At 37.3% G+C, this 144,179-nt stretch overlaps 1 protein-coding gene across 1 annotated transcript; it reads right to left on the bottom strand.

The window, feature by feature from the left end:
- Positions 1-25,366: 25,366 nt before the first annotated feature.
- On the bottom strand, positions 25,367-85,911 carry TFAP2D (transcription factor AP-2 delta). The gene is made up of 8 exons (XM_001149455.6): positions 85,345-85,911; positions 83,831-84,328; positions 80,248-80,308; positions 70,377-70,542; positions 70,086-70,204; positions 54,219-54,360; positions 48,144-48,257; positions 25,367-26,721 (listed from the first exon to the last, which is right to left on the bottom strand). The coding sequence occupies exons 1-8, from the start codon at positions 85,381-85,383 to the stop codon at positions 26,502-26,504; spliced, it is 1,359 nt and encodes a 452-aa protein (XP_001149455.1). The 5' UTR covers positions 85,384-85,911; the 3' UTR covers positions 25,367-26,501.
- Between the last annotated feature and the right edge of the window lie 58,268 nt (positions 85,912-144,179).

Genomic DNA, 144,179 nt, shown 5'->3' with positions numbered 1-144,179 from the left:
ATAGTGTCTGCTAGGTATCTCCATTATAAAGTCATTCTTTTTCCTCTGTGGGGAGGAAGCACAGAACTAATACAATATCAGAGATACACTACAAAATACCTGTTAATAATCATAAAGGAGGACTGAGAAACTATTCTATATTGAAGGAGATTAAAAAGATGACAACTAAATGCAAGATATAATCTGATATTCTTTTGCTGTAAAATATATTATTGGTATATTTGGAGAAATCTAAACAAGTTTGTAAATTATAAGTAATATTTTATTAATACTATGTTTCTGATTTTGAAAATTAGGGTGTGGCTATATAAAAATGTATTTGAATTTAGGAAACACACACTGAAATATTTTGGGGTAAAACGTGTTATGTCTGTGATTTATTCTCAAATGGATATATAAAGCAATTTAGGTAGAATGTTAATATTTAGAGAATCTGAGTGAAGTGTATGTTAACACACTCTTCAGCAATTTATAAGGCCAAAGAAAAGACCCAGTTGTGACAGCTGGTTCTTGTTTTGATTTCTTGTCTAATCCTGGGAAAAATACTTAGATCTTGTTCTTTAACTATCACTATCACCATTTTTCACTTTGTTCTGTTCCCATTTGTAATGAATTTATATTCAGACTTTGAAATTCAGTTTCTTTATAGCCTTAGTGAATTCATTTTTACTAGGAATAAAACTTGCTGAAAGACTGTCTTTTCCAGCCTCTGATGGTCATATAGTCACATAACCAGTGAACTGTAAGTGCAATGTGGTGTGAGGCTCTAGGAAGGCTGTTCAAAGGGAGCAACTCATCTGAGACGGGTACATTTAGTTCTTTGTCTCTTTCTCATTCCTCTTGTCTGCAGTGTAGGTATGACGATGCCATGTATTGAAACTTAAAGATGGAAGCTTGTGTTCAGATAGTGGAGCTGAAGGACAGAAAGAGGCCTGGACTACTGATGAGTGAAGTCACTACACCAACCCTGGACTGCCTGCTTCTGTACTTCTTTTATATAAGAGAGAAATAAACTTTTTCTCATGCAAGCCATTTTGATTTTGGATTTCCTGTTAAACCTATTCTTAACTCACTGACGACATTACTCTGAGAGTCTTAACACAGTAAGATAGTTTCTCCAGCCACCTACTACATTTAGGTATCAAATGTATATTAATTGTATTTTCCCAGTCTTCCCAGTCCAAACTGCTTTATGGAATGACCATGATTGAAGACCAAGCTATTCTTCTTTGGCCTGAAAGAGGAAAGTTGAATCAAAAGTTTTGCTTTACTTTTAGGGTCTTCCCAAATAGGTAGAGATGGAGGATCCAGTGGTGTGGTGATGACAGGTTTCTTCAGAGCATACATACGTTTCTCCCCTTCTTCCAAGACTTTAGGATTTTGCTAGGTCTATAAAGGGAAGGCTTCTTATCATTGGAGGAGGCTGACCATGTCAGGACATGCTTATTCATAAGAGAAATTTATAGCAGAAAATCAGCATCTAGTATAGACTCTCCAAAGACAGGACTGTCAGCATCTCTCTTTCATGCTTGAGCCCTCCACTGGCTCTCTGTTACATCAAAACTTCTCTTAGGACTTTAAAGCCACCCAGATGTTTTTTCATGCCTTTTACTTGGTGCATTATTTCTTCCATTTTTATTAAACAGTCCTCATCATTGTACACCAGTTACGTATCAATTCCCATCGCTATACTTTTCTTACTCTGCCTAACCTTAATATTACTTGGGAATAAGTTCAAGTTTTACCTTTTTCTTAAATCACCCTCTCATTACTCAGGTGCTCATTGATTTCTCTGACTACAAGCTGGAGTCAACAGCATACAGCTTGGTAATTAATCATCACTGTATGTTTCACAGCACAGCCATCTCCTTGAGCAAGATTAAGACTTCTTTGAGGCTCATCCTCAGTATATCTCATGGATGTCTCTTGCATGCTTTTGTGTATATGATGTTCTGTGTCTATGCTGCTTTATCAAATTTCAATCCACCTAAATGAGGCAAGTAAAAGGTATTTTTTTAATTTTAGGTTTTTAATTATTATGAGCACATACTAGGTGTATATATGTATGTATGGGGTACATGTGATTTTTGGTATAGGCATTCAATGATATTGGGTAATTGGGTGTCTGTCACCTCTAGGATTTATTTCTTTGTTTGAGGAACATTTCAATCTCACCCCCTTAGTTATTTTAAAATATGCAATAAATGATTGTTGACTACAGTTAGTTACCCCTTTGCATGATCAAATACTAGACCTTATTCATTCAAACTATATTTTTGCACCCATTAACCATCCTCATTCATCCCCACTCTCCCTTATCCTGCTACCAAGAACCCTCATGGGCTAAACCTAACTTTGAACCTGGACTGCCCTGCAGCAGTGTGATCGTAGCTTACTGCAGCCTTGAACTCCTGGGCTCCATTGATCCTCCTGACTCAGCCTCTCAAGTATCTGAGACTACAAGTGCAGGCCACCAAACCTGGCTAATTTTTTATTTTTGTTTTTTGTAGAGACAAGGTCTTGCTATGTTGCCCAGGCTGTTCTTGAACTCCTGGTCTCAAGTGATCCTCCCACCTTGGCTTCTCAAAGTTCTGGGATTAAAGACATGAGCCACTGCATCCAGCCTATTTTCGTTTTAAACAATCATTTAACGGGAAGGAAAGCTGTGAGGTCAAAATAAGTAAAATGGGTAACAGGAAATAAGTTAGAAGATAAAGATTAGAACCGAAATCTTCTTTTTTTCCCAGCTATTTCTCTTCCTGTTAAGTAACACAAATTAGAATGTAAGCTCAGTGAGGTCACAGTCTAGGTTTGCTGATGTTGTTGTTTTTGTTGATATATCCCCAGTATCTAGAAGAGTGCATGGCACCTACTAGGTCCTCAATACATATTTATTAAATAACTAAATGAGGGCTTTTGAGGCTAGACAATAAATTTTGCCCTTTATTATAAAAGACCATAGATATATAAGCTGATTTTCCCATATCTTCAAGAAAGTGTCTTACAGTTAGATAGAAGGAATAACTTCTAGTGTACCATGGCTAACTATAGTTAACAACAGTATGTACATTAATAATTGATCATTATTGATAGATGGTGGAACTCCTAGATGGAAATATTAACAGGGGTAGGAATTCGGTGCTTTTTTTTTTCTTTTTCTTTTTTTTCTTTCTTTCTTTTTTTCTTTTTTTGAGATGGAGTCTCCCTCTATTGCCCAGGCTGGAGTGCAGTGGCGTAATCTTGGCTCACTGCAACCTCCACCTCCTGGGTTCAAGTGATTCTCCTTCCTCAGCCTCCCAAGTAGCTGGGACTACAGGCACGTGCCCCCACGCCCAGCTACTTTCTTTGTATTTTTAGTAGAGATGGGGTTTCACCATATTGGCCATGCTGATCTCGAACTCCTGACCTTGTGATCCGCCCACCTTGGCCTCCCAAAGTGCTAGGATTACAGGTGTGAGCCCTGCGCCAGGCTTAGAGCATTTTTTTTTTTTTTTTGAGATATCACATGCAGCTGGAATGTACCAATTAGTGCTGTGGAAACTGACTTGAGGGGAAGCTAACTGGAATTCCCCTCAAATGTTCCAACTTAAAGTCGTACAAGCCTATTTTACCAGATGGTTTATGAATGAAATATAGAATTTTGTGGCTCATAAGTAATGTATAGTAATGACACCTTCCCATTTGCTATTTACTTACACAGGTAGAAGCAGCAGACACGTGAAGAAAGATCTGAAGAATATTTTGATCCTTTGGAGGAACCACATCAAGCTTTTGAGGCAACCAAGGGTGTAAATATTCTGTACTGGAGGTCACATTATGGAATGGTTAAGGGGCTAATAGGGGCTGAAGACATTCTGTGGGTTGAGGAGAGGGAAACAAAAGACTTCATTCCTAATACCATTGAAACTTCAGGGAGGACATCTTGTATTGCCCAAGAAAACTCTGTAAGTCAGGAATGACAACTGTAATACACTGTGGTCTCTGGGTCTGATATTGCTTCTAAATAATGATCCATGAGAATATATTCATTTTGAACTATTCTGTGCATTGTGTACATGTAGATTCTAGGCCCAGAATTATGTAGATAATGGGGTTGCCCCATTACTTAAGATGTAAGAGTGGGAGGTAGAAAAATCTCACCCTAACACCCACTCTAGTTGTGCACACAATATCAGTCCAGTAGGGAAAGGGGAAGCCAACTTAGGGCTCCATCAAACCCACCTGGCCGTGGATAGGCGAGAGAAAAGAAGCCTGGGAAAGCCACGGGAAAGAAAAGGTTATTCAGTGAAGAAAAGGGTATTTTTCTCTCCTTTCCAAAGCTCCATGGGGACTCCATTTTCTCCCAGCTGGTCACATTTTTATGGGCCTCCACCTTCCTATCAATTAGCCTTCCGGTCTCCTGCTCCTCCATCCTTCGGTTAGCCTGGACTCTGGTAGTGCTTGAGCTACCTGAAGGAGGTGGGTGTGCTTTTTCATGCCTCTTTCTCTCCCCTGATTCATTTTCTCAGCAGACTGGCCAAAGAGAGGTCCTTGAAACCCACTAGCCCCACAAAGTCCTGAAGCGACCTTATTCTGTGTGATTAGCTCACCCCAAATGAGTTGTTATTTAGGGGTGAACTGCCTAGTTATTTCCATGGAGATTTTTGCCAGTGTCAGAAATAAATTTTGATATTGAATTTAAATATGCTGCAATAAATAAATTAAGAAATGTGATTAAAGCCAACAGTCCTTGGCACACACGTATACATAACCATAAATACTGATCTGAAATTCATAAGCATCTTCTAGCCTATACAGATCCCATTTTTACCAAGAAGGCAAAAGGCAAAAGAGAAAGAGAAGGAAACAGAGAGAGAGAGAAAGAGAGAGAGAGACAGGGATGGAGAGAGAGAGAGACAGGGATGGAGAGAGAGAGAGAGGGATAGAGAGAGAGAAAGGAAGAGAGAAACACACGATGGGCATCGGGGAGGGAGTGGGAGCAGAAAATAAAATAAAAAAATCAAACTCGGTCCTGGGAATGTGGGCTTAAGATGTGTAACGTGCTTTCCTCTGTGCTCAACCATAGTTTTCTGCCCTAAGGTGGTAGTTTTCAAGCTTTAGGATGCTTTAATGGGGGGTATGAATTTAATACAATTTCTAAGTCTCCACCTTCAGAAATACTGATTCAGTTTATTCTGTAAATCAGGAGTAGAGTCTAGGGATTTTCATTTTACTAAAGACTTCAGAAAATTCAGATTCAAGTGGTCCTGTGAAACTTTGTAGGGGGTGGTGTGTGTGTATAAAATGTCCTTTTGAATAAATGTGGCCATGCTAGAAATCCAGGGTTGATTACTTGGACAAAGGAAAAATAAAGCATGTATGAGTCATGGAAGGAAATTGAAAATATTTTGTATCTGTGTGCTGCCATGATATCTAATAATCTAATAGGGAAGATGTACCATAGTTATTTTTCTGTTGTGCTTTTTCAAGCGATGTATGTGATTTGATGAGGTGTACCATCATCTGAGTTCACATAAAAGGCAGTCTAGAATTTCTCACAAAACTTTCCAGAAGTGAGGCTAAGCAGATGGCAAGCTATATCAGGAGAAAACACAGCATGATGGAAATGGCAAACCCATTTGACCATGAGGGACTCCGGGATCCAGTTTTGGTGCTTCTTTGGGTAAACCTCTGAAGTTCTTTGGGCATCATGATTCTTACCTCTAAAATGAAGAGTGTGGGAAAGATGGCCTTTTGGTTCACTTCTAGAGCTGAATTCTCCAGAAAAACTTTGTGGTTGCCTTTTTGAGTAATTCATTGAGTCAGAAATTGGATAAAGGTCAGGTAGTCCTTGAGTATCAAGTTGTTAAGGCATAAAATACTAGCAACAATTTTATTCAGCACCTTCTGTGTACCAGGATCTCTGCTTTATGCTTCATATGCATTTGCCCCAATCCTTCCCTGAATTCAGTTTGGTTTCTCTGCTATCATTTTATGTATTAGGAAAATATGATTCAGGGAAGATAGGCAGCGCAATGTAAGGTTTAAGAACAAGAGTTCTAGAGCCTTTAGACCTGGGCCTGAATCCTGACTCCACCACTCAATAACTATATGACTAAGTATGTAAAAGTTATTGAACAATCTCCATGGCTTAGTTTTCTCATTTGTAAAATGAGAATTATAACAGTTTTTCCCTCATGGGGTTGCTATATATGGTACACGTTATGCAAGTGTTTGCTCTGACAGTTATTAAATATTTTGTTAGAGCTGAGATTTGAATCCAAGTTTGTTTGAATATGAAACCCATGCTAGTTCTTAGCCCAGTGATTGAAACCACATTGCTGAGCCAGTGTGTTTGAGTCCAAATAAAGATTCAGTGAGTCAAGATGCATCATTTAGACTCAAAAATGAATGTCAAAAGTAACTGGCAAGGAAGGATACAACATGTTCCCAAACTGGGACCAATTAAGATTTTAAGCCATTATATTTCACATAAACCTTCTGGAAACTTTGAATTAAATCCATGATTCAAATAAAGTTATGAGATTAAACATAACATCCATACTGTAAGAAAATTCACATACACACACACGTACAAAATAACACACACTGTTTATTTGTCACCCTCAATATGCTTGTAGGGTTGGAGGAAAAATTTCTACTTTAAAGATAAGAGAACCACAGCACAGAGCAGTGAAATCATTTACTGAACGTTGCATTAAGTGCTCTCATAGACTTTACAGTCCAGAAGGGCTCATAAATGGACAGAGAAATGTAATAAAGAATTATAATGTTATGATAAGGTCTTCAGTTACCTATCCATTTATTCCTTCTTTATTTATCTGACACCAATTCTCCTGTTTTCTAACCTAGATCCTTCCCTTTACTAAGAAGCTTCATTTTATTAATTATCTGCACATTAGTTAGGATTAATCCTTCCATATTCCCCACTTATTACATGCTTGTCACTTGTTATTTTAAAAGTATTGTCCTATTTTTACTTTGCAGGTTTGAGGAAGTTCAACTTTGTTCTATAAATAGATCTAACATAGTTGTAGAGCACAGAGAACCAATCTTGTCTCTGAATAATATTCTGAATCTGTAGATTGATAGATCAGTCTATCTATTGATCTATCACTTATCTGGTACATTGGCTGGTAGGTGATAAATAACTAGTTGTTGAATGGATATGGGAGCAACTTTTTCCTTCACTTGCTCCAGCAATCCCGTTGATGAATGATAACTCACTTCCTCTTCCAGCAGAGGGCAGTAGAATACACTCTGTAGCACGAAGGTTTTGGGAAATACTGGTGCTATTTTGAAAGTACGGTATTCAGATATGTTTGAAGATAGAGAATAAGGTGACAGTTTTTTGTGAAAAAAAATTAAAGAAAAAGAGACATTATATTAATTCTTGTTATAAGTGAAGCAAAAAAAATTTCATTTAATATTTTTCTTCTTCAGGGAATTGGTAGTTGGTATGTGACTCAAAACTGCTCATCACCAGAGAAGCCTATACTTTGCAATTGCCTTTGTTAATTCCTTCTGTATTTAAATAATATCTATACTATATTTCCTTTGTAGAATGGGTTATAGGGAATATAAATATGTCCCTGTGATTACTAGTTTATTTAATAAGGTAAATGGCTTTTCGGTTTTCTTCTAGAGCCGAATTCTGCAGAAAGACTTTGTGATTGCCCTTTTGAGTAATTCATTGCTGTCACAAACTGGATAAATTTCAGGTAGACCATAAGTACCAAGTTGTTATGGTATAAAATACTAGTAACAATTTTGCTAGTAGTTACTAAAATATGCTATAGTCAGATAAATCTGTGTCCTGTAATTATTAGTTTACTTATTAACTATTGAATTAACATTTTAAAAGTAACTTTAAAGAAACATTTTTAGGGCAGAGATCTTTTTCTAGAGTTCCACCTGCATAGATAATTTTTTTCCAAACCTTGTTTGCTTATGCCATACTTAGAAATATGTTAGGATATGCAGAGAGTTGTCTCAGCACTTACTCTTTGATCTCACCACCTGCTTGATCATATTTCATATGCAGACACTCACATGTACACATCTCTATCATCCACAACATCCACACTGTCCTTGTTCCTCCTTTTATTATGGTTATCTCTGTCTGTGCCAAGTTTCAATTTGGAGGTCAGAAAGTAAAGGAAGTAAGAAAATCTAAATGTTCTCCCAGATCACAACTCTTTGAGGTGTCCCAGTATTGGAGACTGCCAGGCAATGCCAGCTATTTATAACTCAGCTACTTTCTAACCATGATGAAAGTAAAACTGGAATTTGAGGAACCAGTGGGTAGAGAAGAGTGGGCCACAATGGAAGAGATAGGAAGAGTTTTCTGAGAAAAGCAATATATACAGTAATTTTTAATAGTTGTCCTGTATAAGATTTCAAGTCCATATCATCTCAAATACTGCTTTTTCTTCTAAAGGATTAAGTGGCTATATTGCATTTCATTTCTGGTTCACTTCAACTCAAAATTCTCTAAATAGCTCCTCTTATTGTAAGTATTTGAGTGGTTTGCTATAACAATCTTTATCATTACATCAACAATTTTTGCTGCTGTCCCAGGCACTGTAGAAATGAGAGGTGAGGTTCCTGCTTTTAAAGACTTTACAGTCCAGTTGGGCTCATAAATGAGTAAGGAAATATAATAAAGAATTATAAAGTCCCTCCATTTATTCTTTACTTATTTGACTAATATATTTATTGATGACCTAATTTGTGTCAGGTACCCCAATCTCATGGAGACAGGAAACAAATCACTAAACAAATAAATGAGATAATTTCAGATAGTGGTAAGTGCTGTGAAAAAAGTAAACAAATATAACGCAGAAGTAGTAGAAGAAGAGTGTGCTCTTATCACAGCTAATCTTGGTTTAGGTGGTAGTTTTAGTTGGTAATTAGGTGGTAAGGGATGTCAGAGAATGCTTACCAAAGTATCTGGTATGTAAACTAAGACCTGAAGGATTCATAGGTGTGAGAGAGGAAGGAGGTGGGTGAAGAGCATTCCAGGCAAAGAGAAGAGTATTTGCAAGACCTAGATGGCATGACTTGTCCTGTCAAGTTGCTAAAAATGATCCAGATCTGCCCAGGAGCCCTCAGTGAGTCTGGTGGGTGATAAGGCTGGAGAGGCTGGCAGGCCAAAAACAAATAAAGGGTCTCTAAGCCTTGTTAAAGTTTTCAAATTTTGGCCCATGAGCATTGGGAACCAATATTCATTAAATGGAATTGCTTAAAGCTCTAAGAAATATTTTCAGAATATGTTTTAATACAGGGCACCATTTTCTAGTTTGTAAACCCTTTCTTTCGGAATGCCAGAAATTTTATTTTATTTTTTGGCAAAACCCCTGTATTATGCATGCATTTTCCAAATAATGCTTCTAATTTCTTTCATTTATTTATCAATATTTTGGTGACACTTCACATCAGCCCTGTTTTGGGTGATAGGAATATATCATTGAACATAGATTAAATCCTCCCATATATGTAGATTTATTTAAAGGCATGAACTAGCAGAGAATTCCTCAGGGAATGGTTTTGTCAAGAAATGTGAAGGGGCTGAGATTCTACTTGCAAACTAACAAGTTAGCCTGCCACAGTTTCACATAAGCTGGCAGAAGACACAAGACTTGTAGTTCAGAGACCAACAGCTTTATTACTCATGGTAGCAGAAGTAGCCAGAGTGTAAGCCTTTGTGCCAGTTCCCAGTTTTCAAAGAACTATGTGAAGAGGGTCAGTTGACACCTATACATGCAGTGGGTTGTGTTAAAAGAGAGCAAACCTGAACTTATGGAACACGAATATTTTATAATGGGTAATAAACAGAAGCATGCCTATCCTCTGCTCTGGAGGGGGATATCATCTCTACCTACTAAGGCTATAAGCAATCCCGCTCTTTGCTCAAAAGGGAGACACTATCTCTATCTTCCGCGATGGTACACAATAAAAACATCTTTGAAAAGACAGTTCAGCACAGAAATAGTCAGTGCAAAATACATGTAGAAACACAAGAGACCCACGGAGAATTGTCTCCTAACAGATTTGCCTTTGTTTTAGTTAAAGTACAAGCTACAAAAGTATTATGCGGCCAAAACAAGACTGAACATTCATCTGTTTCTTTTATTAAAAACCGTTTATTCTGGACGTAACCCATAGTGGGTCTGCATAGGTAAGATTTTGTGAACAGTTGGCCTTAGTGCATTAGATCTGTGCAGCTTGATTCTGTCTGCAGAAGTTTTCTCAGATTGGATGATAATTGAGGGTTCCATATACTCACTTTTATGAGTGCTTGAAGTTTGATACATCTTTCAGTAAACTTCAAGCCTGCCTTTTCTGTTAATGTTGAATTTATATGTTTATATGTAAAGAGAAGAATCAGGTATACTAAAATATGGTCAAATACATTTCTCCTTAAACATTTTGTAATTTTTTTAATTTTGAAAATTGTTAGGGCTTCAGAAGCTGTCTTGGAGAATTTTCTGGCCAAACTTAACAGATATTTAGGAGTGGGGATCCTTTTAAATGGCTACCTACTAGGGCCTTTAAGTGGCTTTCAATTGTATATATAATATTTTAATTATTATTTTTAATTCTAGAAGTCCAGTTAATTTGAAATTTAATGTTATAATATTTTTTCATATAACATATTTAATACATAAGTCATAATTATTAAAATGAGAACTGCTATACTTATGAAACATTAGCAAACACTCACTTTTTGGGGTTGTGTGTATAAAAGTATTTTCAAAATATGATAGCAGACAAGACCAATGGTTTAGATTTTTTTTTTTTTAGAAATTCTAAAGGCAAGGCATAAAATCTTTTTTAAAAATCACACTTGGAAGATTAATTTTGTTTTAAGTTATTGATCAATCCAAAGCAACATTCAACTTCACATATCAATTTTAACAAATTTCCATATATTACAGTGGCTTAAGTCTAAGAGCAGAAGTTAAATCTCTTGTCCTTTACTTTCTGGGTAAACAATTGTGTTGTAAATGTAGATGACTTTTACCTCAAGGATTTAGATGGGAGTAGTTTTTCTCTTTCCCCCCGCCCCTAAAAGAAGGCAGGGTTGGCATTTTGCTGATGCCAATGATGTTTATATTTCTGAGGGCTGGGCAATTGTTTCTTCTTCACCTGGTCCCACTTGCACATATCTGCTTTCCTAAAAAGATTTTAAAACATTTATTTCCAAGCTCCCCAAATCGCCTACCTATTCTGCAACCAGAAGGAAATTGGAAGGAAAAAGGTGTGAGATAAGAGAGCCAAAGGACAGACATTAAGAGCCTTCCAAGAATGACAGGTAAATTGGATTTCATCACTTTCTAGATTAAAACTCCTCACTCGCTGCTTATTGTATTTATGATGAAATACAGGATGTAGAGTGAGGCCACATGGCCCTGGACACTTCTGCAGCCTCCTCTCCACCTATACTCCTGGCTCACCCATTCCTGCATGGCAATCTCACTGACCTCTGACAGTTTCTACAAATCCCAAGCTCTCTCCCTTATCAGGGGCCTCCTCAGGAACAGTGCATGCTGTTCCTTCATTGGGGGATGCTCTTTCCTTTCCCCTTGGACTAGTTAATTCCTCCCTCAGGTCATTGTCCCTTCAATTAGAGAGGGTTTGCCCTGCCCCTCCATGTCTAAGTTAAATATCTGCCATATTTTTCTTCATAAAAGCTTTTAACATAATTTGTACATTTGTTAGTTTTGATGAAATTATAACTGAATGAGCATTTACTGCGAATCAGACATATGCTATATATTTTACAGGGTTTATCACCTTTAATTCTCACTATGTCATTTGTCCCACTTCACTTAAGTTTTAGAGGGGTTATGGAACTTTTCCAGGGTACAGAGCTAGGAAAGTGGTTGAGCCTAAATTCTAACTGAAACAGTCCAACTCCAACATGTTCCTCACTCCTAATTCTTTGCAAAACTGCCCTCAAAATGGCTTTCTCCATGCTGGGCCCTCTGTTAAGCAATTTGCATGCACTCATTCAGTTAAGCCTCACGACAGTCCTAGAAGGCAGTACTGTTAGTATTATCATCTTCATTTTACAGATAAGAAAATCAAGGCATGAAGAGTAATTTGCCTAACATTATGCCCAATTTGAAAGCATATATCTGTGGGACCTCATAGGACAGTGGCAAGCCAAGGTCACGATCCAGGAAACTTGACCATAGGCTCTCCTTTTAATCAGTCTTGTACATGGGCCCTAGTGCTGCTCCCTCCCTCTGGTTCCATGGATGCAGGGGCCATTTTGTTCAGCACCACATACCCAGCACTGTGCTCAGACGAGTAATTCCATATGTATTTGTTGAATCAGTGAAAAGAGAGTGTTGGTATTTTCAATCGTGGCTGAAAATTTTGTTTGCGCAAGCCTAAAAAAATATATATATATATAAAATATATATATATAAAATATATATATTTAATATATATGTATAAATTTTGTTTGCTCAAGCCTAGCTAGCTAGCTATGTACCTATCTAGCTATCTATCTATGCAGCTGGGGCTACAGGTACATGTCACCACTCCCGGTTAATTTGTTAACTTTTTTCTAGAGATAGGGTGTTGCTATGTGTTGCCTAGGCTGGTCTCAAACTTCTGGACTCAAGCAATTCTCCTGCCTCGGCCTCCCAAAGTGTTAGGATTACAGGCATGAATCACTGTGCCCAGCCCAACATATATTTTATCATCAAAAATTATTTTACAAAACCTTACAGATATACTTGTTATGTTAAATTATAAAACAGCCTTCACCACCCACTTTCGTCACTGTCTTTGGCTACTATATGGGGTATTTCCAGCAGATATATCATCAGCCCACTCATAGAAGAGGTGAGAAGTCCTTTATTGGCCCCTCAATTTTTCTAAGAGGATGTCAACCTATTTCCAGCACAGCAGTTTTAAATTGGCACTTGTCAATTACGTATCTCTAGATAGCAAACTACCCCAAAACGTAAGGAATGTAAACAGCAACCATTTACAATTTTTGAGTCTCTGGGTTGGCTGGGCTGTTTGGCTGATCTTATTTGAGTTCTCCTGTGCTTGGTCAGACTTGCTCATGCATCTGTGGTCGTCTGAGAGGCTGGCTGGGAACTCTTCTCTTTTCCACAAAATCCCTTCTCCTCCGGCAGGCTAGTCTGGATTTGTCCTCTAGGTAATGGGGATGGGGGATGAGCAATGATTTTTCCAGTCTCTGCTTGTATTGTCTGTTACTATCTCATTGCTAAAGAATGTCACATAGCTACGTTCAGAGTTGGTGTAGAAGAGTACCACCAGAGGGTGTGGGTAAAGGAAGGTGGAAAAAAAAAGTGTAACATGTAACAATATTTACTTAGAAGGACAATCATGAAATCAGAGCAACCTGGTATGTATCAGAGGTTCAACTGAGAGTAACAGCCTTAGAAGCCCTGATGGGTGGATATTAGTTAGTTTCTCTAAATACAACCTTGGATTAACCCAAGCCTGTAGAAAGCTGAAGAACTGGACTGTTGTTCTGACCAAAAAGGCTCTTGTTTTTACTGAATTGTATTTTGACATTAATGCCTTTTGTCTAAGAAACAGTCTTTCTCCTTGTTGGATCTACTGCACTGGCCCTTAAAAGGCAAGGCATGGGGGTGGGGGGATGTGGAATTTTGGCTCTCAGGGACATTTGGCAATGTCTGGAGATGTTTTTGGTTGTTACAGCTGGAGGAGGAGTGCTATTGTCATCCAGTGGGTACAGGCCAAGTATGCTGCTAAACCTCCTACAATGCATGGGACACCCTCCCATTGGACAGACTCCCTCTAGTCAAAATGTCAATGGTTCCAAGGTTGAGAAACTAATCTGCAGAAAGGATATTGTTGACGGGTTTTCCAGATACTCTTTCGAAACACTTTTTTTCCCAATTATGTATCATAAATAGTTGTGCTGAACAATTGTTTTGGTTTAGTCTTCAGCACAAACACTGTGAATTGAATAAATGGTCAACTTTTCCATTTTGCAATGGCTGTTAGGATGCTCATAGTCAAATTTGTTACATGCCTGTAGAAAATAGTCATATCTCTATTTTTTTTTGTTTCTTTTAGAGTTGAAGTCTTCCTATGTTGCCCAGGCTGTAGTGTGGTGGCAATTCACAGGTGTGATCACAGCACACTACAGCCTCAAACTCCTGGGCTCAAGCAATCCTCCTGCCTCGGCCTCCCAAGTAACTGGGACTACAGGCTCACACCACTGCATCTGGCTTTTATTTTTTATTAGGCTCATTTTTCGCTCCATTTTATTGCCCTGCCATTAATTTTCCTTAGTCTTTTTCAGCTATTTCTAATTTATGGTATTTCATTATTTTTATAAGTTCCTAGAAGCTGTCTTAAATCTTACGTTTAAAAAGATCTAGGGGCATAAATGAATACCTACTAGCATAAAATATTTCTAGTCTGTGATAAAGGGCTTACTCAAAAATAAGTACAGAATGAGAATTGCTATTTGTAGCCACTGGAAATGAACAGATGCTCTCAGATCTAAGACCTCAAATTAATTTGAGTCTTAAATAAACAAGACTAATGACAACAAAAGATTGAATAACATTTAAAGTTTGAATGCTGAACTTACTCAGCACCTTCTATTATGCGTCTAATGTATTGACTGGCACATAGTAAGTTCTTAATATATATTTGTTGAGTAAATAAATTAATGATTTTAATTTGATTCCATTTTGATAATGACAAGATAATTTTTTCAAAAAGTTCCAGATTCAAAAAGGTCTTTGTTGACTAAATATGATGGGTTACTGATGGTTAGAATTTTAGCTTTGATCAATTTGTGAAGAAATCTGGAATTTCTGAAGTTATTATTATGTGTTCGAGGAGATACATGTCTCCGTAACAATTAAATTCATGTATTCATACTGGATAGATTTAGCCAGACAATAGGGGAGAAACTTATGAGCAGTGTGCTCTTAGCATAGTACTGCTTTTCCTCATGATCTAAGGAAGTCATAAGCAATCTTCTCCAAAACCCCTTCAACAGAACCATTACAATAATATCTTGTTGCAGAGTCATTATAGCTTTCTAACCTCTAGGATAAAAGACCATAATTTCCAGTGGAATTCTGTCATTCATTAAGAAAACAAAAACCTATAAAATGGAAGTGAACCACTGTAAAATGGAAGCTAATTAATTAGGGTAAACATTTATAAAGCCAGAAAGGAAATGCAGCTTTTCCTTATCCCCTCTACTACTCCCAGGAAAAAACAAACAAACAAACAAAACATCTTGACTGTACTGGTAAGTAGGCTCCAATAAATAATGGAAACAATAAACATATTTATATCCTTTTCAGGATATAATGATGGTATTTGAGGATCTAATAATTTAAACAAAGAATGCTTTGCTGTAGATGAGACAATAGCCATCAGTTTTATTTTCCATTACTATTTTATCTAAATCTTGATTTTTAACAATTTACTTGTAGAACTTATACATTGGAGACTGAGCTTGATACTGACTTTCTGTGTTAATACACGAGATATTTTATACCTGTCATTGTGACACTGTGTATCTGAAAACACTTCTAGGGTGTCCAATAATTTATGCTTGCTTTTATTTCTCCCAGGTAATCATACATATTTTCTCTACATACCTTGGGCTAGTCCCTGAATTATATATTCCATTCCTTCATTTTCCCATCATTTATGACAAATGAATGAACATGTGACAACCATGTGCCAGGTAGATACTTGGGCTAGTGGTTGAGAATGCAACCATAGGCAAGATATTAATACATGATTTTCTCTTTAAATCCTAATGACATTTAACAGGAATGATTCCACTATTTATTATAATATTAACAGCTAACATTGATTGGGCCCTCACTATGTTTCAGGCATTATTCTTGTTTTACATGAAATATTTTATTTAATATTTATGACAACCCAATGATGTAAGTGCTATAATTGTCCTCATTTTATAGTTGTAAAGACTGAGAATCATTTGCTTTATAGGAGAGATACTAAGGCAAATGATTATTTTAAATGTCTTTAATAAATGACATGGTGGGGCTGGATGCGGTGGTTCACACCTGTAATTCCAGCATTTTGGGAGGCCAAGGCAGGCGGATCACCTGAGATCAGGAGTTTGAGACCAGCCAGGCCAGTATGGTAAAACCCTTTCTCTACTAAAAATACAAAAAATTAGCCAGTCATGGTGGTGGGTGCCTGTAATCCCAGCTACTCAGGAGACTGAAGCAGGAGAATCACTTGAACCCGGGAGGTGGAGGTTGCAGTGAGCCGATATGGTGTCACTGCACTCCAGCCTGGGTGGCAGAGCGAGACTCCATCAGGAAAAAAAAAAAAAAAAAAAAAAGACATAACTGTGATGAATGGTGGTGTGGGAACACAAAGGAGAGAAATGAAACATAGTTTAGAAAATCAGAGTTGTCTGCATAGTATTCCATGGTGTATATGTGCCACATTTTCCTAATCCAGTCTATCATTGTTGGACATTTGGGTTGGTTTCAAGTCTTTGCTATTGTGAATAGTGTCACAGTAAACATACGCGTGCATGTGTCTTTATAGCAGCATGATTTATAATCCTTTGGGTATATACCCAGTAATGGGATGGCTGGGTCAAATGGTATTTTTAATTCTAGATCCCTGAGGAATCACCACAATGACTTCCACAATGGTTGAACTAGTTTACAGTCCCACCAACAGTGTAAAAATGTTCCTATTTCTCCTCGACCTCTCCAACATCTGTTGTTTCCTGACTTTTTAGTGATCGCCATTCTAAATGGTGTGAGATGAGTTCATGTCCTTTGTAGGGACATGGATGAAGCTGGAAACCATCATTCTCAACAAACTATCGCAAGGACGAAAAACCAAACACCGCATGTTCTCACTCATAGGTGGGAATTGAACAACGAGAACACATGGACACAGGAAGGGGAACATCACACACCGGGGACTGTTGTGGGGTCGGGGGAGGGGGGAGGGATAGCATTAGGAGAAATACCTAATGTTAAATGACGAGTTAATGGGTGCAGCACACCAACATGGCACATGTGTACATATGTAACAAACCTGCACATTGTGCACAGGTATCCTAAAACTTAAAGTATAATAAAAAATAAAAATTAAAAAAAAAAAAGAAAAGAAAATCGGAGTTGTCTGCAAAAGGCAAAATTGTAAACATGAACTCCCAAGATTTCTCATCCGAATCCCTGGGACTGGGAATATAATGTGATATCACACTTGTGATTATATTACCTTAGATGATAAACATTTTGCAAATAAAATTATGGCTATTAATCAGTTGCCTTCAAGTTAATCAAAAGAGAGATTAGCTGGGTGGGCATAATCTTATCATATGAGTCCTTTCAAAGCCGGGATTTTTTTTTTCCCTCTGGCTGGTAGAAGAATAGAAAGTCAGAGAGATATTTGTTTGTTGGATGCACTGTTGCTGGCTTTGAACACAAAGGGTACTATGTGACAAAGGCCTGAGAGTGGCCCCTCAGAACTGCTAACAAGCCCTTATAGCCAGCAAAGAAATAGGTACTTAGTCTTACAACCAAGGAAATAGATTTTGCCAACCATCTGAGTGAGACTGGAAGTGGATTTTTCCCTAGAGCCTCCAGAAAGGAGCCCATCCTGGTTGCTACCTTGAGTTAGCCTTATGAGCATCTAAGCGGAGAACGCAGTTGAGCGTAGCTGAGCTTGTGACCTATAGAAATGTGCACTAATAAATGGATGTTGATTTGGGCCACTAAGCTTGTGATAATATGTTATGCAACAGTAGAAAATGAATACAGCTGCATTGAATTGGTGACTTTTGTGCTGATTGAATCATAAGTAGGAGCTGGATGGTGATGGTGGAATATAATGTTCCAAGCTAAGAGAACCATATTGGCAAAGTCTTAGATTGTGAAGAGTTTCAGGAATTCCAAGAAGCTTAATGTGGCTAGACAATGGACTGTGTGTGTGGGGAGGGGATGATGTGGGGGAAACAGGGAAGCAAGATAAAGCTGAAAGGGACTGGAGAAGAGAGCAAGGCCAAGTCAGAATGATATATTGTCAATTGTATAGAAGTTTGACTTTGTCATAAGGGCAATAGCAAGCCATGAAGAGGATTATTTGGGATGTGCAAATCATATTTACTTTTTACAATGAATCTCTCCAGTGAGGAGAATGGAATAAAAAGCAGGACTGGAGGCAGAAAATCCAGTTAGGAGGCTATTGCAGTAACGCAATCATGAGTTGCTAGTGCCCGGAACTAAGTGATTGGCTATCTGATAGTCATATTCACTAGGTCCTGACAAATTACTTACTTACTTTATTTATTTATTTATTTTGAGACAGAGTCTCGCTCTGTCACCCAGGCTAGAGGGCAGTGGCGTGATCTCGGCTGACTGCAACCTCTGCCTCCCAGTTTCAAGCGATTCTTGTGCCTCAGTCTCCCGAGTAGCCTGGATTACAGGCAATCACCACCACACTCAGCTAATTTTTTGTATTTTTAGTTGAGATGGAGTTTTGCCATGTTGCCTTGGCTGGTTTCGAGCTCCTGAACTCGGGCAATCCCCATGCCTTGACCTCCCAAAGTGCTGGGATTACAGGCGTAAGCCACCGCACCCAGCCAAGTTAATTTATTATAATATTTTTATATTAATTTATCAGAATCTAGTGATTAACTGTAAGAGAGGTTAGAGATAAGGATAGTTAAGATGGTTCATAAGTTTCTGTCTTGTGCAACTGTATGGAGTTGTCTTTAGCAAACAGAAAATTTGGGATGTGTAATTGGTTGAGGGAGGTTGATTAGGATTCCATATTTTAATGTGTGTTGAGTTCGAAGATGCTATTTTTCATAAGATGATAATAACCATTGAAAATGGACAACATGGATCTGGAGTGTGGAAGAATATTGTGGATTTATAATTCATTAGCATTGTGCCAAGACAGGCAAGCTACAGTAGTAAATACACCCTCCAGCCTCCCTCATCCCAATTTCAGTGGCTTAAAATAATATATGTTTAGGTCAAAATAATGTGTGCTTCTTCTCCATGTGGCCATTCCGGGATCCAGGTACTCTCTATCTTGTGTCTCTGCCATCTGTAAAACAGTGGCTGTCAACTATGAATGATTTAGCAATGTTTGGAGATAATTTGGCTCCTTATAATTGTGAGGGATGCTACTGAAGTCTACTGCATAGAAACCAAAAATCTACTAAACATCCTGCAGCACACAAGATAGCTCTCATAATAAAGAATTATCTGGCCCCAAATGTGCCAGATAATTCTTTATCAATAGTGCCAAGGTGGAGAATCCTTGCTCTGAACTTTATCATATAACTCATGTAGAAGAGGACAGAACACAGAGAAAAGTGCATGACTGATTTTTACTGGTAAATCCTGGAAGTAGCAAGTATCACTCCCACTCTTCCTCTGGAGATAACTTAATCGCATGGCTGCAAACAACAAGAAGTTTGGTCTAGGTCAGAGATTGGCAAACTATGGCCCTCAGGAATAATCCAATCCGCTGCCTATTTTTGTAAATGATGATTTATCAGAACACAGTTATGGCCGTTTGTTTACATATTGTCTATAGTTACTTTCATGCTACATCAGCAGAGTTGAGTAGTCGCAACAGAGACCACATGGCCTGCATAGACTAAAATATTTACTATTGGGCCCTTTATTTAAAAAAAATTGCCAATCTCTCATATGGGAATATACGGCAGGACAAAGGAAAACTGGACTTTGTTAGATGACAATTGGTCTCTGCCATGAGAAAAGACATGTAATTGAAATTATGGTAGAACATTATGTTGCCCAGGGAGAATGCTGATGGTGAGAAAACAAAAGACAATATTTAAACCCACAGTTAGGTTTTATTGACAATAAGACATCATGACTCAACTTGGAAGGAAGACTAAACATAAATTTATATCATACCTCTGTGCCTGTTTTCCAAATAGCTCTTGATATAAAAAAATTAAGGAAATGCAATATTAAAGAATAGCTTTGAAAACTTACAATAGGTTCTAACTGGCAATAACCAACATGGCCACATTAAACTTTTTTCTTCTGACTCTTATGGGGATTTATTTAGTTATTTCAATTTTTCTTAAGTATCTTGGTCGTATTAAATTATGGTGCAGATGGGAAGTAGCTGAAATAGATAATTTACTTGTGTAGTAGGCGTGTCTGCCAATTTGGCTATATGAGAAATGTCACTTTATTTTCTATAATGTGACTTAATTTCTATTTTTGAGCCTTCCTTTGGAAATGTGGCAGAAATTAGCTCTCAGTACGCTCAGGGTCTTCCTGGGTTACATATGTGTCCCAGGGTTTCATGGGGAGGGCTTATGTAGCACCAGACATGGAGGAACATCTGGCCTAGGTCTTCATCTGTTGATGCTGGCTTCTGTATTTTGTGATGCTAGGCCTGGAAGTCTGCCAAGTACATTTCTCATAACCCTTTGCAAGCTGGATTCTAATTTGGTTCTGCAATGGGGCACAGACGGGAAGTGGAAGGAAGGAAGAAAGAGGGGAAAGGATGTTCCAGCATATTTCCAGTTCCTGCTATCATCCTTCCCACAGAAGAGGTAGGTTAAGGCTCCAGCTTCCAGCTTCTTTTGCACTCCCAGAATTAGGACGCTCTACCCTCTCAGAAAATCTGCCAGCATTAATCTTGAGGTGGGTTCTCTCAGAGAGAGGTTCAAGCAACACCCATGGGTAGGGGTGTGCTTGCTTCAAAGTTCCTACATTCACGTAACTTTACTTCCTTACTTTTGTTTCCCCATTTCTGGGGATGGTAGCTGCTTTTTCAATTACGAGTATTTGGGTGACTCAGTGTCTCATTTTTGCTCTTTCGGCCTTCTAACACTTGTTTAACTCATTCTCTTTGAAATCCCTGAGTAGGGGGAAGGTCTGAATTCCTATCTAGTCTTTGATTGGCATGTCTCAGGTTTTTCTTGTGTGTCCTTGTGTTCAACCTATGAGGAATCTGCATACTTGCCAGCTATCTGGATTGCTCTTGGGTGAACCTGAAATATTCAAGTGCTGCTTCCTTTGTTCCTCTTGCATCCACATCATGCTAGTCTGTCCCTGCCATCTTCAAATAAACTCCTTAGGAGAAATGTGAGTCTGTCTGAGTGCCACCTGCCTAGATGCACATCACATAGATAGCTCTTTGCTTCTGTACTGTGCTGGGCTTTCTTCCTCCCCTGGGCTTTTCTCTGGGATGAGGACATAATTCCACCTCTATAACAAGATTCACACCCCAACCTCACCCCCAGGACATGGCCCTATCTCAGAGATGCAATGCTACACTAAGCTTTAAACAATTATCCTTTGGCCGGGTGCAGTGCCTCATGCCTGTAATCCTAGCACTTTGGGAGGCCAAGGTGGGTGGATCACCTGAGGTCAGGAATTCAAGAGCAGCCTGGCCAACATGGCAAAACCCCATCTCTACTAAAAATACAAAAATTAGCTGGGCGTGGTGGCACATACCTGTAATCCCAGCTACTCAGGAGGTTGAGGCAGGAGAATCGCTTGAACCCAAGAAGCGGAGGTTGCAGTAAGTCGAGATTGTGCCACCGTCTCTAGCCTGGGCGACAGAGCAAGACTCCATCTCAAAAAACAAACAAACAAACAAAAGAAACTCCTTCTTCTTTGTTCTTTCCCCAACCTATGGATTATTTTCTGGTCTCCAGTGCGTGTGGTGTTGTGGGGGAGGTTTCGGAGTGGGTGGAAGTAACAAGGTCCTGACTGAGATGCTTTTAAATCTCAAGTCCCCTCTAGAGCCTAAGATTTTGAAACTGAAAATTTTTATGAAAGTTTCTTTAAAACTTTTGTTGCCTCCATTCTTCTGGGTCACATTCCTTCCCTGAGGCAGTGCAGGCAACATGTTAGCTGCCCCAAAATGTGGAAGGAAGGTAGGAATAACCAGAAATACAAGGTGTGTCTGTTAGTTTTCAAAATAGCTTACTGCCCCAAATGTTTTTAAGTCCCCTAGAATCCTAAAGCCCTTTTTCCCGATCTCTAGCTTCCCATTTCCCTGATCACAACTCTCCTCCTCAATTTTTCACTCTCCCATCTCCCCCCATCTCCTGATTCCTAGATCCTGGTCTGGCTTGTGCTGGGCACCCTGTGTGTATTTTCATCATGACACATACCAAATTCTAATGGCTATTATCTTCATAGGAGATTATGAGAAGCTTGACATCAATAAAAATATTATATTCCACTCTGTATCTTCAGTCTCTACGACGAAGCCTGGCATAGAAAGGGTACAATAAGCTGAAGACAAACTGATCTCTAGATAAAAATGATTTGTCCAAATTCTAAGTATTAAAGACAGTAGCTAATATTCACATAGCACTAACATGCCCCTTTTCTGCTCTAAACAGTTTAGATACACCAAGTCTTTGATTCTGACAGTAATTCTGTGAGTAGGTATCTATTATCATCCTCATTTTACAGATGGGAAAATGGAGGAGGCACAGAGAGGTGTGGCAACTTGCTCAGAGTCAGGCAGTAGCAAGTAAGAGAGCCTTGATTTGAACCAGATAGTTTGGCTTTCTAGTCCATACTCTTAGACACTATAGGTCATGACACCTCTCACATACTGACTTGGCTTTTGTAAGGAGATGGCACACTCATTGTGTAAAGAATTCAAATATGTATGTATGTGTGTGTGTGTGTGTATATATATATATATATATATATATATATATATTAAATTCCACTGCTCTAAAATGCTTCCAAAGAGGCATAGAAGCAAGAAAATATAGGAGAATGTTTTGTATTACCTTACTCATTATTAACAAGAATAGTTTATTGACACATTTATCTTAAAAGCACTACATGACAGAGGGCTGAACTCTTATCACTGTCACACTTGGATCAAGGTACTCATAGGTCCTAAAGGGTCATATTTTGTTCTAGACATTGAAGAGAACATTCTCAAAAAATGGGAAAAAAAGGAACTGAAAAGCCAGGAAGGATTATCTCTATTTTTAAGGCATCTAAAAAGAAGGCAGAAGAAGAATCGATTGGGCATTTTTGCCTTGCTCTGATCTTTCCAGAGAAGAAACAGAGTAATTGAATTTTCATTAATTTTTCTAGAGCCACCACTCTTAAGTCAAATGGTAACTCTGATGACATATCCATGATAGTGGCATTAAATGGATTATTGAAACAGTCTTAAAACAAACATATCTTTGTATAAAAGTTTTACTTTCCATTAAGTTTTAAATATAAAACTGTTATGCTGTCATTATTAATTTGGGGTAAGTATGAGAGATTTGAATACGTTTTCTGGGGAAGTAATAGTTTATCTGAAAAAGCATTTCCGTTATTTATCACAATATTAAAAATCAGAAAGATTTTTTTCAAGCTATCTTCTTTTACTTTTTATTTATTTAGATTTTTTTTTTTTTTTTTTTTTTTTTTTTTTTGACGAAGTCTCTTTCTTGTCGCCCCAGGCTGGATGGAGTGCAATGGTGCGATCTCGGCTCACTGCAACCTCTGTCTACCAGGTTCAATTGATTCTCCTGCCTCAACCTCCTGAGTAGCTGGGATTACAGGCATCTGCCACCACGCCCGGCTAATTTTTGTATTTTTAGTAGAGACGGGGTTTCACCATATTGGCCAGGATGGTCTTGAACTCCTGACCTCATGAGCCACCCACCTCGGCCTCCCAAAGTGTTGGGATTACAGGCGTGAGCCACCACACCCGGTCCAAGCCATCTTCTTTTACCATAAACTACAATAAAGGTAATAACTTCACTTTTGTTGAAATCCTAATAACTAACTAGTTTTCTTTATTGTTCCATATGAAGTATATCTATCTGAAATTAATGTGTCTTCTTGGAAATGTTTTCTTATTCAAATAAAAATAATTATTTATAAATTACAATGGAGGAAGCAAACCAGATTAAAGCACTGAGTACTGAAAAAAAATCAAAATTAAAAGGTCCTTTGGCCCATTTTGGACAAAGAACACACACACATTCATTTATTCATTTATTTAAAAAGTGGTGAGTACCTATTATATACAAGGCAAAAGTTGGTATGTTAACAATGTCTATTAGAATATGATAATGATTCTAAACATGACCAGTCCATCAATTCTTTTATATCCTAGTGGCTGGTTAAGTGAAATGATGGGCGCTGTCCATTTAAGGCTCTTAAAACACCCCGAATCCTGGTAAATAAAATGCACTGTAGTTATATTTTTGTTTCCAAGGCTAGTAAGTAATAACATCCCATTGAGGTGTTTAGAATGCCAACTAGTCACAGCTAAAGGTGAAAAAGTAAGCTGGTAATATAAGCCAGATCTAATTTTTTGTCTGATTATTGTTGAACATTTGACATGGTATATAACTACATAAAGTACCTAGCAGATATGCATATCAAAATGCCATATTAAATACATATGTATTGTTAATAATAAATAGAATAAAAGCAAGTTAATGTGGAAATTTAATTGAGGAAGTAATTGTCCACATTATCTGTACATAACTTTCCTATTACTTATTAAACTGAAATATTGATCATTTTTATTTCATGTGTATATTTTACAATATGGGAAATATCATGTAAGATTAAATCATATATTTTGTGAGAAAATTTGGAACTGCGGCAGAATTTTGGCTTTATTCTATTTTATTTCAAAAAAAATTTAAGCCATGAATAATAGAAAAATTTTAAAAATGAAACTAAACACATGAAATCACAATTCATTATTTCACATTTCTTTATTTTAAGCTCTTCTGTTACGGAATTCCTTAGTAGTGTTTTCTGTTAATTAAATTTAGGCTAGAAATTTTAATTTTTCATTGGTATGGTTCTACTTTTCTGTACAAGATTGAAGATCAAGGTCAAATAATTTTTAAGAATTATTGTTAGGTAAAAATAGTTTTTGTGATCTTTACATGAAAACTCTTGAGCTATTTCCCCTCAATTAAAAATAATACTAATATTTCCCATGGGGTTATAATATGATAGAGGCTTTTAAAAAGTAATTAAATATGTTAATGAGAGGAGAATGTTTTCATCTTAAACTGTCAGGAGTCCACACATTAATAAAAGAGTTCTTTTTTTCCTTTTACATAGACAATGACCTACATTTTTATTGGCCTAGAAGTTTGAGAATTGTTAATAGTAGAAAGGTTAGTACAATGTGATACCAATCAGGTTTCTTGACACATTCAGGTTTATACGGACCAAACTTTCATTCAATTAGCCCCTTGCCTTTGCAGCCAGGAACCTCTTGTTTTCAGTGTCTTAACTAAAGGACAATGAAGTTATAAAAACAAGCTATGAAAAAAGAAAGCATCTTAAAAGCAAAAGTTTTCTCTGATCACTGTTTCTGTTTTCTTTATTGAACACAGACCTGAATGCTTTTGTGCCTCTAAAGGTTTAGAATACAGCCATCGGGCAGGTAGAAGAAGCACAAAAGCAGAAAAAGGAAGGCTCTCATCTTAACCATACAATCATTGGCCACCAGCACTTCCAGGGGCCTCTCCTAGGTCCCTGTTCTTTTCTCCCATCTCTGAGAAGCAGGACTTCCCAGAAAGATCACTGTTCCTATTCCCATGCTTTTCCAGGCAAAACAATGCCACTGCTTTCCATCAGGAGCCCAACAGAGGCAAAGCTACTCTTTCCTATATCCATCCTGCCCTGACCCACTAAATGCAGTGGGTCTGTTTTCTTGAATTGCTAGGTTGGTGATGTGAAGAGAATGGATGGAAGAGTTTATCTCTTATCCCTTGGGTAATATACTTTTCCAGTATCTTCTTAGCTATTGGGGTGGGGTAAAATGGACCTGGGATTAGGTGGGAATGTCATAGATAGGAGAGAGTTTCCTGGAATTTTTAAATACCGCCAAGGCACTGGTAGTTAAGTGGGCTAGGGGTGATCAAAATTTTTAGATCTGTTGTCAATTCACAGATTCATAACTGCCCTTTTCAGTTACCCAAACATTTATTAATAGACTAATTTCCAGATTGATCTATTTAGTGGAATGAGGCACTCTTCAGTTAAAGGGAGTTAAGTCGAGAAAGACTGGAGCTGTAAGTACTGGTGGTGGATTCCAGTTTGGTTATGCTTTCTGATCCCTACCTACATAGTTGGGTAAGAAAGTGCATCAGTTAGATGTGAAAAAGCATGTGCTGCCTCTCCAAAGTCCAGAAGTGCTTAAAAACTGTGATGTATATAATTCAGACAATAAGTTACGTGCACAAAGGAGTTTATCATAACATAAAATTAAAAGGTGACAATTTCATCACACAGTTACACTGCTGTTTTCCTTTTTTTTTCTTTTTTTTTTGGTTTTGTCCTTTTTTGTTTCATTTTTCATTTCCATTTTTGTTTTTTATGGAGGGTTGGGGAAGGGTAGAGATTTGGTCCACTGAAGATTAGTCACCCTCAATCATATATATATTAGAAAAAATATCAGCAGCAAGACTCTCTGGAAATAGATTCTGTTTGATGTAGCTAGTCTGTCTTTTCTGTTTTGCCCTCTTTCACGGCAGCCTCTGAAGTTTTCCGCAGGGGAGCTTTCTCCGAGTTGGCATGTCCTTGGCCAGAATCCGCCGCTCCGCCGTTCTTGTGAGTAGTGTGTTTTTCCAAGTAGTTCAGCATTTCACTGAGAACTGTTTGGAAAGTGCTTAGAGCTGCACATATTGCCGGAGTCCCAAAGCCATGAGTGATCAAACTGGAAATGAGAAGTGATAGGAAAAAAGAGGTGAATGATTTGCAGTATCATGTGAAATAGCAAATCTCTCCATATAATTCAGAACATTCAATTAAACAGGTATTCATTGTGTTCCTAAATGATGCTAAGCATTGTGGAAGATACAACACAGTTGAAGGTATTGCTCTTGACTATGTAAGAAATGTAGGACCAGTTTGGAAGACTCGTCGTTAATAGAGTTGATATGCACTAATTATTATTTATATATATATATTTTATTATACTTTAAGTTCTAGGGTACATGTGCACAATGTGCAGGTTTGTTACATATGTATACATGTGCCAGCTTGGTGTGCTGCACCCATTAACTCATCATTTACGTTAGATATATCTCCTAATGCTATCCCTCCCCCCTCCGCCCACCCCATGACAGGCCTCAGTGTGTGAGTTCCCCTTCCTGTGTCCAAGTGTTCTCATTGTTCAATTCCCACCTATGAGTGAGAACATGCAGTGTTTGGCTTTTTGTCCTTGCGATAGTTTGCTCAGAATGATGGTTTCCAGTTTCATCCATGTCCCTACAAAGGACATGAACTCATCATTTTTTATGGCTGCATAGTATTCCATGGTGTATATGTGCCACATTTTCTTAATACAGTCTATCATTGATGGACATTTGGGTTGGTTCCAAGTCTTTGCTATTGTGAATAGTGCCGCAATAAACATACGTGTGCATGTGTCGTTATAGCAGCATGATTTATAATCCTTTGGGTATATACCCAGTAATGGGATGGCTGGGTCAAATGGTATTTCTAGTTCTAGATCCCTGAGGAATCGCCACACTGACTTCCACAATGGTTGAACTAGTTTACAGTCCCCCCAACAGTGTAAAAATGTTCCTATTTCTCCACATCGTGTCCAGCACCTGTTGTTTCCTGACTTTTTAATGATTGCCATTCTAAGTGGTGTGAGATGGTATCTCTATGTGGTTTTGATTGATACACACTAATTATTACCAAGTCTAAATATTTAACACATGACTTGATTCTCCACCCCATTAAGAAGTAGCTGGAAAACACACCTTTAGATTCTATGTGTGGAAATATCTTGCTTTCAAGAATGGCATATATGGCATAGACTACACATGAAGAAATCATAATTGGCTGAGTGTGCCTCATGGCTAGCTGTCCCTCTGACTTCATTCTCCTTTTCCATAGTAATGCACTTTAATCTGGGCATATGGCCATCCAGCTGGAGACTACATTTCCAAGCTTCTTTTGCAGTGAGTTTTGGACATGGGACTTAACCTACCCACAATGTAACATAAAGAGAAGTGATACATGCAATTCCCACTTGCTTAAAAGGGTAGCTATGCCCTATGTAGATAATCGCTTAGGTGGTAGGGACAAAACAAGTTAGAAGGAACCTATTCATCTCCAGACTCCTAAATGAGAGAGAAATAAAACCCTGTCTTATGTAAGCCACCCAACATTTAGGTCCCGAAAACTAACTAATTAGCTAATAACAAAAACTAATAAGCAAATATAAGGAATGTTATGGTAACCTCAGCATAGGTAGTTCTTCCAACCACGACAAATGTCATCTTTGGTTGAACAAACACATAACTGTAGATTTAGTCTTCTTGTGAACAGAAGCTACCCAGATTGTTCACTTATGTTAACTGTCCCGAAGTGACACTACCAGTTTGCTTCCTATGTCTCATAATAATATAGAAAAACATCCTTGTCACATAGTATGCCCATGTTATAATATATATATATACAACATTGTGCATATGTGTATAGTACATTTAATAAAGCCATTAACTGCTAAAGTCCTAGCTTGTAACTGTTATTATGACATTAGTAGTTTTTGAATCAGATATACCACCCTTCACAATATTTTAGCTACCTATAGTTTTCTTTCTTAAGTTACATAATCTTTAACAGCAAAAATAATAATATTTTATAATAATACAAATGAAGGATTTGGGGTTTAAGGCAGCCTATTAATATGCCTCAGTGGAGGTAATAGTAAGATCTACCATGTGGGGTTGTTGTTTTTATTAGTCTACGCAAAGGGCTCAGGAGGATGCAGATCTAAACAAAGTCTTAGATAAATGATAGAGATTGTTGGCTGGGTATATTTTCTGGGTAGAGGGTAAAATTTCTGCATGTCCCTCATTATTCCATAGGTTGTTACCATCTTTCTTCTGAATATATTACAAAGTTTTCCCTGAGCCTCCATCATAGTTAACATATATTAAAAAGAAAAAAGAAAATTCCAATCTCTGATTATGTGGGAAACAACAATGGCCAATGCTTGGGCAATTATCTGCACCAAAGTTTGTGGTGTAAGACATCATCACTGCTCAACTACTATATCCACACCTCTGCTACAAGGTCTTGCATTGCCAAACAGGAAAAATAATTTAAGCTCTATTTCTACAATGAGACAACTAGAGGGGAAGCCAAATAATTTGAAATCTATCTGGGATCTTGGACAACAAATGGAATTGTTGGAGTGGTGGAAGAATTAATCATGGTGATACCCACAAAAAGAACTGGGTAAAGCCAACCATTAATGTCCAGATATTTGACCCCAGGCACAAACTGTCTCTTTTCTCATGTTTTATTCCTGTTTAGAGCTCCTTTTTAAATTTTCTTCTATATTGGCATGTCCTCTTTGTTGTGACTCACCTCTTCATCTATAGCAGAATATACAATATTATTTAGTTTCACAGGGTATTATTGAAGTTAATATCTAATTTTTGAGTTCTGAACATATGTCAAGTCCTGTTCTAAGTTTTTTATCTGTATCACTTCATATAATTCTAGTTACAACACTAAGAACTAGATAATATTATTTCCATTTTACAGACGAAGAACTGAGTCCCAGAGAAGTTAAATAATTTGCCTGAGAAATTGGATATTCTGTACTTATGTTCCTCCCAGGCTGAGGGTACATTTTTCTCTGAGAAATCACATTTTCTGTGGGCAGTTTTAGCTCAGTTCCTCTGACTTAACTTTGTACTTGGACAGCCTTGATGGCTGGTAAAATCAGATGCTTTTTACTCACTTTCCTGCCTAAGAGCAGGGTTTTTAAAAATCAAGCACAGGTAGGTAGTTATATATAAATGCTTTTATTATCCACTTTGAGAAAAGAGCTGTTTCCATATTTAAAGATTCCTCTTAAGCTGGTATCACTTCTTGACTGATGGGCTTTCTTGTTCCAAAATATGGATCTGATCATTAGCAGTCTGCATTGTCATCTTTGCCTTGGATTGAGAACCAAGTGTACCAAGTCCTCACACTGGCTTTGACGTCAGGCACTTCGTGATTTGGAGGAAGTTATTTAGCCTTGTAAAATGACAGTAGTCTAACAAGAACATCTGCTAGGTTCTTTCCAACTCTAAGCTTCAATTTAAGAGTATAACATCTTTATGGTGTTATTAAAATCAAGGACATGGACACAGGTTATGGAAGTTGAAAAACCACTTCAGGGCTGGGCGCAGTGGCTCATGCCTGTAATCCCAGCACTTTGGGAGGCCAAGGCGGGCAGACCACAAGGTCAGGAGTTCGAGACTAGCCTGAGCAACTGGTGAAACCCTGTCTCTACTAAAAATACAAAAAAAATTAGCCGGGTGTGGTGGTGCATGCCTGTAATCCCAGCTACTCAGGAGGCTGAGGCAGGAGAACCGCTTGAACCCAGGAGGCGGAGGCAAGATCGTGCTATTGCATTCCAGCCTGGGCAACAGAGGGAGACTTTGTCTCAAAAAAAAAAAAGGCACTTCGTTCAACAAAGAACTCTAAAATCAATTGAAGGATATTCAATATAAAAAAAAGTCATTTTGACTTTCATGACCTGAAAGGTCATCTTTCAATATGAAAAACATTATGTAAATTTTGTTAATTACCTAATTTAACATTACCTACATATTAAAAATATGCATAGCACACTGCACAGAATGATAATAAATGTAAGGCAAAGATTCTTTTCTAGCAGTTTTCAGTGAAATTTATGAACCCCAAATAATTAAAGTAATCTAATGTACTACAATAATGTAAAAAGAAGTGTGCAATCACAGTTTGTTTTAAAAAGTTCTGGGAACATCATGCTATTCTTTTAGCCCCAGTCATCCAGAAAAATAGGTGTGTATCTCATTCACAGTGACATACAGAAAAGGAGGGGGCTGGGTTCAGTGGCTCATGCCTGTAATCTCAGAGCCTTGAGATGCCAATGTGGCAGGATCACTTAAGCCCAGGAACCTGAGAGTACAAAGAGCTATGATTGCACCATTGCACTCCAGGCTGGGCAACAAAGCAAGTCTCTATCTCAAAAGAAAAAAAAAAAAGGGAGAGAAAAAAGAAAAGGAGAGAGGAATAATGTAGAATCTCCAAAAAAAAAAAAAAGAAAAGAAAATTAGAAATAGAAGGTCTGACTTTTGATCCTAGACAGGAAAAAAATAAATAAATAAATAAGACTAAGGTCACCTGCAAGGTAACGAACTATAGTCAAATCTTCAAACTCTTTGACAATAGAGATGATTTTCAACTTTGGAGAATATTTTTCAGTTACAGGTTTGATATTTAAGTTACCCTTGGCATTTGCACATAATTTCACCAGATTACTGATGAGAGTGCATTTCACATGCAAATATCACCAGGGTTAAATGGCCCATGATGGTTTGAAATAGGCAGTCAAAATATAGAAGTTACTTAAATTCTAAATTCTAAAACTCTATCCTCAATGAGGCCCTGGAGACAACTTGCATTGTGTTAGATAAGTCATGTCTATGCTACATTTGTAAAAGAACAGTGACTATAGAGGATTCACAGGTCATATCAGTTTTCTTAATGTTTCCCAGGTCGCCTTCCTTCACCCTATGTAATCACGTGCTCTATTACCTTATTTTTGCAAAGTTTATCTCAAGCTTATCTCTTTTTAATACCCAAACATGACCATTATTCCTATTTGTGTGTGTTTGTGTGTCCTCCCTCTCTCAGCCAATTGAAATTCCACTCAAAGAAACTCACAATTTCTTTGATGATACTGATGAAAAAGAGATTAGTTTCCTCATGCCTGAAAAACAGGTGTGTTACTTCCAAAGGATAGAAACTTGCCAAAGTGATGAGAGGACTTAAATAAAATTCCTGGGAGAAAGAAGTAACAATCCCCAAACAAATGTAAAACTATAGCACAGAGGGGACAATGGGAAGAAAACAGGTGAGGCTAAACTCTCAGTCACAAAGTGAGGAAGAGGAATGGGAATAACATTGGTAGCCAGAGCATAACTGACAATCCAGGTATATCAGATTTTTACTACAAGTGGTAAATCATGTTCCTCAACATAATAAAGACCATATATGACAAGCCTACAGCTAACATCATACTCAATAGTGAAAAGCTGAAAACTTTTCCTCTAAGATCAGGAACAAGAAGACGGTGCCCACTCTTACCACTTTTATTACTATTTTACATAGTACTGGCAGTCCTAGACAGAACTATTAGGCAACAGAAAGAAATAAAAAGCATCCAAATCAGAAAGGAAAAAGTTCAATTGTTTCTGTTTGCAGATGATATGATTTTAGAAAATCCTGAAGACTCTGTGAAAAACTGTTATAATAAATGAATTCAATAAAGTTGCATGATACAAAAATCAGTTGCATTTCTAAGCAGTACCAGTGAACTATGTGAAAAATTAAGAAAGAAATTAAGAAAGCAATCTCATGGTATCAAAAGTAATAAATAGTATCAAAAAGAATAAAATACTTAGGAATAAATTTAACCACAGAGGATTAAAGATCTGTATACTAACAATTATAAGACACTAATGAAAGAAATTAAAGAAGGCACGAATGAATGGAAAGCGATAACCTGTGTTCATGGATTGGAAGTATTAATTTTTTTAAATGTCCATACTAAAACCAATCTATGGATTCAGTGCAACCCCTACCAAAATTTAAACAGCATTTTCACACAAATAGGAAAAACAACACTAAAATTCATTGGGAACCATGAAAGACCCTAAATAGTCAAAGCAATCTTGAGAAACAAGAACAAAGATGAAAATATCATGCTACTGATTTCAGATTATATTACAAAGCTATAGTAATCAAAACAGTATAGTACTGGCATAAAAACAGACACATAGACCAATGGAACAGAACGAGTCTAGAAACAAACCCTCATATATGTAGTAAGCTAATCTTTGACAAGATCTTAATGAATACACAATGGGAAAAGGATGGTCTCTTCAATAAATTGTTCTAGAAAAACTGAGTATCCACATGCAAAAAAGTAAAATTGGATCCTTATCTTACACCATACACCATACACAGAAATGAACTTGAAATTGATTAAAAACTGAAACATAATAAAAGACCAAAACTATAAAGCTCCTAGAAGGAAAAATATTTTTGGCATTGGTCTTGGCATTATTTTTTGGATATGACACCAAAAGCACAGGCAACAAAACCAAAAATAGGGAAATGGGATTAGGTCAAATGAAAAACACTTCTGCACAGTAAAGGCAACAATCACAAAATGAAAAGGCAACCCATGGAATGGGAGAAAATATTAGCAAACCATCCATTTGGTACAAAAATTAGTATCTAAAATATATAAGGAGGTCATGCAACTCAATAGGAAAAAAAAAACAAATAACCTGATATTTAAAATGGGCTTAGGACACAAACATACAGTTTTCCAAAGATGACATACAAATGGATAGTAAGTATATGAACAGATGCTAAACATCACTAATCAGTGATACACAAATTAAAACTACAATGAGATGTCACTTCACATTTGTTAGGATGGCTATTTTCAAAAAGCTGAGAAATAAGTGGTGGTGAGGGTGTAGATAAAAGGGAACCCTGCACACTGTTGGTGGAAAAGCAAACTGGCACAGCCATTATGCAAAACACTATGAAAGTTCCTCAAAAACTTAAACATTAGAATGACAACATGATCCTGCAATCCCATTTCTGGGTATATATCTAAAGGAAATGAAACCAGTATCTGAAAGAGATATCTAAACTCCATGTTCATTGCAGGATTATTTCTAATAGTCAAGATGTATATAAAATGGAATATTATTTAGCCATAACAAAGAAGGCAATTTTGCCATTTTGACAACATGAATGAATCTGGAAGACATTATGCTAACTGAAATAACCCAGACACAGAAAGACAAATACTGTATGGTGTCATTTATATGTGAAATCTAAAAAAGCCAAACCATAAAAACAGAGTAGAGGGTGGTTGTCAGAGGCTAAGAAGTGACAGAAATGGGGCGATGTTGGTCAAAAGGTACAAACTTTCAGTAATAAGATGAATAAGTTCTGGGGATCTACTGTATAGCATGGTGGCTATAGTTAAGAATAATGCATTATATATTTGAAAATTATATATATTCAAGATATAATTAAGAGAGTATATCTTAAGTGTTGTCACCACACACACCCAAAATGTAACTATGTGAGGTGATGGATGTATTAACTTGATTGTTGTGATCATTTCACAATATATATCAAATCATTATATCCTGCATCTTAAATATATATTATTTGTATTTGTCAATTATACCTCAATAAAGCTGGTAAGAAAATAAACAGGTCTGAGACGGAAAACTATTATTATCAATGCATACTTCACCTGACATTATCTGCCAGCAGTTAGGTATTAGTCACCTCCAGGAGGCGTCTAGCCTGGGGAAGAAGGAGTGGGGACACCAGTTTCTGGAGTGACATTTTTTCCTTAAACGGTTTTATTTATGTTTATTTTAATTACAATACTAATTCCTTTATTTTTATTTTTATAGATTAAAGGGATATAAATGTAGTTTCATTGCATGGATATATTGCACAGCAGTGTATGTAATAATTGAATTAATGAATAGCTAAATGTTTCTTGGTTTCATTTGGGAATCTTTGATGCCCAGATTTGTAGGGTTTTGTTTCAAAGTTTTGTTCCAAGAATGAGAAAAAGGAATAGTGCAGATAGGCCTAATGTTTGCAGGGAAGAGTATTCTGTTAGCATATGAAAGATTAAATAATTCTTTGCTTTCTTTTCAGAGCTCAATCTTTAAAGCTGGCAATAGAATAATAAATAAAATTGAGACCTTTTTTTAAGTCTAGAAATCACCTATTTATGGACAAAGAAAACACAAGCACATGTTTCAGAGACAATGAAGTTGTTAGGTAATCTTTAATCTTTGAGAAATCCTGGAAGATGGGACATAAAGTAGTACAATTAAACAGAGAGACATGCCTTAATAGTTAAAGCAGGAGGAAAAAAGATTTTAGAAACTCTGGGTTATTAAATTATATGTAATTAGTCTAACACATTTCTGTAATGGGATATTTTCAAAATTTGAATTTATCAAGATTGAATTTGCATATAGTAATATTTACCCTTTTCAGGCTTACAGTTGGTTGAAATTTAACAAGCCCACACAGTGGTGTAACTACCACCATTACCCAAAAAGCTTCTCGTGTGTTTGCCGGTCAATTCACTCTCCCAAGCCCCAGCTCCTGGCAATCACTGCTCTCATTTTTGTTCCTATAATTTTCACGTTTCCCCAGAGTTTCATATAAACTGAATCATGAAGTCTATAGACTTTCATGACTGGCTTCTTTCATTTAGTATAATAATTTTCAGATTCATTTATGTTGTATTTATCAATATATTGTTTCTTTTTATTGCTGGTAAGTATTCCATTGAATGGATTTATGACAATTTGTTCACAATGGGTTATTAAAAAGCTGAAGTGTTAGTATTTAAAAAGTAGAAGTAATCACTGAAATGCTGCATGGATTTAGTAAGATATGTAATAAAGTAAGTGTATTTCCTTTTATAAATGAGTTATTAGAGCAGTAGCAATATAATTGAGTGCAGGATTTCAGCAATGCACCTGACAAAGTCTCCCCACATACTGTAAGAAAAGTTGGAGGGGAGGAGGAAGGTAAGCTAGATAACAGCAAAGTAAGGGAAATTCACAGCTGGTTGTACAATGACACCCAAAGTGTGGATGTAAGGGCAGTTGTCAACCTTGAAAGATGTCTCTTGTGGAGTGCTGCAAGGCTGTCATTAATCCCACTCTGCTGGACACATTAATTAACAATGTGATTGAAGGCATCATAGATTTTTAGCTTAATGGCTGGTATTAAAATAAAGAGGAAAGTTCCTGCATTGTATAACAGAACCAAAGTTCTGAAAAACCTTAATGTGATAGACAGCTTAATTGTTGGGCCAAAATCGATGATAGGAAATTTAGGGGAGATTAAGGAAAACATGTCCACTTGGGTAAAAAGCAAATTAGTGTTGCGATATACTAAGAAGAAGATCTGACTCAAGGGCTATTCATAGGAAAGAGCTTTATGAAATCAGTAAAGTCTAAACTAAAAAGGCAAAGGTCAAAATTTGAGGTTTGGAGCACAGCTAGGCGGACTTAGACACTACATCTACCTTGGACTATATTCTCATTCATTTTCTCTTTCTTTCTCTCTCTCTGTCTCTCTCTGTCTCTAACTAGATTACAGCTCATTGATTTCATTTTCCTATTACTAATTTCACACTGAGGAGCAGAAAGGCTCTGACAACTGACTGTGAACAATACCATCACCTGCTGAGAAAATTCAGACTAGTGTAGTTTACGGCACCTGATGTTAGGGAAAATGTAACTTATATTTAACAGTCATCTTCCTAATTTTATTCATGGTTTTAAAAGCTCCTATTTTGCTAGACCTCCCAATTAACATTCTCTAAAGCACCTTTTTTGCAACATAAACCATCTCCTCAAATTGGCTCAGTTCAGGAAGGAGGTAACTGTTTACTGAATTCAGAGGTGAAGCTCTACTTTTCTGTTTTCCTCTTAAGTGTCAGGTTTCTTCCCTAAGTGTTTACATTTCAATGATTTGAAGAATACCACTGGGTAGAGTAGCCATTCCTAGGGAGATTTTGCACTCGTGTGTGTAGTGTGTTTGTGTGTATGTGTATGCATATATGTGTGAAAGAGAGAGAAAGAGTGTGTGTGCACCTGTGGACTTGTAAAATGGCATCTTCTTCTTGACCAGTGGCCTTGACCTGAATGTTTTACTGATATAGTCTATAACTTTTTACATGGAAATGTATTGCAACCATTCAAACTGTATTCTCTTAACAGTGGGTGTCAAAAGTGTAGAAATTGAGGCTCAGAAATGAAAGAGAAGAGGTAGAATAGAGGATGGAAGAAAAGAGACTGCTGTTGGAAAGAAAATACACTTTAATCCTTTCTTCTTTTTCCCTGTGTGGTTTTACTAATAAGGTGGTAGCAACAACCCATTTTTAACTTGGACAGTGTTTATACTTAGAAATTGCTTGCATTAATGATGAGGACCTATCAGAAAATTCCATATAATAGGAATTTCACAAACTTCTCTTCACACCTTATAATCCCTGGTTAAGTGCATTTCTTGCTCATGGTCAAGGCCTTACCTACATTTATCCTTAAAATCTCCAAAGCTTCAGTTCTTACTTAGAATGTAAGCTAGTATAGGAATCTGAATGTTAGAGGAATAAGAAGTATTTTACTTTCTCTAATCTAAGTAAGTATAGTTTACATTTCACTAGCTTAATTGTATGTTAGATAAATGCTACAAAGCTGTGTCCATATTATTCTAATTGTCCTTCAAAAATGCTTTATCTTTACTTTAATTGATTTGTCTAAACTAATTTAAATTAGACCAGTAAAGCAATTTTCTAAAACATAGCCTGAAGCAACCTTCTATGGAATCCTCTCCTGAATTCTTCCTATCTTGGCAAGAGTTGTGCCTGGTATCCAGCACCTTTCTACCTACTAAGCAAACACTGATTCAATATGTGTTATAAAGGAAATGAAAGTCTCTTTAGTATTTGTCACTGAAGATTAGATCACTCAGTTGTGTCTGCCAACCATAGATAAATTTTTCTAGCTTTCTTTTGGGGTACAAAAAGCTGGAGGTAATAGACACTATTGTGCTACAAACTAGAAGACTGAAAATCAAGAGAAAATAGCCTGCCATCATCATTTAAGTAATTTGACTAAAAGCTAATTTCATTTTATAAAGTTTCAACTTTTTACCTGAAAAAGCAAGCAAGCTTTTTTCTCCCCCACCTTTTTTTTTTTTTTTGGTGTGTGTGAAGGTTGAAATGGTGTTTGGGTTATTATTCCTATTATTTTGTTATGTTGCATCATTTCAATGGGTGTTTACTATCACTAATCTTTTTATTTCTAGAATTGCATACCGATGTCACTCAGTTCTGCTTTTAGCCCTCTAGGAAGGATGCAAACGGTAAGATTTAAATGGAAGACAAATCTCCTTTTCCTTCCCTCTAAGATTATTCAGTTATCACAGGCTTAGGTCCAAGTGCAGTCTATAATCTCACTACAGTGTTAGGTGGCCACTAGATAAGTGCCTTCTACTCATGAGAACAGCCAGTAGAGAGGGAGTCTGGGGAACAGACCCTCAACAACAACAGCAAAGAATTCTAGGTCTTCTCTGCCCAACCTTACTTCCTCTCACGGCTCTGAGTATTAGACACTTTATCTCTAAAGCAGCACAACTTCTAAATGTAGGCCATGGAGAGAGACCCTTACCATGGGGCATGTAACTGGGTCTTATCCTCCAGAACTCAATGGCATCTATTCTCTGTAGCCTAAATGATTCAGAAAGCAGATGAAAGGTGAAACCAGTTGATGATGCTTATTTTCTACATAGATTATCTTATCTCATGGTCCCAAGTACTTTTAAAATGGAATTTAATTAAGATACACAATTAAAGTATCTAGTTCTCTGGTGGTGAAGAATCATTGACATCTACTCATTAAGCAAAACCTTGACAACACTCTCAAATGTTCTGTGGTTTCTTCAGTTGGTGGTTCTCAACCCTAGATGCATAGAAGAAATCACTCACAAAGCTTATTTCAAAAATAGTAACGTATCTGTCCCACCTCAAAGACCCTGATTTAGTTGGTTTGGGATGAATCCAAAGCATCAGTATTTTTTAAACAACCCTCATTCCATTTAAATGCAGAGAAAAAAATCAGTATGTCTCCTTAGGACCAAGAAATAATGCCTAACTATTATGTCTGCATTCCTCCTTGGGAAAAAGAGGATGATAAACTTCTGCAGCATTTCCCACAAGACCTTCTGCGGAATCTTAGTTTTATGTAATGTTAATATGTACTCTGAGATTTAAAAACAGTTTTCATGATCAAGTTTTAGAAACTGTGGCTAAGTATTACCTCCTTTCAAAAAGGGTTCTGGGAGTCTTTGGTATGCCAATATGCATTGTCATACTTCAAGGTAGGTATAATAATTAAGGTTTCTTTAACCAAAAAAACACTTGGCCATGAAACACTTTCAGAGAGCATCTCATAGGACTGACTAGTGCTCTATGAAGCTCAATTTGGGGAAATATGTTTATGACTACCCTGAATCTCTGTCAGATTGGGAGATGTGTGCTCATCCACTGCCCTAAAGTCACATTCCTTCTGTTCTTCTCAGCCACTTACTTCGAGGTCCCAAAGGGGAATGAATGGGTCCTTGTGACTCCATTTTACCTCAGTTCAGCTCATTAGCAAAGCAGGCTAAAATAAAAATCATTGCACATACATTAGAAGAGACTACAATCAATTACATCCAAGTCAGCTTCTTGAAAGTGATATCATTTGATGCCTGCACCATAATTTTTACATATGAGAATGGAGATTTTTACAGGGGTACATTTGTTACATCTTGTTACATTTCTCCCTATCAGATGTATTTTCTGTTTGGAATAGAGGAATGAAAATGCTAAGCTTTTTAAAATGAATTTTATCGAACTGTTGATGTTTTAAGATGAACAAGTTGAGAAAACATAAAAAGCAGATATGAGATGATATAGAAACTCAGCATAAGTAATGATTTAAAATGAATCAGTAAATTCAGAATGGAGTAAAATATTATTGGTCTAGAAAGAACCTTAGAGATCACCCAGCTTAACTGCATTGACTCATGAACATGCAGAGGTCACACGGGTGCAATGCCTATTCTAAATCCACACATCTAGCTGGTAACCAAGTGGAGACTGAGTTAGATCCCCTGACAATTAATCCCAAGTGCTTCCCACCATGCCATATTGTCTCTCTGTGGATTTCTCTCCAGTCCATAGCTCAACAAAGATAGACAATATTTAAATAAAAATTAACCAAACTCTTCCACAATGTATGTGTTCCCCAAAGCCAATTATTCACACATGTAGTTATTACAGGGTCATGTTTCCAACTTCTAATTAGAAAAAATTACCTCTGGCTTCTATTGTTTTAACCACTAGTCTCCTATGTGCTAAATCTAAAAATCCATAAAAATTCATCAAAAGCCCTGCCATGGATGCTTTAATGTATGTGTCTCCTGACAAAGATTCATTGCTTGAGTAAACTTTAGGCAGGCTTCTGAACCTTCTCCTAGGCCCATCTTTGCATTTCCTTGTAAAAATCCAGTTTTAGCAAGAAAGATCTCCCCTAACTCATATCTGCTGACCCTTGCTTTTGAGATTACAGATTTAATTGAAATTTCATTGTTTCTTTTCTCACACTAAAGAATGCTTGGTGAAGAAAACTGCCCACCATTGATGACCTTCCCAGCCACTTTTCCATCTCAAGAAAATTTAACAAAATAAAAACAAAAAACAAAAACTATGCACACTTTAGGCTTCTTGGAGAAAACTAAACATGCTCACATTTAAGTAGAGACAAATATCCGCTCTTCAGCGTGTTGCCAAGAACAGAGCAATCAGAAAATACCAGTTGAGTTGACTGTAAGGCATGTCATATGTGGAACCCTGAAGGAAATGGGAATGAATAACCCTTGAAGAGAAAACTAGGGAAGACAAAAGAACTGCCTTTAGAAAGTGGGAGGGAACCAGGATGAAAGTAACTCTGTAAAGCCCACAAGAAGTGGGACATTGGGAAATGGAAGGAAGGCATTTTTAATAGAGTTGTCAAAGATAGAGAGCAGTCTATTATTGAGAGTTTCCAAGCTTGAGATGGATGATAACTTGACAGAGACGTTGGAGAGGAGGTCTAAATATTGAAGGAGAGTAGGAAATGTTAGGGGCCTTCCAACACTGAGAATCAATGAAGAAAATTTAATCACCAGCAAGCACACAAATGTCTGGGACTGTCTATACATTCCTTATTTCCCTAGGCAGTAGTAAGAGGGTATATTTCTGAGAAGGTAGGCTGTCAGGATAATTTATGAGTTAAGTAGGAGAATTAAGCACATTGATCATTTTACTTCCCTAGTCCATCGTCCAATTAAAACATCATGGCCCTGAGAATGAACCAGTGGAGAATATACACAGGACCCAATTGAGATATTATTATAATCTACATTTATTTACATATATTTATTGCATACATACTATTCGCTAGGTACTATGGATAAAAAGATGAAATTTCCTTATTTCCCCAGGAAAAATTACCAGTATGCTTAATCTTCTATTGTAGCATCACTCTTGTATATTATAAGTTTATATATTTATATATAATTATATATATTCTATATATAGAGAATAATTATATATATTCTATATATAGAGAATAATTATATATATTCTATATATAGAGAATAATTATATATATTCTATATATAGAATAATTATATATATTCTATATATAGAGAATAATTATATATATTCTATATATATAGAATAATTATATATATTCTATATATAGAATAATTATAATTATTCTATATATATAGAATAATTATATATATTCTATATATATAGAATAATTATATATATTCTATATATATAGAATAATTATATATATTCTATATATATAGAATAATTATATATATTCTATATATAGAATAATTATATATATTCTATATATATAGAATAATTATATATATTCTATATATATAGAATAATTATATATATTCTATATATATAGAATAATTATATATATTCTATATATATAGAATAATTATATATATTCTATATATAGAATAATTATATATATTCTATATGTAGAATAATTATATATTCTATATATAGAATAATTATATATTCTATATATAGAATAATTATATATTCTATATATAGAATATTTATTATAATTCTATATATAGAATATTTATTATAATTCTATATATATAGAATAATTATATATATTCTATATATAGAATATTTATTATAATTCTATATATAGAATAATTATATATATTCTATATATAGAATAATTGTATATATTCTATATATATAGAATAATTGTATATGTTCTATATATAGAATAATTGTATATATTCTATATATAGAATAATTATATATATTCTATATAGAGAGAATAATTATATATATTCTATATATAGAATAATTACATGTATTCTCTCTATATAGAATAATTACCTATATTCTCTATATAGATATACATATCTATATTATAGAATATATAGATATATATATCTATATTATAGAATATATAGATATACATATTCTATATATATAGAATAATTATACATATAATTATTCTCCACTTTAGAAGTTCTAAAGAATGGGATAATCCTCTAGTCATCTTTTCACTATCTGCCATTAACATAGTAGAAACAATAAATAATAATTCTACTAGAAATAACGCAAACAACAAAACTTCAGCCTCCCAAGGTACATGCTGAGAAAAAAAGTTTTCTCATCTTTTGGACAGGGTGTCTTCCCTGGACTGAGCCTTCAAGATAGTCTAATTTCTTATTACACTGTCAAATGTGCTTTTGTTTGACTTCAGATTCAAGGAGATTATGAGAACATGAGAGACAAACGGGAAAATTATAAGATTTCCTGAAATCTCAAAGAGGGGAATTCCTAACATTTCAAAAAAGTTAGGGCTCTGGGTTTCCATCTGAGCTGAGGCTACTCTGACCGTGAAACCCCATGCCACCTTGTTCTAATTGCCACCACTATTCCCAGGAACTGTGAGTCTATGGGGTCTTCTGCAGATGTCAATCAAATCTTTTCCCCTTCTCGTTTGTGTTGTGGTGTCTGCTGTGTTCTCTACAACAATACACACTGTTGATGGTACTCAGTAAATTATAAATAATGAATAAGTCTGCCTTCTGTCATTTTGATGGAAAGAAGAAGCTTTCCAGGCTGTGAATTGTGAGAAGGGTCACTGCTATGCATACGGCTTCCCAGAACACACTGATATGTCAACTGCCATGGAAAACTAGCAGTAGTTATTTGTCCTTTGTCTGGACATATTAAATCTGCTGAAAGTAAGCCACAGTTCTCAAGGCACCAAATCGGCCAACCTATAAGGTATATTTTTAAGTGGTCTGCATTGGTAAGGAGGTTTAACTAAATAAAATAGTAACACAAGTTGATGGTATTAATTAGAGTATTCTTTATGCCTATCTAATTACGCTCCCTCTTCACTTCTTTCCCAGCCAGCATTCAGTAAAAATGGTGGAAAATCACACTCTGACAATTGTCTGCTTTCAAAGTTGGATGTGATATGTCTCCTTCGTAATTCATCTTTCTCTTGAGCTAATGGTTCTTTCGAAATTACAGTTGTCATTGTCAGCGGAAAATTTTAAAAGGGACACACTTGGCCTGGTACAGTTGCTCACACGCCTGTAATCCAGCACTTTAGGAGGCCAAGGTGGGCAGATTGCTTGAGCCTACAAAGTTGAAACAAGCCTGGGCAACATGGTGAAACCCTATCTCTATAAAAAATACAAAAACATAGCCAAGCATGGTGGCACATGCCTGTAGTCTCAAGAATCACCTGAGTCCAGGAAGTCTAGGGTACATGAGACATGATTGAGCCACTGCACTCCAACCTGGGTAACAGATTGAGACCCTCTCTCACAAAAAATAAAATAAAATAAAAATAAAAAAGACATGCTATATGCTAACACGTTTACCCAGATTATAAGTAGAATCATCAAGGTAGAATATTTTTATTTTTAATTTTAAAACTTTTGGTAGAGATGGAGTCTCTTTATGTTGCACAGCCTGGTCTTGACGTCTTGGCCTCAAGTGATCCTTTCACCTCGGGCTCCCAGTAGAATGTTTTTAATATGTTAGTATACAATACAAAACTTGATAGAATTCTCAGTAACACTTTAAAAAGGAATTGGAGTTTTTCTTCTCCCAAAGGGGGAAAAAAAGCTTATAGTTACGGAATATCCTAGAACTGTGGTTCTTAAACCTACCTATCAGAATCAACTTGAGAGTTTTAAAAATAACATAGATACCTGAGTCCAGCCCTAGAACTACTGAATCAAATCTTTAAATATTAAATATGTCCTCCAATCCTTGATTTTTTTTTTACAGTTTCAAGAGCGATTCTGATATAAAGCCAGGTATAAGAAATATACTTGTAAAGAGTAGAGTATATTTCAAGGCTAAGCAACAAGCTGACTTTTGCTATCCTATTGTTAACATATTCTGTTGATGCCTTTTTAAATAAATGTGCAGTAAAGAAATTACACACATTTAAATTCAGTCTACATCAGGAACCTTCACTTCGGGTTTCAATTGGAAATGCCAATCATGTATCTTTTGTTTAAAATGATAAAATTTAAGACATGCAATGGAATGAACTTGGACCCTCACCTTGCAACATAAACAAAAATTAACTCAAAATGAATCAAAGACCAAAACAAGACATACGGCTGTAAAACTGTTAGAAGAAAAAATACAGGAAAACTTTACTGCATTGTATTTAACAAAGATTTCCTGGATTTGACACCAAAAGCACAGGCAACAAAGGTAAAAAATAAACAAATTAAACGACATCAAAATTTAAAACTATGTACCAAAGACACAATCAACAGACTAATAAAGAAATGTACAGAATGGAAAAAAATTTGCAAATTATACACCTAAGAAGAGGTTACTATCTAGACTATATAAAAACCTCCAGCTTAATAAAAAAAAATAACCTGGTCAAAAAGTGGGCAAAGAACTTAAACATTTTTTCAAAGATGATGTAGAAATGGCTAAGAAGCATATGAAAAGATGTTCAACATCACTAATCATTAGAGAAGTGCAAATCAACAATGAAATATCACCTCATACCCATTAGGATGGCTACTATTTGGTGAAGATATGGAGAAATAGACACCCTGTACATTATTGTGAAAATGTAAAGTGGTATAGCTGCTATGGAAAATGGTAGAAGAGGCCCTCAAAAAATGACAAATAAAATTTCCATATCATCCAGCAATTTCACTTCTGGGTGTATATCCAAAAGAACTGAAAGCAGGATTTTGAAGAGATATTTTCACATCCATGTTCATAGCAGCACTAGTCATGATAGTCAAGAAGTGGAAGCAACCCAATTGCCATCAAAGAATGAATCGATAAACAAAATGTGGCATATATAGGCACATACACACTTACACACACACACACATACACACACAGAGAAATATTGTGCATCCTTAAAAGGATGAAAATTTTGACACATGCTATGACATGGATGAACATGGAAGACATTACACTAAGTGAAATAAGCCAGTTACAAAAAGGCAAATACTGTATGATTCCTCTTATATGAGATGTCTAGGGTAGTTAAATTCACAGAAACACAAAACAGAATGGTAGTTGACAGAGGCTGGGGAGAGGAGAAGATGGGGAGTTGTTTAATGGGTACAGAGGCAGTTTTACAAAATAAAAAAGTTGTGGAGATTGGTTATACAACAATGAGAATATGCTTGACACTACAGAATTGGTTAGAAATGGTTAAGATGGTACATTTTATGTTATGTATTTTTAATCACAGTTTAAGAAAAAGATATAGTAGGAAATTTGCTATAAAGAAATCTTTGGTTATGCGATTTGTATCATCCTACTACTTTTGTTATGAAATCAGAAGATTTTATCTAAATAAATAATTTTAACTACAATTAAAGAAAAATAACAATTCTGGCAAACATTTAAAAAGCATAATAAATGGGAAATCATAACTTTCTAATATTCAAAATATTCAATATATAAATAATATCAACATTTTATAGATGATACTATTGTAAGTAAATATGTAGTGTTAGAAAGTTTTAAGATATGGTTATGCATGAGATTGTGATTAAGAAACTGAAGCCATATATAATCTTGTGAGTTTTATACCCCCATTATAATCTCACTTTCTTTTTCACCAGGGGTGAGGGTAGCCATTTACCATATATTTAGCTGCAGTCTGAGTAACACCAGCTTGTTCCCATATTCTGTATGGGGAGGTAAATAAGAGCATATAAAGCCCACAAAGAAAATGCTCAGCTCATGTTTTGAAGTGAGTTTTCTCTAAAGAGTTCTGTGGCACTAAGTTGGCAACTGACTAACGTATTGACAAATCAGCAAGTTGTGCCTATGCTAAGGAAACAAATGTTTTGCCTATTTATTTCACACCGTAGCTGATGTTTGACTGGTGCTCTATTTTGTTTTGAGCATAAAAAGGATGGCTTACTATCTGATGAAGGCCTCAGCATCTGTAACTGGAAATAATCTAGCATACATGACAGAGTCTCATTTCTCTGTACTTTAATAGTATGCTCCTTCTCAGAGTAAAATTGTCATTTAACACACTTCTTTAAATCCAGAATCAAACCTCAATGAAAATTAAGTTCTGAGTTGATCTTTTGTAAAAATTATAAATCCTTTTATTATGCGCACAAACAAAAATGTGAAAAATATTTGTGTAGATGTAATGCTGGAGACAAATTTAAACTTGGATCGGTGGTGAAGGTAAATGATACGTCATTTACTAAATGCTTCCTTTACATTCTTTATCTCATTTTAGCTCACCTATGACCATATAATGGAGGGCCTCTTATCCCATTTGAAGCTGAGGAAATTAAGGTTTGGAATGAGTGGGTAAGTTACCCCAAACAACCCAGCTTACATATATAAGGGCTCACAGATACAAGGATTTGAAAAGGTTTTGACTCCAAAACCTTTTGCTCATAGCATCTGGGTTTTTTATTTTCCCCCAGTTTTATTACACTTCCTATCACTAGCTCAGTTGAGTGATAGGAGAGAAGTCCTGTGAAATATATCCTACATTTTGTGCATTTTTGGAAGATAAATCCTAAGTTGAGTCTTCAGAGATGTGCGTCTATTACATCTTGAGGAAACTTGTGACATATTGTAAAATAGAATATTCTATTTAACTGTCTCTGATGTTGCAGCCTAAATTTCAACTTATTTAAACACTTGTTATTTTATATAATGAAGTGCCCTCCTCAACAGCTTTACAATTTTTGACAGGTATTGAAAGCATTTTAATATTTAATGTGTATTAGTCTTTCCTTATCATTGTTTAACTAAATGATAATAACTTAGAAAGGATACAATATGCCTATCATGTAGGCATTAAAATTCTAGAGTTTTAAAAATGTAAGGCACCTGAGTAATTACGTGTTCTTTCTCACATTCCATATGGGGCCTAAACTAACCAGATAAATATTTTCTTCATTCCAAAAACACATCAGAAAGTGAAATTTAAAATATGCTTCCAATAATACATTTCTTTATTTTATTTTATTATTATTATACTTTAAGTTTTAGGGTACATGTGCACAATGTGCAGGTTAGTTACATATGACTCCAATAATACATTTCATGCTCTTGTGTGGTCTAACTTAAGAACCATTTGCAGTTTCTAGTTGCATCAAAATTTTTAACATACTTCTGGAAAACCAGTCAGTGATATCCTGTTAATTTCTGTCACGGCATCTTTCCATTAAACAATTGTGTCACCAAGATAAAAAACAATTTAAAAGATTTCAGAACCCTCATCCAAAAGTGCTAAGTATTATTTGAAATAATATTGTTCATTTTTGTAAAGTAATGATTTCCTAACAATGCATAAAGATATAAAATTTTCCAATCTGAAATGCTTCATGCATCGTTATTCTATCAATTTGATTTTACAAGCTTGGAATTTCAAAAAATTCAGTCAATCACTGCTATGGTTGAATATGTGTGTCCCCTCCACCCCACTCCAAATTCATATATTGAAACCCAATCTCCAATGCAATAGTATTAAATAGAGTCTTTAGGAGGTGATTAGCTTATGAGGGCAGAACCCTCATGAATAGGATTAGTGCCCTTATAAAAGAGCCCAGGGGATCTTGTTTGGCCCTTTCATCATGTGGGAGAAAATGGAGACGGTGCCATCTCTGAAGCAAAGAGCAAGCCTTTGTCTAATTAACTCTGCCGGCACCTTAATCTCAGACTTCCCAGCCCTCAGAACTGTAAAAAATATATTTCTGTTGTTTATAAATTACCCAGTCTAAGGTATTTTGTTATAGCCCATCTGAAAGGACTAGGACAGTCACCATATAAACATATAAGTGGTATCTCTAAATAGAACTGTGATAGGAATACAAGCGTCTGGGTTAGTAAAGAATTTGAGCAAACTGGAAAACCAGTCTTACCTGAAATGTGTTAAATGTCTCTGGATGTCAAGGTCTAGAATTGGAGTGGGTCTGGAGGATCCCAGTGGTGATCTATCTTGGCTCAGGAGGTCTTGGAATTCTTTACAGATTTGTCTAAAATAAAAGAATCAAATTTAAAACTGAAATTTTGAAATTGGACTTTAATTTCATCCCATGATATTTAACCAAAGGCTTGTTCTCTCTTTAAAAAGAAGTCTAGATAACATTTCATAAAGCAACCTCAAAAGTTCCATTCGTAGCACACAGTTGAGGTTCACAATGGTGACTTTGCTCTCAACGGCTATAGGATAATCATACAACATTTCAAACAAATAACAATCCATGAGCACTGATAAGACCAATGTTTATTTTTAAGATGACTATTCATAAATTAACCTCAGGATAAGGGGAACCCCATATGAAATGATCACTATGATCTTTTTAATTGAAATGTGATTTTTTAAGACATAATATCTGTAAACAAATTTAATTAAAGTTACAGTCTTACTTCAGAGCCATTATTCAAACAGACTTTGGAAAATCCTTTTTTCCCAATATTGCATTAGAATTCATATTCTTATGAGCTAACTTTATATACTAATATTTGAAGCAGATAATCACCAGTAATTTAGTTCACTAGCCTCACAAAAAATGGTTATATTATGTTCCATGTAAGCCAATTTCTTGCAAAAATTACCCTCAAGGTAACTTTTCTGCTGCATTTCTTTGCTTTAAATGGTTATGGTTTTTGGTCATTGGTTTCAGTTTAATTACAGTGTTACAATGTAACAATAAAGACTTTGCGATGTACACTCCAAATGATATAATTCTAAAGAAGCAGAATACACTATACAAAGAGATATTGTTTTTGTTTTTGTATTTTAACAACAAAACACTAAATTAGTCCAGTCTCTGAAAAGTAAAGGATTGCCAAAGAATTGCTTAAAAACATCCATCATCTGAAGTGAGGTGACTCCATAAATCAAGGGATAATATGACAGTAATTAGGTTTTTTGTCTGTTTTTACAGTGGGCAGTCGCAAAAATGTAATAATGTAGCCCTGACTTTGATTATCAATGTAAACAAAGACAGGTATAGAAGGGTCAAATTATTTCAAGTGAATATGAACCCGGCCATTATTCTGCTGCAAGGCATTTGTGTCATCAACAAATGACTACCAAAAAGTGACAAAATATCTTGAAGTACAAATAATTGATCACTGAGTTAAAAATCAGTGGGGACTTCTTAATCAGGTATCTAAAATTTATTTAATTCCATCAAAGATCACTTATGATATTTTAAATGAACAATGAGGGTCTGGTTTAATGCCAGTGTTCAAATATTGTGTCATTTCACAGAAATTGCCTTATTCATGTTTGCAGAACACAGGTGAAAGTAAAAAGGAGTCAGAGATAGGAAAAACAAAGTCCTTATCTGCTTCAATGAAATGATACTTCACATCCCCTTCCTAAAGGGCCAGTTGGATCTCTGAGATACAGCATCTGAATACATGCTTTTAACAACTGTGTGTTTCTACTTTCATTGAGACAGTTTCTTCTGAACTCCTCACATTTTCTGTTGTGAGACTCAGTTGCTTTATGAAATATACCTGTTTTCAGGTGTATTGCCCATATTTTAATCAATGAATGCAACTTAATCTAAGTGTTTGGTGCCATTTTGAGGAGTATATCATAATCTTTTGTGCTTTGTGTTATTTAATATAGATTTGTTGTCTTTGTTTATGGAAATTTCTAACTAAAATTTTAAATTTAGCCTCATGCTATCATTTCCAAATTACTGTATGGTAGGTCATCATTACGATCCATTCTTACAAAGAAAGATTGGTGTTGTTTTTAGACTTTTGTTTTTAGCAGTCTTTTAGTTTTTCTATCAGATTAAAATAAATTTTAAAACATTAAAATAACGATTGAAACATTACTTTAGTTATTGTGGCATAATATCAGAATTAATTGGATAATGGAATAAACTTTTAAGTTGACAAATCAACTTTGTTCCTGTATGAATAATACAGCAAGTTATAATAAAATTGACGAAGAAATTAGAGAAAGCTAAAGAGGTGGAAAAATTTAACTGACGCTAAATAATTCACACAGGAGGATCTACCAGGAGTAATATTATATTATATTATATCTCCCCCTTTTATATTTAATTCTACAGCTTAACTCACTCACTTTCAAGCTTAGACTTGAAAACAGATGACAATCCTGTAGATTCCCTGTAGGCAATTATCATCATCATCTCATTATGGCACTTACAGAATTATGATTTTATGACTACTTTCCTTCTTATTTAATTTTTTATTTATAAATCTACAAAAAGAAACAATCTTACATCTCAAGGCAAAATGTCATATTATGAATTATGTAACACAAGATGATCTTCAGTGAATCATACATTCTAACTTTATCACTTATATCATTGTCCTTAAGGACGTAAGTTTTTAGCTGATGTCTGAAATCCAAATTCTATGTTTCACCCTTAGATGATTAACAGTATGGTAACACTAAAAGTTGTTAACTATTCTGCTTTACCTTAATGCAGATCAAATGTTAGACATATTTAGTTCTAAATTCAATCAAAAGGTTTAAATATGTTTTCTATTAACCAAATAAACACGTTTTGTCTGATTCATTTTTAGAATTCAAAAAATGTTTCAGTTTCTATTCTTTCACCTAAATAAATGTCTAAATTACACAAAATATTTAATCAACAAAACCCTGGAAATAAGGCGGCATGAGAAGACTAATGACACTTAATTAATAGGCCCTTTATACAATTGTATACTTGGCAATATACTTAAACACAACTGAATCTGTAATCCATGGAGGTAAAAAAGAAATATGTAGGCCAATCTGACAATGTAGATTAGCAATTGGATCTCTCATTCAATAAATTTTAGATTTCATATATATTTTTATAATGTTGTCCAAGTCTTATGAATAAAGGTGAACTGACCAGGATGTAATGAATATCCATATAGGCTACTTAATATTAACTTTTACCATTTTAATTGATGAAAATACCTCATGCTTTACCATTGGTGTAAAATTAGAAACTTCTCAGAACACATGTTGGGTCCATTCATATGTTGCACAAAAAGGGTATTATTTCCACACATTCCCTAGTTTATCTAGTTATAGTGATTACTGGTTATATTACGTATGTTTGCTATGACTGGAGTCTCTGATTTTTATTTCACATAGTCCAATAAGAAGATAGGATGCATATAAGTAACAAAAATAAAAAATTATAAAGCTGTATTATAATTTTCAGATGTTTATTCCTATTTACTCTTCTGTAAGATAAGTTAATTGAAATGAGTGGATTCAATTCTTGCTTGACATTTAATGGTCTGCAAATGTGCAGCTATGAGCAGACAGATAAAATAAAATTACATGTTCTCACAATGTTTAATGAAATCAAAGTTCAAAATATCACCTAAAATAATGTATGTTACTTAGATCCCAGGTAAAAGGAAAATACTACTACCTGGTCAAATACGCTACCCGAAAATAGATGTCTCAGTATAATTTTGACAAATATGGATGCATTTCTTCTAGCATTTCTCCCTCAAATTCTTCTAGCATTTACTTCTATTAAAACAAAATCTCAGTGCCAATTTGAATGTGCTTGGAGACTGCTGCACACTTCAACAGAATGATGGGAATCTCCAAGAAAATAGGAATTGTATTTATTGCACTGATGATGGTAGTGGTGAATACTTCCAAAACCATTCCTGGGGGAAGGAGGACAAGATGAAGTGTTTCTCTGGATTAAGGAGTGAAGGTCTTTGAATATGCATGATAAAACCACAACCAAGTCATTTTGATGTAGGAAAAATGAAGGTGTTTTCTCTTGGAAATTTGTATTTTGGGACAACAGTAAAATTCACATGGATATGTGCATTGGTAAACCTGCATGATCCTGCCAGCTAGGATGATATGCTATGGAAACACCTGGGAGATATTACCTAAATTCTAGTACTGTATAATTCTCTTGATCTGTAACAGTCTTTATCTTTCTCCTACGGTAATGCAAATGATTCAAACTAACTATATGTGCTTTCAGCTCCTTTTGGAGAAACTGAAATATGACTGAAATTATTTGGAAAAAAATTTTAGTCAATAAGTTATTTGGAAAAGGAAATGAGTACATGGTAAAGATAAAGACTCCCAGAAGACAAAATATGCAAAAGGTTCAGATTTAGGTCTTTTCTACTAGCAAGTTTTCAGGGGCTTCCACTTCACAAAATTTATTCCCAGATTTTAAGTCCAACTTTTATACCTGCCTTATAAGTTTCTTTCTCTATCTCTTGATCTTCATACTCTCTTTCTGCTATTCCCTTCCTCTTAATCTTGTTTTGCTTTTTCTCTATTCCTTCTGCCACCAACTTTTGCTTTTCTTCTCTTTGGGACAAGATGAGATAATCTAGTACTTTCAGAACAGCAATAGATAAATATAATCCTAAGTCCAAACAGTGCCAGCCACAGCCAGTGTGTAAACTTCAATTAAGGGACTCAAGTGTCTTGGACAAACCTGTGAGATGGCAAGTATCCCATATACTCCTTAAATTTGTAAAAAGTCCTATGTTACATAAGAAGCTGGTAGAAAAGAGAATATTTAGTTTTGGTTTTATGCATTTTGAGCCAATTTAAATCTCAGCCAGTATGTTGTAAAGGCATTAAATAATTACTTGTTATCAGTTTCTAAGAAGTGATGTTTTTAATACTCTCTGCCCTAGATTTTCTCTTAAAAAGTTTTCCCTAAGGCTGGGCATAGTGGCTGATGCCTGTAATCCTAGCCCTTTGGGAGGCCAAGGAGTGCAGATTGCTTGAACCCAGGAGTTTGAGACCAGCCTGGGCAACATGGCAAAAATGCATCTTTATAAAAAATACAAAAACAGGTGGGTGTGCTGGCTCATGCCTGTAGTCTCAGCTACTCGGGAGGCTGAGGTGGGAGGATCACATGAACCTGGGGAGGGTGAGTCTGTAGTGAGCCATGATCGCACCACTGTACTCCAGTCTGGGTGACAGAGTGAGACTCTGTCTCAAACAAACAAACAAACAAACAAAATACTTTTCCCTGAATAAAAAATTAGTTCATAAATGACAGTTTAACCAGCTGAAACTATCAGTTCTAAAATCTTAATATAGAATTAAAAATTATTTAAGATTCTTAATGGCCTATATGTATCAATAACTTATTTCGATAATGAGAGGATAACAATAATTGGTTACTACCAGAAGGATTTTCCTCTAAAACTTTTGAACGTAACCTGCAGTGCTATCTGCGGTTCTGCTGGATTTTTACACAATAAATGGTAGTATTCCCACTAATTATCGACGAACTTTCAAGTGTCAAGGAATTTATAAGTCATCTTATGCAAGCTTCCCCCTTTCCTATTGTATTGTCAAATTTGTCTACATCGTTTTCCTCATTATTTTAATTTGCATTTTAATTGGGCTTTTTACAATTTCCAGAAGCTTTGAAATACATTATACCTTAAAAAAAAAAGACAATAACACTATGAGGCAGTACAAGGATGATTTACTTACTCATACACAAGAGAGGATGGGGACACTCATGGTGATCCTTGGTCCCAGAGGTCTCCCTGGTACCTCTCACCAACCTGTGACCTCATCTTCTGTCACATTCCCCAAAATTTATGGTGTTTTGAGATTTTACCCTCATTTATTAAGGCAAAATGAGTGCCTTAGACCAAATTACATAGCAACCAAAGACATATTTGCCTGGGATCTACATTTCCTAAACTTGTTTTTCTCCAAGGGATTTCTGCATATTCTGGAGAAGTTTTCCAAGAACTTTCATCAGTTTCAATGACAGCCTTATCACTAATCAAGGGCAGTTTGTAAACCTTGCCTGGGCACCAAAGGGTAGAAAGTCCTTGTTTAATGTATCTAGCTGCTTGTGTGTGAGACCTTCCTTGTTTTAGAGAACGGGTGCCTTCTAGACTGTTTTCCTCATTTCAAAGAAAATGAAAAAAAAAAAAATACTGAAGATGAAAGCACACAGAGGTTTCCCCATTCTGCTTACTTGGTCGCCAGGATCATCTTTTTTCTTGCTGTCTGTTCTTTCTGTTCCATATGTTGTCTGGCAAGATGTTCTCCTACTGCTTTGGCTGGAAACTCTGTTTCACAAGTGTAGCCAAAATCCCGAGCCAAGTGCAAAGCCTCCCCTGTTGGCAGATAACACAAGTGAGTTTCTCACCAGCATCCAACCTTAATAACAGTAGAGTCTTGCATTTTGCTCAAGCCTCACTCCTGGCTGTGGTCAGACAAATCATTTTTCCTACTTAAACTATTCAAGAAAAAAGACCTTTTTGGGGGGAGGAGGGGAGGTATTGAGGAAGAATGAGGGGAAATTGAGGAACAGAGAAGTGACTTAGCAGGCAGGGATAGGTGGAAAATTGAGGGGAAAAAAACAGAAACACAATCCAGAAGTGTTGACTCCCCTCATGGCTCTGGCCATTAGACCAGACTGACTTTCCAGGTTTTACACATGATTCCCAAGCGAAATGGCCCCATGGACAAGTCATTTTGTGGCTGCTGAGCCTACAACCTATTCTTAGTGTGTCTAAACTATTCAGATGTTTTCTCCATGAGACCTATTAAAATACCTGCGAAGGGTCCATATAACTTTTCGAGGAAGTCGGAGAACTTTGGAAAATCATGAATAACTTTGTTCTTTCACAAAATCCTAAACCCAAGTAAAATTTTAAGAAATGGGGTACGAATGGCTTCCCAGCAAAGTAAAATTAAGTGATGAAAATCTATCTGGAAAACAATGTTATTTTTAAAGCTCAGTCAAGGCAAATCTTACCTGTCCACTAAACTTTTATTTAAAAAATCAAGTTTTCTAAACAAATGTAGTACATATATACCATGGAACACTATGCAGCCAGAAACAGAATGAGATCATGTTCTTTGCAAAAGTAGCTGGAGGCCATTATCCTAAGTAAACTACCACAGGAACAGAAAACCGAATACTGCATGTTCTTACTTATAAGTGGGAGCTTAACAATGAGAACTCATGGACACAAAGAGAGGAACAACAGACACTGGGACCTACTTGAAGGTAAAAAGTAGGAGGGTGGAGAGAATCAGAAAAAATACCTATTGTGTAGTATGCTTATTACCTGGGTGATGAAATAATCTGTACACCAAACCCCCATGACACAGTTTACCTATATTACAAACCTGCACATGCACCCCTGAACCTAAAAGTTAAAAATAAAATCAAGTTTGTACTGTGTATCTGTTAATACTAAGCATCTACTCACCTACTTTATTCAAGGCACAGTGCTAGGTAGAAGTAATGGGGACTATAAAAGAGTACCAAAGATTGCCTGTCTCCAGGAAAATGATAGTCATAACAATAATAGTAGCAACAACAACAAGTATCTTAGTAGCACTTTGTAATTTTTATTGCACCTATATGAATATTACCCATAATCTTTTCATGTTTGTTGTTATTATGGTGACAGTATATAATACAAGATATTATATTACAAGTACCAGGAAAAAATGAAATAGCTGATAATATGAAGAAAAGGGAGGGAAAGTTTATAGATATACAAAATATACAAAAGAGAACAGTTAATATCAATGAAAATATCCTTAGTAAAGATGCTAGCACTTTGGGAGGCAGAAGCGGGAGAACCCCTTGAGCCCAGGAGTTCAAGACCAGCCTGGGCAACATAGAAAGACCCCATCATCTCTACAAAAATTTAAAAATTAGTCAGATGTGGTGGTGCATGCCTGCAGTCCCTAGCCACTCAGGAGTCTGAGGCCGGAGGATTGCTTGACACCATGAAGTTGAGACTGTAGTGAACTGTAATTACACTACTGCACTCCAGCCTGGGTGACAGAGTAAGACTCTGTCACAAAACAAAACAAAACAAAACAAAACAAAACAAAACAAAATATACTATTTTTTTCATTCCCACAAGGTGAGACCTCCTGTTCTAGGCCTTAGCAAAAAAGTCTAGTTTAATATAAAAGGTATTGCAATAAGCAAACATATTAGTGCGGTTAATGTTTTGTAAACTCTGATCATGCCCCTCTCCACACATATTTCACATGAGCAATGGCACGTCTTTAGTTGCAATTTTAATATCTGTGTGGTGGAAAACATCATTGTTTTTTCTTCTATTTTAAATAGAGAGATGATGTAACTAAATGGAAGGGATCTCTATATTAATCTGAATAGTGCTAGTTTAATGGGGGTCACAGTTTAAGGTAAGAAAATATGTGAATATTTGGCAGAAGAAATGGCACAAAGGTGTGTGTGTGTGTGTGTGTGTGTGTGTGTGTGTTTTAAAGTCATTGTTATGCCATACAGGACACTCACTATTGCTTGAAAAATGATAGAAGGGAGATTATTTGAGAAGTTTCAAATTTGGAAGTAAAAATGTTTTAAACATTGACCCATCAAATAATGCTACAGCACCTGACCAGAGGATAAACTCATGTGGACCTTAGGCTTCAAAAGTATCTTGTAACTAACAGGATAATACCATCAGTGGCACCATCTTTGTACAGCAAGTCAAGTTACATGTATTAATATAGCTGCACATTGTTATTGTTCACACCAAAACAGATATTTAAATAACATTTTAACAGAGTCTATCTATCTATCATCTATCTATCTATCTATCTATCTATCTATCTATCTATCTATCTATCTATGTGTGTCTGTCTATGTGTCCATCCACCCATCCATCCATCCATCCATCCAATCCTTTTTCTTTACTGTTTGCACAATAGTGGGAGAGGTAAAACAGGGCAAACAGGAGGATGGCAGCACGCCTCTTGAATTTTGTGCTAAACCTGATTCCTGCGGATCTGTCCCATTTTATGCAAAGCTCTCACCGTGTGGCAGTTTTAAAAACAGTTTGAGTGGGACAGCTGCTATTTACATTTACACTGACAGCCAGATCCTTCCTTCCCTCAGTTCTGTTTACTGCTTTCTCCTGCTTGTGATATAACATTGTTACAGGATGTATAGCAATGCTACATTAAAAGAAGTGGCAAGTGAAGACACTCTGATATGTAGTTAAAATGTGTATATCGTGCCACAGAAGCTTTGGGTGTGAGGGCCCAAAAATGAATGAATAAATGCATCCATTAATTAAAATACACATGGTATTCAGAAACAATGACAAATCTATAGTTAAGTCCTTTACAACAGATGTCTTTGTCAACAGGTTTAAGAAAACTAGACATTTTACAGTCAGAAAAGCATATTAACAAGACTGTAAGGAGTTTGACTGATTTGGGAAAATAAAAATCCATGAGCTCCTCTGACTCTGTGGTGGCACAAAATGTCTATATGAACAATGAACTGAAGTGCAATAACCTGTGGTGGAAAGAGCAATCCAGGAAAGCCCGAGGATGTTTTCCCTTTGATTTCCAAACAGCAAGTATGGCTGCCATCACCTCACTCCTGGGAGAGAAGTAGAACACCCTTGTTCTTGTTCTTTTTTTTTTTTTCAGAGCTACTTTAAGCTATACCTTTATTTCAATGTATTGCAGCACTTGGCCATGCACCTTTTTTTTTTTAATTTAATACAACTGAAGCAACACACTAAAGTTGAAATACCTTCATTTTATTCCATATCATTTCAACAATTACATATTTTAGAAGTAGGATAGAATGGTATTTCTGTCTTTAGGTCTTAGGCCAGCATCCTTAGCAAACTAACACAGGAACAGAAAATCAAATACCACATGTCCTCACTTATAAGTGGAGGCTAAATGATGAGAACACATGGACACATAGAAAGGAGCAATACATACAGGGGTCTTCTGGAGGGTGGAGAGTGGGAGGAGAGAGATCGGGAAAAATAACCAATGGGTACTAGCCTTAATACCTGGGTGATGAAATAACTGGCACAACCACCACCCACAACACAAATTTATCTATGTAAGAAACCTGCATTTGTACCCCTGAACTTAAAATAAAAGTTTAAAAAAAGAAGTAGGGTACATGGGTGTGTAGGTGGATCAGGTTGGTGCTTGGAGAAAAGTATTCCAAGAGCAAGGCTTTAGGCTGTATGTGCCACGTAGTAACCCCACCTACTAAAAAAGTGAAAACCATGAAGGATATTCATCTTTTCAATAGTAACAGAACCAGATATTTAATATTTATATTAAACATATCTCTTAAAAAGCAGGCACAAATAAATTTCAGAACATAGCAAGAATGTAAAAGATAAATTTGCTCGTTGATTTTAGAGAATTCATTTTTCCACACTCCAAAGCAAAAAGTAAAAAAATAGGAAGAAATATTAGGAAAAATTTAAGTGACATTCATTGATGTTGCTCTGAAATAGAAAGTTAATGGCAAAATGTTTTTTAAGGAAAAACTGCACATTGTGCCAAGATCCTGAGTTTTATAAGAAGCAGGTTTGAATGCATTTTAACAATAAAAATAAATATACCTGACTTTCAATCGGTTATACAGTCATTAAGAATTTTTCTTTCTTTAGGCCGGGTGTGGTGGCTCATGCCTGTAATCCCAGCACTTTGGGAGGCCAAGCCCAGTGGATCACGAGGTCAGGAGTTTAAGACCAGCCTGGCCAAGATGGTGAAACCCCATCTCTATTAAAAATACACACACAAAAAAATATTTAGCTGGATGTGGTGGCGGGCACCTGCAATCCTAGCTACTCAGAAGGCTGAGGCAGAGAATTCCTTGAACTCGGGAGGCGGAAGTTGCAGTGAGCTGAGACTGTGCCACTACACTCCAGCCTGGGCGACAAAGTGAGACTACATCTCAAAACAAACAAACAAACAAACAAAATTCTTTCTTTAAAATTATGGTATTTTTTTAAAAAATTACTTTACACAACTAAAAAATTAATATTTAACACTAATTTTTACTAAGCAGTACTTGTACATTGTTATTCAATAGATAATTCTCATCAACTGTCACTCTAACAATATTGCCTTAAAAACAATTGAGTTTAACTTAGTGTTGCAAAACCCAATGTTATTAAATGAAAATAACAATTTGTATGTGTTAAACTCCAGTCATATATTTATGATTTGAATTTTATTTTCACATATAGGGAAATAGCACATTCAATTCTATGGGATTATTCCAAGAACTATCTATTAGAAAGCAAATTTGCGAATTAAGTAAATTCTTATACTATCAAGCTTTAGCAAACCCTGGAGCTGAAGCACAAAGTAAGTATATCTGATGCCCTGACTTACAGATTTCCCAGACTCTTCGGAAAGGAATGCATTCTACAACTCTATACATCATACGATCTATGGCCTTGAGAGGTGCCTTATAATATAGTAGTTTTACTAGTTTGATGTTGCTTTTGTCAAACACCAACACTTTGTGTTTCAAAGTGAAAGTTTCATTCCCCATTCAATATCCTGCACTTAGCACAGCATCTGATTCACAATAGGTACTCAGTAGACATTTGTTAAATGAAAAAGCTTTCAGATTATGTTAACAGTATGTTAATTATGACAATAGTCTTGTGAAGCATCCCCTCCTAGAATATAGGGAAGAACTAGAGCAAAAGAGACTTGTTAGAAAGAATTAAATATATACAGAAAAACCTATGAAAAATAGAAAAATAGAGTATATCCCTCTATCAGTGGAGCCATTTAATAAAATAGACTATACTTGAAGGCAGGCTTTCTCAACCCTTGCTACTCCCATAACCTAGAAATTTGCTTTAAAAAATGTTTTTCACCAATAGCAAAGACTTGGAACCAATCCAAATGTCCATCAATGATAGATTGGATTAAAAAAATGTGGCACATATACACCATGGAATACTATGCAGCCATAAAAAAGGATGAGTTCATGTCCTTTGTAGGGACATGGATGTAGCTGGAAACCATCATTCTGAGCAAACTATCCCAAGGACAGAAAACCAAACACCACATGTTCTCACTCATAGGTGAGAATTGAACAATGAGAACACTTGGACACAGGGTGGGGAACATCACACATTGGGGCCTGTCGTGGGGTGGGGGTAGGGGAGAGGGATAGCATTAGGAGATATACCTAATGTAAATGACGAGTTAATGGGTGCAGCACACCAACATGGCACATGTATACATATGTAACAAACCTGCATGTTGTGCACACGTACCCTAGAACTTAAAGTATCATAGAAAAAAATGTGTTTCACCCCGTATCAATTAATCTCTGGTGCCAGGGCATCTGCAGTTTTTGAATGCTCCTAAAGTAATTCTCTCAAACCAGAGTTGAGAAACCACTGTCCTAAGATAAAGAGAAAGCACTAGGTGAGGATGAACTGCACATCTTCCAAAAATGTAAGGATTCTATGACTTAAACAAAAGGGAAAGCAGCCACTAGCGAGTTAATATGAAACTATAAGAGCCTCTGTCTGGCTGGGTTCTTGCATGATGAGATCTCCCTTATTTGGCTAATATGGTATGAACTCTATAGACAAAAGAGAAAATGTGGTAGTAGAAGTAGAGATAGCATTGTTAGGGAAACAAAGACTTCAGCCTATTGGAAAAGCATATTTGTTAGGGTGATTTAATATAAGATGAAGCTTGCACTTAAAGTTGGTAGGGAAAAGGTGGATTATCAATAGAAAATGTTAAGCCAACAAGGTGGCCACCTGGAAAAAAACAAATAAAACTGGATCTATAGCATACATTTAGCCATGAAACAGAAGTCCAGATGGATCATAGATTTAAACATAGAAAAATGAAACCACATAGTAATTAGAAGATAACATGGTATTTTTTATGATCTTGGAATTAAAAAGGCCTTGTACAGTGTTGCAATTAAAACTAAAAGCCATGAAATAAAATGTGAAAATATAATTATATTAATGTAAAAAAGTTCTGCATGCAAAGACCTCAATAAACAAAGCAAATAAACAAAAACCCATAACAGCCAACTGAAAAATGAAAGTAAGTCATATGAAAGACATACTAACATTTAATAAGCCAACTTTCCTAATAGAGACTGAAAACTTACAAATCAATAAGGAAAGTACAAATATTACTCCATAAATACAAAATAAGTAAATAGAAAAGCTCATAAAAGTCCAAGAATATTCTGAATCTCCTTCATAATAGAGGGTTTTTTTAGTCAATCAAATAAGCAATGATAAAAAAAATTGATAGCCTCCTGTTTAATTTAGAGTACAGGAAAGTACTATAATGTCAATGCTTCTTACCCTCATTGCCAATAGGATTATAAATTTGCAACCACTATTAAGGAGAATCTGCCAATAATCAATCAAAACTATAAATGCAAATCATTTTTTGTCCCTGCAATGCCATTCCTAGATATTTATTGAAGATATGTACTTGCATATCTGTGGAACTATTTATATAAGTTTGAGGTTCTTCATTGAAGCACTATTTGTAATAGCCAAAGACTGAAAACACCTAAATGATATTCAGAAGAGGACTGGTTAAATAAATTGTAATAAATTCATTCAGTGAAATACCATGAGTTTTTAAAAGAACAAACAACTTGTAAGCACTGAAAAAAAAGAATGAACACTAAGACAAACTCAAAAAATTGATTGCAAAATAGTATCTACAGAATGCTATAATTTGTTTTAAAAATGAATAAAAGAGATACACACATATATCCTTGGAAGGAAAAAGATCAACTAATAACATTCGTTTTCTTCTGGGAGGGGAACTGAATGACTGGGGAACAGAGTGAAAAGGAAGTATTTTACTGAATACTTTTCTGTAACTTTTGAATCCTGAACTATTTGTTTGTATTATTTATTTAAACTTATATTAATCAAAAAGTAAAATTACTCTTTGCCTTATTCTTAGATTTAATTCTGAACTCAAATGTTTATTGTAGATGGAACGTGGGTAATTCCAAGTTTTCCACTGTTATTCAATAAAAGTTAGTCATCACTAAGAATAATTACAGCCTGCAATTTGATTAAAATACCTACAAATTTCAATAAATGTAAGCAATGGGGGCCACAGCTCTTTCCTATAATCTAGCCTTTGGGAGGCCAAGGCGGAAGGGTCACTTGAGCCAGGCCAGCCTAGGCAAAAAAGTGAGATCCCCATCTCCACCAAAAAATCAAAAATTAGCCAAGCATGGTGGCACGTGTCTGTGGTCTCAGCTACTCAGGAGGCTGAGGCAGGAAGACCCCTTGAGTCTAGGAGGTAGAGGCTGTAGTGAGCTGTGTTCATGCCACTACACTCCAGTCTGGACAACGGAGCTCTTCAGACTGTCTCTAAAAACAAAACAAAACAAAAAACAAAAAAAGGAATAAAGCATTAGTTGATCCATTAAGTTTTGAAAGGAAGAATCATAGAAAAAAGAAAAGAAAGACACTAAGAAGAGAATTCAAATGTTATTTTTAGTGAGCATCACTATGTGCAAGAGTGAATAATGAGCTAGATCAAAGGTGGCAAGGGAAAAACCGAGGCAAATTGGTTTGGCTATATTTGTCTTTATGTGGCACAGTCACCATGAGTAGGAACAGGAGTTTATGGACACCCAAGCACATAGTCAAACACAGTGACGTATATATAGTATCCTATTCCTTCTGCCTCTACATGCAAATACCATCCCCACCACACAGAAATGAATGAAATCTTAAAATGCAGCCCTGGGGAGTGATATTAGAAAGCTTGCAAATAATTTTAAAATATATACTCTAATATGGTATATATTTATCCATAATATTGTGTGATACTATTTCAGGTTCATTGAGACCAATTTTTGAATACTGATAAATGTTAAGTTTTTAGATAATAGATAACAATAAGTTTTATCTAATTACCAATTACTGAAGCAGAGTCTCCTAGATAGAAATTATTCTGTGCTTAGAATAAGACATTTATGAATGATACGAAACCTAATAGTCTAAAAACTGTGCAAAACTGTCTCCAAGAAGACACTGTGAGTGCCAGAATGTGTGTATGTAAAAGGGAACAGCAGAGCTTTTCCAGGTGAGACTGTCTGACTAAAGTGAACATCAACTAGAGCTATTAATACAAGAGGTCAACGCACTACACTTTTCATATCAAATATACTTTTAGAAGAAAGCTGAAAACCTTTCTCCCAAAGGTGGGACTAATGTGGGAAAGTAATGTCTGGAGAAGGCCAGTGAAGGAGCTATTTGGGAAATGAGGTCCATGAGTTGCTCAAGTTTCATATGACTTTTAGTTTCATATGTCACCACCACCACCCAAAAAAAGCCCATTGTTGGTACCTGTGTAAGAGCAATGAGAATATTAGCATTGTTCTAAACTCTATGAGAAGAATGACTTACAATGAGCATTCCCTAAACAGATGTTATCCCTAATAATTGGCAAAATGATTCCGGTTTTCAAGCCTACAAGTCTCATGCAGTCAATGATACTTCTTTCCAAAGTCACAGAATAATCACATCAAGAAAACTTTCTTAGTAGACCTTATCTATAGGAAAGAGTTCATTGACAAATCGGTTGTTTTCCCTTGTTTCTTGGGAATGCAATAATTTAGGCTCAAGATTAAAGGTAGAAGGGAAATACCACCAAGTGGTAGGATTTCTTTCTACTGCCTTTTGGAAGTTTGGCCAGAGTGGAATAAAAAGGTTTTGTAGGGGAATCTTGTAACTAATAACTTAATGAATTGGCATCCTTTAAAAAGTACAATGGATACTATTGATAATTATTCCAGAAGAGATTAAACCAAGATTTAATGTCCCCCTAACTTTGAGGGATTAAGTAGAAGCAGAAGGTTCATCAGGTTTTAAAAACCCTGTACTAGTGAACAAAGTTTTTGAAGCTTGGACATAAGAAAGTTCAAGAAACTTGTTCAGGGTTCCTAGCAGGAGGGGAGGACCAATCTAATGTGAAAAACAGGCTCAAAGATTGGTAACGTTTTTTCTATATGTGAGTTTTACTTTAGTTAAATTCAGAAGTAACTCAGCAATGAAACTGTTCATGATATATGCCACAAACACAAATCCAAATGGAAAATATGCCATGATGCTGCAAACCAGAAGATCTGGGTTCTCATCCTTGCTGCACCCAATTGTATGATCCTGTGCAGAACAGCTATTCTCACTTTGCTTTTAGTTTTCTCATTTGAGAATAATGACTTTATGCTGGGCACCATGGTAAGTGCTTTGCAAACATTCTGATTTAACCCTTGCAACAATCTTATGTGAAGGGTGTAATTTTTTAACACCACCTTATAAATAAAGACACTTATGCTCAGACAAGTTATGTGTCTTCCCTTACAGCAAGTGTAGAAGTGAGTTCAGACAAGTTTGTTTGACTCCAGAAACCACGCATTAGGATACATGTACTAATTTTTATTTAGTGGCTCTATGAGGGGCCTATTGTGCAAATGTTTAATCTATGTGAATATAGTTAATCCTGCAAAAGAAACATAGGTCAGATGTTGTGGGTAGATATGGGTGCTAGACCATAAAATTTTTATCTTTTCTTTATATATGATAGAGTTGTTTCAGAGAAGACTCTGCCCAGCTAGAGATTACATTTTCTAGCATATCCCACTGTCATCCTCACAATAAGGTGTGGTCACGTGATTAGTTCTTATAGAATGAGAATAGTAGTAACTGGGTAATTTTCTGGCTAGAGTGGATAAGAAGCAGTATACTTCCACCATTATGCCTTTCCTTATCTGTGAGCTAAATGAATAGGATTCCTAAGACTTAGTCAGAGTAAGCTATGGATGGAAGAATTCTGGGTCCCTGGGTCTCCGAATGAGACACTGACAATAAAAAAGTCCCTGATAGTGAACATTCACATCAGACTGCGATGAGTGAGAACTTAGCTTCTATTATGTTAAGCCAAAGACATTTTGGGAACTGTTATAACAGCTGGCATTATCCTCATCATTATAGATATGATGGTCTTTATTTATGAATTAGGAAAATGAAGCTCAGCTAGGTTAAGTAACCAGTCCAAAGTCAGGCCCTACTTCAAAAATGATATTATTCTGAGGGTAAGAGGTGGTGGGAGGAGTACCAGGCAAAGGGTTAACAGATTTTGCAAGTGGCACAAAACAACTAATTTACGTGAGCTAAGATGTCCAAGATAGGGTCTGAGAGTATATATTTTGAAATGAAAGACAAGAGCAACAGTTACTAAGGATTTAAACTGAGAAAGATTGATGGAGATCATACACAATATTTGGAACTGGTTCCCTTTCTTTTGCTGATACATATTTATACCCTCCATTGTCCCACACTGTTTAAACACACACACACACACACACAGACACACACACAGAAAGAGAGACAGAGAGAGAGAATTTGATCTTCTATCATAACAAATTTCAGCTCAAGGTATTTATATTTACGAGCTTAAATAATCTATACTTTCAGAACCCTGAGTGTTGGCTGAGAAGGTTACACAAGCTTTTGCAAATGCAGCAAAACTGTCCCAGGAAGCACACCACTCAGGCAGACAGAATTCCCTTCTGGTAATACTCTGCGATGTCATTCATCTTGGAACTTCCTAGATAAGAAGGGAGTGATATGCAGGAAGGACAAGGTCATTGACTCCTTGTATTTATTTGAATAACCACCAACTCTGCAAACATACTTCTGAAGTAAAATATGGAGGAGGCATCCACAGAAGTTGCCAATTCAAGAATAATAAACATATAACAAGGGTGTTAAAACTAGAATTATGATATTGGTCAAATTCCTTGAGTGCTTTCCTAGAGAGAATAGTTTCCACTCTAGAAGAGAATTATTTCCACTCTAGAAGAGTATAAAATTATTCCAACATCTCTTCAAGAAGATCAGTTAAGCAAATCCAAGCCACTGTATTTTTCAGAGACTGACATCTTTCTGATATTGTAGATACTAGAATGGATGAGAGCAATGTAATTAGCAAAGGAAAATGGAAAGAAGAGACTTGTAATAAAACAGCATACAAGGAGTTATATCTAATTATTACCTATAGATTTAAACCACTTAGATGAAGACATATGAGTTGAAAAAGAAATTAAATGTGATATTGCTTTCGTGGGACTCAATTCAAATATTTCTATCTCATTCAAAATTAAACAATCTATGTTATGTAGACCCCCCAAAATCCCCAGTCTAAATATCTGCCTTACTAAAATGTTCACTTTTCAAACAACTTTATCAGGTGGAAAAACGTTCAGTCAGTCTAAAGTTCTTCATCCTATTAGTTCGTAGGTACAATAATATTTGTAACAGAAAAGTTGTGAATTACTGGAATATAGTATAAATTTGCATCAAATAACCCTATCTTATACATCCCTAAAATGATTTCTAAAAATAATGGCTCTAATATATGGATTTGAAAACAAAGCTAGGAGCTATTCATACAGTGACTCCATTTAAAAGGAATATACGAAAAATGATTTTTAAAATAATTTTTTAAAAGTAAAAACCAAAGGCAAGCATAGAAACCTAGGGATATGCTAATGAAACCTGTTACGTCAGTAACAAGTGTTGTTTTTGAAAAACAAATGTTCATTTGCTAATTTGAATCCCCATCATAAGGCACTTATGTTCATTGATTGGTCTTCACAAAGATTACATCATCTTTGTGTGGAAAGCCTTCCAGGGTCCCCACACACTATTCCTTCATTGGTAGTCTATGAAAATATCAACAATGGCAAGGCTGTATTCAAATCTTCCCCACAAAGAGGCAGAGTCAAGTATTGCAAAGTTGTAGAAGTTTAACCTTCATGAGATTTATTTCTAAGTCTGCTCTGTGAGGAATACAATCAATTAGATATTTTTTTTCTCCTATGCTCAATATTATGCCAAAATGCGGGGGTATGATTGAACCCCAGTAATGTATTGGGCCATCAGGATGTTTGAGAAACTACTCATCTGGTCATAGCTAGACTACTCTATAACAATTTCAGCAACAGTTTCTAGAGATAGTTGAGAAAAGTTAAGTTACTAACTGTTGGTAATTAAAATGCACATATAAGTTAATGTAGAAAATCCAGAAGATAAAGGAGAGATTTCAGTTTAAAAATGATGAAAGAAATATTTGTATTCTTTCCCACAAGACCATAGAAAGACCATATAAGAAAGCCAATGGCCTGTTTTAGATACTAAAAATCTAGTTTTTGAATTTTTGAAAATAAAAATGTCTAAAAAGTTTCTGGCTCTTGCAAAAATATTTGATTGAGGGAGAAAACATTACTCAAAAACACGGTCAATCCAAGAATTTATAAACAAGAAATAGTAAGTATGGTGAAATTCATACAGGAGTAAAACTGTAGAAATGGAACAAACATTAGACCCATGTTGGATCAAGTTGCCAAAAATGCTGATAAACATCAATGATTTCAATGTCCCAGGAGGTTTGATGAATCAGAGTTGGGTTACTATTATTCTGTATACACCTAATACCGTCTGCAGAGTTCCAGGGGCCATGATCTAATTCAGAACATGGCATCTTGCTGGCTGGAAAGGAGTCATCAGCTGTTACCACCAACCCAACTGAAATATGGGGATAAAAATATAAAAGAGAGTCATCAACAATGAAGTCACTCTTCATGTCAGCTCAGGGTTATAATGAAGCCTATTTCAATGTAGATATAATGTCCTTGTATGTCAAAGATTAGGTTCTCCTCATACCCCAATATAACTTGTAATTTTTAAAACTGTAGGTCATGACTCATGACTCGACAGTGAGTTGTGAAATAAATGTAGTGGGTTTACAAGGAACATTAAAAGAAACAAAATATGGAATCAAATTAAAATATCAGAGAATATTGTACATAGTACTAAAACTTCAATGTGTGTGTGTGTGTATGAAGGTGGGTTTGAGGGTCTTACTATGTCAGGAGTGGAAGGGCGCAAAAGATCTCTTTGACTCTAAATCTGTTTTCTAAGGTTTCATCAATGTGCCTGGAATTCAATAGTGAAAGATTTATTTCTCTACATCCTGAAGATACTGGGGATTTCGAAAGCACATAATTAAGATAAGATGCTCCTCAAAAGGATAAAATCTTGTTTCATTAGCCAAGGCTGATAGCTATCTCTGAGCAGAGGCCACAGGAATAGAATACAAGTCGGGCACTTTTGGGATAGGAGAGGTATGCAGAAAGAGTAGGATGGCAAGACTCCAGAGATCATCCTAGGATTCCACATATTTGACCTGCATCCTTGATGCTAGTACAGATTGATGATTCCCATGCAGGATATCCCAGTGCTCTTGGCTACCACAAAAATCAGTAAGAATTGTGAACATACTTTTTGTGGCTCTTCCGTTAGTACTGACCAGTACTTTCATAGACAGCATGGAGAAAAGTCTTTACTGGGATTGATAATTTTCACACCAATTAGAAATTTCATGAGCATTCATACACAATCATCCCGGGTAGTGAAAAGGGTTCCAAGGAACAATTAAATCAATGATATTTAAACACCACTATACATCAGAATCACCTGGGGAGCTTTAAAAACTTTAGATGCCTAAGCCATCACTCCAGAATGAATTTCAGTTGATTTGGGAATGAGACCTAGGCACTTTGTAAGAAATCTTTTCAATTGACTCTTCTGTGGAGTTGGGTTTGAGAACTACTCGAGTCCTACCACCCATATGATTCTTGAATCCCCTCTATTATCCTGAGCAACTGTTTTGTTATATTTTTAAACAATGATAACTATAATTTTAACCCACATTTTTAATTAAAATGTGTGGAAATCTGTCTCCCTTTGGAATCAATCCATTAGTCATTTTTTTTTTCTACTTTGCTCTTCCCCAATGTGGGTGTATGATAGGTTAAAGCCATCTACCATATGCCAGCCTTTAGTACCAGCACACGCAGGCAAACACAACACAAGACCTAGAACATGGTAATAGTAACACAGTAAATGTCAGTTGTCAATGTTATTGTTGTGGTTGTTATTATCGTGACTACTATCAGGGAACACAGCAAAGATGGCTGTTAAGAGCAAAATCACCAAAGCAATTCTGCCAAGACAAATGTCAAGAACACACTACTTCTCAGTGTTGTACAGTAAATGCTACGTATTGAAAATCTGAAAAAATTATAGATGTTTGGTTTTGTGTTTCATTCACTACTTCCTACAGTGCCATATAGACAAATAATGGATGTATGAAGTAACACAGGTGTGTTCAAGGTGAGGCTTGGCAAAAGGCCCCTGCCTTTTATATTTTAAACAATAGCATTCCACATGATGAAAAAACTTTCCTTTGACATTCAAAAAGTTCCCCACAATGTTTTAAAAAAAAAGCCTTTCAATAATAACTCTCCTTAAAAGAAGACTGAATAAGAATATGTAAAGTTTAGACCTTAATAGGAGAAAAAAAGGAAAGAGGTAAGTTGGAAATATAACAACTTCTGGGAATATATTCATTTCCATTTCTCTTCCTATACTACTGGTTAACCTTAACCTCTCTCTGACTGAGCTGAGCTTATCCACCCATACAGCCTTGAAAGTTCACCATGTCTTTAGAGAGGTCTACTAGGATTAATACAATATGCTTTCAGGCTCAGTATCATGCCTAGACCCCTGTGAACTCTTCATAAAGGGTTATTTCTCCTGTAGATCATGTTGTACTGAATTACAATGGGTTAAGTTAGATTTACTTAAACTCTGAAATAAACAATAATGCAAATGACAAGAGCACTGCCAATTTCATGTTGCTGTTATTTAGAGGCTATTTGGAGAAGTACCCAAAACTTCCATTGTCTTATTTCCTATTACTACCAAGATTAGTAAATTAAATGATATTTTATGAATTATCTAAATCTTAAGTCTAATTTAATCATCATTGTCAAGATAATTTAGGAAATTTACCTTAACTGTTAACTGACTTGCTTAATGGTACAGACAAAAATAAAACAGCGTAATTTAAGAAACCTGAGTTTCAAAGACACACCAACCTTCCAGCATTATTTTGCTAAACTGAAAAGTCATACCTTCGACCAAGGAAGTAAGGAGGGTGACATTAGCTGCTTTCCGTCTTCCTGCTGGTAAGTTTAAGCCAAGCCTATCCAATTTCTCTCTCAGGCAGCGGCCCCCATTCTTTGATTTTGCTCTGTACAAAAACAAACAAAAACTAGGTTTTGAAATTTCACATTCTGATGAAAATTATGAGATGACTTGACCACATGGGGAATACACTATCAGATGGAAGACATCATGACTAAGGGTTGAGGGTATGGTATCAGTTAGCAGAAATTCTGTGCCAGAATACAGCTTTGTCTTACCTTCTCAAAATGCCTCCCAAGAGTGAAGCATTGAGGCACTCAGGTGGGGAGAGGCGCCTCTTTACCTCAGCAATGGTCACCTTGTATTTGGAAGTAGAACTAAGAAGGGACAAACGGCCAGGGACAGAGCAAAATAAGTCTGTGGGGTTGACCACACAGGTGCCACCTTGGGAGAAAAAAAGTATATAACATGTTAGTGACAGTGAAAGAAGCTAACTGCATGAGAGGCAGTTAACATCAAAAGACTATTCTGGATTTGGGAATACATGCTAACAGTTGTACTTATATATCCCCCAGATCATCGCAGGGAGCTGCTCTAAATGTTCTTTCAAATACTACTCAGGGTCATGTCTTTTCAATGTTTGTGAAAATGTCTGTGAGTGTACAATTGTTAGAAACATTGGCATCCTATGGAGTGTAGAGTGACTCACCAGTGCTAATTTTGGCAACATCCACACTAAGAAACACTTCAATTAATCAAAAACCTCAATTCCAATAGTTAAGCTCACAAAGACTAGGTATTACTTATACATGGTTGTATGTTTATGTACACACACAGATGCACAATGTACACAATGGATGGAAATGTTTTATCCACAATTACTGTCTTTTCCAAAGTGTTTGAAAACTGCCATCTTTTCCTCATCCATCTGCCAATTAAAGGCAAAACAGTCACTCAATCCCAGGCACTGCTAAAAACCAGTTACCCATTGAAAGAAATTTCTAATCCATACAGGTGATGATAGGTTAAATACCTCTATTGTATGCCAGCCCTCAATATCAGCACAAGACCCAGAACATAGTAATCATAATACTTATTAAATGTTAGCTGACAATAATATTGTAGTTATAATTGTCATTGTAAATGTAAATTGTAAATGTCATTGCCATTATTACTATTAGGGAGCAAAACAAAGATAATTGTCAGTAGCAAAATCACCAAGGCAATATTGCCATGCTGGGGTTCTGGAACAGAAGCTTTCTGTCTCCAAGCTCCAGAAAGCCCCCTGAGCTTCAATCTCCTCCAGGAACAACAGTGTATGTTCCCTATCCTCAGGCAGTCGACAATAACTGAAGAGGACTTGACGATCCAAAGGTGATCATCTCTGAGAAGCATTTCCCACTGTCCAATTCCTCCCCCACTGCAAGACTTTGGAGCCAATGTCCACCCTGCTAACATGGTGACTATACAGTTCCGGGATCCAAAACCGCCTCATGCATTGAGCAATCTGAAGGCAGAGTTTTTAAGGGTCCGAGGCAAATTCAAAGTTGGCGTTTTTGATCATGTATTTTGTTTCTTCAGCTAGGGTCAATCTTACAACCCATATCCAGAAAAGGGACAAGTTCTATGAGAGAAAAGAGGTTTTAAAAAAGTAGGTGGGAGAAGAAAAATGGGCAGAAGAGTGTTGTCTAAAATATTTTCACTTTGTAGCTTGTTAGAAGCATAAAATCTCAGACCCACCTCCAAACTTTTTGAGTCAGAATCTGCATTTTAATGAGAGCCTCAGATGATTCACATGGTCATTAAAGTTTGAGAAGCACTGAACTAGGACTTACCACTTGCCTCCCAGGTATCTCTTACCCTTATTTACTAACTAGCACATATGGCATGTTATACCGGTGGTAGAAATTCTGGCATTCAGATTCTGGTATTTTCCCTGGGCTGGGTTGCAAAAGAACCTGGGAGGACATTTAAAAAGTCAAAGGGATCCCAAACCTGAGGAGACAGAAAAAGTTAACCTTGCCCCACTCTTAAAACATTTCTACCCCTGTACCTTCTGGAATTCTTCCTGATTGTCTTTTGGTCACCCAAGTTTTCCTTGCAAGTGCTGGAGACCAAGATCTTTCTCCCTAAGCATTCTAAAGCCCCTCCAAAAAACAACAACAAACCAACAAAAACCAGAAGAGTAATCAGTGGGAATGTCAGGGTAGCCAACCATCTGCAGGCTAGAAGTTAGGTCCTGTGCACTCTGCCAAAACCTCCATGCCACTGTCTGAAAACCTGTTCGCAGTTAGAAATCTGAGAGTTCAAAATCTCAATCGTCAAATTAAAATCCATTTCTTGACATCAAACTTGTAGCCAATACAATGGCAAACCATGTAAACACCTGCTTTAGGAGCTAAAAACAAATTCTCCTGTACTTCCCCCTCTTCATATTCTCACCGAGTTTTAAGCCAAAATACAACAATAAAAATGTTCCCCCAGATTCCTGGACCTAAGACTACCATTTCACTTTTGTTATCGGTTTCACTCTGTACTTAGAGATGCAAAATGCATTTAAAAAAAATTCTTAAATGACTTCTTAAAATTTTAGATGAACAGGAAAGCAAGGTAGGTATTAATGAGTCTGTGGTGTAGAGTCATACTGTGAGAATTTTGATCCTGATTATTTTAGGAATTAGATAAGTCTACCCCAAATATATTAAACAAAGAGAAATCAATGTCTTTATGCAAAATTCACATAGCCCTCTTCTAAAAACGGACCTCTACTCACAGTCACTATAAATCATAAGCAAATTGATATTCTGACATAAACTTTCCTCTCTTGCATACTAGCCAGTATACAAATGAGGACACAAGGAATCTCACCCAGTTGCCAGTTAGCTTCAAGTTTATGATAAGTGAGAGAACAGAGCGTTTGAGTATATGTATGAATTATTTTCCTGGATGCTAAGGGTAGGGAATACCACAATTTTAGAACTTTCTTATCTTTACTAATCTTCAGTGGATTAGAAACCTAATTTAGGGAGATGTAGATGATTATCATTTTTAAAAGAAGTTGTTAGATCAGGCTCTCCCCAACTGGAAGACTTTTGGCAAAGTGAACCTTATGTGTTGAAAGCCAGCTGCTCCCAGGGAAGCCACTGAGTCTGCTACCTACCCACGTGCTAATTCCCTGGGCCCAGAGTCTCCCTCTCCTACATCTAGGTTGGGCTTCTGGCTTATGCTCAAGTAGACATTTATTAGGTAAGTTACACAAGCTGCATATTAAGAGTATGCTTTATGCACACACAAATTGCCTGAAGGATTTATTTTGTATTCAGGATTAGCCAGCAACTCTAGAGTCTTTTATTTTTTATGTCACAGCATCTTTAAAGGGAATTTCTGTTGCTTTGATACCTGGCATTGCTGCAGCCTTGGGGAACTCTCTAGTCCTGGCTAAAGATTTGGCAACTTGTAGAGTTTACAGCAACTTGGGGAACCTGATATCTTTCTTCTCGGTGATTTATTCTTTAGAGAGGTGGAAAAAAGTAATAGGTCAATATCACCAGGGTTTTGCCTTTAGATTGAAGGTGCTGAGGGAGTGATACTTCTTTAAGATAATCCAGACTACAGATGGTGATGATGAGATCTCAAAGAAGAATGTTATGAAACGTTGGCCCACACCAAGCCATTTACAGTAGTCATCCCCAGTGTTACTACTTGAACTTCCTCATGGTGCTTGTGTTGCATGTCAGCTCATATTGAAATTATGTGATAATCATTCTAGATTCAGCATCACAATTAAGAATGTCTTTGATTCTATAGCCAGTGTATTCATGCAGAACTTCTCCAGAGTTCATCCCTTTTCCATATACAGTTCACAGAAGCAATACTTTCACAAAGTTCACTATTTTTAAATTTGGAATTTGGAGATAGGGCTTTCTATTTTCAGTGATGCTGCAAATTCTGATGGGTAGCTATGGTAACAGTGGTAAGAAATCAGAAACTATCTACTCAAGGTCCTTTGCCTAGGACATGGCTTTCATAAAAGGGATAACTTTGCCATAGCTACAGGAAGAAGTCAGCCAGAGACTTCTGGCTCAGGTGTGACAAAACTAGCACAAAATACATGGATGCAGATCCTCCAGCTGCCATATCTTGTTAGATCTTACTCGGTTTGAAGAAGCATGGGGTGGCTTTACCTTGGCTGCCTTGGCATAACGGGGGACATCTGGCCAGTGTCTGCAGACAGTGTGGGGCAGTGGAAAGAGTACAGGGCTACAAGTAAGAATTTGACCAACTATCGACTCACGCAACTTTGGGCGAATGACTCTGGGTCTCAGTCTGTCCATCTAAACAATGAAGATGCTCACACTTGCTCTACTTATCTCCCCACCTTGTAAGGAGGTGCAACGGGAAATGGATGCACGCACGCTCGGCAACCTGATTATAGGCCACCCAACCCCGCCACTTTTTAAAAAAAAAACAACTACCCCTTTGCAGGGTGTGAACTGCGGGGTAGGACAAGACAGGTCCCCCCACCGACACACACACACACACCCCGCCACCGTCTGTGCTGCAACTGGATGGGAAAGACAAGCGCCGGCGCCTGGGTGAGCTTTTCCTCTTCTCATCCCAGGCTACTGGGGCAGAGGAAACAGCGGCGGCTGTCTCCAAGGAGCCGCGGGTCCCTGGAGCCTCTAAATCTGCCTCTGAGCCACACGCACGGCCTCCGCGCCTCCCCCTCTCAGAACGCACCCAGCTGTGGCGAGAGGTCCCGCGCGCTCTCCAGGTGCGATCAATACTTCCTAGCGGGCTTCCGGGCGCTGGGCCGGTGCGCGCATCCTCTCCAAAGCCACAGCGCCGCCCCACTCGTCGTAGCGTCGGTGTTGACATAATTAGACCAAATCTTGAGAGCAAAATAAATGATCTGTTCGCCTTACAGCCAAACAGATGTTTACAATTCAAATGAAAGAAATACAAACGGCAGGGATTTTTCTTCTCCCCTTCTTCATCTCCAGTGATCGCTCTTTTTTTTCTGACACATTAAAAATGTGTAAGCGATTACAAGAGTTTCCTGTCCCTGTTTGTTCTGCGGTTGCATTTCTGCGAGGTGCGCCTGTGAGTTGGGTGGGGAGAATTATTCTCTGCTGCTTCCTCTCTAGCCTCTCACCCTTCCTAAACCTCCTCCCCCATGTTACCCCTCCCCCCCATGTTACCTCTCCCCCCACGGCAGCAGATATTAATTGTAATCAAACAGCAAAGGATGCGGACTTAATTGGAATCAAGTAGGCCTTTGATGATGTGTAAGGAGCGAATTGTTTGGGGGGAGGGTATAACATTACAGGTATAGCTGGATTACCAGGGCCGAATGAGCTTCTCCTTTTGTAGATTCCAGGCAGAACAAAAGAGAGGTGTGCGTGAAGAGACTGGCTGGTTTAATGTGGCGGTAGGTGTGTAATGGTGTATATTAGGGTGTGTGTATGGCGGGGGTTGGGGGGAGATTAATCCCCATTCCCCAGTGCAGAAAGTGTTTTGGTTTCTGCTGATTTTCAAAGCAGTTATAGAAATTAGAGAAAAGGCTGTAGGCTGTGGGAAAGCCACCTCTTTCCCTCTACAACCCCCAACGCCCACAAAGATTTCCAACAAATCATGCCTCTGGATGCTTTGGTACAAGAGTTTTAGATTTCATATAAAGGAGATTGAATTTCAAACCTGCAGAATCTGCACTGGGGACTAAGGAGGCAGGCGAGGCTTGAGGTATATCTCTGGCTCTATCTTCACCCATAATGGATGAACCATAGAGATGAGATTTGGCTAGCGAGAATAGTGATTCCAGGTAATCCATCTGGAATCCGAAGAGTACTGACAAAGGAAGAAGAGCAAGGCTTCCCACGGTCCTCCAATTGTACTCCTTCAGGAGCTGCTGAAAGAATCCACGGCTTTCTCCATCCCGGATTCCAAGGCTCTGGGCCTTCCTGAAACCCAGAGAAGCAGAGGAAATCGCTTCTTCCTGCCAAGCAGCCTGCTGCCGGCCTTGAGGCCGGCTAAAGGGAAAAGCGATCAGGTCCTTCTACTCTGTTATTGGCAGACTGAGCAATTGAAGCTAAGGTTCCATTTCAAGGAATTTTTTTTTTTTAAAGAAATTAAATCAGATCTGACAATGTTTGTACCGCGGCGTAAATGCCTTTGCCTTGGCGTGCCAGTCACCTCTAAGCGCTCAGACAAACTCAAACTCTCTTAAAACGTGCAGAGTTCAGATCATATTAATTCCTCCAAAATGTTTTGATTCAAAGTAGTTTGTATTTTGTGTAGCCACGGGCAATCAGGAAAGCGCTCCTGCCTGCCCATGGCCGGGTCCGCTCCCTCTTCGCGTGGCCCAGAGGCTACGGCAGTATTTAAGCTTCTGAAATTAGCCTGGGGCTGCAAGGCAGAATGATCACAAAGCGAAACAAGGGCGCTTCCCCTCTTCACTTTTTTCATTTTTTCCTCTCCCATCCCCCGCCCCCCCCCCCCCTTTTTAGTTGCCATCTCGATTTCACAAAAGAGACCAGGGCCAAAATGTCACTTTCCACCCACGTAAGGAAAAGCTAGGTCTTCTCATCTAGCCCACTTCTGAGGTCCACAGCCCACTACCCACTTGTACCCCCACCCTGCGATTCCAATATGGATCCATTTATTATGAGCTTCATCATCACCATCGTCATCAACATTGTTCACTTATTATTAAATACTCAGAGCAGGAAATGAAAGGGACCGGTGTCTGGCAAAGGGGAGGCGGCCATAAGGGAGCCTCAGAAGATTCAGGGGGGAAAAAAAGAGTGAGATTTTCTTTCTTTTTTTAATGATTAAAAACACAGACGACTCCTGTAAATAGAAGCCTCATTTCTTCAAGAGATGCCTTTTGAAACCCGATATCTGAATATTCAACGAAGGCAAAGCTCCACTCTGTACGTACAACATTAATATGATCTCTGCAGAATTTGCTACTCAGTAATATTAACATATCAAAGCCTACGCCCGAGGCGAAAGAAGCTATCGATACGCGAGCACAGGGTAAAGTAAAGATTATTGGTTCTGATGGTTGGAGAGCCGGAGCTGCGGGCAAAATCGCGTACACCATTAACCGAGAGTCAGCACGCAGGGAGCTGCGCCTCCGAGGCAGTGGCAAATATTTTATCTAGGTGGTAATTACCTAGCTGCTGCCCCCTCTTTAACGCATTCTTTGGCTATCGGGCCTTCATTACAGGCTAAAATAATGTAATTGCACTTAACAAAATGAGTCAGGGCGACGCTATTTTGTTCTTTACAAGTTGAAGTCACCAAATGTGAAGAACAACTGAGAATGCCCAAGCCCTCCATGCCACTGCAAACCAGGACAATGTCCCTGATTAACTCATGTAAAGTACATAGGCACCCATATTTCTTCAAGAACATCATTTGGGGTCTTTGGAAGTGGAATCTATTTTTTTCCCTCCCATAGTACATTCTAGAAACCATTAGAAATGTAAATTAATCCGGGAACTTAGCAGAAAAGAGAAAATGGTGAAAAATTGTGCTTTGCAATAAATCATGTTTCATGTGGTGGGTCATCTGTAAAGCATGAGCTGGAAAAGAAACAGACATTCTTAGCTTTTAGACAATATCGGGTTATATGAAGTATAGCAGTATAGCAGCACTTGAGTTAATGTCTTCCTGATTTTTGGTGAACACAAGTAGTCTGAGCTGTTGATATTAGGGGTCCTGTGTACTACCATGACAATTGAGAAAATAGGCTTCTTTAGGGTTTTGTAAAAGGAAGTTCTGAGATGAGGGGCTGGGCAGGCTGCAGCAAAATATACGCCCTCTTTTGGGAATACACTTCCCTGCTATCCACTTGTAAATTGACATGAACATTGATTGTTTCAGAATAAACAGACACGTATAGACACACACCCTCCTCTCCAAGGCTCAACTAGGTTAACTGGCCTTTCTCTAAGACACGTGGAAATGGAATAAACTCAGCAGCTAAAATCTGAATTCCTATGAAGAGGGGTTTAGTCAAACAAGACAGACGTAAACCCCAAATTACATTCCCTTTCTCTCTGGAGCTTCACTAGTCTCATATGACATCAATATTTGGTTTCAAGTAGCAGATTCGACGATGCTTTTTAGTTGAAACGAATAGGGACCGAATTCTACAGGAATAATAAAGCATCACCTAAGGAAGATAATTTCTGTGGCTCTGATAAGGTAGCTAACATTTTGGAGATACCTAAGAGCTTTGGCCTTTCTTGGGAATTGAGTGAGGGGGTGAGAGGGTGTCCCTTAAATCTCTCCCCAGAAATTCAATGGATTCCAAAGCCTCTTCCTCTCTAACTCCGTCCTCGGCCTCAAGTAACTCCACCCTCTGTCAGGTATCTTATGCTCAGATGCAGTTTCCAAGCATTTGAGAAGGTGATCTTGGTATAAGTGTGGAAGCGAATGCAAAATTGCAGTAGCAAGAGGCCGGCTGTGGGAGAAGCGGGCTCCCGTCCCTAATTAGTGGCGCTGTCCTTCAGCACCACCGAAGTCTCTAAGCGCCCTGAGTGTTCTTGCCTCACCTTATTTTTACCCGTCCCAACAGACCCCTGACCAGCACATCTCACCTGGTCCCCTGTTCACTGTGTAAATCTTTTTTGCCTCCTCCAACACAGTGCATTCAATATTCATCAGTCTTGGGCCTATTTTATTCCATTTCAATAGGTCTGAGTACCAGCGTGGCTGGCAAGCTTAATATTCCTCATTTAAAAAATCTTTGTGGAGTTATACCACGTATATGTGTGTGTGTGTGTGTGTGTGTGTGTGTGTGTGTGTGTGTGTTTTAATCTCCATAGGGTGAAACAAGAAGTGTTGAGCAGCTCTTTTAAATTTAATGTAAACTACCAGCATCCACCAAAACAATAACCAAGTTCCAAAAGGAAAGCACCCTTTGTTTTCTTTCCTCCTCAGTTTAAATGGAGTTTACATTGGACATTGGGATGTAAAATCTGCAGTTTAAACATGAAAGAAGCAACTGATTTCTACCAGCTCATCTCTCTATCTGGAAAAGCAAATCTTTCAAGAAACTTTCAGAGGGATGGAGAAGGGCTGAAGGACACTTATTTGGTCCCATCAGAAGAGACTCAGTTTTTAGTGTTCTGTTACTGCAGACAACTGTGGCCCTGAAGCAGGAATTAGTCTTGGTGAATAGACCACATCTTATTAATTCGTATGAAGTTAGGATAACAGCTGGTCCCTCTTGCCTTGTGTGCTGCTCGGGTTACTCAGCTTGCTAGAAAAATAAACTTCAGAGGCTTTGGGTACAGTTAAGTAGGGGAAGCTAGCAAAATCTGCACTGCCTTAAGGCTCTGAGAATGTCATAGTTCAAAACCTTTTGTCAAAATGGAACATCTGAGATGCAGCCCCCTTTAGTGCCCGAGCTGAAAGCAACAGCTCTCTCCTCTCCTCTTGCCTTCCCCCACCTTCCAATTCCATGGGTAACTCTGGATTCAGATGTTTCCCTCAACAGATGGGAACAAGAAAGCTTTATCCAGTACAGTTAACACCACCTCCTCCTCCCACCTTCCCTTAAAGAAAGAAATGTCCTGGACACTTAGAAAAATAAGGGCAGCTACAATATTGGTGTTTCATTAGCCTCCCCTGAAGCCTCAATGATCTAGCCTTTCACAGAATCCCTAAAAGCCTGAAGCTAACACCATCACCTCAAACACCCAGGCTGTGGCTAGCACATTTAGGGCTAAAAAAGACCAGAAATTCTGCTGGAGGATGTGGTATTAGTGCTGGGGGAAGAGGGTGTGAGAAACTTCTTTCTTTCTTTCTTTCTCTCTTTCTTTCTTTCTTTCTCTCTCTGTCTGTCTTTTTCTTTTGTCTTTCCTTCTGCCTCTAACTTTGATTCTGTCACTGTTCTGTGAGGAGCAACAAATATCTCCTATCACAAGCCTTATGGGCATAGCCTGGGTTCAAACGTTAATGAAAGAAAGGAGGCTTTTTAATGTGGATATGCCAGTGTTGGACTAGAATAATTGACTAAGCATAATTGTTTTCTTAATCATCAGAAAAGGAATCTGAGCACAACCAGATCTTCTAAACAAAGTAAGAGATAGGAGAAGAATGTCTAGGGTTAACATGTTGTTACTTGTTACTTACCTCTTCTTATCACTCCACCTTGGCCATTGAGAACAAGCCCACACTGGGCCTCCACAGAGCCCTTAATAAAAGAAACAGAAATAAAATTACTTAAATGGATACTCATATGCATGACCACGTAGGTAAAGTCTTTTAGACTAGCCCATCCCTGAACTCTGTTTCAGTAGACATTTGAAAGCAAGCATTGAGCTGAAGCAAGCTTGCCAGCAAACACAATTTTTTAAAAAATTGCAAGAAAAACCACAATCTAAAAGTTGTATAAATCTTAAGGTGTGCATTTTACATCACCATACAATATTACACTTCAAAGTGCCTGGGAGTCTTTCATCTTGGCATAAGAGAATGAGAAGCCCTTTGAGTCCCCATCAAGGCACACAGCGTATATACAGACAGTGTACACTCAGCACTTTCTGAGTAGAGCAAATTACACCTAGAGTGTCAAGTCTGGGACTGTGGGTTTCTTGAGGACACAGAGGAGCTATTTCATATGCAGGATACAAGATGTCTTATGGAGGTTCTGTTTTACCCCAAATGTAGGAACATCCTGTAATGCTACCCAAAATGGGCCTTATGAAGGAAAAGTCTTCAGGTTCACTCACTGTAGGCCTTCAAAGTCCTAATGGATTGAGGAATCCCTAGAGCTGGAAAGATGGAAAGAGTTTGCTGATTTTTGATTAGGAAAAATAAAAATTTCTCCCTGTCTGTCGTTTTCTTTTTTCCCAAATCAAAATGTGTTAAAGGCTCATTTTCCTTTACAAACAAACGAGGTATTGGACATGAAAGAGGCCTTGAAGGGTGTTAACCTACCCAACAGCCCGTGAAGAGTTAAGTAAATGCGGAGAGAGTCGGTGCATAATAAAAACCCACTTTACAAAACAACCTTTACAACCCTGGCTCCCTTTCGCCTCCCCATTTTCACCATATTGAGGCAGGCCTGTAAGACCCCCCTTTTCAACCTACTCACAAGCTCTTTCTTATTTTAAATGTTCTGCCTTAAAGTGATTATCAAATCAATATGAAAAAAAAAACTTGGAGACTGAGCATAAATTAAAGCGGTGATGGGAAAAGGTGTGACAGTTTCCTTTGTTGGCCATAGCAAATCTTTTTAGGGGACTCAAAGATGGAACTGAAGCCACAAGACTGTTTGCATCTGTTAGGCAGACTTAGACCGCCCTCCAAACCATTGGACTTTCACTTAAAATTCTGTGCAGGGAAAAGTATATTTACATTTGTTGCATTTGAAATGAGGCATATGCTGATGAATGTTTTAAAAAGGAAGAAATAAAAGGAGAGAGACGGGTTTCTCCCACACACTCCCTCCCCATTTCTTGTTTTAAAAGTAGCTATGACTCTTTCTTTTTCATTCTGCCAACTTGGAGCAAGAACAGTGGAAGAAAATAACTTGTCAGATTTACAAACTTGCTACATAGCATTCATAGATTAAATAGATAGATAAAGATGGATATATATTATGATATATACATACATGGATATATCTATGTAAAGGTATAAACGTATATCACACACAGTACTATATTTCTTCTAGTATCTTGGAGTGTGTCCCTTAGTATGCGTAATTTTGCTTCAGTATGAGTAATAAAAGAGAAAAAGGACATTCGTATATGGAAAAAGAGATAGGCTGAAGAAAAGCTTTCAAAATATCTGAAATGTAGATGATAAATGGTCTCAAAGCTCTCCAAAGCAGTGAATCACTTTCCCTCCCACTCTCTGGCGCACGGTTACAATGTTTATTTTCTTAGAAGAAACGAATCTTGGTTTCTTCACTTAACAAACTTTTTCCCCTCATAAGTAAAACATGTTGTTTGGTCGGATGACATTGCATAAATGACCAGTTGAACGGCACTAAGTCGAAAATTGGATAAACTACGGTGTCCTTTTGCACGGGATTCGCTCTTTGTCTAGTGCTTGCAAATGTTCTAATCCGCTCTTTTGAAAAATGCTCGGCTTTGTGCCTAGCACAGAAAAAAAATTTGTACAGATACAAAAAAATCAGCAGCAGACGCGGCTATTAAAAGGAGTAAATAGGTTTTAGTTGAGCTAAGCATTGAATGGCAGATTTTTTTCCCTCTTGAGACATAAGGGGATCCTTGTGAAAAATGTAAAAATGCCCTGAGCGTATAAAATTATTTTGTGAATATAAATGTAGAAAGTCAAGGTTTATGGAGCCAAATCTTTTTTCTTGTGCACCGGTCTTACTGCTATGGCTCTTTGTTGGAACTGTAAGGGCTTTCACTTTAATTTAAAAATAATCTCTTGCTCAAAGGTAAATGAGGAGGAAAGATTTTTTGTGCGCAACAAGGGATCTCTTACGTCTCCAACTTATGTACTTAGAATATTTCCCTATTTGTCCTGGAGAGTGTGAAGAAGGTGGCCAGCTTTGTGCAGACAGAAAAAGTAGGAACTCACAGGTAGAACTGCACTTTTAGCTAAAAGGAGCTAAAAATATGGGTCTTTTGAATTATTTTCTGGGTATTTGTGGGCTCATTTGTTTGAAATACGCCTATGGCAACATAATTGCATAATTATAAATTCTATCGTTGGTAAAGAATGTGCAAACACGTGTTAAGAAATAAAGTAGAAGAGAGATCATCTGATTGAGTGATGGCCTCCACAGTGTCTGAATACCTGCCTTCTTTCCTTCCTTCTTCTTTTTCTCCCTTCCTTCCTTCCTTTTCTCCTTCCTCCCTTCCTTCTTTATTTTTTCCCTGTTTCATTACCGTTACTGCCTCATTTTTATCTTTTTAAGGAGGTGCATTTTACGTAAAATGTAATGGCTGGAAGAGCAAAAATAAACTTGTAAATTACCTAACTGGGCTGCGGTTTTGAGTGCACGTCAGGCAGAGAGAATTAAACTCAACCCTACACCCTGGCAAAGTGCACTGTGCGGATTATTTCCTTGGGGTAGACCTTTGAGACTTTCATTTGCGATTCTTTACTTTCCACAGATATCTAGTGTATTTGGTGAAACTTTTGCTCAAGCTTAGGGTCCCAACAATTTCCTTAGAACAAGCCTGTTTGTAGTAAGATCTCCACAAGCTCAGTCTGAGACAAACACCTGGGACGCCTCGGAAGACCCTGTAAAGTGCAGAGATTGAGGGTACGATTGGTCATCAATTTATTGGATCTTACTCTGAGTCCGGTTGGCCCAACCCCAGACTCCTCGATCTCCTCCACCTCATCCCCTCAGGGTCACAAATGTTGATTCACAAAAGACTTCTGTGAAGACAAACCAAAGATGGAGGGCCGCAGCCGCCCGGACTCCCGCGCGTCCAGGTGAAATGCCTGGATCCAATGAGAGGAAGAAAACGGGCACACTCCTCCTCTAATTGTTTTGATAACTTTCCATAAGTGGTGTGTGTGTGTGTGTGTGTGTGTGTGTGTGTGTGTGTGAGAGAGAGAGAGAGAGAGAGAGAGAGAGAGAGAGAGAGGAGAAGCGAGAGAGAGAGAGAGAGGAGAAGCGAGAGAGAGAGAGAGAGACGCTTTACAGTCGGAGCATTAATGGGGCGGGAGGGGGAGGGCGAAGAGGGGAGGGAGCAGACAAATTCGCTGCATGCTTATTTACCTGCAAGTCGTCTGCTCCCGCGGCGGCCAGCCCCAGGCTGGGCCCTGGCAGGAGTCTTTGATCTGGGTGCATTCCATACTGAGAGCCATGGCTCATGAGGGACAGGTCGTGGCGGCGGTAGGCATCGAGGCAGCCCAGCTCCCGCCTCTGCTCGTCCAGGCAGGACGACTTGAGCGCCCGCGCATTGTGCAGGTTAATAAAGTCGGTGGGCTCCCCGTGGTGGATCTGCTGGTAGTACTGTTGCGAGTGGTGGAGAGAGTTCAGAGAGTAGGCGTCGGGGGTGACGGCCGGGTGGCTGTGCTGAAACTCGTAATGGAAGGACTGGTGGTGGAGCGGGGTGTACTGGTGGTTAGTGGAGAAGTAGGGGGACGCAAACTCGGTGCCGGTGGTGGAGTAAGTTAAAGGAGAGGAGGAGGAATAGGCGACAGTGGAATTGGCTACTGACTCCAGACAGCCAAGCTGCATCAAACGGTAGCTGTTTGATCCGTCGTGACGTATCTGGAAGGAAGAGGGGGAAAAGGGAGAGCAGAAAAACTTGAGGTTTGTCATTTTGCAACCAAGGCGCCGCTCTCCCAGAGCCAGGAGCTTTCTCTGGCACTCCAAGGAAAGCGAGCGCGTAGGACTCGGGCCGAGCCGAAGCCGGGTCTCAGCGTCTTCACCAGAGAGCCTTTGCAAACAGGCGAACTGGGGGTGGGCGGCCTCGTCCTCACAGTCGAGAGAGCGGGAAAAAAATCCCCCACCCTATATAGGTGCGGGTGACACCACACACGCACACACACGGACAGACACACACACACAGACACACACACAGCCCCTGCCCAACTTGTGCAGGGAGCTTGGCGTTGGGATCCAGGTTTGCAACTGACTCCGGGGCCGCGGGTAGCAGAGGAACGAGTCCACCCGAAAAGAGCGCTGGCCCGGGCCGCCTTGCCACTCTAACTAGACCCCAGCATCGAAATTCTGCGCCTGTCTATGCCGAGATGTTCGGCCCGGGCTGCTCAAAATCATTGTCCATATATTTTAAAAAATCCAGTCTGTGCAAATCGTTCAACTTGCTCCCTTCCTTAGTCATTCGAGGGAGGGAATCCGACTCCCTCTTTTCTGCTTCCCTTTCCTTGAATAAGCCCATTCCAAAAGGGGTGCGTTTTCCCCATCCCCCTTGTCCATCTACTGCTCCCGCACCAGTCCCTTTTCTTTGCTTTTCTGAGAATCTTTCTTTCCGTCTCTATCTCTTTCTCCTCACTCCCCCCTTTTATTATTAGGATTATGTTTTCCCGCTCATTATGGCAAATGTTTCTTAACGTGGCAGAGAGTTGCCCTCCCTGGCGACAGATGTCATAACGAACTTTCTCCCCTTTCCTTCCTTAACTTCCCCCGAAAGACAGATTATAATTAAACGTAACGGTCCAATATAGATTAGAGACAGGGGAGGCTGCCACCGCCGCCGCCACCGCCGCCACCGCCGCCGCCGCCACACACACGCGCGCTCAAAAAAAAAAAAAAAGTAATAATACCTCGGCATCGTGGACTAGTCCCGGAAAGGTAGTTGACATGTTGGGTTTCTCCGAAAGCTTACGATGCAATTTCCCCCTCCAAAAAAAGAATCGGGAAAAAAAAATCCAAACTTCTTGTATTTTCCAATTTTTAAAGGAAAAAAAATGTTCTATAGATAGATATCTAAATTGTAATGGTTTTGCCCGGATCAGATAGCTCCTTGCCTCGTACCCACTTAAAAACCTGTAGGAACAAAATTTTCCCTCTGCACAAAAGCAGCTCCCTGGAACAGATTTTGTACTTGCTGAGTATTTCTTTGGCTGATGTCGTAGGTCCCTTGGTAATATAGAAGTTTTGAAAATTAAGCATCAGCACTGAGAACTGGGAGGACAATAGGCAGAAGAGATTTATCCCAGGAGACAAGGAATAAATATTGTATCTTCGCCTAATAAGGAACTGGAGGTTCTTTCAACATTTTTATCCATTTTTTCCAACCTTTATCATGCTTTTCTATACCGACTGAGGTGGGGACTTATCTCTGTGGAGAGTATTTGCACACATTTTATTGTGAAGCTAGAGCTCTAGCTCCAATATATGTATATTAGAGATAGAAATATATATTAATTAAAGCTTCCTTTTATATGGGGAAGTGTTCATTCCTATTGGTTCCACTCCCTGGATGCTGAAAGCTGCTTTTTCCAACAACCACCCGAATCAATTTTGCCCAGATTGGGGTGTCTGCCTTCGCCCAAGTGGAAACAATGCTGGTCTTTCCATATTTACATTGAATTTGGGTTCTTTCCCCTTTTTTGAAAGGCAAAATCAAGCGGTGGCTTACACTTTTCAGCAGCTTTAAAAATAAATAACGGTGATGGTCAGTCCCAAGTTTCCATCATCAGGAAATGGTGTAACTGGCAATGCATTTAGGAAAAATGCAAGGGAATAAAGATGTAAGACAAGATTCTACATTTAGGTAAAATGTTGTCTTTCACTCCCCAAACCAAACCATATCCCCCCTCTTTTGTGTTTTTCTTCTTCCCTTTTGGAAACACTGCTGGTGGTGGTGGGGTGTAGACCGTTTAGCAGTAGCCTTAGGTTTTTGAACACTATTACCCCCAAAATAACCCTTAAATGCTTGGAAGTTATATTTTATAAATAGAGGGCAGGAAGGAAGCAGTGCACACATATTTCCATCTCTTCAGTGGATTTCTTGACTTTCAAACAGTTTTTGAGCTTTCCTTCCTTCAAAATTCAGCTTCCTCCACCAAGTTGTCTAGTGCCTGGAGGGGGTGGTGGTAGCTATAAACCTGAAATACTGAGGCTTTGCTCCTCAGTGTCTACATTATAAGAAAGAACTGGCTGGCCCCACAGACTCATCTCATAGATAGAAGGGGTAATTCAGTCTTAATTGCCATTTCATTTGGTTTGCTTTTAAGTGTTTAAGCTGAGAAGGTGTCTTAATAATAAGCCGCAGGCAAACAGGCATGTGGCTTTTTTTTTTTTTTTAGGTTGGGGTTTGGGAGGGTTTATTAGGATCTGCTCATGCAGGCTAACTGGGGCTGTCACTCAGAGCTCTTTGCTTTATACAAATGGACAAAGGCACACGACAAGAATTGAAATGCATTGTCTGAAATGGAGATACACGATTCTTCAGCCCCACATGGGGTCAGCAGCCAACACTTGTTCCCTATTTCAAGGTGTGCCAGTGCTGCCCCCCTCCCACCCCTCCTTGAAATTCCATATTTTGGCCTAATGAAGTAAGGAGACTGAGAGACCAATGATGACAAAAAGGAAGAATATCCAACTTAATTTTTAAGTAAAAGGGGTAAAATGAGTGCTGTTGTCTCTAGGGGTTGAATCCCAAAAATGTTTGCAGTGGAGTCTTTGTTTACCAGGTCTGAGTGGGGCCTCCATAGCTTACCCACAGAGAAAATAACTAATCATCTCTGGGAGATGGAGACTGCCCCCACGACCTTAACTCAGGCACCCCTGCCCCTGGGAAAGTGCAGACCACTCCCTGGAAGAATATGTAGGACTTGCAGGTTATCTTGGGGAATGCCCAGGTGAGCTTTTCCTGGTGGATGATATTGGCTTCCCAGTTAGTCCCGGTCAAATGGAAGAGGATAGCCCTTCTCAGACATGTTGCAATCTCCTTTCCAACACCCCTACTGTCAGATACACCTTCACTGAAGGTGACGGTACCTTCTCTTCCCAGTTTAGGTCCAGGCAGCAGACACAAAACCCTCTCCCCGGGGAACAATAATGAGGAGGCTCAGGAAGATGTGGCCGCCTGCTCTGCCTGCTGGCCCGGAGTGTTTGTTCCACATGTTTGTCCCTGTCTGGAATAAGAGCCACACATAGCCCCCCTCACCCCTGCCACCACACTCAGAAGATATAGCTTTATGATACTCTTGGTAATGAGCTCTGGCCTTGAACTGAGTACACCCCATGGAATGACCTCCAGTAGCCCGGACCCTGTGAACATCAGGACATCACCAACTAACTGGCAATCATCCCATTCCACCCCCTAACCCCACTTTCATGGTTCACTTTCCTGAGTGACTTTTAGATATCCAAACAAAGAGTGTCCAGGGTTTAACTTACATGCTTGTTGAACTCTGGTGGACATGAGGGGAAACTAAAGATCCTGAAGAGTGAGAAAAAGACCCTTTCATTTGTACTTAAGGAAAATGAAGCAGGAAGGATAAAATGCCTCTCTTTTAGTTTTGAGATTTCCCTTGCCAGGGCCCTTGACTACCTTAGAAAGCATCCCTCTTAACCCTATGTCTTGGCTTCCCACACCAGCATCTGAACTGCAGGGAAACTTCATTTGGCCAACTGCTCCCTCCCACTTCATTCCAACTTAAAAAAATAAAAAAGCTGTTTTCCCCTGAAAGAAACAAAGTTGAGGAAATCATCCATGCCATATGCACATACTGGTCAGCGCTCCCTTCCATCTGCTCTGGGGTTGCTCAGCGCGCCCCTTTTCTAAAGAAACTCACTGAGGCAGGTGTGTGGTGTGTTTGGTGCCTGTGTGTGTGTGTGTGTGTGTGTGATGTGATGTGTGTGTGTGTAGCGTTCATTTCTGTCAGACACCCCCCCATCCAATTAATAGTCTTGAGCAATTAATAAGTGTGGTCTGACTTGACCCAAAGACTGGGCTTTTTAGCAAAGTTGATTCCTCTTTCTCTGTTTTACTTCTTTTCCGGAGAGTGATTGGTCACTCATTTTCCAGCGGGTGGCATAATTGAATTAACTGGCCACAGCACTCTGGTGACTATTGCCTGGGGCCCCCTCCAACAGGGAACCCGTGGTGTGCATTCCAGCCTCAGACAGAGGCCAGGTTGGCGTCAGTCACTCAAAATAGCCGGCAAGAGCATGGTGGATACGCTGCTGGCCTTGCACCCCAAAAGCTGAAAAGGTTTTCCTCAGCACTTAGTTCTCCTGTTCTTCCTTCTGGTTCTATGCTCCACATGCCAGGAAGGAATGTCTTATGGCAGTCACTTTAGGAATCTGCAAAGAAATCTTTATATATATATATATATCATTATTGTCTTGGTTAGAATCCAGAGCTGGAAGAGTTTTGGGGTAGTTGCAAATTCCTTCCTGGGCTTCTAGGCCAGCGTTATACAAATCACTCTAATCTCAACATCCAATCTCAAACATCTTTACAGTTTTCACACAATCTCAAACATCTTCACTGCAAGAGTTTGCCACTCCACTGTGTGTTTGAGGTTGGTGAACAATTACAAACGAACTCATGCCTATCCCTAGCTTTAATAAACATGTATTTCTTCAGGTTTCTTTCTTTTTTCTCTTTCTTTTGGTACTTAGGGTTTCCTTTGCTGTTGAAAATTGATTTTGTTTTTTTATTGCTTGAATACACTTCTCCCACAAAATTGCCTATATAAATAATACTGAGCAAAGTGGAATAATTATTGGAATTATTTTGGGCATTTTGAAACAAAAATATTTTCTTGGATGTATTTAGACACATGAATCAACCAGAATATCTTCTTTGCTCTCTCCCTTTTGCCCTCCCTCCCCTTTTTTTCTTTCTCTCTTTCTTCTTCCTTCATTTCTTCTCTTTTTCTTTCCCTGTTTTTTTTCTTTTATTCCCTCCCTCCTTGCTTCCCTCCTTTCCTTCCTTTTTAACAAAAGGTAGATAGAGATGGGATTGAATCTCTTATACTTATGCCTTTTAAGCAAACATGTGTGTACATTGTCTAAGAATGAAATTTAGCATGTTCTGCTCCAGTGGGAGGTGCAGCTGTATAACCAGACATGAATTTACACAATAGGAAACAATTTCCATGGTCACAAAGACCCTGTCTTTGAAAGAACAGTGGGGCACTAAGGATCCCATATAGGTGAATGATGTTCATTCCACAAAGCAAAACAAGATATGTAGGTATGAAAATCAGCACCTCTCCTTACTGCTTCCAGCTTCTGCCCTTTCACTCCTTTTTTGGATGAACATGAAGAGCAGAGGTGCCTTCAGAGAATCCATAGTAACCAAAGGACTCCTGCGACTTATCTAGGGGTGTTTTATTCCATCTGCCCTCGGGCCCCCTTCCACCATTTTGAGAATCCCCAACCGTCTCAGTGCCTCCACTTGGTAGGCTTCCGAGAGGTACTCAGCCTGGGGTCTTCTAGAGACAACCACAGAGGGAACCTTCAGGGCCCTTTTACAGCAGGGTCTAAGTTTCACAGTCACTCCGGATTCTAATGGTTCAGAAACGTCTTCTAGTCCAAGGACCTCCTGTGGTGTGATTCTTCTAAGCTCCTAACCTCTCCTAGTCACTCAGTCACTGCTCTTGGGGAATGCCCAAGAGCTCTGGTGAGTGGGTGGGGGCAATACTTCAGGTGGTGGAAAAGAAGAGTATGTTGGGTTCACCATGCCGTAAACCAACCCCTAGTTTATTCATTTATTCTTCACTAGTCGAGATGAAGACAGAAAAGTGCTCCAAACACCAGGGCAATTCTGGGCAGAGACAGCAATCGAAAACTTGATCCAGTTGTATGGATCGGAATATTCGGAGAGAAAAGGCATGGTAACAGGCATTCATGTGCAGACGCGCGAGGTTTCCCCTCCCAGTGATTGCTTCCTTTCCTTCTGGCCTGTGCTGATGCCGACTCTGGGTCTCTTTCGAAAGGTCCCTCCCTTTTCCAGTTATCAAATCTGATAATTCTTAATAAATTATCAAGTAATCAAATTTGACAACTCTTCTACTTCTCAGTATTCTACACCCATCCTACTTTCTATGACAGAAGTGCCACGTTGCGTAAAACGTTACCTAATTGCAAACAAGAAAAGGAGGCTTTTTTTTTTTTTTTTTTTTTTTTTTGAGACATGGTCTCTGTTGCCCAGGCTGGAGTATGGTGGCGCGATCTCGGTTCACTGCAACCTCCGCCTCCCGGGTTCAAGCGATTCTCCTGCCTCAGCCTCCCAAGTAGCTGGGACTACAGGCGCGTTCCACCATGTCCGACTAAATTTTTAGTAGACACCGTGTTAGCCAGGATGGTCTCGAACTCCTGGCCTCGTGATCGGCCCGCCTCGGCCTCCCAAAGTGCTGGGATGTAATTACAGACGTGAGCCACCGCGCCCGGCCAGGCAGGCCATTTTTAAAAAGAACTTTAGGATGTTTAGGGGAAATTAACATTTCTGACAGACTCTGCAGTCATTTTAGTTTAAGGGTTGTCATTGATTTTTTTAAACTCCTTTTTCTTTCTTTTCTTTTCTTCTTCTTCTTTTTTTCTTTTTTTTCAAAACCTCCTCTTTCACGACCCTACCCCGCCCCCTGGGCTGTTTGTCAAAAGCCTAACACGGATCTGTATTCCGCCTTAGCCTTGCAGCCGACAGGCAACACGGATTCCATAATCGTACAGAGAAAATGCATTTGCAAGCAATTAAAAAGCCTTGCGAACGTATTAGTGGAAAATTAAGTGGGAGAACTCCCTCTTCTGAAGTCTTCTGTTTGATAACAATGGAACTTGGAGCCGAGGCCCTCATCTGAGACGGCAGGCTCCCTGCCCTTCTGCAACAGCTGCCAAGCTGTGCTCAGGCAGGGCGCAAACTCACCCGCCCTCTGCGCGAATTTCGGGCGCATGCAGAGCCTGCCTCGCCAGCCCTACCGCGTCAGGGGACGTTCACTCCCAGGCAGCAGAACCGGAGACCGGGAGGGCACGATGCCCTGGAGGCCTCCTGGCTGGTTGCACGCCTTCAGGCAGGAAGCCAGTTCTTCTGGCTAAGGCCTTTCTCCCATGGGAAAATTGCCTCTTTCGGCCAAGAAATGTTTGAGTTCCGAAAGAGGCTGCACTTTGTCCTCTTTTTCTTCTTTCAGTTGTTTAACCTTGTAGCACTGTAAGGGGCTTTGCAAGTCCGTCTGCCAGCCTTCTGATTGCATATGGAGCCTTAGTTTACCAACGCTTTAAAAAGTATTGATTCATTTGATCCTGAGAACACTCCCCTTTTCTGCCATTCAGGACATATATAATTATTATCCTCTTTGTATAAACGAAAAAATAACAGCAAAGTAGCAGCAACTAACATTTATTGAGCTCTTATCATACGTGCCAGGCCCCGTTTCGAGCCCTTTATAAGGATTGTATCATTTCATTCTTTCAACCCTTGGATGGTAGGTATTAGTGCAAATGCATTCCCTTTGCAAAAGACGAGGAAACGGAAGCGTTTGGCGGCAGCTCATCCCAAGCCCCACTCCCCCTCAGCAGGCCTGTGAGCTGGGGAAAGTGAGACTCAAAGAGGTGTGAGTGATCCCTGGGTCACAGGGGCTCTGGCCCCAAATCCGGAAGTTTTACTTTGTCCCCCTCCATCTTCTGGTCTTTACTGTTGCGTCTAAACTTTTCCAGGATTTTAATTTCCTCTTTTTACCCCTCCCCCTCGCCCTCATCCACCATCTCCATCCCTCTCCAAACGCCTAAAAGAAAACACCCAGACGGTGGCCTGGTCTAGGCTTCTTTTGCAGTACAAGTCATCGTCACACCTTCCAGGGGAAGTCGCCTGGACTACCGCGGCCTCAAATTCAGCCTTCCGGATCTTACCGCTAGCTTTCCAGGGGACCGACAAGGGTGCGGTGCTTCCAGGGTTGCCCTCTCCCCTGGCTGGTCCACCTCTGGTTCTCTTCGGAGTCGGTGGCTCCACCTGGCCAGTCGTGGATCTCGGACGCTGTGGCACTCAGCAGGGAAATCAGGCCGAAGGGGCCACCAGCTGTACCTGCCAGTCTACTGCTCCCTCTTCGCATTCAGCGGCAGGCAGCTGTGGCTTGGTGAATTCCGCGAATTCCGCGCTGGCCCCGGGACCCCCTGGTAACTGAGGTTGCACGAATTGAGCCGCAACCATAAGGCCTAGGCACCAACCCTACTTGGGCATCTTCTTGGGCATCAATTCTACTTGAACAAGTTACTTAATTTTCTCAACTGTAAAATGAGAAAAATAATACACTTAGCTGGTCCAGCTGTTGTGAGAAATAAGTGAATATATATATCGCTGAGATCAACGTGGACAAGGAATGCCTTTATAAATATTGGCTATTATTTGAAAAGAGGGAGAGTTGTTAAGGAGGCTACTAAAGAGTGACAATATCAGTGGAGACTCTTGCTTCCCTAGGGCCCGTTTTGCGAGCCTTGGACAGATGTTACCAAAGAAAATTCTGCTGGAGGAGACTCCAGAAGCCATCAGATTCTACCCTCTACTGCCGTATAGGGTCACACAGCCACTGGAGCTACAGAGCCAGGGCTGGAGCTAGAATTCAGATGCTTGTGTCCGCTCAGCCCCAAGTCACTGGTTCAGGATTCAGGGAATGGACAGCTCGGTAGTCCAGTCCTTTTTTTACATATCTATTTTGTATTTCCTCATGGCTTAACTAACATTTTGGTCTTTAATTTTTATAAATTTCATTGTTTCTTCTTTCTTCCCCTCCCTTCATGTCTTTCTCTCTTTTTTCTCTCTCTCTGTCTCAATTCTTTCCTCCCTCTCTCATTCTCCATCCTTCTCTCCCTCTTTCTCTCTCCCCACATTTACCCTTAGCCTCTCCTTCCATTCCACCCTGTCAATGTATTCAGGGGTACCGCCTCTTCTTTCCTGGAATTCTGCTCCGACTTAACTGCCTCCCTTCTAATTTCCAAAGGTTTCTGTTTCATTTTGCCTTAACATCCTGTGCATGGTCTCAGTGAAGTGGGGGCGTGGAGGTGTTTCTTCATCCACAATAATTCATGTTCTGGTCACCTTGGTACATAGCTCCTCTCCTACCTTCTAACCAACCCCTGTGGATCTGTTTTGTTGCTGACCCCAAGCTCCTGCCTCTTCTCCTTCCTACTAGCCTTGGGGAGCTTTGAATTACCCCAGTAGCCTCTCAGAGGCCACGTTTATTTTTCCATTGACCTTTTCTTCCTTATGTACTGGAACAATGCCTTATTATTTTATTTATCTTAATCTCTGGTGCAATCATCCTTTTTTCTTCAACTTGGCTCTGCTAGTGTTTGCCTTTACACTTTCTCGACTTCATTATGTAATCTTGCTGAATCTCCACACTCTGTGCATGCTGTTTAGACCTCACGTCTGTCTTTTACTTACCCTTGAAGAGTTTTGTTTTGAAACTCCTGGCCCATTCATATTTGCCTTATTCCTTTGTTTCCTACTATCTCTTTGCTGCCTGTAATGCCTATGGATAGTGTCCAGAAATTTGCACAATATCTGCTTTATTACAGATCTGACCCAACAGAACATTCCATTAAAAAGATATATTTTCCTAATTTGGCCCTGACACTTTTGGTGGTCTGTGATAATGCCCCTTCCTCCTAAGCTAGTTCTGGTTGTAGGCATCATAGGGACATTAGATAATTGCTAGGATGGCTTTCACTCCTTTGATTTCCTTTTGAGCAAGTGGAGGACAATGGAGTATTCACTGACTGCCACTGATTGGCTCTGGGACCTCAGACACTTAACCACGCTGCTCTCTTTCACAGCCAGGCTGTATTAAATGAGGACAAATAGGTATGAAACAACTTTGGAACTGATAATGTACTTTAAAATTATTTAGTATAGTTTATTGCTGCAACTCACATTCTTTCTGGTAGGTCAAGTCTCTTCGTTGGCTTAATATCAATCCTAATAGTGATGAAAAGTATTGCTTTTCTTCTATGACCTCTCCTTTCCAACACTCAGCTGTGGTCTGTCTGTCTTGATCATAGATATTTCTACTGACATCCTTGTTAGAGCACTGTGTTTCAAAAGTCTAGATTCAGAATGTGATACCTTTTCTTCAGGCGTCGTCTCCATTTTGGTGTCATGAAAAGCCTTGAGGAAAACAATAGCCACCCTACTGAATCCCCTCTCTATCTCTCAATGTCATCTGCAAAGGATGGACATTGTAATCCCAGTAAAAGACTACCCCCACCCCTACTCTTTGGTAATCCTCTCTTGATCAGTTTCCACTCCTACTCTCAACCACCCATCCCTTTTCCAGTCTTTGTTTTTAGATAGAGGGCCTTTACTAAAAAACATACTGAAAAAAAAAAAAAGACACAATTCACTCCAGTGATTCTTGGAATGTCTCCCCCTTAGGGGCATCCTGGCAACCTGGCTTGGAATAGGTCATGTAATGGAAATTTCATTTTAAGTTCAGTGAAATGGGGCAGTGTAGGTTTTTGCTTTGCTATCTTTAGGTGCAAAAATGTCACCTCTTGCACCCTTTTTTTTTTTTTTTTTTTTTTTTGAGACAGAATCTTGCTCTGTCACCCAGGCTGGAGCGCAGTGGTGTGATCTCTGCTCACTGCAAGATCCGCCTCCCGGGTTCACACCATTCTCCTGCCTCAGCCTCCAGAGTAGCTGGGACTACAGGTGCCCGCCACAACTCCCAGCTAATTTTTGTAGTTTCTTTTTTTTTTTCCCCATCATCAATATTTATTGAGCATTTACAGTGTACTAGGGACAATACAGAAAACATTGTCCCTGCTCTTGAGGAGCTTACATTCTAAAAGAAAAAATACACCTCTTTTAAAACGGCATTTTTGTTTGGTGTTTTCTGCAAAGTACTGAGGAAATACTTTGTAAAGTGAGCTTTGGGTATAACTTAGCCCCATCATTATTTAGAGAATAGAGGAAGAAGAAAGAGGGAGGATTTTAAAGGCAGACAATGACAGACCATTCAGGATAGGTAGGGTTTTAAAGGGAGATAAACACAATCTCATCAACTAAGGAGAGATTTGCTGCAGTAAATAGGATGAGGGAAATAGTGTGTGGGATGCAAGCAAAGGAAGCAGGGTGCCTAAACATTGAGTGGAGCCAGAAAGATCATGCGGCCTCTTTCCAAGTACATGGCTACCAAGTAGGAATGGTTGGTGACAAGATAGAAGGCTAAAAAAGGAAGGTAATCTTGTGCACCTGACAAATAGGAAGAATAAAGGATCAAAATCAAATGCAAGCTATAAGAGTATCAAGAAATTCTTAAAAACCAAAAAGTGATTTGGAAGCACAAAACTTGTAGTTAATGCTACCCAATGTCATGACGAGGTTTCACCATCTTGGCCAGGCTAGTCTTGAACTCCTGATCTCAGGTGATCCACCCACCTTGGCCTTGCAAAGTGCTGGGATTACAGGCATGAGCCACTGCGCCCAGCCATCTTGCACCCTTCTTTACAGAGAAATTATGACTAAATCTAGCATTGGAACTTCTCGCTAGTACAAGACACTGGAAACAGGTGTAGACTGTGATGTATTAAATATGTACCATATATTAGAAATATCTGTAATGAATGCAGACATTCTGATAAATAATACAATGTAAGGCTCTTTGTATGACTGAACACTATCTACTTCTCATATATTTATGTGCCAGCAGATAAAGAGAACAGGTTTCTTTCCCTAGTTAAATACGTTGAAACAGCATTAGTCATTTAGGAGTGTGTTCCAACCTGAATGCTAAGATTTAGATGGTGGCAAAACTAAGCACATGTAGGTGCTCTGCCCTGGCACATTCAGTTTTTACTTAGAGAAGGAAGCGCTCCCGTTAATTATCTGGACTCTGGTGATGGAGGACAGGGAGTAGTGGAGAATGTTAGAAATGCATCATTTTAATGTGCTTTTCATCGACAAGGTCAAATGTGTTTCAGATGCAGTTGACAGCAAAATTCAAAATCCTTGAAATGTAGAAATTTTATACCTTGACAATATACTTGTTCATCATTATAATATAGATTATGGTGGCTAAAATTGCCCAATCTTTAAGGAGTGAGGATTTCAAATTGTTAATTCCAACAATTTTGACTCTTTTTTTCAAAATCAGCAAACCAAAGGTCACTTCACAGACTGTGTTTTCCCAGAGAACATGGAATCTTTTCATACTTCCACAGATAAATATGACTACTGCCTTATTAGAAAACGAATATAGGAAGCTCATCTTGTCTTTCCCCAAGATGGTATATTTACATGAAGATGAGTTTATGTTATGAGGGGAATGCCAATTGGGTGGCTTGGAATGACATTTAGGGATTTATGATGCCATAGAGTCTAGTCTATTTTTTTAAGAAGTGATTGATTCACTAGATATTTAAAAATGCTAAAGAGTAGGGACATATTTCACTTACTTGATTCAACTGTTCATACAATGGCACCTTAGTGCAGAATATAGGGCCATCTCAACACCTAATTACAGTACCTTACATTATAGGGAAAGAAGATAATGAAAAGATAAACCAAAGAAAATCCAGAGCTCCCTTTACCAGCAGCAAAACTTGCAAAATATCTTTTTATTCTAATGAGAAATTTTCTCACCCAATGTGAGTGTCTAACAGATGGACACAAGCCATATCAAATTGTCTATGACTGTGCTGTCTTATGCAGTGATGTTAGCCACATGTGGCTATTGAGGACTGTCACGGACTGAATTCCTATCTTAAAACCCTAACTCCAATGTGAGTGTATTTGAAAATAAGTCCTTGAAGGATGTCAACTGAGGTCATAAGGTTGGGTCCTAATCCCAAACCAAAGAGCACTAGTGTTCTTAAAAAAAGAAGAGGAGACATCAGAGGAAGGTCATGTGGGGAAACAGCAAAAGAAAAATTGCTATCTACAAGCCAAGGATCTCTCCTCTGAAGAAACCAAATCTGCTGAGACCTTGATCTTGGATTTTCAGCTTCCACACCTGTAAGAAAATAAATTTCTGTTGTTTAAGTTCCACAATCTGTGGTATTGTGTTATGGCAGTTCTAGCAGACTAATACAAACACTTGGAGGAAGCAACAACAGCATCCCCTGATATTAGGAGTTGGCCTAGTACTATTGGTGAGAACTTAGTGTTCCTGCAAGCTGGTCTGGCACTCACAGTTAGGTCTTTGTGCTCTCCCGCTGAGCACAATCTTATAGAACATCAATATCAGGCAGGGCCTCTCTGTGACCATGATGGATGAAGATGAAAGTAATAACTCTAGTAATGCCTGCACACAGACAAAACATGAACATTGTTTAAGACACAAAATACCAAACATTCTCCTCCTCTGGCCAATAGGAGTGACTGCTACTTCTTAACCATTTATAGCTCCAGGGCCATTCAAGTATTTACACTGTATAAAAAGTTTGTTGAGGTACCCAACCAGAGTTCTTCCTGTTTTCTGAGATAATTCAATACAGGGTGAACCACTGCTTTCTTGGACAATTTCTGAAATTATCCAACCAAAGTCCAAATCCTTTCTAACACTGTTTTACTCTGATGTTCAGTGGTTTCCCATGACATGTGCCCTTTCTTGCTGAAAGTTGTAAACCAAATTTCAACTACAGCTGTGTGCTTGGTGGTCTTTGGTTAGAAAGCATTGGCAATTTGAAATAAAGCTAGTCCAAATTGAGATATACTGTAAGTATAAAATACACATTTGATTTTCAAATACTTAATATGAAAAAGAGAATGTAAAATATTTCATAATTTCATATTAATTATAATGATAACATTTTGGAAATGCTGATAGAATGTATTATTAAAAGTCAATTTGCCTGTTCTTTTTTAATGTAGCCACTAGAAAATTTAAAATTACATATGTGGCTGGCATTTCATTTCTGTTGAATTTGCATTGTTTTATAATGTCCCAGAATAGCCAATAATTGACCATCCTGACCATGCACACACAGCATACAACTTTTTTCAAAGAAGTTAATTAATCTCATTAGGAGACACTATACTGTGAGTAACAAACAACTCACAAATCTCTGTAGTTTAACACAACAAAAAGTTATTTCTCTCAAACACACAATTCACTGTGAGTCTGAATACCTCACCAGGGAGCTGTTCTCCATTTGGCAGCACAGGGATCTAGTGAGATATTTATTTCTGCATCATCATAAGGTGGAGGGTGCTGGAGGGTCTTCTACAAGTAAATAAGTTATTGGTTCCAGAAACACTGGCCAGATCTAGTCATGTGGCTCTGCTTAATCATAGGGCATCTGGAGAGTGTAATCTCTTCCCCTATTCCCAGAAGAAGGAGAGAAGTGAAAATGAAAAGCAATTGCAATATCTGCCATAAAGAGAAAAATGTAAATAGAAATACATGCTCTAGATCTCTAGTTTAACACAAATGTGTGACATATTTGACACATGCCTAATGTATTTTGCTTAGGAGGCCTGGACTCAGAGGGTATCCACACTGACACTGAAGAGGCAATTTTTTAAAAACATGCTTAAATCTTCTAGTTCATAGTTGTATGGCAACAATTTGAAGTTTTCAGCTACTTAGATGAAATGTGTAGTTACCAAGAGCTCGCAATTCTTTACCTCCGCTTCTCATGCTAAGATAAACTTTCAAAACAAAGTTAAAACTATGTTTTGAAAGTGTTATGTAATAAGATTAAATAGAAAAGAAGAAGGTCTTCAGGATCATTGACTTTTTAAAGTTAAGGCCTTATTTAAAGTAAAGCTCTGTATTTAAATCTACATCTATTTCTTTCCCCCCACCATATGCACACACACACAGACACACATACACACACACCATATATTACTTTATTCAACAAGATTTCATAACATCAAAAACAAAGTGTGATCCTGGAGACTTCATTAGTTAGAATCCTCCCATCTGCAGGAAGATTCCTAAAATGCAGGCGAATTTGCCTTTCTTATCTTCAAAGGTCTCCTCCTAGCATCAGAAAAGTTGTTTGTAGTAAGCCCAGGGGAAGGAGGAGGGTCTGACAAGCTTTCTCCTCCCCTTTTGTGGCTGAACTGAGAAGGCTTCTAGTATGACTAATTCTACCAATATAGATCAGTAGGTTAATTTCTGGAGGAGGTAAGCCTATGGCTGTGTGGGGTAGAAGAAAGGGGGGCCACAGAACTTGATCTCATTTTCCCGCCCCCTCCTTTTCTCCTTTCCTGTCTCCAGGGTCTGCCACTGCCCTCCTAGAATGCTAGCCCCCTGCACACAGCCTGAGAGAAAGGAGCTGTCCGTTCAGTACCAGGGCCACATGCAACCTGCCCGCCAAAACACAAAGAACTGAAATATTAATTAAAAAAAGCCAATCTGCTCAATCCTCCGCCCGCAGGCAGGCTCTAACGGAAAATCGCATATGCTTTCCCTTTCTCCTCAATAAATCTTCATGTGGGCATTAAAATACCTAAAAGGATTAGTCATTAAATGCTTGTACATTTGGCTTAATTCGCAAGAAACTGTATGTCACAGGGTTACATCAGAACTGCAGTTTAATCTAATTTGCAGTATTTGTGTAAATGCTTTATTTCTTCTGCTGATTGTTACAGAGGATAATACTAATATCCCAAGCGTCCAGAGGGAGAAGGTTAACACACCAATACGGAAATGAGCTGGATGCTGAGTGATGTATAAAACTATCAAAGCTTCTTTTAAGGTGAAACACACACACAAAAAGAATAAATGGGAGTGTGGCTTTTCCTCCTCAAGCTGCATTTATTATTATTATTTATTATTTGATCCTAAGGTAATAAGGAAAATGCTTTTTTTGAAAAGGATTTTTACACTTCAGTTGGATATGCTGTCCTACATATTGCATTCAAAAGCTGTCTATATGGTGACAGTGAAACAACCCTTCAAAGGATGTAATTGCAGAATCATTCTTATTTTCTTCTGAGGAAGTTCTTTGTAGCAGCAGCATCCAGTCCAGTTATATTAGCCACACCCCATCCCCCACCTCTCCACCCCTCCAGCCCTCTCTCTAAGCACTTCTCCTTCCACTGAACTACTGGAGCATATATTGTCTGTATTATGCATCTGCATCTGGCCCTGATAATTTACTTCTTGGTCCACCTACTTATTTTTGGACATGATTTATATAATTTACTGGGCAGTAAGTTCCCGGGCAAAAAGGGATCAAAACCTTTATCTAGAAGAATGTGTTTATTCATTAAATAATTCTGTGCAAGCAGCCTGCTGATTTTTACTCACAGTAAATTTTCTGAATTTTTTGCTAATTACATACTTTGGAAACATCCTAAATTAATGAAAAAAGCTGAGTTCTTTCCTTCTTTGGCAAGAACACCATGGAGTACAAGCCAATGAACTGATTTAAAGATACATGTTTAAAAATTAAAAATTTGCATTAATTTTGATGGAATTAATTTTTAAGAATACAGTGAGATATTTGAATATAAAAATCAACACTTGATTGTCCAAATTTTCTCTCTCGTTGAAGTTTGAGTACCCTCGGACTGGTGAAGAATACATGCCAATCCAGGTTTTTCCTTTGTCCATCATGTGTTATATGAAATGGACAATTTGATTTCCTCTGCCCACCAGGAAGGCTGGCAGTTAATACGTTATTGACATATCATGCAGATGGTGAAAAGAGACAATAAGTGGAAAATTTGAAGCATTCCTTGGAAGAGAAGAACGTTGTTAAGGAATTCAAAATAACAGAGTTTACAAATGAGCCAATGTGCATTATTCTTCATGATAGGTGTGTGGATATCTGTATATTGTTATAAAAAGGGCACTGGAAGAGAGATGTTTTCTGTTCCCAGTTTAGTCACTAATTTTCATACCCATGGCAAATCTCAGAAGCTCTCTTAGTCTTAGATACTTCGTCTCTAATGTTAGGTAGGTATATCAAGCATCTTTAAGATTTCTTCATGCTTTGACCTTCTTTGATTCTTTTTTTTTTTTTTTTTTTTTTTTTTGAGATGGAGTTTCGCCCTTGTTTCCCATGCTGATGTGCAGTGGCACCATCTCTGCTCACTGCAACTTCCACCTCCCGGGTTCAAGTGATTCTCATGCCTCAGCTTCCTGAGTATCTGGGATTACAGGTACGTACCACCACACCTGGCTAATTTTTGTAATTTTAGTAGAGATGGGGTTTTACCATGTTGGCCAGGCTGGTCAAGTGACCTGCCCACCTTGACCTCCGAAAGTGTTGGGATTACAGGCGTGAGCCACCACGCCTGGCCTGACCTTCTTTAGTTATAACTGAACATTTTCAACTCCTGAAATTTTCATTCCTAGTCCTGTCATGCCATTTGCCATTCTTCTTTTGTTTTTGTTTTCATTTTTCTTTGAGACAGAGTCTTGCTTACTCTATGGCCCAGGCTGGTGTGATCATAGCTCATCGCAGCCTTAAACTCTACTGGGCTCGAGTGATGCCATTCTTATATAAGTTAAAAGTTGTCTTCTTTGAGTCACTGTTTTTAGTTTGTTTCTATGTAAACATAAATAATATGGAAATTTTAGTCAACAAAGTTTAAATAATCATAATTATTTCAACTTTTATTAATTTTCTCTGAAAATTTATATTTTGTTATGTTTACTCCCACAAACCTCCTTTATCTTGTATTATTGTGGAATAACTAACCCTTTGTTAAAACAAAATTCATTATTATTGCTTTCTAGTTAATCAGGGTCTGATTTAATTTTACATCATAAAAATTTGTTTTATTTTCAAGAAACTACTCAAAATTAAACTGATTCTGATAATCAATGTTAGTTCTTTTACCTTTCTTTAGATATAAGTTTAACATGTTGATTTGCAATAAGTTAGTGAAATTAAAATCATGACAAGTAGTTGTTAAGCACCAATTATATTTATATACCTGTAATATCAGATAGTAAAGAAGACATTGAAAAATACATGAAACATTTATTTTTGCTGTTTGGGGAACTTAAAATCGAGTTGGGACAACAGTATGTACATAGAAAACAGTTAAAAATACATAACAAAACATTATGAATGGCAAACTCTGGTATCGAAATGTGACTTCATAAAGTGGAGCAGACAGTGGTGTAGGTTGAGTTTTCTGGGATGTGGTGAAGAGGGACATTGTAAAGAAGCATGGTCATAACCTAGTCATTGATATGTGGTATTGAAAATCAAAGTAACAGAATTATAATAATTTATTCACATTTTCAACATCTAGCTTTTCTTCTGTAGATTTTATTTCTTCCCACTTTAATATTAGAATATACCTATCATTTTGTCCTTTATATAAAGCCTTTTTCTTTCTGGGAAACTCTCTTTTTCTGTTCTAAGAAAGGAAATGATACTCACATTCAAAGCATAAACCTGAAATTCCCACGAGACTGCTTGGATGATAACTAGATAAGAGAGACACATTAGGGCAGAAGTGCAGGTCATAGCATATCAAACTGAAAGCATGAGGCTAGAGTCAAGTTTGGTAGATTTTGTTTGTATGTGATCATTTTCAGGCCAGCTGTACAATTTAGACTTCCCCAAATAAGAATAATATTCCTGCCACTGAACAATAAATTGAGCTTCTTTTAAAGCAATAGTCTAACTGACTACTGCAGACTCAGAAATTAGACTTGATCCAGAATAAATTGGGATGAATGACTCCTAATTGAAATAATGACAATTAAAATTAGTAAGCCATAGAACCGCCCATATGAGCTTTTAGGCTAAAGATGCAGCTTTGTAAAAAATACATAATTTCTAATGGTAATTGTAGGGTAGGAAAGTTTTGGGAAACATATCTACAAGGCTTTCTAATATCATCTGTTGTCTATAAATATACATAACATTTACATCTAATTTGTATTTTGAAAAACTATTTTGAGGAAGTTTCTGCTATGACAAACATGTTTCTGTCTGTTACATTTGAAATATATTTACAAACTTTGAAAAGAAGACTTAGGGTAAAGGATGCCATTATAATTAAAAAATATATACTATGTGCTGTGTAATAGCTTTGCTTAAATAATGTTTGATTTATAGTGTTAGAAATAATGTGTTGTGTTCAGTAACTCAGGCCCAGAATACACATATAAAAACTTTAGGACCTTAGTCTACAAATATAACAACTTATCAAGTGAAGGTTTTATCACTTGTTCACAAAATCTTTTATACTCTTTCCACCGAGAAGCATGTGTGTGTGTATGTTCTTTAGCCTTGAACCTAGACTGACCTTAATGTTTCTTTTTAACTAACAGAATGCAGTGAAAAAGATCCTGAATGACTTTTAAAGCTGAAAAAATGTCCACCATATGGGCTGGGACACTTACCTTTGGAGATTTTTTTTTTTTTAGCACAAGAAATCTTATAGTATTTCCAAAACTTTTAAAGTTGGAGGCAGCAATTAATAATTGCTAGAATTTTGTAATATATATTCTCCAGGTAAAATTTTGAAGTCGTTCTAGGTGGTCAGTTCCCTTTTATTTCTATTTTTGTATGTTTATATTTCTGCCTTTCCTTAAATGCCCTCTACCAATTATAGTAGTCCTTATTTCATCTTTGGTCCAGATAAAGATTTAAAAAATATATTTATCCTTACAAAGCTGAATACTACTTTTTGGCTTTACCCAACCCAATGGCTAATTATGTTGGTAACTGCCATGGTGTCCCACTCTCACTTGCCTTAGGAAATCAATAGATCTATATTTGCCTTATTGTGTTAACATTTGCCCTGTGTCCACAGAAATGTAGTTCTTAGTAATTATTAATTTGACACACACTACGTTCTAGACAATATGCTAACTATGTTAGCATAAAAAGAGGGTCTTTTTCATGCTCTGCCATTTTTACAATTCATCTGGCCTTAAATGAATGCTTCACTTCTATCATATCTACCATTTAGCCCATGGAAAAGTGAAAGAGCAAGAAATGGCCGTATTCCACATTTTGAAGGCAATATCAGGAAAATGCAAACAGTATTTTTATTCAAAACATGGTCAATGGGTACATCTTCCTTCAGTGGAAGTTGGGAAATGTAGTCTTATTTGGAGAAACAGTGAGACCAACTAAACTTCTATTACTATAAAAGAGAGGAGAATGGATATTGGAGAAATACAGATCACAGAATATTTGGCCATAATTAGACTTATTGACTTGGCTTGATGGCTTCCAAAACGTTAGAGTGAAATTGTAATAGAACAGAGATTTGTAGATTACCTCTGAAATTGAAGTGTGGAGCTATCGATCTCTTGGATTCCAGAGAAATATTCCCTGAAGAGGTAATATTTGAATTAGATATTTAATGATTACAAGGAAAGTATGAACTAGAAACTAGATGAATTACACTCTATGCTAAGAAAAGCACATCGGAAAAGCCTTAGAATAGATAGAAAGTTGTATAGTATATTTGGTGAAACCTAGTAGTTTAACAGGACTATCATGGAGAATGTTTTTGCACAAGTGAAGTACAAGTGTCTTTGTTGAAGCTAGACTGAGAATGTGTCAAGTAAAGACGTTCACAGTTAATCTTGGAGACTTTGAGATCAACTAAAGATTTTAAGCAAAGGATAGACATATTACATTACATTTTAAGCAAAGGATACACACAAAAAACCATGTGTGATCTTTCAGGCTCTACTATAGGCAATGACAAAGGGTTTGCATGACAGGCTTTATGAGGGACAGTTATTCTCCCCACACTAGGTTTGTTGCACAGCCAGTGTACTCTATTCTTTTGGAAGGAGTTGCAGTCAAGAACTTGCACTGCTACTTCCTCCAGGAAGAACTCCAGAAGAACTCAGAACCTCTTCCTAGAGGTTTGGCTTCCTAGAGAGTGAGACAATCCTTCCCACCTGCTGCATGTTATCTGATCCTCTCTTGGTGCTGTTGCATGGGGACATATAGAACATTAGGGAACTGGTGCCTATTTCTGTCTCTTGCTTACATCATTACAGTAAGTAAATAAGGGGTTGATTATTGCTGAAGTTTGTCTTGTATGAGTGAACTTTAACACTTGGCACTTTGACACCTATATACTACCTTTCCATTATTACTTATTGCTTTTTAAAAATTAACTTTTAAGAAGTTTTTCAAGGTAACCTTATCCTGAACACAGGAAACCATGGTTTTGTGAATAATGCTATAATGAACGTTCCCATGTTCATTATAGCGTCTAAGTGTCCATCAGTGAATGAATGGATAAAAAATGTGATATGCACATAATGAAATACTATTCAGCCTTAAGAAAGAAGAAAATTCTGTCATCTACAACCACATGAATGAACCTGGAAGATACTACATTAAATGCAATAAGTTTGGCACAGAAAGAGAAACACCTCATGATCTCCTTTATGTGTGGAATCTAAAAAAGTTGAATTCATAGAGGCAGGGAGTAGAATGGTGGTGATTAAGGACTAGGGGATGGAGGGGACTGAGGTGATGGACTGGAGTGATATTTACCAAAGGATACAACATTTTAGTTAAATAGGAGGAATGCTTTCAAGGGGGAATGCTATAGTCACCATATTATACAACATAGTAACTTAGATAATAACAACATATTGCATACTGGAAAATTGCTAAGAAAATAGTTTTAAAGGGTTCTCACCCCAAATAAATATGTGAGGCAATGCATATGCTAATTAGCTCAATTTAGCCATTTCACAATGTATACATATTTTAAAACATCATATTGGACACCATAAATAGATAGAATTTTAATTTGTCAATTAAAAAGCAAATCATAAAACACCTAAAATATAAAATAGTTCGATATTTAAAAATGCATATTGCTAAGCGAAAAAAGCCACTCTGAAAAGGCTACATACTGTATGATTCCAACTATATGATATGCTGGAAAAGTCAAAACCATAGGAACTTATGTCTGATGGAATAGGGGCAACTTGTTAAGTGTTTAAAAAGATTGGTGGTTACCAGTGATTCACAGAAAAGGGGGAGCTATGAATAGGTGGAGAACAGGGCCTTTTTAGGACAGTGGAACTGTTCTGTATGATACTATAATGCCGGCTATATGACACTATGCATTTGTCAAAACCCATGGAACTGTATAACACAAAGTGTGAGCCTCATGTAAACTATGGATTTCTATTAATAATAATAATGTTGAATCAGTATTCATCCATCACTTGTAACAAATACACCACACTGCTATTTTTCTGTAAACCTCAAACTGCTCTAAAACATAAAATCATTTTTTTTAAACTTGGTTTTCACTATAACTCTCAAGCTACAGCCAAGCTAGCAGAATGTCTTACAACTTGAATATAAGCACTCTATTTTTTAATTTTTCTACTAAGTTACTGAAAATTAGTTCTAAACATAATGAAAGCAAGAAATAAACTCTAACCATGCTGTCTTGGTACTTGCACATAGACTTTGGGTAAATGTAAAAGGAGTGATGGAGCAGATGGCTCTCAGTGATTTAGTGGCACACATTAAACTCAATTAGGAAACAATAATGGGAGTTTTGTGCCATACAGAGAGAACTGCGTGTAATAACTTTCCATGGCAGGAATGCTCTCTGAGCTTATTGGGTAGGAAAGTATGCAGAGAGAGGAAACCAACATTTATGTGCTGTTTATTAAGGACAAGGCACTCTTCATATGCTTTTTGAATCCTCATGACAGCTTTTGTATAAGATGAGTAGTTGTTCCCTCATATGCATTCTTCCTTATCCCATAGTTATGTTGATGTTACATATGGCTATCCAGCTGGAGACCTCATTTCTCAGCCTCTCTGGCAGCTAGGCGTGGCCATACGATTAAATTCTTTCCAATTGAATGTGAGTAGAATTGATGTGTGTAACTTCTACATTCTTCACTTAAAAGGAAATTATGCACTTTCCATGTATTGCCTTCCTCATTCCTTTGGTGGACATCACCCAGCTTCAACCAAACGGATGAAGACAACACCCAGACAACACTCAGCCCTCCAGGTTCTTGTTATCTTGTTGCTCTTTCATACCCTACAGGAGCTACACATATTCAGCAGGAGCTGTGGTCAAGGCAGGGCACAACTGCTGCCAAAGACATTGTGCCATTATTGCCAGCAACTGAAAAATCCAATTAGATAAATAAAATGGTCAGGGAGCTCAAATTATGCAAGCTGCAGTCAAGCCTACTAGGGAACCAAAAAAGGTACAGGAAGGTATAGAATGATTTTTTTTTTTAAGAAGCTAATGAAAATAATTAGCATAAGATGTTTGCTGTATATTTAAGAGGTGAGAGTGGTGTAGAAACCACCTGTGTGGGTAGTCAAAGAATGTAATTTTAGGAATGTATTTTAAGTCTGTTAACTTTACTTAAAATCTACACTTGTTGCTAAATATTAAATGTAATGACAAATCCCACAATTAGTTTTGCACCAACCTAATAATTTAATTTTAAGGTAAGCAGCTACTACTATTTAATTTAGGTAATTCTGACGAGGAGGTTGGTTACATGTCATGGTTGCCTCAAAGATTGCCACATACCACAGCTAGCATACTTCATACCTTGATATCTTTTCTGCAAAGCCCTAGTGTATTTAGTCAAGATTCCTTGCTACAAGCAACCCAAACGGATTTTAAGTGATTTTGCAGAAAGGAAGGTTATTTAAAAGATTTCAAATGGTTTATTTAATTGTCAGAAATTGTTTTGTAAAACAGGCAGCGTAAAGGTCCCAAGAAGTGTGAATCTCAGGGATAAATCATGCCTTACAATTATTTGGGTGAGGACAAGATTGTCATTGCTTGTTGAACACTGGATACTATCCTGAACCACTGCCACTGCCTCCAGCATGGATCCTCCAACATCCCTGCTTTCTATTCTACTAGCTCCTGGAATCAAACCTGGGGAAGCTATGTCTGATCGGCCAAGCCTAGTTTATTTGCTATTTTGAGGTTTAATGAAGGGCAAAAGAATCAGTATCTAGTTTTTTAGCCTTTTTTCCTCATGGAAGACAGGTTCCTTCTTTTTTCTTTTTTCTTTTTTTTGAGATGGAGTCTCGCTCTGTCACTTAGGCTGGAGTGCAGTGGCCTGATCTCAGCTCACTGCAACCTCCGCCTCCCTGGTTCAAGCTATTCTCGTGCCTCAGGCTCCCAAGTACCTGGGGCTAGAGGTGCATGCCACAACACCTGGCTAATTTTTGTATTTTTAGTAGAGACAGCATTTCACCATGTTGTCCAGGGTGGGACAGGTTCTTCCTCTTATAAGGCCTTACAAAGTGAGGAATTCCTAAAAATAGGGATGGGATTAAAATACTGGGAGTCACACATGTTACTCTTAGATAAGAACTGCCATTTTGCATCTACATCCTAAGAATGTGTATGTATATATACAATGTGTCCAGATGATACACACACACACACACACACACACACACACACAAAATAAAAAAAAACAAAAAACCTGTATCTTAGGAGAAAAAGACAGTAACAATTACTGACTGATGTTCTTCTAGCTCTAAATGTAACATTGATCTGTCACTGGTATAATAACTTCTTCAAAAACCCAAAGAGGTAATGCTGGTGTAGAGTAAATGGAATCATTTAACACTTACGTAAGCTGGGCATGTAATCTTGCCTGTAATCCCAGCATTTTGGGAGGCTGAGGCGGGCAGATCACTTGATGACAGGAGTTCAAGACCAGCCTGGCCAACATGGTGAAAACCTGTCTCTACCAAAAACAAAAAAAATTAACCAGTATGGTGGCAGGGGCCTTGTAATCCCAACTCCTCAGGAGGACGAGGCATGAGAATCTCTTGAACCTGGGAGACAGAGGTCCAAGATTATGCCACCGCACTCCAGACTGGGAAACAGAGTGAGAGTCTGTCTCAAACAAAACAAAACAAACAAACACACAAATGAAAAGCCACTTATATAACTGTCTACACTGAAACAGAGAAAGAAATAGAACTCATGCATCCCAAGACTTTCTTAGAAGGGTCACATATGGTTAATGAAGCCTCATAAATTTCATTTTAAATTTCTGTATCAAGGGTTCAACCAAGTGTATATGTTCAGTTTTAGGTCATACAGATTATATATTACATGTTACTCACAGGGACTTTTTAATAGCTATGCCGTTAAAAGGGCCTAATTATCAACACACAAGTAAAATTGTATTTATTTTCCAACTCAAAATTATGCTTGAAGATGTAGTTTTTTTCATATTATCCTACAGATTTGAGACTAAACAGGACTTGGACTCCATTTCAATATTTATTTTTCTGTTTGTATGCTGGAAGAGCAAGTACTAGTACTATTTTTCTCTAACTGGAGAAGGTGCGTTTTTAGTTATATCTCCCAACCTCTTGAAAACTTGGCTATGATTACGTAATAAGAAAGTTGGGTTTCTTTTGAATAGGGTAGACAATGCTGGAGTTTAAAAGTTTTATTTTGAGCTGACACTAAAATATATACAGCACAGCTTAGATGTGGACATAATATGCCAGAAAGATTTCATGTTTAATTTTTGTGTGGAGGAGTAAGGGTCTCTGCTTTGAACAGTGATTCGGAAATAATTTGCTAGTTGGAGAGACAATATGCTTCAAACATATGTTATTCAATATTGGAGCAAGTTCCTGAGTTCAGTCTTAAATTATTTCTGAGAATGTCCTGTGGAAGGAAAGTGAATTAGAAAAGATTTGATAAGAAAAATTCATTTGCATCCCCTGTACAGCAGAGAACTTGTAGAATGACATTTAAAAGAGGATTAAAGTTGATTTCTTACAAGCTGTAGGATAATCATATTTCTAAGTTAAAGCAGAATTAGGACTTCCAATTCATTTACAAAGTAACCAATATCATTGGCCAGGGATCTCACAATACATTTGATTCTGGACATATGATGCTTGTATCTTTTTACCTCCTTCAGGCTTTTGCTTTTATCCAATATTTTTCAGTGAGAGGGGACTAAGAAATGTGTTGCTATTGACATACAAACTGTAGAATGGTATTTTACAGTCAGCATAAATTAGGTCGTGCCATGCTTCTACAGGTTCTGTTAAATTTATTTCAACAGCATATATCCTTGCTTTAATAAATACTAATTTAAAGACATAAGAACACTGTTGAATGGAGCATGTTCCTCGAGTGAGTAACAATGTGTATTTTTGTGTTGTCAATGCAATGTGCACTTTTGAGATCATGCCACTATCCTTTTGAAAGCTCCAGATGATGGAGTCTATTGGATCTTTTTGGACATAGTCTGATGCTTCCATTATATTTTCCCCTGTGTATTTGTCAAATTTGACTCTTTATTTTGAAGTGAAACACAAATCATGAGTACAATTTCTAGCTATCTTGTTTACAATGAGAGTCCTTCCCCACACCCTTCTTTCTTTTAAAATTCTGCTCACCTTTGGTATCAACTGGAGTGATCATTAGGAGAGTTGTTCAATGTATATTTGCTCCCCCTCCTTGCACTGAGGGTAGAGTGTACTTTTCTGACCCATTTAATGTTGGTCTTGGCAATGTGACTTGGTTTGGCCCATGAAATGTTATAGGGCCCTAAAATATGCTTTCATATTTGCCTTGTTATATGTCCCTGGTGGGGATTAAAACTCATGGAGCAGGTCTAACCCAGACCTTGACCTGGGCCAAGCCCACCTGAGTCTGGTTGAGATTACCGAAACTTCAACCCCACCCCAGTGAGTGAGAAAAATAAGTATTTAACAATGTAAACCACCAAGACTATGAAGTTATTTGTAATTCATCATTTTGTGGCATTAGCTGATTATACACAGTAGTAAAGTTATTGATCTAACATTTTATGATAGATACATGAAGACAAGAAGAAAGAATTTTCAGGGTCTAATTGAATCTTTAAGAGGATGCTGGGTCTATTTCTTTATTTAACTTGATAGTAAATTTTAAATTGCTTATTTTATGTTATTATAGAGGAAACTTAAAATCAATTGAGCAATTACTATATATCCTGCACTGGGCTAAATGCTTTACATGGAGTATCTTATTGAATCTTCACAAAGACCCTGAGAGGTAGGCTGAGTTATTACTTACTATTCTAGAGCTAAGAAAACCCTAACAGAAGTTAAGTGACCTGAGCAATCACTTACCTGATTAGTCATGGATCCAGGATTCGAACAGAGGCAAGTGGGCCCAAGAGGCCATGCTCTTGAAATAATGGCAATGAATAAATTGCCATTATTCTCTGGGTGAGAAAAATGGTCCATTGATCCCAATGTTAAAACACTGAGAGTAAGGCAAGTAGTATTTTATGTGAAAACATCATTGTCTTTATTTTATTGTGCTTAAAAATCCCTCATAACCAGATTTCCATTATCTAGATTTATGATTTTGATCTATTTTACTTGTATCTCTAGTTTATGTTACTACTTGGTGTAGTCCATATCATAAATTTACCACTCACAAAGGTGATTTATTTATCCTAAAAATATCTTCTTTGAATTTCATGGTTTTGGTCCTGCATGTAAAATTTAGGGATTTGGTGAAAAAATCTAATTGATCTTATTCATGGCTTTTATATAAATTACAAACCTTGATACTTCTCACATTTAAATCTAAGAATCCTCTAACTTACTAGTTACTTTAGTTATAATCTGTTTAATTTCCTCCAAACTCTTTCCTCAGGGAGTAGTCCTTGTTTTGAACCAGAGTGAAGTACTATTTTCACTTTTGTTTCAATCTATTTTTCTGGAAGATCTTCAAGATTATTCTGAACCTGCAGGACTTGGCCCTTACTATCTTCTGAGATGTACAGGCTCTATAGGGAAAGCTGACCTTCTAAAAGGGCAGCAGTTAAGTCATATTTCACCAATGATACTTTACTTTTCCTTAAAAAGTTTATCAAAAAATTATACGAAGTTACATTTGAGGTTCTCTCTCTGATAAGGATGCTGAGGTTGCAACAAGGTTTTGCTGGCTTCACAATGCAAATACTGAGAGAGCAGCTGCATATATTATACCTACTTTGAAAACACCACTGGTAAGTACTATGTAACATAAGGATTGCAACCAGGGTGCATGTTAGGTGCTAGTAGTGTGGTTCTGGAGGTGGGGGTGATAGTGGTGATGGTAGAGGAGGTGGGAGTGGTAGTGTTGGTGGTGATGGTGTTGGTGTGCTGATGAAGGGATAATGGTGGTGATGGTGATGGTGATAATGATGGTGGTAGTTGTGCTGGAGGTGGTGGTGGTGATGTGGTAGTGGTGGTAATGACGGTGGTGGTGATGTGGTTGTGGTTGTGGTGTTGTTGGTCACGGTGAGGGTGGTGGTGGCAATGCTGTTGGTTTTGGTGGTGACTTTCAGAGTAAAAGTAAAAAGTGTGTCCTGTTTCTTTTTGGCTATGATCTTTCAGTCATGACATAAACAAGAAAGAACAAATAAAATTCGTGACCAGAATCAGGGGAGATTCATATTTATTTAGGTCAATTACAAGCAATTATATGCAATCTAAAGCAGAGTCTAACAAGTATATTGGAGTTGGGGCTGGGATTTGGTTCAATATAGAATTAATTAATTATGATTTATCTGACTTCCTGCTGCTTCAGTGGAAATTCCTTGGATAGCCTGTGTAGTGAAGAAGTAAGCCTTCCAATGTCTACAAATAGAAAATAGCAAGATAGACAAACACACACACACACACACAAGCAGGTACACCCGCACATATACACATGCATGCCCATATTCACACTTGGCTTTTGTTATGTGTCAACTGGATTACTACTACAGATTCCTTTGGGTCAAGTTTTCAGAAGTCTGTGATATGGGGTTTCAAGGCTTAAAACCAGCCATGCGATGATAATATCATCAATCTCAATAGATTTTGTTTTCACCCCCTTTGCTGGTTTGTCATAAGTGCAAATTGAACCCACTTAACAAGAAAGAAAAATAAATTCACAGCCATCCCAATGGCAAATACAACGTTTATATTTTTATAGTTTATATTCTGAAGAAAGACTTACAGCCTTAAATAAATATACAGGGGATGTGGCAGCCATTCTATGGCACTTTGTCATGCGATGGAGGCTGGTGCACCAATTCAAAGCTTTTACCATATCCACCAACATAAATGCACAGGTATATAATTAAAAGAAAAAGAAGAAATTATATATTTCCTATGAAGAAGGAGGAATACTTCAGAGGCTGGATAAATGATTCTCAGCATGACTCTTAGTATTGTTGTTACTTTAATTGAGGATTGGTTTTGGGTGGAGCTAAAGGTTATGCACATATAATGATGGTTTTTGTGCAAGGTTATGTAAAATATTCTTATACTGATTTCTTTTCCTAGCAGCAGCAGAGGCCTTCATCTTTTCTCTGTCACTCAGGTTTACGGCTAACTAGAGAGGAAAACTCTGTAGGAACTAGAGGGACATTTTTCTCCCTTTCTCTTCTCTCCAGGGAGACTTTCAAAGAGTAAAAAGTCAAAACCACTGGATATCTACTACTTATTTTTCTAACTGAAGCTAATTTCTGCACATGACCATTGACTTTATATCCTTCTTTTTATCTACCTGTATGCACTCTGGATAATACTCTGAAAAGAAGGAGGCAGGGTGCTTTGATGGGTGAATGAAAAACAGTCTACCAAACAATGGATTCAACAATATCTTTTAAAGAAAGTAATATAATGTCAGGAGGAAGGGTAAATCACTAAAACAAACAGAAGTAGCAAGTCACTTTCTGCTTCCCCCAAATTTCAATCAGCAACCCTCATTTCGAGGAGCTTAAATGCAGTTTGAGAGCTCATTTGAAACCAGGAGAGTTTGACCCTCTGGATTAGGAACTAATTTCATAGTTCTTAAAAAAAAAAAAAAAAAAAAAAACCCACAAACCGAAAAACCTTTCTTTGTTCCTAAGTCTCTCCAGACTTTGCTGAACTTCAGTTCTTCACTGTCATTTCTACGGCTTATATTCAGAAGCTTCCCTCCAGGCTAAGAAATCATCAGAAGGTGGCCAAACATCTCCCCTCAAAAAAAATAATGATTGTATTTCCTTTCATTTAACGATTACTTACATTATATGATGTAAAGCTACCAACCAAGTTACTAATGTCTCCCTCTTTAATATCCAGCATTCAGTTTAAAATTTAAAATTTAAATTCAACTATTATTTGGTTCATGACTTTTGCTTTTCAGACTCCTTATATTTAAAATATTAAATATATACAATAGCAACTACCTTAGATAGCTCATGAAGGTAATGTCTAAGTAGCAAATTTTCCCTAAGAAACAGTAAGAAAAGTCTTAAGTTTTATTCTACTTAGTGACTAGCTCCCTTTCTGGCAAAAGTTATATAATTGGAAAAATATTTTAAATTGCTTATAGAAACACTGTGATTATGAGACATGTAGTTTAGACAGTAAATTATAAAAATACTTTATAAAATAATAATAACAACAGTAAACCAGAAGAAAGAACCTTCATTTTACTATGTCCCTACTATGTATCTATTAGGTGGATTATATAAGTTTTGGTATGTTACTTAATTTTATTTTCTTTAACTATTAAAGATCAAATTCAAATTAAATATAAAATGCTTTGTCTGGGTAGTCTCAGAGAAAAGAATGAATTCCAGTTTAAGTCTGTAGCGAAGATAAATAATCAATAATTCTATAAAATTCATCTGTTAATATTTCTCATTCTCAAGAAGAATTCTTTCAAACTCTTTTAAATATTTTAATAGCATCTGATTGTTTCCAAAAGATTTATATGCCACTTATAAATAACTCTTGTCTATTAATTAAAGACTTTTAAGAAATCTTAGTGCTTCATGAATTTCTGGGAGACATTTAAAAATAGATTTCATTTTTAAAATATTATGTCTAATATAGACTTTGTGTTATTGCTATTCCCTTTTCTTTAGTTTTTATTCATTAAACAAATGCTTATCAAGATCTTACTATGTTCCAGAATATGGCAGAAAAGGGGATAGAGACTGTGGGGGATTGACAGGGAGGAGTTGAAATTTTATGTAGGGAGGACAGAGAAGATCTCATTGAGTTGACATTTGAGTAAAGACCTAAAGGAAGTGAGAGAGCAAGCCTCCTGGGAGACGAATATTGTAGGCAGAGGAAATAGCAAGTGCAAAGACCTGAATAAGAATGTACCTAGAGTGTTTAAGTGACAGCAAGGGGTGGGGGGCACCGTAGCTGGGAAGAAGATACCTAGGACAAATGTAGTAGGCCAGAGACACAAGAGGCCTGATAATTTTGATGGGGCTTTTTTTGGTGTGTGTGCCTTTACTTTGAGTTGAGAAAAGATTGCAAGATTTTTCTTTTTTTATTATTTTATTTTTTGAGACAGAGTTTTGCTCTTGTTGCCCAGGCTGGAGTGCAATGGCATGATCTCAGCTAACTGCAAACTCCTCCTCCCAGGTTAAAACAATTCTCCTGCCTCAGCCTCCCGGGCAGCTGGAATTACAGGCATGCACCACCACAGCTGGATAATTTTGTATTTTTAGTTGAGATGGGGTTTCTCCATGTTGGTCAGGCTGGTCTCAAACCCCCCACCTCAGGTGATCAGCCTGCCTTGGCCTCCCAAAGTGCTGGGATTATAGGCATGAGCCACTGTGCCCAGCCAAGATTGCAATATTTTGACCAAATTTGACATTATGGGATCATTTTGGCTGCTATGCTGGGAATTTTCTGGAGGCAAGCAAGGGCAAAAGAAGTTAGGAGGCTATTGCAATAATTCAAGTGAGAAACAATGACATATTGGGCCACAGTGGTGAGGGTGAAGGTGGCAAAAGTTGTATTCATGATATATTTTTAGAGATTTATCTGATATAATTTGATTACATATTGGAATGTGAAAAAAAGAGAAATCAAGAATGACTCAACTTATTGTCTTGAGAAACTGAAATTATGGAGTTATACCTATTTATTATGAAAAAACAGCCAGGCGCCTGTGGCTCACCAGCACTTTGGGAGGCTAAAGTGGGAGGATTGCTTGAGCCTAGGAGTCAAGACCAGCCTGAGTAACATAGCAAGACCCTGTCTCTACAAAAATAGTTTTTAAAAATCAGGTGGGTGAGGTGGTGTGCACCTGTGGTCCCAACCGTTCAAGACATTGAGGTGAGAGAAATTGATTGAGCCCCAGGAGGTCAAGCCTGCAGTGAGCTATGATCCTGCCACTCTACTCCTGCCTGAGTGACAGAGTGAGACCTGTCTAGAAAAAAGATTGAGAAAGAAGTTTATGACTTTGATTTGGGGATGGGTTTAGTTTAAGAAGGCTATTAGACTTCCAGGTAGTGATGTTAATAGGTAATTGAATATATCAATTTGGATACTAGGTGGTAGGTTGGGCCTCAAGATACAAATTTAGTATAAATTTTGAAATTACTGGCATGTGGATGTTTTAAAACTCCATGGACCTGGGTCAGACAACATAGAGAGATAGAAGAAGAAAAGTCCAGAGCCTGAGCTCTAGAGGCCATCACTTTTGAGAAGCTGGGCTGATGAGGAGGAATCCACAAAGGAGGAAGAGAAGCAGGGAGGCGATGCTGGCGGAGAAGCAGCAGAGTGTGGTGCCTTGGAAGACAAGTGAAGAAAACATTTTAAGGGAGAAGAAATAATGAAGCAAGTCACATGCTGCTGACAGATCAGGAAGGATGAGGACTGAGAATTCACAGTCATAACTTAGCAGGTGGAGGTCGTTGGTAAATTTGACAAGGGCAGATTTGGTGGAAAATGGGAGGTATGATTGGAGAGGATTCAAGAAGTGAAATAGAGCAGCAGTTAGAGGCAGAAGTTGGGTCAAAAGAGAGTTTTGATTTTAAGATGAGAGAAATAATCACATGAGTGTACACTGATGTAAAAGATATATAGAGAGAACATAGTGGTTCAGGAGAGAGTAAGGAGAATTGCTGAATGAATAATTGTTTTTGTGTTGGGGTAAGTGGTTGGGATTTATTAACAAATGAATGGGTTGACTTGCCCAGGAGCACAGGCTGCTCATCCTTTGTAGAAGGAGGAAGACATATAAAATCCTGATAGAAATGTACATGGGAGCTGATGGATACTCTTTTTAGAAGAAAATAGGAGGTGTTGAGGATTTAGAATAGAAAAGTCTGAAGTAGACATCTATGAGTGTGCACTGAGTGAACCAGGGAAATACAGTTTGATTGCCAGGAGCACTGAGGGCTGTCTTGAGGTTCGTGGTCATGCACAGGAAGTGAAATTGGTCAGCTTGCTGCTCTTCTGCGTGCTTTTCTCTAGCTACTTAGGCTAATTATTTAAAATGTTTAATGTTTTCATGCTAAAATCATGCACTGAGGATAAAAAATGACTAAGACACAGTACTTGCCCTGGAGGAGCTCATAAGTCTACTGGGTTTAAAGGACCTGTTAGCTCATAATGAAAAAAACATTGTGATACCGTCTACAGTAGTACTACAAGGCTTGTTTATGGTGTATACTCCACTGAGTGAAACTTAGTTTTTACATATCAGTTGGTCATAACAAAGTAACGAAAATCACTAGAAAATGGTTATTCACTTTGACATTAGACATGTCAGTGTGAAATGTATCTATGCTAATTATAAATGATTGTGAAGTATATGACTTAGAGAAATTATAAAAAATTACTGAATATTAGAGCTAGAATGGAACACATGATTCAGTCCCTTAATTTTACTAATGAAGAAACTCCATCTCAGAGAGGAAAGGCAAATTGTTTTATAGGGCGTGCCTAGTTACTCTCAATCCAGGACTCTTTGAATTCACCACTCCGCTGCCTCATTCAACCCAGTTATTCTAACTGGACCTGGCAGTGGACTTCTCCCTTTTGCAAGGCTGCTCACCCTTCCTTTTTTGAGAACAGAAATGGTTGTGGTTTATTTCAGAGATTAAGCCTGAAAAGGACTAAAACTACCCCAAAGTGAAAAAGACATAGAAGAGAAAACAAAGTAGCGAGTTCTTCAGGACAGAATCACTTTAAGGAATTTAAGTTTTCTCTAGATTTCTGCCTTTTAATAGTATAACAAGTTATAAATGAAGATTTATTATTTATCATTGGGCATTGTGTAGCATATAGAAGAATACAGAAAGAAGGTCCTTACCTTTGAGAAGATTAAAATCCATAGGCTAAGGGAGAGAACCCATTTTCTCCTCCATTCTGTTCATCTTCCTTTTGTGGTTTCTCCTCCATCCATAGCCCAGACTTACAAAAACTAATTATGTAAATGGAAACCTTATGTGTAATGAATCTAGTCAGTAGCTTTCCTCTTAAATCTCTGAAAATATCAAATATCAATTAACTTTGGATAAACAATACCTGTGGAAATAAGAAAAGATTTTTTTTGCAAAGGATTTATTAAATACATTTAGTCCAACCAGTCCCACTAGTCAATTAGTTAACTAATTAGTGAATTGATATTTGAGTGTCTATTACACACCCTGAACAACTTTAGAAGGGACGTTATATATGTTAATGATACATGTATAACATATCATACATGAAACATGAAAATGGGTGGTTGGTAATGAGTTTTAAGTTGATAAAGAATATCTTAAACAACTTTTGGCTTGTATAGTTGAATACAAATCTTTGATTTCTATTTTTTGAGTCACACGCTATTTGTTAATTAAATGAAATTATACAAGTTGGAAATATATCTGTGTTTGTATGAATATGTATATGTATATATACATATATACATTGAAACAGGATAAAGGGGTAATGATAATGCAGTCAATGACTCAGTTTGGTATTTGGGAGTGGAGGACTACCAGACTTTAGGAGAACAGGGGTAATCAAAACTGTACGAAAACTCCTTTTTAATCATGAGGAACAAACAATGAATGAAACGTTTAATATTATTTATTTTTAGCTCGTGTTTCCCTATTTACAGACAAAATAATAAAACTGGAAAGCCACATTCATCTTGTGCCATTCTTCTTGCTTTTTCTTAGTGGTGAACAATCTTCCCTAGTTCTCCATTCCTTTAATTGGTCCTTGGAGAGTCCTCTCAAACCTTTTCAATGACATTCAGCGAACATTTGTGAGTGGTGCCAGGCCAGAATCTCTGTGATAGCTCACAAATTACAGATTGAACTAAAGCCATATTACTTCCATTTGCAATGTTTAATGCATGAGTTTTCTTATTTGCTATGGCTAAGCTGATGACACACATTCTTTTTTTCTTCTTAAAGCTTCATGAATTACTGTGAATATGGTTTAAAATATGTTCTTTAGAGATGATTACACTGCAAACCTTTCCTTCTATTGTTTCCTCTGCACAGGATTTGAAGCCAAAGAATTACTCATGAATGATGTATTTCTGAAAAAGTCCCAATACTCTGCAGAGATAAATTTAAGATATTTAAAAGTCACTGATTTTGCTTTCACAGCTCTACACAGAGAAAAGTGAGTTTTGAAATATTTGCAGATCTCATCAATACCTTATAAATGAAATAAATGGCATATTTTAGTGCTTATATTAAATCAGCTTCAGAAATTTTTCAGCATTTTCTAGATACAGCTTTAGATATAAGAGAAAATTTAAATGTTTTTTTAAAAAGAGAAAGAAAACAAATTAAAAAAATGCTCAGAACTGATTGCTATTTTCTGTGCATTTCAAAATTTTTGAGCATATTGTGCATTAAAATCCAGCAACTGTTACTTTGAAAACACTAATTGATTAATTAAATAATGCACTTCCCCTTGTACTTCTTTCTTTATTTTTTCACATTGATCATTTTTGACCTTTTTCTAAAATTTTTTTTAGCAACATGGTCTCTGTCACCCAGGCTGGAATGCAGCGGTGCAATCATAGCTCACTGCAGCCTCAAACTACTAGGCTCAAGCCATCCTCCCCCTGAGCCTCCCGAGTAGGTTGGATTACAGGGGTGCATCATCACATCTGTCTAATTTTTAAATTTTTTATAGAAATGGGGTCCCATTATGTGGTCCACTCTATACTCCAACTCCTGGCCTCAGGCAATCCTCCCACCTTGGCCTCCCAAAATGCTGGGATTACAGGTGCTCTGCCTGGACATATTTTATATGTATTAGTTTCTTTTAATAGTATTTCTGTAATGACAAGAATGAGAGCTACTAGAGGCCATGGATTTGGTTTATTTTGTTCACTGTTGTATCCCCAGTACCCAGAATAAAGACTATGAAGAGGTGAGATAGTCCCTATCTGAATAATACATGATGGATTCTCCATTAGAAAAGAGGAATTTTTCAGAAAGAGATAAGAGCTAGCTCTTACCTAGATGGATAAGTGGTTTCCTAAGCATCTTAGTGTGGGAACACACATATAAATGCACGTGTGCTTTTTCTGATTAATGACTTTAAGAACCATCCTAGTTGCTATACGAAATGCATTCACCCCTCCCCAGTGCGAAACACATATTGTCATTTCTAGCTACTGCATCTATCCCCAATTCCAGATGTCTCTCATAAGGTTGAGTCCAGATGTGCCTCCACATGACTCGACAATACATAAATTCCAAATTTACATGTCTCTAAGAGTCTCTTGAGCAAGAAGAACAAGAAATCTTTGCCTTGCCTGGAGAAATGGTTTCTTGGTGAGTCCAATAAAAGTCTCTGCCTAGTTTAGTGCCTTTTGTGGCCACAACTGAAGTAGATGGAGAGGGATTTCCCTTCCAGAAGCTGCAATGCTTTAGTCTCCTACTCTCTGTAGGTTTGGGTTTGTTGGGGATGGGGCAAAAGGTGGAGGATGAATTGCCTGGGCCTAGAGAATAGTAACAACAAGTCTCTGTTTGCCAGAAATAGACTTTCTGTTTTCTTTTTCAGCAATACAAAGCCCTTACAATTCTAATCAACTACTACTTGATTGAGTTTCTTTTTTACTCTTTCAGCTCTCCAAGACTTTTGGTGCTCTTATCTCGTCCTGGTACTTGACTATAGGCTACCATCAAAACCCTCACCCTTGCCTCCCTTTGCAGTTTGTTTGTTAGTAACTTGCTGTAGAACTCTGCCTATTTTCCAAATCTTCTTGCCATTGGCTTTACTCTTTGCCTGTTCTTTAGATCAACAGGAAAGAACAGGACTGTATCTCCCCCCCCAGGCTTCTTCTCAGCGAAAGGTGTAAATTTTTGTATATTATTAATATGAATAATTATTGAGTTATGTCAAATGCTTTGTTGTCCAGTGATTTTTCTCCTCTTTAGCTCTATCTATTTTTAAGTATATTATGGGTCTTCCAATTATTAAACTACACTTGCACTCCTGAAATAAACACCACTTGATCATGATGCATTTTTAAGTGCTCTTGGAATCGTTCTGCTAATATTCAATTTATAAATTTGGCATTAATACTCTGTAGTTTTCACTTCGGTGTAATTTATGTCAGATTTTTATATCATGCATCCATACAAAAGAATACTATGAAGCTCTAAAAAAGAATAGGAAAAGAATTCTTTTAATAAAACAAGTATAAAATCGATATAAATTGATAGTTACTGCCTTAACCTGATTATATATCTAAATTTATAAACATTTATATACACTTACAAAGCTTAGCCCAAGAGAGCTAATGGGTCTTTCTTAATGGGTAAATATTAGAGATGTTTGCTTTTGTTAAGGTCAGGAAAAAGACAAGGATGCACACTGAGCAAAAACCTAAGCATAAAAAGGCATAAATATTTTAATCTTATACCATAAACAGGGGCAATTAATTATTCCAATATTTTAAAAAGCTTATAAAAATTGAGAAGGCCAGGCTGGGCATGGTGGCTTACGCCTGTATTCCCAGCACTTTAGGAGGCCAAGGTGGGTGGATCACCTGAGGTCAGGAGTTTGAGACCAGCCTGGGCAACACGGTGAGACGCCATCTCTACTAAAAATAAAAATAAAAAATTAGCTAGGCATGGTGGCACACACCTGTAATCCCAGTTACTCGGGAGGCCGAGGCACGAGAACTGCTTGAACTCAGAAGGCAGAGATTGCAGTGAGCGGAGATCGTGCCAGCCTCGGTGACTCCAGCCTCTGTGACAGAGCGAGACTCCGTCTCAATAAAGAAAAAAAAAATTGAGAAGGCCAATCACACAACAGAGAAAATGGACTAAAGACACAAATAGAAAGCTCAGAAAAATGCAAATAGCCCTTAAATTGATGACAAGAAACTTAATGTTGCCTGTAAGAGAAACATAAATTAAAATTACAAATGAAATATTATATTCAATAATACAATAGGTACTTTCACACATTACTGTAAGGAATACAAAATTATATGTACATTAACCTTGTGATGAAGAAATTACTTCTAAAAATTTATCCCACAGATACACTGGTAAAACAAAGAAAGAAAGAAATTTTGTATGCATGAGGTAATTCATTGCAGCACAGTTTACTATAGCAAAAGACTGGGAAACAACCCAAATTTCTGATTGAAAAAAATATATAGTGCATCTGTACAAAAGAATACTATGAAGCTCTAAAAAGGAATAGGAAAGTTTTCCCTATTCTCTTATGGAGTGAGTACTAGTTCAGTAAAAAAAAAAAAAAGAGAAGGTGAGAACAGCATGTATAGTCTGCTTCCTTTTGTGTAAGCAGGGGGTAGGATATGTGGTAGACTCTAAGATGGTTTTCAATGATCCTTGCCTCCTGGTGTTCATGCCCCTAATACCCTTGGAATGTTGGTTGCAACTGTGACTTGTTTTCAACCCGTGCAATATGGCAAAGATGACAGGATATCATTTCCATGATTACATTAAATTTTTTTTTGCCTTGTTAACATGTACAGGTTTCTTCTATCTTCTGGAACTAGTTATACGATTATACAGTATCTATCTATCTATTTATTATCTATCTATCTATCATCTATCTATCATCTATCTATCTATCTATCTATCTATCTATCTATCTATCATCATCTCTGTCTGTCTGTCGATCGATCAATCTATCTCTATCGTCTATCTATCTATCATCTATCTATCATCTAACTCACATATCTTCTCCCAGTCTAGCACTTACCTTTTTACTGTATTAATTTTTTCTTTTTGATAATCAACTATTCTTAATTATAATAAAGTCCAATTTATGAACCTTTTGTGATTAGTGCTTTTGTGTCCTTTTAAACAAATCTTTTACTCTCTCAAGGTTCTGAACATATTCTCTTATGTTTTCTTCTAAAGGGTCATATTTTAGCCTTCATATTGAGCTTATAAGTTTCTCAAGCTAAATTGCTTTCTAAATTTTTTTTTTTCAAAGAGAAAACATCTCTCTCTGTCATCCAGGCTGGAGTGCAGCGGTGCAATCATAGCGCACTACAGCCTTGAACTCTTGGACTCAAGTGATCCTCCCTCCCCCGTCTCCCAAGTAGCTAGGACTACAGGTGCATATCACCATGTCCACCTGGCCAATTAAAAACATTTTTTTTAAAAAAAGATGGGGTCTTGCTATATTGCCCAGGCTGATCTCGAATTCCTGGCCTCCTGCCTCAGCCTCCCAAAGTGCTAGGATTACAGGTGTGAGCCACCACACTCTGCTTAAATTAAGTTTTGTGTATGATATGAATTAGAGGTCAATAATCATGTTTTTTTCCATATAGATACACATGACCCAGAACTATGTATTGAAAAGGTAATTATTTCCCTTCCGAATTAAAACAGTCTTCTAAATGGTTTCCTTGCCTTCAATTTTTCTTCTGCTAGGGTCTGTTCTTCCTGCAGCAACCAAGGCAATTTTAAAAAGTTGTAAATGGTATGATATTATTTTCTTCCTCAAAGCTCTCCAATATTCATTGTGGTTCCTCTTATGCTAAGAAAAAGCAACAACAATTACAAAACTCTGTAACAGCTTCTTATCACACTTAATAAAACTAAAGAATCCCATGACCCATACAAACCTACATTATCTGGTTCATATATGATCTGACACCATCTCTGACCTCACACTTTGCCACTCTTTCCAGCCCTTCTTCTACTGTAGCCATACAACACGGCCCCCTTGCTGTTTCTTAAATTTTGTTTCAAGTGTGTTCAGCATTAGGGCCTTTACTTTAGTGTTTCCCTCTACTCAGAGTGTTCATCTTCAGGTATTTGCACAATTCATTATAGGACAGCATTTGCAATGTCATTTCTCTGGAGTGGTATTGTTTCTAAATGGTCTAAAATAGCACCATTTTTTTCTATCTCTGGTTTACTTTATCTTTCTTCATAGCACATTTCACTATCTGACATTATATTGTTTATTTATCGCCTGTCCAGCTCCCACACTAGAATGCGAGTTCAATGATGACAGGGGCTTTGCTTTACTTATCTCTGCCTCTCAATCCTAGGACAGCACCAATAGTCATATATTAGTATAGTATATAATACAGCATAGTACATAGTATTATAAGTAAATTATGTATTTAATATATCATATAATATATAATAGTATGATAAATATAATAGTATAGAAGGTAATCAATATTTGTTAAATTATTGAATAAATGACAAAACAAAAATGGATGTCAATGATGTTGAAAGAAATTCAAGGGTTCAGAGTGAAGAGGAGAGTTGAAAATGTATTTCTTCTTTTCCTTTAAACTTCTAATTATTTTGTATCATGATGTTTCTGCTTCCCACATGTGCCTTTGCAGTTATTAATATAGCAAAGTGCAAAAAAGTTTCAAATCTTTTTGGGTTGAAATCTTGATTCTATTATGTAATAGCTCTATGATCTTTAAGACTTTCTGAGCTTAAATTTTCTGTATAATGGGAATTAAAAATATTCCCCTTGGCTAGTCACAGTAGCTCACACCTGTAATCCCAGCATTTTGGGTGGCTGAGGCAGGTGGATCACCTGAGGTCAGGAGTTTGAGACCAGCCTGGCCAACATGGTGAAAGATCGTCTCTACTAAAATATAAAAATTAGCCGAGCATGGTGGAGGGTGCCTATAATCCCAGCTACTTGGGAGGCTGAGGCAGGAAAATCGCTTGAACCCAGGAGGTGGAGGTTGCAGTGAGCTGAGATGGTGTCATTGCACTCCAGCCTGGGCAATAAGAGCAAAACTCCCTCTAAAAAAAAAAAAAAAAAAAAAAATCCACCATTACAAATAAAGCAGGTAAAACTCCTACAAAAATGCCTGATATGTAGTAGAATTGCAAAAGCTGTAACAATTTTTATTTTTATATCATTTCCCACTTATAAATTAAAGGAAGGTAGAACCGATATTTTAAAAAAATTTTGTATCCTCCACAGTTATTCCTAGGATTTTTTTTGCACATATTAAGAGCACATTATATCTTGTTGAATAAATAAATAAATGCAAACAGGCTCTTAAGAAATGAAATAACAAGAGAAGCCTGTTTCCCTCTTTCTCTGTCTGTCCTACATTGATTTACTGATTAATAACAGGATTAATCTGTCCCTGTGCTAATTAGTTAGAAAATTCTCTGGAGAACAATTCCCATTTTGCATAGTCTCTTAGTCCTACAAAATATTTTTGATTTATTACTTTTCTGTAACTTTAGAGCTAAACCTTTTTGATACCTCAGTATGCATAAGTTGTATATTTCAATGATTTTTTTTTCAATAGGCAAAATACTTCTCCCCCTTCCCTTTTCACTTCTGAAACCTCACAAGCTGTTAAAATGTCCATCCCTTCTGCTCCATTTCCTCACCAAAATCCTATCACATACCATATGAATTTTTAACCCTAACACCTGTCTACCCACATGGTTCCAGAGGGGTGGATTAAAAAATATATTAAAAACAATAAAGCCCACACAAATCCCTATGCAAGTAGCCCATAAAGTCTATAAAATATAGTTTGACAACACTAATTGTCTACTGTATACATAACCTCAGTGACCAGAAGAACACAAATGAAATGTATAAATACCACCCCTATTCTACTTTTCTTAGTTCCTGATCAATGATTGTGTTACACTTCAATTTGGATAGTTTCGAAAACCTTGCATTTTATGTTTTTGCCTTAGTATCCAGGTGTCAAGCAATCCTCCAGGCTGCTGAGTAAGCTGATCAGTGAGAACTGCTTCCGCCTTAGGGTGTGGTTTATGATAGAGAAGGACAAGAAGGAAGTGTGTTATTGTCACTTTTAATTTGACTCATTAACTACACAAATGCCTGGTATAATAATTTTCTCATTCTTGTATTGTGTGTAAGTAGGGGAGCCTTTGAAGGAAACTCCTTTATGAAGCCTTAACTCTGAATATTTGAAGTTCTACATTCTGGGAATCAGTTAATGCTGCTGTAGGGCACCTGGAATAATTGACAAGCTTCTCCTTCAAGCCTTCTTTATTCTCTCATACTTCCTCACCCTAACCTCACTTTTTTGCATCTGATGATCCAGTTGGCAGCCAAGGGGAAGTGATGTATGGAAGTAGCCCATCCTACTGATGAGAAGTGTTTTATTAGACATTGTTCAGAATCACTGGTACATGGTGATAAAAAAAAAGCAGCCCAATTTTTAGTTTATTTTATCATTGTTTTAAGATTTTAAATAGACAGTCTAATCTCTTATTGCTGGCACCCAGGGCACATCACTCCTACCCACCCTTGACATGCCACTGATCATATGCCAGAGTTGATGTCTCAAGAGACATTGAGGTATATTGTTGTGAGGCCAATTCAGTAATGAGAAGATGACTACTTTGATGAAAAAGAAACACCTATCTTAATCTCATTCTGTGTCAGGCATTTTATTTAGGAAATTGCATTTAGCTATTTTTTCCACCTTTGCTCACTCTTTTTCTTTTTGTTTTGGGAAATTTTATGCTTAAGGGATTTACTGGTGAGGCAAAAGAGTCAATTTATCAATTATTTAAGTCCTCTGGTCTACCCTCTTCTGCCTGCTTTAAAGGTCACCAGGAAAGAATAAAATGAAAACAATGAATTTGGTAAAGTACAACTTTATGTGGGAAGCAATGATTTCATCACTGATTAATAAAATACAAAGGAGACCAAGTTTGGGTATCCAATTAAGCCATTTACTTGGCTATGCTTTATAGCCTCAGACAACAATCCAATCCTAATCTTGATTTTTTTTTTTTAATCTTGAGAAAACATGTCCTCTTTCACAAGGTGTTCAGGGCTAGAATGTTCAAATACTATTGATTCTACTAACATTTTGGAAAAACAACTCAAAAGACATGTCTTGTCCAGTGAAATATCATATTTCGTTGTATCTAAAATGTCTTTAATAATAAGATTTTCCTTGATTTCATGTCCCACCAAGAAAAAAATGGTGCCAATTATGTATGGCCATCTGCCTTGCTTTTTAAAATTACCTAGATGTTTGTTTTAAATGTATTGCAAATAGTTTTTGAGGTCCATCTTGACATAAATTTTGTAATTCGTCACACATAAGTATACAAAAAAATCTTTAAATAAAACGAGTTACTCAAGATAGCTTAAAAAGTTTCACACTAAGAATCTATTTTACATCATTTAAAAATGGAAAGTTGTCAATGTCTATGTTTTTTCCCAAATAATATTAAATTATGTGTAATCAAGACTTTTGGTGATATAGCATTTCTTTAAAAAAACATTCCAATATTGTTGCCAGGATTTTCTTTGATAATAGTGCTCTTTTGTGTTGGGCAAGCAGGGGCAACAATGGTCATCCTAAATTAATGACCTCAGCTTCCACCTTATGAAACCAGAAAAAAGAAGAAAATAAAATCCAAAGACAGCAGAAGACAGAAACTTATAAAGACCAGAGTGGAAATTAATAAAGATATAATGGAATAACATTATAGGGAAAATCATTGAAATTAAGAGCTGTTTTTTTGAGCTTAATAAAATTGAAAAGCACCTAGTCAGATTGATCAGAAAACTATAGAAAAGGCACAAGTTAACATTATTGGAAATCTAAAAGGTAATGTTATTAATGCTGTACGGATGGATATTCAAGGAAAAATAAGGAAATATTATCAACTCTATGCCAATAAACTTGACGTCTTTGATGAAATTGACAAACTCCTTGGAATATACACACTACCAAAGTTTACTCAGGAAGAAAATAAATATGAGTCATCTAGATTGGAAAGAAGAAGAAGAATTGTCTTTATTAATAGATGACATGATTGTCTATGTAGAGAATCCAGTGAAATCTGCAAAAGAGATACTAGAACTGAGTTTAGAGATGTTATAGGGTAAATGATCAATATACAAAAATGTTTTTTTCTATATGCTAGTAATGAACTATTGGAATTTAAAATAAAAAATATGACTTACTATATCAAAAAATTTGAATAAGTAGAATTTATTTTACAAAGATGTGAAAGACTTGTACACTGGAAACTACAAAACTTTGCTGAGAGAAATAAAGAATACAAGGAATATAAGGAAACTTCAGGGAGTGATAAACATGTTTCTTGTTTCTGATGGTATCCAGATATACATATGTGAGTTGTACACTGTATATAGGTGCAGTTTATCTATTATTTGTCACTTATACCTCAATAAAGCTGTAAAAAATTTTAAAAAAATTACAGTTTTAAAATTTTCTATGTTGTGAGGAATGGTAAAATAATTAGGTTTGCTTACCTATACTTCTGTTTCTCTTCTAGATACAACACAGAATTACATTTTTACACCTCTTTGAAGTGAAGTATGGTCATATCCTTTACTTTGATTAATGAAATATGAGCAAAAGTATCTTATGTCCCTTTTTAATAGAAGCATTTACAAGTTTGTTGGTGATTTCCTGCTGCTATGTTACAAGTCGTTGTCCAGATGTTGAGCCTCCATTAGCCTGGGATGATGTGGAGCAGAGCTGATGACATGTGATTGACATTGGCCTATTGAGATATTTAGTTTTGTTGTTTTAAGCCAGGTACCAGCAAATTTTCTTCTGTTAAGTTCTGGATAGTAAGCATTTTAGGCTTTGCAATCTCTGTTGCCACTACTTAACTCTGCCATTTTTGTACAAAAGCAGACATAGAAAAAATACAAAAATGAATGGATGTGGCTGTGTTCCAGTGAATTTTTATTTACAAAAACCAGCAGTTGTCCAGATTTGATCTGTGGGCTGTACTCTGCTGTCCCCTGTTGTAAGCCATTGAAATTTGGGGTTATTAACACAGTTTTAACTAGCTTATCCTGACTAACAGAGAAATTGAGACACAGACTCACGCCAGGCTTGATATGGAGTACTAAATGGGAGATCAGTTTCCCTTTCTTCTTCCAAGCCAGAGTAAAGTAGCAACTGTGTGCATCCATGTGCATTGCCAAGATCAGTGGAATGGTGATTTCTCAATAGCCAGAGAAGAGGAGGTTACATGGCAGCACTGTAAGTGCCATTTATGAGTACATTTATGACAACACCTTGAGACACTTCCAAAATGATGAGAGCAACCATATTCTAGACATCAAATATATAGGAGTTTGATCTATTAAAATTTGAATATTTATTGGAATTATGACCCTATTTTTTAGCTTTCATCTGGACTTGTCAGGAAAATTGGGTTATAAATATCTTATTTAAGTCATTGTTAAAAATGAGTATTACTTACGTGTTTAAAAATGGAGGATGAAACTGGAAACCATCATTCTCAGTAAGCTATCGCAAGAACAAAAAACCAAACACCGCATATTCTCACTCATAGGTGGGAATTGAACAATGAGATCACATGGACACAGGAAGGGGAATATCACACTCTGGGGACTGTGATGGGGAGGGGGAGGGGGGAGGGATAGCATTGGGAGATATACCTAATGCTAGATGACGAGTTGGTGGGTGCAGCACACCAGCATGGCGCATGTATGCATATGTAACTAACCTGCACAATGTGCACATGTACCCTAAAACTTAAAGTATAATAAAAAAAAATAAAAATAAAAAAATGGAGGCTAATGTGATATTAGATATCTTTAATATAAATGACTTGAATATAATACTCTAATAAGAATAAAAATTCTTTATCAATCTAATATTACTGGCTCCTCACATTGTCAGTAAAAGTAATATAAGATATGGCTTGTAAATTTTCCTTAACAATAGGTTGTACCACATCCAGTAATTACTGAAAGTTTCTAGGATGATTACTTGCCATATGAAAACCTGACCTTTTTTTTGATACACAGTCTTGCTCTGTCACCCAGGCTGAAGTGCAATGGTGTGATCTCGGCTCACTGCAACCTCCGCCTCCCTGGTTCAAGTGATCCTCCTGCCTCAGCCTCCCAAGTAGCTGGGACTACAGGTGCGCACCTCCACACCCAGCTAACATTTTGGTATTTTTAGTAGAGACGGGGTTTTGCTACATTGACCAGGCTGGTCTCGAACTCTTGAGCTCAGGCAATCCACCTGCCTCGACCTCCCAAAAGTGCTAGGGCTACAGGCATGAGCCACCGTGCCCAGCCAAAAACCTGACATTCTATCTGCGCATCACAGACATACACAGGCAACACCTCACAATCAACAAGTGCTTTGATAAATGTTCTCTATTTGATAATTATTGGTCAGAGTTATGGATCCCATTTGATAATTTATACACTTCTGTGACAGTGGGAGGGAAATATGAGTCTTGCACAGGCTCCTACAGATTTTCTGTCACCTTCACTCATATTTCATTGGCTAAAGCAGATCACATGGCCATGTCTAATGTCAGAGGAAGTGTGGAAGTAAAATCCTATTTTGTGCACCAAAGGAGAACTCAAACATTTGGGGTTAGCCCTAAAGAATATCACAGTTAGGACACTTGTCTAACTCACTTGGCTACTTCTAGTTCCAATCTTATATACATGCATTTTATATATCCCCTCTCTACTCTTTCTATTGTACTATGGATCAATATTGAGTCTGTTACATAAGCTATGAAGTTCTCTTTGAGTTTACAGGAGGAAAAAGTGAAAAAACTAAACATGGCATAAGAGATCTGCCTTAATTATCCCTGTTCTCTCTAACATCACCAGTCCTGACCTCTGCCTAATTTTCCTTCATCTATCAATAAGCACACATTTGCTCTCTATTCAAAGAAAACTGTTTTGATCCTCTTGTCCATACTAGCTAAAGTTATTTGCTTTCATTTTGGTTTTAGTAACATTTTGCTCTTCTGTTTTCTTCATATTTCTGACTGTTTCTTCCACATCATACTTTCCAAACATTCTACTACTCTTCTGAGCTCCCAAACATGGGTATACATCAAGGCCAAATTATTAGTCAATGGCTCACTTTCTCAGAATAAAAAGATTAATGAAATTAGGTTTAAATCCCAAGTCTAGCCCATACTATGTGTGAAAACCTAGATGTTGGTACACCTCTCTAAGCCTACTTTTGCATTGGTAAAAATATTACCCCATAACATTTTTAAGGAGGATTAAATGTGAATGAACTTGGTAAATAACAGATACATTCCATATGCTTTTTTTCCACCTTCTCCCTTTTCCCCTCTCAAACTCCTTACTTCACACTTAATTTTCTTTTGCCAAAACCAGTATTAAGTGTCTTAAAACTGACTTTGTTGTTTTAAATCACTTCAGCCTTAATCGGTTTTAAGTACCATAGTTCCACTAGACTATTTTGTGCAAGATGAAAAAAAAATGTATTTATTGCATAACAAAGTGATATTATGAGATCTCTTTGAGGAAGATTAAAGTTCAAAGTTCAAATCCATTCAGTAGGTCAGTTAAAATTATCTCAACGTGGTCTCAATTTACATCTTCTACCAAAATCTTATTAATTCTCTTACATAAACTTATACTTTGAGAGATTAATTTGTTGTGAATTAAAATTTTATGTGCACATGACTTTTCTCTCTCTTGATTCATTCCTGGAATGTCTTCCATGACCTGTTTATTTATTTTAGATTTCCTTTTCTTTCTTTTTCTTTTTTTGAGACAGGATCTTGCTCTGTTGCCCAGGCTGGAGTGCAATGGTGCGATCACGGCTCACTGCAACCTCTGCCTCCCATGCTCAAGTGATCCTCCCGCCTCAGCCTCCCGAGTAGCTGGTACTACAGGTATGCACCATCATGCCCAGATAATTTTTGTATTTTTTGTGGAGACCGGTTTCTCCATGTTTCCCAGGCTTGTTTTGAACTCCTGAGCGCAAGTGATCTGCCGGTCTTGGCCTCCCAAAGTGCTGGGATTATAGATGTGAGTCACTGTGCCTGGCTATTTGAGTTTTTCTTATTTCAAATTTTATTTTCTGTTGTGAAGTCACCCAGGGCTACTCAGGCCACAGAGATCTTATCTCCTCTACTACTGTAGTGTTCTGTGTCTGCGCCATTGATTTGGTGGTAGAAGTATCTCAAAGTGCACTATCATTCATAGGTTTTTATATAATAAGAGAGTATTAGATAGGATAAGCTGTTGAATTAATCAACTTAAAAATCTCAGTAGATTTACAAAATAGAAGTATAAGCCTTGCTCATAGAATAGTTGGAGTGTTTTGGGGATGGACATCCACAAAGTGTTTCAGAGAGACAGGTGCCTTCCAGGTCAGTGTTCCACTATTCCCTATAGCTATGCTGTCTAACATAGTAGTCACTGGCCTGCATATGGCTATCGAGCATTTGAAATGTAGCTAGTACTAAATTAGATCTACTGGAAGTGTGAAATATATGCCCATTTTAAAGACAGTATAAAAAATGAAAATTTAGATTTAATAATTTTCTTATTGATTACATGTGGAAATGACAATGTTTTATATTTCTTGAATTAAGTAGATTAAATTAAATTCATTATTTAAATTAATTTCACCTTTTGTTTTTGGCTATTAGAACATTTAGAAATGCACATGTAATATTTTTATTAGGCAGGACTGTACCAGAGCCTTATAATCCTCTTGGATTTTCTGCAGCTGGTAGAAGACAGAGGAAACAAGAGAGTCAGATGCTTATAAGCTTTGTATGAGCGAGGCCTAAATATGTCATCCTAATATATGTGACACATGATATATGTGACACATATATCACGTGCGTCCACACATCCTTAGCCAGAACTCAGACATACATTCATCTCCCAGCCTTCCAGCAGGAAAATAAATGTGTGTCCAGGAGAAATAGGAAATTGATTTTGGTGATTGCATAAGCAGCCCTTTCTGCAAAATATGTATTATGCATATGTACATGTATTTGTGTTTGTGTGTGTGTGTGTGTGCAGGCATGCATATATATCTATATCTATATCTATCTCTCTATGTATCTATGTATCTACCTCTGTATCTATGTATCTGTTTATCTATCATCTATCTTTATCTGTGTGAGTAAATAAGTGTCTTGCCACCCCATTATAAACCAGCTTTTTGAAACTTTTTGGAATCTTTTCCTTCCAAACCTTTCACAGTCACTTAAGTGCACAGAGTATCACTAAATAATTTCTGATAGATTTGAATATTAGTGAAAATATGGAGGCAGAAATGTATATATCTGAATCGGGAGATACTGACGATATTGACCTTACTGGAATGTGTGAATGTGTGTGCATAGGTACAGAGGTAGTGGGGTGGGTAAATTGGAAATCAAGGAATTATTGGAAATTTGACAGAAGAAAAACTTTGTGAAGGGCAATGAATACCAGACAGAGATATATTCTTTTTTTCTTTTTTTTGAGATGGAGTTTAGTTCTTATTTCCCAGGCTGGGGTGCAGTGGTGCGATCTTGGCTCGCTGCAACCTCTACCTCCCAGGTTCAAGTGATTCTCTTGCCTCAGCCTCCCTGGTAGCTGGGATTACAGGTGCCCACCACTGCGCCTGGATAATTTTTTTTTTATTTTTAGTAGAGACGGGGTTTCATCATGTTGGCCAGGCTGGTCTCCAACTCCTGACCTCAGGTGATTCACCCGCCTCAGCCTCCCAGACTGCTGGGATTACAGGCATGAGCCACTGTGCCTGGCCAACAGAGGGATATATTCTTGATGCTATAAAATATAAAATAACTTAATGACTAAAGTGCAATGGGAGATGGTAATTTCATTATTTAGAAAAAACTAATGCTGTGTGCATTGATGTATTAGGGTGAGGAAAAGCCTTGGATCAGTGAGGACTGAGAGAAGGCTATTGATGATGTAGAGAGATCAAGTCAGGTTTATTTAAGCTGTGTATTAGGAGAACAGAAAGGGAAAGATGGTGCATTACTAGCCTGCTATTTCCTCTCTTAAACTTCGTTGCTCCACTTTTTCTAAACAAAGACATCAATTCTGTTTTTTTTGAGATGGCATACTGCAGACTTCTGTTTGTTTATTCTTCACATGCAAATTACCTCTTGTTTTCCAGCCGGTCTGCTCTTTTTAAAGTCGACACAGGATAGGTGGAAGGCTTATGGCATTGTAGCCCCAAATAACAAGAAAATGCTAAAGTTTCTTCATTTTTAGAAAAATCCCATGTGGTATACCATGAAATCAAGCTGTGACTGTTAGTGTCAGTCTCTTTTGTCATACCAATTGTTTTTCTCCCTGGGGGAGGGTAATGGAAGTTCATACACCTGAGGAAAAAAAACACCTTGATCCTGCAATGTCCTTGTGGTTGGTGGAAGTGTCAGTGATGGTCATAGGTACTTCATGTTAACCAATCTGCATTGTCTTGAAAAGAGATGTTATCTCTTTTCTTTTAGTGAAATGTAGAATGGAGTCCATGAAAAATCTGCCACTAACTTAGCAGTTGCAACCGTGTGTGTTAGTTGGTGCACATGCGCATATCTGAATTGGGAGACACTGACGATACTGTCCTTACTAGAATGTGTGAATGTGTGTGCATAGGTCCAGAGATAGTGGAATGGGTAAATTAATAAAGGATATTCTATACTGCATAGTGATTATGGATGAGGGCTTAGTAAATTGAAGAAGTTATGAATGTAAACTGAATATTTATTTTTACCATATTGTGATCAGATAATCCTACATTAAAGCATCTAAATATGATTTGTGCTTTACATCTGTTATCAGAATATTTGCTTTAGTACTCTGTTTTAAAATAACACATTCTACTGATATAAGCATTGCAGTGCCTATCATGTTATCTGATCTTTATATTAATCCTTTGGGGTAAGAAAATTATAATTATTTCCATTTATCAGCTAAGAAAACCAGGATTCAAATGGGAAAATGAGCTCCTCTGGTTCATACTATGCGGTGACCAGTAGTGGAGTTCAGGCTGTTAGTATGAGGCAGAAAAGAGAAAACAGGTGTAGTTAAATCTTAATTGGAATGAGATCCAATCAATTGGAATGTAGATGACTTGCTTTAGAGTCATCCAGAATGCTTGTTAAAAATTCAGATTTCTGAGCCCAAGTAAGATCTACTGAGTCACAATTCCCAAAAGTAGTGTCTGAAAACCTACATCTGCCATAACTATTCTAGGTGCAGTAACTATTCTATCACTAGAAAGTAGAACTCAATTAGGTTTGGAGTTTAAAAGTCCTAGATTTGAATCATAGCTGTGTGACACCATGCCACTTTTCTTGTATTTAAAATATGGACAATAACATACAACTGCGCACAGCTTTTCTTAATGTACAAAACAGAATGAAGAAATGATTTCTGAAAAAAATGGTGAATGTAGCTTCATGCCAAATGTGGGTTTGCTCTATTCTTGAGAAACACATGAAAATTAAGACTGTTTACCCACAGGAGAATAAAGAAAGAAAAGGAAAATTTGTAAAAATAAATACAGACATCTATTAAAAGAAAATAAACTTGGCTACAGGTCATGTAAGCTTATTTGGCTAACTTAAGAACTCATCTGAAAAACATGGGCCCCAAGCTTAGAAGGAAACATAAAACTTGTGAACTCATAGGTGGGAACTGAAGAGTGAGAACACATGGACACAGGAAGGGGAACATCACACACCGGGAACTGTTGTGGGGTGGGGGGAGGGGGGAGGGCTAGCATTAGGAGATATACCTAATGCTAAATGATGAGTTAATGGGTGCAGCACAACAACATGACACATGTATACATATGTAACAAACCTGCACGTTGTGCACATGTACCCTAAAACTTAAAGTATAATAATAATAAAATTAAAAAAAACTTGTGAACTTCAGAGTTTAGGTTGTCTCTAGTATGATATAACTCTGATTGCCTGCTTGGTTAAGTTTTTTAAAAAAATTCAATTCCCCTGACAGTCCTGGAAGCAGAACATGAATAACTTTCAAAAGAAAAGAATCTCTGTTGTTTGCATAGCACAGCTTCCCATTCAGTTGGAAAAAAATTACTAAAATTTCCCTTGAAAAGCAGTGATTGAAATGTTCTAAAAAATTCAAAGAACTTTTTTGAAAATATCAGCTTCAAAACAAAATTTCTCAAGGTTTTTATAAAACCAAAACACCAAAACCCTGATGGGTGCTCTCTTATCTCTGGCCCATATGTTGTTAGCTAATCTGATGCTCTGAATATTTTGGAAAAAATAATTTTATGTATCATGGAGACAGATTTCCCAGTGCCTCAGCTTCATGCTGGGATTGGGTCAAACACTAATGGAAACTTACTTATTTCTGTCAGGCAGAAGAGATAATAAGAATAATCAGCCTTTTTTGAACCCATATTTTGGGCCAGACACTGTACTAAGCACTTGGAAAATAGACGAATAAAACAAGATTCCTTCTCTGTAAACATTGACAGTTTCATATTTATAAACTATAGAAAATAATTTCAGATGCTGAGAAACCTACATCAGCATCTATCATTTCTTTAGTATCCTTTAGATGTGCAACGGATGTAACTTTCAACTTGATTTGGGACTTTAGGGATGAAAAATTTTCCTGTTATATCCATTATACAAAGAGTTGTTTAGTGAGTGACTTAGATTTGGTCATCTGGTGAATCAAGAATTTAGGATCCTTCTTGGTTTTGACCCTGACAACCTGAGAAAAAGGATCAGCTGTTTTGAAAGTTCACTAAGACTTCAGAAAGAAAAAGTATTGGAAAATCTTTAAACAATTTTGGGATCCATTTTTGGTGAACCAGTTGGCTAAATCAATGTTTAAGAGGTAGACCAATGAGAGGAATTGGTTTCATTGATTGATTGATTATGTGATGCTTGAAGGTTGGGAGAATTGATTTAGAAAATAAAGTACATATAAGTGAGAGAAGTATTACATTGCATATACTGGATGAGAAATGAACTCATATGAAGAAAATTCTAACTAAAGGTGCTAGGTTGATCACCATCCCACTGGTTCTGCCTGTTAATTTTTTAAACAATAAAAATTTAATTCTTCAAATCACATTTCAATTTTGTCATCATGGTTACATTATAGGATACTTGATAAATGAAGAGAATAAAGATTTTTACAGCTGATAACAAACATAACTCAAACATAGGTCACATAGTCTAGCCTCTGATTCAAGGAACTAGAGCTGAGAAGTGACTCATGTATAAGAAGTCATATCCTAGTTTTCCTGTTGTTGGTGGAAATGTGCCCTGACTGTCTCACAAGGATGTTGTGAGACATTTCAAAGGAAGGAAATGCCTTTGAAAACTGTAAAAGTAGCATGCAAATGTTATCTATTATTGTAGTATATCGCCTTAAATATTGGTTGTATACTCTCTGTGCAGTTGCATGTTAACTTATAGTTGTACTTTACAAGGGGAGTTCTGCCAAGAATGAAATCAAATAAACATAAAAACAAGCAAAACAAGGAAACAAAAACATTAAGACATCCTACAAAGCCACATTTCTACTAGGTCCCATGAAAAATCTTTGCTATTTGTTTTTCAGACCTGAATTGAGCTTGGCTTCAAGAGACCAAGAAGATTCCATTAAGCATTATTTTCTCAAGGTACTTTAGGAAAAAAAAAAAGAGTCCATAATTTTACAAAACAACTGCATTTTTCCCTTTAAAATTCACAGTGGATTTTATAGGAGAACCGCCCCCCCCCGGTGGCTTTTTTTTGAAAGGTGGTAACATCTATTCCTACCTATTTTTGTTTGTTTGTTTGTTTGTTTTGTTTTAGAGCTTGGATATAGTCTCTTCCAGGAGGGTTTGAAAAGCTAGTTAGCTAAAGTGGAATACCTTAGGCTTAGGAACTGCTTAAGAAGCAGTTCTCAAGTTACACCTATTGCCATTCCATCTATGGTATGAATTTATAGTATGGATTTACAGTGTACAGAGCACATTCCCAGAAACGCCGGTCTAAGGAAATAGTAATCTCTACTATTCCAGACATGTGAAGGTTTGAAGGTTGCATGCTGAATGTCTGTAGAAATACTCGGTGAAGACTTACTTTTGGTTTAGGAATATTATCTGTTTACCAGAAGCAACTTCTATGCACAAACCCTCCAATTATCCTGTTATTTTCATTACTTGTTAAATTTATGCTGACCACATTAAGTGGCAGATCAATGGGCAGAATGTTGATTCCTTTTTGTTATTAAAGTCTTTATACACTCATTTTGTTTACTTTTCCTAACTATTAGTTTTTGCCTACCAATTTTTTTAAGCTTCGTTATCTTGTGTTTCATTCATTTGACTGATATTTGAGCATTTGCTTTATTCTTGAAACTATGCTAGGCACTGGAGTTAAAAGATGAACAAGACATGGTCCCTGCCCTGAAAGCCTGTAGACACAGCACTGAACAAGAACACTATTTTCTTTGCTTTTAAGCAGCTTCTTGTCTGCTTTTAGGGTTCTGGATTATCTGTCTTGCTTCTATTTCACTGCAAGCTCAAGCATTGATATTTCATCCATATCTCAACTATGATTTACATAATTGATTTCTAACTGTCAAACTTTTCATGCTACACACCTGATTACCTATACCCAGCTTGGCATTAACAATTAATTTCTTAGCATTTCTTTCCATGACCCAACATATGACCAGGTAGGCTATTTGGGGTCACTGTATTGCCTCAAGGCTTTTGATCTGTCCTGGCTGCACAACCACCACATGTGGAGCAATGAAATGCTTATAGCTTATACAACTTCATCAAACAAGTATTCGAAATTTATTTTCCTGGTCCTGTGAAACAGGTTGGTTGTTTATCTAAGATGATTTAGGAATGCCAGTGGAAGGTTTTTAGTGATTTTAAAGCAGTTTTTGTGCATATAAATGAATTAGATGTTTCTTTAGCTTTTAAATTTGTACTAAATTTATTAAAGTATTAAACCCCAAATCTTGTTTTTCTTAAGCTTTTAATTTTCAGATGTTTTGAATTTTAGCAGTCAGTTCCAAGGGGGATATGATTGATCAACTTAGAACAGAATAATAATAATAATTAATAATTATTTGGTAATCAGTCCATATTTAAAGTTCATTAGTTTAATTTTCTAAAACATTTAAAACTGTATTTATAAATTAAATATATTCAACTTTCTTTTATAAATACTTCAGATATTTGACCCAGCAAGTACATCCTTCCCAAGTACTGAACTCTGATATAACTCACAATTAAAATTAAAAAATACACTTAACCATGTTTAGTTCTTGGAATCATTTCAAGAATTTTTAGAAACATAAATAAATGATCTTATACATTTCAACTTGAAATCAGAAAGGTGAAAAAATTATTTAATTATGTATTTTGCATACCTACTTAAGCATCCACATTTACTATTAAATCACAAGGCTGAATCTTAAAGATATTGATCTAATTTTACAAACAGTTTCAATACTAAATCTGCAAATTAAGCTATGCACAAAATTATTAACATGGATTTGATTTATTTAATAAATCTACTTAATTAAAAAAGACACTTTGCCATTGGTTGAACAACTTTCCAAGAAAGTTGTGGCTACCAATCCCAGGAAACAGGACCAGAGAATTTTGGCCAGGACATAAAATTTAGGATTGCAGATGTACAGGGTAGTTTTTATTACCGTTCTGACAGATATGTTGGGTTCTTGTTTGTAGTCTCTACAACAATAGGACCTTTATGTTCTACAAAGAAATTGGTAATATAGCCCATAATCCTGGGTACAAGTCACACCAGCAGTCAATTTTTTCGTCCAAATTGAGTGAACAGAAAAGTCTATAACTTCCTCCGCTGACGGTTTGAACTTGAACCTCCATAAAACAAATCTGGTTCCAAAGATACCCTAGCATTATTTCACTGGATAGTTCATACCCTTGTGTAAGCCTTCTTTAATTTTTAAAAGGATTAATTGTGGTAAAATACACATGACATCAACCTTCCCATCTCAACTCTTTTTAACCATGGTTCAATGTCATTAAGTACATACTAAGTTTACATTGTTGTGCTACCATCACCACCATTCATCCAAAGAATACTTTTCACCTTGCAAAATCGAAATTCTGTACGGATTAAACAGTAAGTCCTCATTCCCTTCTCACAACAGCTCTGGTAACCACCACTCTACTCTACTTTCTGTCTCCAAGAGTTTGATCACTCTAGGTACTTTAGATAAACAATATCACAGAATTTTTTTTTTTTTTGTGGTGAGCTTGTTTCATGTAGCACAATGTCTTTAAGGTTCAACCATGTTTTAGCATGAGTCAGAATTTCCTTCGTTTTTAAGGCTAATATTGCTTTGTACACACATACCACATTTTATTTATTTATCTGTTAATAGACACTTGGGTTGCTTCCTCCTTTTGGCTATTGTGAATGAACATAGATGTAAAAATATTTCTTCAAGTCCCTGCTTTTAATTATTTTGGGTATGTATCCAGAAGTTGAATTGCTGAATCACAGAATCATCAAATTCTATTTTTAATTTTTTGACAAACTGCCATACTGTTTTAACCTTCTTCAACTTTATGTCCTGAGAAGGTAACAAGAGCTCTGTTCATCCAGTGCCTCACCACCAATGCTTCTGCTGCCTTAAAAAACAAACAAACAAACAAACAAACAAACAAACAATTCTTGTACTAGATGACTGAATTCATTTAATAATGTTTTCTGAGTCCAGGACCATATTGACTGGATCTTGCTCATCTCTCATGGCTTTGCCTTCATTTAGAAGCAGGGAAAAGTCCAAGGACTTTGCTGGCATAAGTGTCATCATGGTATCAGGAGAAAATTGTTAGAAATGCAGAATCTCAGGCCCCATACCTGATTCTGATTCAGTAGAATCAGAATCTGGATGTCAACAATATCCCCAGCTGATCCTTATGCACATTAAAGAACATGAGAAGCAGACTTAGATGATTTCTGACATTCCTTTTTATTTTGGAAAAATCTGTAAGCTTTATCATGAGCTCAGATATTATTATCTAATATTTATTAATTATTTTTATTCCTTCGGCTGGGTGAGTGCCAGATTTCAATGGATAAAGACTATAAGACAAATGTTTGGTCACATATTATACCAACAGGGAGCACTGGAACACTCTAAAATGCAGGATGTCTGGAAAGTCAATTATTTAAATGACACTGGTCTAAAGGTCAAGGACCTAGAAAAACACAGAAATGCAGGCAAGAAGTCCAGTAAAGCAATGACCAATTTACAGTAAACTTCTCAATGGCATGAATCATGTCTTGTTTAACTTTGCATCTTTGGAGCTAATACAATATGTGGCACATATTAAATGTTGAATAAATATTTGCCCAATTGAGTATTTGCAGACCTAACCAAAACCATCTGGGACCTTGGCATAGGGGTCTGTAGTCACAGCACTTGAATGAAACAGCTATGGACTCCATCATAACTGGTGCTGTTAACCCTTGTGAAGACTGAGACCTTTTTGAGGGTAGAGCCTATGCAGTTGTATTTGGCTGTAGTTTGACCTAAAGCAGCTCTGTCATTAGAGTCTGGGGAATTTTAAGTTCTAACAGTGTGAAGCTGGACTCTAAGTAGAATAGGGTAGTCTTTGGTCTTTAGGAAATCACTTTTTAAAACAGACCAAATGGTTGCAGAGAAAGGTGACCTAGCTTTGAGAAAACCCAATACATAAATATCAGAACTGCCAAAAGAGATAAATGTTACTGTCATGAAACTGCTTTAAATTTCCATCCCTAAACCTCATTTTAAAATAGCTTTATTTTAAAATGTTCTCTTCTTTAGGAAGAGCATAAACTCCTTCAGGAAACTGTTTTGGGAACTCAGTACTAGGACAGGTTAGAAAATCCATTTATTGCTAGAGCGTTTCTGAAAGAAGATATATTGGACATATAGTTCAAGGTCACCTAGCTACTAATTCCAATGAAAGAAAAACATAGTGAGTACTTGTCATGTTTTCTTTTAATAATGAATAAAATAGTAATGTTTTTCTTAAATATTCTGGTGTTAGATGTTAAAAGTAACCTTAAACAGTCAGAAGAGAGGCTCATGGGCGAAGATGGAGCTAGGATTGGTTAGAAAAAAAGTTTAATTGATTCATTTAGTAAGTCAGACAAAAGAAAATCTGTCTTTTGACTAACCTGGAAAGAGGTCAAAAATTTGCCCCAAGACAAAGTGTTAATACCTCAAGAAATATTGATACCAGCTGGCCTAAATTTTGAAGACTTGGCTTCTCAATAACTTTTAAACTACAATGTAGGGAATTTGACTTCAAATTAGAGTTCAGGATGAAATGATAAAGGAAAAGTTAAGGACCAATAAAAATGTAATAGTAATGTTGCAGGAATTTCCTTTTACAATTTTTTCTAAAATGCGGTATTAAAATGCATCCATTCAACTAATAGTCATTGAATGTCCAAAAACTGTGCTAAGGACTATGGGACATCAAGATGGGAGAATAACGTTTAAAAGCTACAATTGGACACAGTGAATAAGAGCTACATTTGAGCTAAAAAACAAACAAACAAAAAACAAAAACAAAAACGTAGCACTTACCTGGGTTTGGGTCGGAGGAAGGATATTACTTCTTACTTGGACAATCATGGGAGAAATGACATCCAATTTTAATTTTTACTGAAGGAATTTTTATGAACAAAGTGCTAAAGCATTTTAGATAAATGGAATAAATGAGTGAAACCTTAAAATACGCATTGATTTAGGCTTACTATGTGCTAGGTGCTCTAGGCCAGCACTAGATTAAAAAGAAAAAAAATACACAAACGTATAATGAGAAAAAAACGTGAGAAATAGTGATCACACTAGATTTATAGATTTGCTTTTCTGTATAAACTGGAGACTGAGAATAGAGATCTTAGAATGCCAGGCTAAATCTGATTATTAAAATAGCTAAATATAAGCAGCATAGAAAGTTATATTTCAGTGAATTAAATGAGAAATCATTTCTAGTTTTAATTTTATTCTCAAAGCACATGTTAGAGGAACCACCACCTGGTGGCAGGGTACGTACATTGCATCTTCTGTCACTGAGAAATGACAATAACCATTCTAAAGTCTCAAGTGACAAACCTTCATTTGTAAAGTGACAAACGTGATCACAAAGTAAGAGGTGATTATTCATTGTATAAAAGTCTTCCCCACCAGACTTATTTCTAAATGGAAACCCTTGAGTTCCCTTGTAGGGAAAATAGATATTTTCCTTACAAATCATGATATCATTTAAATAGAAAAGTGGTGAGAATTCTCCCTGTTTGTTTGTCCAAATTACTTTGACTGCTAGCAATTATAATTCCACCAACTGCCTAATGACGGTATCAGCATTTGATGTTCCACTCACCTTCTTCCCTCCAAGTATTGCCTGGATGTCGATGCCCAAGGCAACCATGGAAGTCACATGTTGAAGAGAGCAGAGACCCATAAGACAGTGTCCCTGAACGACTACATGAAGCAGAAGCTTCACCTTTCATCTCCAGCCCCACTCTCACTTGACGTACCACCTAAAATTTTTACTTGAATGAAAAATCAACTTTCTCACCTGTTTATAGGTTTGCCTATTACAGCAGCTAGCTTTAATATACTATGTAAAGTAACAAGATTGACCGTGATTTTTTATTTTAGTGCTTCTGACAGTGTATCAGTCAATAAAATACAACATGTTAACTCT

The sequence above is a fragment of the Pan troglodytes genome, chromosome 5, assembly GCF_028858775.2.
Source record: "Pan troglodytes isolate AG18354 chromosome 5, NHGRI_mPanTro3-v2.0_pri, whole genome shotgun sequence".
Taxonomy (NCBI): Eukaryota; Metazoa; Chordata; class Mammalia; order Primates; family Hominidae; genus Pan; species Pan troglodytes.
The sequence above is the reverse complement of the archived record's forward strand: the minus strand, read 5'-3'. Positions and strand labels throughout refer to the sequence as shown.

Bases quoted from the DNA above. Each gene is read 5' to 3' on its own strand.
- TFAP2D (XM_001149455.6), bottom strand. From the start codon at position 85,383: ATGTCAACTACCTTTCCGGGACTAGTCCACGATGCCGAG. The intron at 54,361-70,085 runs GTATGACTTTTC...ATCTGCCAACAG, and splicing joins CCTTACTTCCTTGGTCGAAG to GGGAGGCTTTGCACTTGGCT. The intron at 48,258-54,218 runs GTAAGCAGAATG...CTTTTATTTTAG, and splicing joins AAGATGATCCTGGCGACCAA to ACAAATCTGTAAAGAATTCC.